This window comes from Melospiza georgiana, chromosome 12, assembly GCF_028018845.1.
Source record: "Melospiza georgiana isolate bMelGeo1 chromosome 12, bMelGeo1.pri, whole genome shotgun sequence".
Taxonomy (NCBI): domain Eukaryota; kingdom Metazoa; phylum Chordata; class Aves; order Passeriformes; family Passerellidae; genus Melospiza; species Melospiza georgiana.
This window is the reverse complement of record NC_080441.1, coordinates 2152092-2296270: the sequence shown is the minus strand read 5'-3', so window position 1 is coordinate 2296270 and position 144179 is coordinate 2152092.

The window sequence follows — 144179 nt, the reverse complement described above, 5'->3', positions numbered from 1 at the left end:
CTCATTGTGGGAAAAGGAGGGGACACCCAATTTTAATTTTGGGGAAGGGACACAAAATTCTCATTATGGATAAAGGAAGGGACAACCAATTCTCATTTTGGGTAAGGGAAGGGATACACGATTCTCCTTGTGGGGAAGGGAAGGGACACAAAATTCTCGTTATGGGTAAAGGAAGGGACACCCAATTTTCATTTTGGGTAAGGGACACTCAATTCTCATTGGGGGTAAGGAAAGGACACTCAATTCCTATTTTGGGTAAGGAAGAGACACACAATTCTCATTGTGGGTAAAGGACACCCAATTCTCATTGTGGGCAGGGGAAGGGACACAGCCCCACCTTCTGTAATCCCCTCATGGCCCCATAACCCACACCAGGCTGTGGCTGCTCCAGAGAACACCCACAGCAAAATCACTGCATTCCAGACTTTGGGTTTATCTGGTTCAGAACTTTTTGGCAATGACCTTGCATTCGCTCAGTGCAAAAATATAATTGACAGTGATGATGAGTCCTAATTGCCAGAGGAATAAATGGAGGCTTTCAGAAACTGGGAAGGGGAGGAACATGGAGCACATTAGCATGGATCATGTATTTCCTCTCCTCTCATTATCTTTCCAGGCAGAATGCTGAATTTTCTCTTCCTACCCTCTCATTGTAGTCCACAGAAAGAGCTGTTACTGAACCTGCTCACACCTCTCTTGAATTTTAGGATATATTTTTAATTATTGCTTTTTAATAAACCATGCTCGCTTATATGCTTATGGTTTTAGTTGCTTGCTTTACTAATGACTTGTTCCAGCTAATTAAAGGAAATCTCCAGGAAATCTCTTTTTTCTGATAAGTAGGTTGCACAAACATCTTCAAGGAGAATGCATCCTTCCAGACACAAATCTGTACTCAGAACTGCCAAGTCTGTTTGCACAGGCTGGAGTGCTGTGCTTGTAACTTCAGTTTTATTTCATTATTGTGGATGAAAAGAGATATTTATTATTAATTACTGGGGATTTTTGAAAGAGCATCTTGTAAAATATTTTTAATTATGGACAATGCTACTGTAGATCAGAATCAGGCGTAGATTTACTGGGCATATGTACATCAAAAAGGGTTGAATTCCCAAAAAAGGGCATCCTAACTTTCAAGTTAACAAAAGTGTTTCTTCTTTTACTACTTCAGTGCAATTAAGGGATTTGATTTATGAATGTGAACCACCCGATCTTTCCAACTTTTAAATTTTTCCTAGCTTTTGCAGAAAAACTCAGCTGTAATTCAGATAGCTTGCACTGCTTACAGAACTTTACACTTAGAGAAAATATCCAATTATCAGAGCATTATTTTGAAAGAACAATTTTGCGATTGTTTTTATCTAGGGTTTTTATTTAGATCCTCTCGTCTGTTGTGACAAGAGAATCTAAATAAAACCCCTAGATTTTATTAAAGATGAGAGCTACACGGATTGTGTGTTTGAATTAATTCTGAATAAACCAGCAAAGCCCTCGCTAACCCCTCCATGGGCAGGAAGGTGCAGGTGAGCAGGGCAGTGCAGCATCAGCAGGAATTCAGCTTTGTGCACCCTTGTCCAAGGGGCTGGCAAAGGCACTTTGGAAAAGAGCAGGGTTTCCATCGTGGCTGTGCTGTGGGCCTGACAGAGAATTCATCAGCCACTATTGATCGGGAGGGAGGCATGGCTGGAGAGAGGAGGATTGATCTGAAAGCTCCCTTGGCTGAGTTAACTCTTGAGGGATCTCCTCACATCAGGATGGGGCTGGGGAGTGACTGCAGGGATGGGACATGAAATGTGCATCTCTGTCCCTTTGCTTTGCAGGGTGTGTGAAAAGCTCTGCCTTGCCCTTGGGATTGGGTTTTTTCCCTCCCTCCATTAGCTTTCAGAAGCATTATCTTTGCTAAGTTTAGCATTCCTTGGTTTTCCTGGGCAATTCTTCATGGAATTGCACTTGGAGCAGCACTTTGCTCTGAGATGGCCTGGTAAAGGGGTAAGGCACAAAGAGCTATTGACTTTCTATTTGAGCTGCAGATTTGTGAGAAACTGAAGGTGCCAAAAGCCATCCACCAGCAGCCTGGCTTGGCTGGGGGTTCTCATCCAGCCCTGCTGTCCCCAGGTGTCCCAGCCTGTCCCCAGGACATTTCTGTGGTCACTTTTGCCATCCCTGTATGGTCACTGAGGAGCTGGGTGTTTGCAGGTCCCTTGATAATGAGAACATTCTGTCTCTGGGATTCTGCTCCTCTCCCAGAGGAATCTGCAGCTTGCTGTTCCCAAAACAGGACCATGAGCTGGGTGGCCCAGGAGGAATGTCCTTGCTGAGGAAACCAGAGCCTGGCACCTCCCAGCCCTGTGCTCACCCACTGAGCTTTGCCCTTCATCTCACATCTGCAACGCCTTTCTGCACATTCCACAGCTCCAGGCTTGGCTCAGTGACATCCATCTGAAACACTCCTGCAATGAACATTTCTCTATTCCTCTCTTTGTACTTTTCCCTTTTTTTTTTTTTTTCTCCTTATTTTTATTTTTTTCCCCATTTCTGTCACTTCCCAGGTGACCTCTCACGTGCCTTGGAGGCCTCTCCTCCAACTCCTCGTTTCCCATGAGATGCTGACACATCAAGTGCCACCATGGATTGGCTTCTGATCTCAGCTTTTCCCTGCACTTGGGGACAAACAGATCCATTCCTTGTCCTGTGCTGCTCCTCACAGCCCAAAGGTCCTTTCTACACACAGGACCATCTCAGGGTTTTCCCTGCAGTCCTCTTCAGGGAGAAATAATCACATTTTTCTTACCTGCTTCTCACTCCCTCTTTGTGGCAAAGAAATGAAAGGCATTCGAAGGCAAAACTGAGAAACTACAGATTTGTAAGTATGTTTTCCAATAGTTTAAAATAAATATAAATATATTATAATTTAGAATGTTACCTTTAAAAGAAGATTATCCAGACCTGTTAGCTTCACAAAGGAATAAACAGCAGATAACCTGAAATAAAGAATAAGCAAGAAATTCAATGAATCTCAGTAGCTTAAGATCTCAAGATCTTTATTTCAATACTTGGATTATCTTGTCTCAAGATCTTTATTATTTTAAGTATTTCAATCTTAAGATACCTACATATAGGAACTTAGTTTCCCACTTATTCTGCTTTACTTCACATGATGGACCATCAGCTGTAAATGGGAATTTAGTCCCAGGGACCAGACTGAAGTGAATCTGAAGTAAAACTTCCTCAATGTGCATAATGTTGTTGTTGAGTTTGCATTTCAGGATAAAAAATTAAATAAACAGACAGACCATGCCTTTGAAATTGTTAATCATGAGAAGGAAGGTGCAAACCTGCATTTGCATGGATTCCTGTGAAGGGAACAAAAGAAATCACAGCAATTCTTTTAATGATTAATCAAATGAAGAAGGCTCTATTAATATTCTGAAACAAACACAGAAAGAGAAACCCAGAGCAGTGAAGGATCTGATACACAGCTGACAGTGTTTCTTTCCAAAAAACATTGTGATGTAACCCAAGAAAAAGCTCTGACTTCTGAGAGTTTTATTACATTTTATAAACTTCTCAGATTTGCTGCTGAAACCACTAGACTACTTACTGTGTTAAAAATAAAGTGATCATTGTAGTGAGTTCACCTTCAAATCATCTCATATGTCTTCTATAGTGCCTTTACATTTATGAGTTACAGCATATTGATTTCACCCTTCCCTTGCACTGAGTTTGACTCTCCCTTAATAGACAAAATGACTATTTGCTTTCTATAAATCCTACTATTTGTATTTCTTTTCTTCTCTGAGCTGTAATCTGTGACTTACAATAGGCCACTGCTCGGGGAAATGATGAGGTGCTGGCTCAGCCTTAATATTGTTCAAACAACAAAAAAACTCCAAGTGCCAGCCTCTTGTTACCAGGGCTTTTCTCACAGGCGTCCTTTAAATTATCTGACTTCCCAAGCAGCAGAACAGAGCTTTGTGTGCACCTGAGAGCTGCTCAGGTAATTATCCCATGGCACATCTGATCCCTCACAACGCTCAGCGTTGGCTCCTGCTCCTTGCTCCATCCTCTGCAGCTCCAAGTCCTCATTCCAATTGCTCATTCCAATTAATTCTTCATTCCAATTCCTAATCCCAATTCCTCATCCCAATTCCTCATCTCAATTCCTCATTCATTTCAATTCCTCATCCCAATTAATTCCTCATCCCAATTCCTAATCCAAATTCCTCATCTCAATTCCTCATTCCAACTTCTCATTCCAATTAATTCCTCATTCCAATTCCTCGTGCCAGTTCTTCATCCCAATTCCTCCTTCCAATTCCTTATTCCAATTCCTCATTCCAATTAACTCCTCATTCCAATTCATCCTTCCAATTCCTCATTCCAACTCCTCATCCCAATTCTTCATTCATTCCAATTCCTCATCCCAATTAATTTTTCATCCCAATTCCTAATCCAAATTCCTCATCCCAATTCCTCATCCCAATTAATTCCTCATCCCAATTCCTCATCCCAATTCCTCCTTCCAATTCCTCATTCCAATTAATTCCATATCCCAATTCCTCCTTCCAATTCCTCATCCCAATTCCTCATCCCAATTAATTCCTCATCCCAATTCCTCCTTCCAATTCCTCATCCCAATTCCTCATCCCAATTAATTCCTCATCCCAATTCCTCATCCCAGTTCTTCATCCCAATTCCTCATCCATTCCAGTTCCTCCTTCCCTGCTGCATTGCTGTGAATGTCTCTGAGTTCCCCAGGGCTCTGCTTTCCCTCCCTCTCAGCCTGGACAGAGCCACAGCCCTGGAGTGGCATTTCCCCACCCTCCATCCAGCCCTGGACTGGCATTTCAGCACCCTCCATCCAGCCCTGGACTGGCATTTCCCCACCCTCCATCCAGCCCTGGACTGGCATTTCAGCACCTTCCATCCAGCCCTGGACTGGCATTTCAGCACCTTCCATCCAACCCTGGAGTGGCATTTCCCCACCCTCCACCCAGCCCTCTCCTCCTCCCAGCTCTTCCCTGGCTCTCTGAGCCCCCTGTGGGTTCCTGGGCTGTGCCCTGAGCGCTCAGTGCCAGCTCCATTCCCTGCAGGTGACCGCAGGACGAGGTCCCCACATCTCCTACAAGTGCTCACGTGTCCCCAGCAGCCCCCTCCTGTCCCCTGGGCCCGCCTGCTCCCTGCCAAAAGCTTTTGTCACATTTCTGGCACTCTGACCACATCCATTTTTCATTAGGGGGCCAGGTGACCTCAGCCACTTTGCCTTTTCTGCTCTCGTGCAGAAAGAAAAAGGAATTTCAGGCGGGATAGAAGGCACTGCATGCAATTGAGAAATATGGGTTTAAAGCAATGATCTGAGACAGAACTGGATGCAGTTATCTCAGTACTCTTTAAAACTGGGCTCTCTCCATGCTCACCTTAATGTTTAGCCCACAGTCCCAGAGAACCAGAGTCAGGGCTTTTTTAAATTAAAATGAAACACATAAAGGTCAGTCTGAATTGGAAGGATTTGGCTCCTTTAATAAGCTTGATAAGAGGAAGGGAACGCCTGTTGATAGAACATATTTTTGTTTGCTTACTTCTAAGCATACCATCCACAAAGAGCTACATTCAGAAAAAATGAAAAAAAAAAAAACATTTAATGCTTGTTATTCAGTACCAACCTGTCCCGAGTGGGTCCAGCATCTTGGTTTGTCCAAGTTTCTCTTTTCTTCTGCAGAAATGCCATTTTTCACCACTTGCTGTCCTCAACCTTTGGTCAACTTTGCTCTCCTTACAACTTTTACAGGCTTCTTTCAGAGACATTTCTTCACGGAGAGTGAGAACAAGATCAGCCCCTGCTTTGGAGAGAAAAGCTTTTTAAACCCACTGAATAACGTATGTAAACAGAAAGAGTGCTGAACTTATGTAAAACATGTAGATCTCATTGGTTTTAATTTTTTTTTTTCTCATTACAATGCAACTGAATTTATGTATTACATTCCTTTTCTTGTTTTCAAAAACAGATGTTTTGATGAAATGATAAATGCATCTAGAATCTGCCTAAATATTATAAAGAAAAGATGATTATCAGCTCTCACATCACTAAGATCTATTGCCACTTTTGCTAAAGTGGAAAGACTTGACCTAACTCCTCAATAATTAGTAATATTTCTGTAAGTCAGTAAAAATTGCATTTAACAATAGTAAAATTTTCATTTCAGTGGATTAAAATAGATTTGAGAAATACAGCCTGGTGCCTCATATATCAAACTCCAGAGGAGCACTCATCACCATGGCTGGTTTATACCAGATGATTTATTATACAAAACAGCACTGGAAAATCATACTCTAACAATTTTAATCAGGGGCAAAAATGCTGTAAGTCAATCAAAGAACAGAGGAGCTGAATGGAAAGTGCAGCTCCTGCATGTTCCAGCTGCTCAGTTCTTAAACAATTTAAAGTTATGGCTGCTTGGATTACCCCACTAAAGGTTCTCCCTTCTAATGCAGCTTCCAAGGTATTTTCCAGATGCTCCCCAAACAGGAAAATGCTCTTTGCTGCATAAGATGCAGCTGTTTACTGCAAAATTTTGCTGCCCTGAGAATTCCTTGGGCTCTTTCCCTCCCTGGGAGTGGATGTGGAGCAGGAAAGCAGCCCTGGCACGTGATGGAAATTCTGCATCTATTCCATTTAACCCCAGCCTAAGGAAGAAACCCTGGCACGTGATGGAAATTCTGCACCTATTCCATTTAATCCACAGCCTAAGGAAGCAACTCTGGCATTTGATGGAAATTCTGCACCTATTCCATTTAATCCACAGCCTAAGGAAGCAACTCTGGCATTTGATGGAAATTCTGCACCTATTTGCCGCAGACATCTTTTCATGAAAAATCTTTTTTTTAGGATTTTTCCTCCTGAGAAGCTGAGAGGCTTGAAGAACAAAATGTAAACGTTGATTATCTGCTGCTGTGGAATGCAACAGGTGCATCTGGGATTGGCCCATGTTAGTTTGTTTGTAATTTATGGCCAATCACAGTCAGCTGGCTCAAACTCTGTCCAAGACAGAAGCTTTGTTATCATTCCTTTCTATTCTATTCTTAGCCAGCCTTCTGATGAGAGCTTTTCTTCTATTCTTTTAGTATAGTTTAATGTAATATATATCATAAAATAATAAATCAAGCCTTCTGAAACATGGAGTCAGATGCCCATCTCTTCCCTCATCCAAGAACCCCTGTGAACAGCGTCACACCTGTTTTATTTAACCCCCAGCCTAAACCCACTTGTTCCCAGATAAATTCCATCAGCTCTTAGGTGTGGGGTTAGGGAAAGCTGTGGATGTGGGGGAGCATCCTAAGGCAGGGAAGGATGGATTTGGGTGGAGGTGGAGGCAGGAGAGGGCAGGAGGAGGCCTGGCAGCATTGCTATCCAGCACACAGATGCAGCATGGCTGAGCAGAGATCTCAGGCCCTTTAATCTGGTTTTTGATCATCTCTGAAACAGATCAAGGCAGAACCATCCCTTTCCTCTCTGACAAAGAGAACTGACTGGTTTGTCTGTGCTAACCATCCCCTCCTGCTCTGGAAATTGGGCTCAGGAATATTTCCTGCTCCCTGTGCTCAGATCAAGGGCTGGCCTGGCAGAGCTGCCCCACCTCTCTGAAGAGCTGCAATAACTGGGGCACGTCCCCCCTGAGCAGGGCAGATGGGATTGATCAAAGAAACCACAGAGAATCCCAAAAAGAGCTGCTGGGAGAGGGCTGAAGTGTTTGTGCACCAACCAACAGCGGAGGAATCCTAACAAATGGTGCCGGTGGTGAAAGCTGATATGATGAGAATCAATGGAGAGCTGCTATGAAAAAACAGTGGTGGCTGGAGTACATTCATCAAACACTCAAGAGCAGATAGTGCCATGGTGTATATTAAAGATGGACTAGGGCATAAAAATAGAGCAGCACAGGAAAAGAATCGATTTGGATCAAAATCGCTCTGGAAAAGAATGATAAATAGTCATTGAGAGACTACAGGGATTCCTTCTGTGCAGTCCAAAAGGTTACCTTAGCCAATGATTGATATCTTGATAGTATTTATTACACACAGGCGCAAAGCCCACCTGCAATTGTTTAATTTTCTCTCATTGGAGAGAAATGCTGCAGGCAGAGACAGACCCACATGTTGTGTGCTGTGAAAATTCTCGGGGTTCTTGAACAAAAAATCACCAAACCCACACAGTGGAATGTCATTGGAATCAAAGGCTTGGTAACCAGTGAAAAATAAAAAAATAAATTAGGGATAGAAAGAATAACTGCTGATGACGGCATCTTGCTTGCTCATTTTAAATGTAATGAAGAGCAGAGAAAAGAGGGGCCAGGATAACATCTCCAGTTCCAAAAGGACAACAAAAGAAGACAAAGAAATATTCTTTCAGGTTATTGAGGGTCTCTCCCTTCCTGCACTCACAGGTTTAATCCCTAAACTGCTCGAAACAAAGCTTTTGGAGAATGTAAAGCACAGCATGACCCACAGTGAGGGAGCAGACCTGTTATCCCAATGCTTTCTCTGGTTCTTCCCCCCATTTTATGATCCCTGAAATAGCCCTGCCATATGCATGCACAGATATTCACTTTAGTACCCCAAAATAATTCCTATTGCACCTACTGACTTATGGATGCTAAACCCAAAACCTGAAACAGCTTAAAATTCATCAGGTTAAGAGCAGCAGCCTGGATACAGGGCATAAATCCATATTTTGACATCCTGGAGACACTGTTAAGCTTTTTGTTATCTTATTAAATTGTATCAGGCTTGCCTTGCAAAGAGTACAACCAGGATTGATAAATGCTTGGCTTCGGCTGCACTCCCCCATTTATTTTCACTCTGTCAGACTTAATCCATAGCTGCTGCTCAAAGGCAATGGGCAGGAGGTGAGGCTGCACCTTGACTCAGCTGGTGGCTGGCTACTGGCAGCCAAAAGCTACAAGAAATTATTATTATTATTATTATTATTATTATTATTATTATTATTATTATTATTGTTATTGTTATTATTATTCAGGCTGCATCTTGACACCATTTATTTCCACATTTTTTTTTATAATCTATTCCCTGAGGATAAACAATTGATAATAATGTTATTTAATTAGTTTTTATTTAGTGTCAATTTGCTTAATCTCATTGACCAGAGAGGATGGATTATTATGGAAAGGGAAAAAATCCAACCCTTAAACCCAGCCACAGCCACAGCATCTGAAAAACACATGGGAGACAGAAATGGAAAACTCAGATTGATATAAAAGTCATCTTTTACTCAGGCTGAAAGTCATACAGATATTCCTACCCCATGGCCATGGACAAGCTTGATTTATTCTGAATATTTTGAGTGATGGAAGGGGTCTCACGCTGGGTTTCACCTCAGATCAGTCTTTGATTGGAACCTGCTTCATTTTCTATCTGGTATTTAATGCCAGGGACAAGCAAGTAAAGCTCATTTCCTCATGACATGTTCATCACCCCAAAAATTGCATTTTCCTTTGTCTAAGGTCTCATTTTGGATCTGAAAAAGGCTGGAAAATTACACCCAAACACATTTCCTTCAGCGAGCTGCCAGGCAGATGTAAATAAAACAACCAAATATGGATTTTGAGCATCAGCTCTTCCCAGACAGCAGTGATATAAACTCCCTGTCACTGGAGAGCTTTTGGATTAGATTAGACCGGGCTTTTGATAAGCAACTGGAAATCAGTGGCAGCCACAGAGAATCCCCTTTGCAAGCTCAGCAGAAGGGGAGAGGGAGGAGAGCCAAGAGTTTCCACTTTTTCATCAAAATCACACCCAGGCATCCGAGCAGGAGGCAGAAAGAGAATCCTGCCTGTCTGAGAGAAAGTCAGGTGTGTTCTGAGAATATTCACTCAGTCCCTGAATGATTCATGGGCAGGAAAACAAAGGGAACCAAACCAGGCAGAATTTGTCAGTTTACTCCCAAATTATTTCCGTCAGTGGATTGCTCTGACTGTCAGCACTGAATGTGGCACAAGTGCTGTGCTCAAGCTTCAGACTTAAAAAATATTTAAAAACTTTATTCAAAACAGAAAGATTGCTGATTCCGACAGACTTACCACTGATTTGGTGGTGAGGGATGAGTTGGGCTGACTTGCTGTGCCTCTGCAGGAAAACACCCGGAGTGGAAAGGACTCCAAAAACAAAGGGTAAAGGGGAAAAACACAGACTGCAGATGGAAAGAATCCATTATTATTATTATTATTATTATTATTATTATTATTATTATTATTATTATTATTATTATTATTATTATTGAAAAAAATAGTCCCTGCAGATGTGCTTAGGGTTTGTGTCACCCAGGCAGGTCTGTCACCAGGTTGGGATGAGCAGCACTGCTGGAGTCCCCATAGATAATTGGGTGTGAGCACTTCTGTTCCAGAACCTCTGTATTTAAACCAGGTAATAAAACTCCATGATATTACCTAGCAGGGACACTTGATGCTTGAAAGCAATTTTTTAAATTTTAAGAGAAATTCCTATTTTCATAGAGAATGCAGTCACAGCTGTCATCCAAGCTTTGCTTTTTTAGGGAGCCTGACAGCTTTTATAGTCTTAAAAGTTTCTAAAAGTCAGCTGCTCTCCTGTCCCCATCCCTAAATGTGGACAAAGATCTGATGAGGCTGTTTTCAGTACTGAGCTCTGCATGGATAGCTCAGCACTCTGCCAGCTCTGCCACCTGTATTCACTCCTTTCAGGTAACACAAGACCAATGGCCCCATAATAACATTTTATCTTGTTCCTACTTTTACCATCTCTTGCTGCAAAAGTGCTCCATGGGGGGAACTGTGTCTCTGTGGCTGGATCTTCATTCTCCAGCTGCTGCACTGCAAGGGAGGAGCACTCAGTGCCACGGAGCCCATTCCACTCTTTCAGCAGGTATATTTATTCACAGGGCTTGTTTATTGCCAAGACATGTTCAAAGTGAAAATAAAACAAAATAAGTGTTCCTGGACGTTCCTGTTCACCATCAGAATCCATCTGCATTGAAAAGATGCCACTGCATCAAGCCACTATTTCATTTATGCCTCAAGTTTTTGAGAAACTCTTATCGACACAATCTCAATCACTCCCTTGATTTGGGATATAAAAAAAACCTGTGTCTATTTCTTAGCAATTTGAATTAATCCTATACAGTGCATTGTGCACATAGAGACAGCTTCCTTCTCACCTGCAAGATGCAAAAAGGTCTCATAGCTGTCCTATGAAAGTGCTGCTTAATCTGCTCCAAACTCTCAGTGCTGTGGTTTATACCAGTGTAAATAAATAAATAAATAATATTTTTATAAATATCATTTTATATATTTATAATAAACTTATTATAAATAAATATTATATAAATATATAATATTTATAAAAATTTTATATACTTATATTAATTCATGTAAATATAAATATATATAGATATATACATTTATATAAGTATAGATATTAAATATAACTATATATATATATATATAATGTATATATAAAAATTTATACCCAAAATTAGCTGAGTGATGGACCCCCTTGTCACCTGAGAGGGGCTGCTGGTGGCTGTCACTCACTCACCACACAGCCCCTGGAAACAAAAAGGCTTGCACAGGAACAAGCTCCAGCTGAAGAAGGTATTTGTACTTTTTCACAATTTTTGTTAATTCTTTTTGCCTGTGAGTACCAGCCAGGAGGGATCCAGCACTAACAAAGTCCATGCCTGGTTCAGATTTCAGCATAAATCCCGTGTATTCCTTATCCTCACTTAAACAAGGCATTCAGCCATGTTGATTTAGGAGCAGTTTTGACCTGCTTAAATTCCCCTCTCTCTAACCAGCTGATACTTAAGCTGCAAATTACCCTGGGGGCAGGAGAGCAGTCCTGATCCCGAGAATTTGTTGTGCAAAAGGCTGAATGACCCACTTATGCAGACAGATGAAAATGGAGACAAAACCGAAGGAATTCTGCAGCATGCCAGGAATACTGACCCCCATAAACCACAATTCTCCTCCTCACACTCACCCTTCCATCAGTTACAGGAGAGCCTTTCTGAGGGCTGCACTGGCTGATAACCACTCCTGATAACCATTTAAAAAGTTGGTGACACACCAGAGAAGTGGAGCAGAGGGTGGAGGAGTGGAGCTCTGAGCTGGGAGAGGGCAGCAATGGGAAAATCCATTCCCTGCTCATTTCTTGAGGCAGAATGCTGAAAGGAGTCCAAAACTAAGTATTCACTTTCATTACCAGGCAAAAGAAGGGGAAAAAGAATTTTCTCTTTACTTCTTTTGATTTCAGGAGTGATCAGGTTCACTTGCATCTCTTAAATTGCTCGGTAAGTGTTCTGCTTCCCTCCTTACAATAAAAGGGATAATATATTTCATTGGAACATTCTCACCAAAAGAGACTGGAATCATAAAGCACCAGGAGGACGGGGGCAAGGTGGTATTCTGAAGGCATTAGGATGTTTTAAGAGTTGTTTCACTTTGTGTCTAAAAGCTCTCCATCACCCCTCTTCACATCCTGTAAATAAGAGAGCTCTTTCTCCTGAAAAACAGCATTAGTGGTCATTTTAGGAACTTTTCTTTTTTTCAGGATCTATTATCCCCTGTTGAGCTGCTGCACACAATTCATCAGGACATTCTTCAGCAGCATCAGCCTGAGTTAAATCTCACTGCAGACCCCAGTGTTTTGTCACAAAGCGAAATAAATTATCATGGCAACAATGATTTGGAAGGTTCAAAGCATAAATTTTACTTCCAAGGATCCATTTTATCCGGCCAGCAATTCATCACCCATTTCCCTGACTCAGGTCCCAAGCCTAGGGAAGCAGGGTGTGATTTGGAATGGATCAATAACCATTGTCCCTGTTATTAATATCAGAAATTGGTATTATTGTGGGCATAAGGGCAATATCTGAGCCACAAGGATGCCCCCACTCAGCATTGCCAATCAAGGGTGGCATCCAAAATCCCAAACCACATCAGATTAAATGGGCCCTCACATTGCAGCACTGTTGTTTTTAAAGTTATGCAACAGCACCAATTTTACAGTGCATGGTAAAGGTCAACAGATAAAATATTTGGAACTTTTCCTCATGAATATATTTAATTTGCTCCTGCGAGTGATTTCGATTACATTTCGCAGAATACATAGCTGCTCCTCGTTTTGCAATTAAAGATTTCTAATAATGCAGCCGAACCTTCTTAATCATTGCTCATTCTAGCATAAAGCAAAGCTTGCTGTGTTTCAGGAGAACCAAGTCATCTTAGCAGCATCCCTTTTTGTTCCTTTTTAGTTTATGAGATTAGAATACTTAATAACCTTTGCCATATCTGGCTGCAGTGCAAGTGTGAGGAAGAGTAAAACTCACACAGTGGATTATATGGCTGGGACAAAACTCAGCTCTGTAATTAGGATTGGTTCTGTTGCTTAGGTTTGCAGAAAAAGTCAAAATTAATGGTTCTTTGCCTAAGATTCCCCTGCAGAGTCACATCCAGTAATTAAGCATGCTTACAGACAGACATATCATATGAATTTTTGCCAAAACCATTGATTTATGTTTTTTTCCTTGCTAAGACCCCGTCATTTTTGAGGAAAACAAATAGAAATACTCAGTGCCTAAACAGTCATCATTTTAATTGCCAGTAATGAAGACACTGAAATAGTCTTGGAACACTCACAGACCCTGACAGTCATTCCCATAAAAACTCAAGCTAGTCTCAGATATTTAAAGCCCAGAGCTGCTGCTGCAGAATAATCTTGGGGCTGACCAGAAAGAATTTACAGACCCCACCAAATCCCTAAAATTCAGCACAGAGTTCTTTTTAACAGAAGTTTCATTTTCATCAAAAAGAAAAATGTGTTCAGGCAAGTTGATGGAGAAATGAACCAATTTGAATGTTTTGAAGTTCCTCGCCGTGCTACAGTGCTTTTTAAATGGTGTCTAAACAGTTGGTCACAGATTTATTTATGTTTCCGTGTAAAGAAAGAAAATATTGTCATTTCCTATATGGGAAACAGTTTCCCTAATTATTTGGCTCCTTCTTCTACTACATAAACAGCAATTTGTACCCCTCTCCTTCAACTGGCTGCAATTAACAGCTACATTGCAATAAGCAGATTATGTTAATTAAAAACTCAAAACTATGTAAACAATGGGAAAGCTGACTAGCCATTTTCTATTTTTGCCAACTGGGAGGAACACAAGAGAAATTAGCACCAAGCTTAATTTTACTGTTTATAATTCAACTTATTTGTAACAAATTACAGCATTTTAAAAGTATTTTTCAACAATTAACTGTATTTCTCCACACTATTTGACTCACATCCCACTTGACAAGTTTACATCTGTACAAACTGGGGGGAAAAAAGAGTGTAAAAAAAAATAATCTAAAAAGGTGTTAGGGGAACAGATTTGCACACATCATCACCGAAGTGGAATATTAAACACAAGTTTCCTGCCATGCCTGAGCCACACTCTCAAAAAGTCATAGCTAAGGACAAAAGTGTAACTTAGTTCTGCTTCTCTGGCAAAAATGAGCAAACTCCAGGAATAAACATTTCCCAGCTGACGCCAGTAAATTGTGAACTTTTCCCATCTTGCCGCAACATCGGAGAGTTTTGGGTTTGTCCTTCCCATTCCAGACAGGATTGGTTAAGGAGAGTGGGAGTCAAAAGTGGAACTGTGGAATATTTGTGTTTGCAGTGCTCCTTTCTGCCCATGGAATTGCATTCAATGGGCAGCTCTTGGACTTTCTGTCCAGAGATTGACTTTGATGATTCTTGTGGATCCCTTCCAACTCAGGATGTTTTAGGACACCTCTCTTTATCCCACACTGGGGGGATGCCTCCACCAAGGGAAATAGAACAGAGGGGCCATGCAAAGAATTTATTGACTGGAAACTTGCTCTTGACCAGACTTTGGGGAAAAAAGGACAGAAAAATGGTCTGTAAGCCCTGCTTTAATTTCATCCAGGAAATACTCCAAGTGGATGAGGGAGACATCTCATTTCCTTCCCCTGGTTTGCATGGCTGGACATTGCAGATCGACCACAAGGAGGAGAGCACCAGCGTGGGGAATGGCCATGGCTTCACTGAGATGCTGGACTGTTTCCAGGGTTTGTTTTTTTCCCAAAGACTGGTCAGAAAAAGAAGATGACAGCACATGGAAATTAAGGGACAGACTTTCAGAGTGGCCGACATAAAAATACCCGTTCAGTGCACGGTTTCAACCACAGCCCTGAACCAAGCTGCTTCAGAAAATGGGAACGGTCTCAGAGGATGCGAAAGTTGCTGATGGATGCATTATTCAGAGCCCCTGGGGAGGCCAGGGGATGCTCATTGCACACAACAGACAACAGCAGCAGGGGAAGCTGGGGAGGGCAGGCATTTAGAGCACTCTCCACATCGTTAGAGCCTGCCCCTCCTGTCCCGAGCAGTTTACAGAGAGGGAGAGTGCTGGGGAGTTTCATGTATATGATGTTGGAAAAGACATTTGCTGTGCTTTAAGGGCAGCTCTGATTTCCCATCCCTGCTCCCCGCAGAGCTCCTGGCCGGTGGGAGGGCTCCTCCACACAAAAGTGCTGTTGATCATTTCGCTTTCTGTATTTCCACTGTTTTCCTTTTGGAGACATGAACTTTAAATGAGCTGCTGTAAAAGCTTCTTGGGGTCAAAATAGAGGAAATCACATCCACCACAGAGACAGGCACTGCAAAAACCCCTAATATGACCATTATGTTCAACTCAGCAGTCTTTTCCTGTTGGTAGGGTTTCAATACAAGCTAAGCATCAAGCCAGGCTGTCAACACCAATGAAATCCATTTCTGTGACATTGAAAGAGCTCTTGATGAAAGTCAATCAGTTTAGGGAATGTGTTTTGATGTTTTTATTTTTTTTTTTTTTAATAGCACCTGGAAACAAGACAGGAGAAGAGAGAGGTTTTAACAGAATTGCTGCTTTTTCTTAGTTCCAAAGAGGTGAGGAATATGTACCAAGTAAACCCATTTATTCTACAAGCAGCACATGTAGTGTTTGATGGTAACAGCTGCATTTCAGGCTGCCCATTTTCTCAGAGTTATTTCCTAACAGAGTTAACCCTTTTGCCTTTTCAGAATAAATGTCTTTTATTCTGCAATTACTGGAAGGGTTTAGATCTTGTTGTGACTCTGTTTCTGGGTCAACACAGAGCAGCCCTCAGGCTCCTGGGTTAAACAACTTCAGTTTTCATACTATAGAAGGAAATGTAATCCAGATCCTGTCACTGAGTCCAGGACTTGGGGCCACAGCTCTTTTCAGGCTCAGTAAGAATTCACTTTCTGAAGTCTCTTCACCTCAGAATAGGATGATGATGGTGATGATATAATCATCGTCATCATCACCATCAATATTACTAAGAATCTGTGCATAAAGCCAAATGGTGGACCATATCAATATTGCAGTTTCAGACAGTGGCTGAGATGGAGTTTTTTGGTTTTCTTATTAAAACACAGCACAGGGAATTCTATTGAAATAACTTAAAAGGTGATTTCAGAGTGAGGCACGTAAAAGTTAGTGACAAAACAACACTGCCCATATTTCATTGTCTCCATGCATGGGAGTTATTTCTGTGTTAAATCATCATAAATTGTTCTTCCTTTTGGTCTCCTGACTCAGTGCCCAGAGTGAGAATCCTGTTCAGCTGAAGCCCAGCCAGCTGCTCCTCCTGAGATATCCCAGAGCAGTGGAATTCCAGGGGTTCCTCAGGGAGTGCAACATTCCCCATTTGTGAGAAAGATCTCGTCGTTTTTAAGATTTGGGGTAAGGAAGGGCTGGCAGAGAACCACAACCATGGCTGTTTCCCTGCCACTCCCATTCCCTGCCCCACCAGGGGGATGAAGGAATCCAGGGAGATGTGCAAAATGAAGGGATGAAGGATGAATCCAGGGAGATGTGCAAAATGAAGGGATGAAGGATGAATCCAGGGAGATGTGCAAAGCTCACCTCCCGTGTGACAGCCCTGAGTGACCAGGATTTTGAGCTGACAAGGACATAAACTCTTGTGAGTGAAGTGTGTTATTGATTTGTATGCAGCTACAGTGCAGAGATCAGGGGAAGTCCAAGGCTATACACTGTCATTAAATTCTTCTCAGATTAGGGGAAAAAAAAAATCTAATTACTTTCATTGAGGTACACAAAATGAAAAATCTATTTGAGTATTTTGAATTTAAAATTGATCAATTCCTTTGTGCCCCTTACCTCTTGAACTGATGGAGGCTTTGATACATTGTGTAAAGAACAATTATATTTTAGAATAAATTAAAAGCAAACATACTGTTTGTAAAACTGAACCACTGATGTTCTCTTCTTGTGGGTATTTTAAAACAAAATCAAGATCATGACTCAAAAGGATGCAAGAGAAAAAAATGAGTATTTAAAATGCTCTCATTACTTTTAATACAGATGACCCAGGAGTGATTCACCCTCAGAGGAATCATGCCTCATTTTATCTTTAGTAATTTTCAGGCTGAATCCAAGATTCTTTGCAGCCCCAGGAAGGCCTGAATGTTCTGATGGTTCATTTCTGCTCTGCTCATTGGTATCAGCATTTTATCCACCACTTACCTTATAATCAATGCCTTTAAAAATATGCATTCTAAGAAGTACATAGAAATGAACTCATTCCACTCGGTTTTCAGAGTTATTATTTAAAATAATCCCATCTCCCGGATACAAATGAGTCTTGTTTAGCCCTTCCCTTCCCTGAGCTTGGTTCAGCTTTTCCCCATTGTTGGCAGAGCTCCCAAAGGGTGTTTGATCAGAAATCCTGATGTCCTGTGCTAGTGACTGACAGCATTCCTGTGTGAGCAAACATTTAAGCAATGATGTGATGTGGGACTCGTTAGGGAGCTGCTGTGTCAGGAAGAGAAATGAACAATAAATTAGAATAAAATGGAATTGCATTTGAAACTTGGCTGGAGGATTTTGCATTTGTGAGGACAAAGGACATTTGACAATCTGAGTCATCTTTCAGCTTTGCCTGTAGCAAATGTCAAATTAGTTCTTAATGCTGCAGGGAAAGGGATTGAGTCACAGCATTGCTTAAAGTTAAGAGGCTCATCAGTAAATCACTGGCAATATTAACAATTATGAGCTACACATTAATATGGCAAAAAACACTCTGAATATTATGCTTACAACAGAAAGCCAAGAGGTGAACATTATTTTCCTCCCAGATCCCTGTGCTTCCTCCCAGTAACCACAGCTTTAAATTGGGGTAGGCAGAGCACAAAGAAAGAAGTGAATAGATTCAAGGCTTTATAAATGACATGTCCTCACAACCGTGCCATAAGAAGAAAACCAAGTCTAAATCTGGATTTAGCAAAGTATAAAAGCGAGGTGAGGAAGAGAAGTACTTACCTGCATATCAATTCAAGGCTCACGTTCTTGTCTGTCATTCCTAAACTTACACCCAGCAGGATCCTGCAGTGCCTTCCCTCCTCCCATCCCTTCCCTGCAGCAGCTGCAGGATGTGCCAGGTGCCAGAGTGGGCATTGCCACCAAAACATGGCTCAGGTAACTCAGGGACATTGTGCCCATGCTGGGCATGGGGAAGGGCTGTGTCACATCCAGTCCACTCTAGGAGAAAAACATCGGTTTTCAGTTATTTGTATTGGAGAACAATATTGTCTCTCCAATTTCCTCACACACACAAGGAACTCTGAGAGTGTTGCACTGCTCTGATGCCACAGAGCCTGAAGTTGTTTCACAGAGCTCAGTCCCTTCGGAGGATTTGGGTCAGAGGGTGCCCTGGTGTTAGAAAGGCTCACACAGCATCACTGCCTTCGAGCTGTTTGCAAAAATACAGAGTATTTCCAGGCCAGCACCCTCACAATCACTTCATGCATCGTTTTATAGAGTGGCTTTAACAGCAAGGAAAGCACACCCACGTTTTATTTGTAGGATTGGAGATAAAACTGAACTGCCCTGCAGGATGATCAGCATAATTCCACCCTTTGAAAACCCCCGTGGGCCCGGCTCGGCATTCCCCACAATATCACGAGGAACCCATTGTGCCAGGCTCTCCGCCACTTTTCAAAGGCACAACTGCACAATTCCACCATTTTCTGGCATGAAAGGGGTCAGGGGGGGACAGAATTAGAGATGTTGTGGGAACGGCCTGCGGTAGGGCTGCATTGACAGGCGACAATGGCACTGCAGGCCCGCTGGCCCAGCCGTGCCCGGGCCTCTGCCTCGGCAGGCCCTGCCCTTTCAAGCTCTAATGAAGCCCCCTGCGCTGACAAAAGAGGCACCATGAGTACATCCACCACCTGAAGAGCCTCTTAAAAGTGGCACCAGAGAAAGAAATTTCCGCAGCTCTGCAAACACCGCGCTAATGAAACCTGGAGTGGGATTGGCTGGTCAAAATTCATCAAAAAAAAAATCCCCAAAATCCTGAAAGCTAAAGGCGTAAAAACTCAGGAACGAGCAGGGAAATTAATTATGAAGGGGAACTCCACTGATGCGTATTTTTACAGGACTATTTCGTGTACCCCAGCTCCTATATTGAACAGAGGCATTTTTATATTCATCAAATTCTTTGCCTGGCACAAAAAAATATGATCAAAGGGGTTTCCTGATAAGCCTTTTGATTGTTTGGTTTGGTTTTGTTTTTCTTGGGATTTTTGGGGCTTTTTTTGTTTGTTTTTTTGTTTTCTTGGGTTTTTTGTTTGGTTTTTTTTTTTTTCTCTGTGAGAATATTTATCTACTTCTAGCAAAATCACTAGCAAGGTCTGATAAAATAGGTCATTGTATAGAAAACATTTTTTTTTGTCTTTTTTAGATAAAGACAAATAGGTTCAGGATACTGATTTCTGAATACCAACATCCAAGCTCAAAACCACCTGCACCTCCCTCCTGTGTTGGCAAAGATCTCAAATTCAAACCATAGCCATGAATTTTATCTTTTTTGTTGTCTTTTCCAAAAGAACCCCAAAGAATTCAGGTGGTGCTGGTAACTCCACCTGCAAGAGCTAACAAGGACATTAAAGCCAAACTCCAGGCAGGTGTAAAATAAAGAATATCAGCAACATTGAGACAAATCCCTAGAGAAAGGCAAGCATGGATGCAATTTTCTCAACATCTCCCTTTTTTATGTGTTTGCAAGTGGAATATTCCCTTTTTCTTGGACTTTTTAAATGTGGATTAATAAGCAAGGGACATTCTGCATGTAGGAACAGGTTAAGAACCTGAGAGGAGCTCAGAGGAAAAACTAACCGAACAAACAAATAATAAAAGAAATCAAAACAGAAAAAGAGTAATTAAAATAATTTGTTTCTCTTGTACTAAGAGCCCTGAGGAAAGGAATCAAGCTTTATGCACTAGCTTGATGTAGGGCCTTTTCTCTTTCCAGGGAAAATATCAATGAAAAACATCCTGAGGGACACAAAAATGGATGATCTGAGTGTAATGAAGGTTGACAATGACTATTATTGATGTCCTTATCCCAAATGACAAGAGGTTTAGGAGACTTTTATAACATATTGATGCTGAACTGCTTCAAATGTTTTTTTTTTTTTTTGCTTTTTTTTTTTTAAGTTAATGTACTGTCTGCTTCAGGGGTAGTGTTGGGAAAGTTGATGTGCAGAATGACATTTGTCACCCTTTGTTCCCCAGCTCAGAGCACTTTCTTCCTGTTAGAGATATCTCAAACTGAGTAACAGCTGCATTAACACAATGCCAAAAATTTGAATTTCAAGACAAAAAAAAGGCAAATATCAAGGGGAATAAGAATGTTTCAAAATTAAGTTCTGCCCTACCATCCTCCTACCTGTTTACTTTTGCAAGAATGTCAATTCAGATGCTAGAATTAAAGAAAAATTAAAAGTAGGTTATTTCCACACCAACATGATGGAGAGTGTAAAATGGTATGAAATATTCTTCCAAACACATCATCAGTTTATGTTGTACAAATTCACTAAACACTTATAAGGAAGATGAGAAATCAGGGAAAAACCAAACATTTTCATCTGCAGGCACTGAGTGTATCCTCAAGAGGTCATGTCATAAAAAACCAAAAAAACCCCCAAAAAACAGCAAGCTAAAAAAGGTTGACTCAGATGAAATCCCCACAATTGCCCCTGCAATTTTCTCCAAAAAATATACCAGATACATATGAAACATTTATCATATGTAAAAACTGGACTATAACCATTGTCACTCACTCTGAAATTTTGTGTTTTCTGACATCAGATTTATTTAAAAACCTTTGAAATATCTCTGACTTCTCCAGATGACGTGACTTTAAACTAAATGCTCAAAACACAAGGTCAAGCTTTTTATCTACAACTGGACAGACTGGAAATGTTTTCTTGAAAAGGGAATAATCACACAATTCCTGAAGCTTGTGAAGTTTAATTGTACACCCAAGTAATGGGTGTTACACTGCACATGTGTAACACACTCACAAGTCATTAGGAGTATCTGAAAGTAGAAGTTCTCCAACTCATTAGTATTAAAGCCTGGAAAATGAGATTTTATTAAACAAATTTATCTTTGCATAAACCAAATTCTGCCTCTGCACTGCCTGTGACAGGCAACTTCAATCATCTTTAAGACACAAAGTTCTCCCTCGTTCTATTTTTCATTTTAATAACAAAACTGTTGCCACAAAAGAAATTAACTCTAATCAAGAAAAGAAATAAGAGAGTAATAAAATGATTTTTTTTTTGGCTTTTCTGTATATTTTTGGTCAATACCAAGAACTACACTTGTATAGAAGACCAGAATATTCCTGTTTATTTTATAGGGAAGGCTCATTAAGATAAATATGTGCAGATCAGAAACTGTCTGCATCATAAAACATTAACCAAGTTAAACCTATGGACACCTTGGGTTGGATAACTTGCAAAAATAATTCCTTTGCATGTGAAAAGTTCTTTAGAGATTTTCTTTGAAAGAGGACAGGACTCAAACTGTGTCTGAGAATTTTGTGGCAGAGATACACCTTGGAAGCCAGCTGTAAAAACCCCACTGTATTTATGTGAGATGAAAACTAAACTTTCTTTAAAAAAGAAAGCCCAGTCATTATTTCACATTGAACTCAGAACTTTGTGCTAAGTTTCCAGAGCCTGTTTGTCCTGAGATGAGATTTACCAGCAATGCCCTCTCCTGTTCCTGCTGGATACAGAGATTCCTTCAGAAAACTGAAGAGCAGCAAAAATGTGTGAAATTCCTTCAGGGAGCAAAGATCTCTACAGAACCTTTAGATAATCCAAACAAATTCCACTAATTCAAACAAAACCCAAAACCATCACCTGTAAAATAAATTTTCTTCACTCACAGACCATCATACTAAACTTTCAAAATTAGTGCCCCTCAAATGAGGGAGAGAAGAAGGGTGGAGAGAGGAAACAAAATTATCCAGACAATAAATCTGTCTATTAATTTAGTACTTAATATATCCCAGCTTTATTTAGGTTGTAAAAAGGTTTTCATTGATCCTTGTCTATTACACCTCCCCTATATTTTAAAAAGTGATATTTCCCACCCATTTCCCAGCAAATCTGGGCCATGTTCCAGAGTGGCTGTCCAGTTCAGCATCTTGATACCAAGTTTACAGCATGCTTAGGCAAGTAATCAAAAAAAACAATTGTCTGATGCAGTTCTTTATTTCCACTAAAGCTGCACAGAAATTGCAGTCAGCGTGGAAGTAGCCAAGAGTTATGAACTGTCAACATGCTGATAGGAAAATAAACAATGTAAAAGTGAAGCCAGCATTTGAGTCTCACAGCATGGCACAGTGCTGTAATGGTTTAAATCATAAGCCAAATGATTGTTATTATAGAGATAGTGAATGTCATGCTTACAGAAAAATTGTGCATGTTAAAAATGACTGCCATTAAAAAGATAAGTCTCACAGGGGGAAGTGACCTCAAGCCAGTAAACAGACAAAATGCATTACAGCAAAACATACCCACAAAAAAAAAAAAAAAAGAAAAAGGGAAGTCTTGTCTAATTTCCAGATTCAGCTATCATTTATAATACTCTTTGTTAGCAGGAGAAGGCTGGAAGAGACAAATACAAGGGCAGTAGGCTCAATTATTTATTTATTTTAAAGCAACAGAATCCCAGTTAGATTTAATAGCATGGCATCTAAAATATGCATACCTGGGTCTCTGCAGGCAAGCCTTGGTAAGTATTCTGCACATAAACAACATTATTATATAAAACAAATAAAAAAGAAAGCTGAGGCTGACCCATGGAAACTCAGAGAATCATTTTCCTCGACCATTAACGCAGAGATGTGTTCCTCATCACAAAAGAAAACTGCACAACCATCCTGCTTGTAGTACCCAGAGGAAAGCACCAGGAAAGGAATCTCTCAATCCATTATTTCAGTTTGCTGGCCAGAAACAGGAGACTCCTTCAATGGGACAAAACCCAAGCTCACTTTTCAGTGTTCTCTCAGCGCATTTAGAAAACCCCTGAAATCAGTTTTGTTGGTTTTTTTTTTTGTTTGTTTTGTTGTTTTTTTTTTTTTTTTTTTATTTTTGCATTTTTTCCCATTCATTGCTGATTTAGAATCTACAAATATTTTTAGATTTTTTTCCTATCGTGGCTTATGCAGCATATAACACAAGAAGAATTTGCTGAGCACAGTGCATGGAAAGTCTCACTGATCTTATGATCATCATCTTCCAGCCACAAATATGAATTTAGACATACCCAAGGCCATAAGTCCTGATCTGGATTTTGAGCACACATTTATTTCTGTACTGTGCTATCAAACATCCTTGAGGACACTCTACCCAGCGTTTTAAACTCCCTCAGAATGGAAATCTCAGCTTACACTTTTCCTGATGAGAGCCAGCTCAGTTTCCAGCAGAGCTGGTGCTCAGGCTGGATTTGCTGCCCTCACACAATGACTTTTCTGAGTTTCCAGGGTGCCACCATAGCAATAAATCCCACTGAGACAAACAGTGCTGGGACAGTGGCAGGACAGCTGCCCGTGCCTGCCTGCACTCCCCTTGCACTCTCAGTATTTATTTACACAGCCCTCAGTGCTCTCACCCCCAGATTTCCTCAGGAAACACCCAGACCTGCCCTCCTGAGCCCTGGCATCACCCCGATTGCCTCCGCAGAGGGAGGAGAGCAGCAGGAACCACCCTGAGTGTGCTGCACCAGTTTCTGCCTGTGCTGTGCCCCTGACCCAGCCAGCAGAACCGCACTCTCCACCTCTGTTACCACCACAGCCATGCAAAATGAGAAACTGGGATTTTTCCCATTTGGTTCTCCCCTTCATCTCGGGAAGGAGCATATCCTCCCCCTTGGGCATGCAGACAGGCTCACAACTGATTGCCCATTCAAACCCGAGTGGTTTTCCACTGGAGCTGCAGCTTGCTCCCACAATAAGGCTGCAGGGTGGAGGGGATTGTGTAAAAAAGTGCTCTTTATTCCTGGGAGAAGAAGTTCCTTGACTCCCAGCTATTTCAAAGACTCATTATTTACTGGCAATGAAATCCACTTGGAAGCTAATATGTGAGAGAAATGCTCAGTATAGAGCAGGAGTTGAAGGGCAAAAATCATCTTTGTAAGTTATTCTCAAGGCAATCACTTCATATCTCATTTCATTATGCAGCATATTTTTCAGGTATTCATTTCAAGTGTATTTTTTAAAAGAAAACATCGAGCTCACTATATTTTGAGACTCCTAAAATACCATTATGCATTTGAAGGATTTTATGCTCAAGGCCAGTAGTTCCTCATTTCTGTTACATGTGAAACTAGATGAGAAAATAAGATTATCACTCTCAAAGCCCTTTAGGAGAAAACTGAGTTAACGTGACAATTCAAGTTCATGGAAGAAGATACTTGTGCAAAGTGTGCATGACTTATAAATTAATTTAGCATTGACTTTGCAATTAAGTTTGCTTCCTTCCTCACAGATACTGCAGCAAGCTTGGGAATGTCGTGGCTAAATGAAGTAGCAAAGGCTGAATTCATGCACTACCTTTTAAGTACCACTTGGATAAATGCATTTTTCCAAAAGTGTCCATATACTCCAGAAGTCCTCATCAAAAATATATGAAAAACATTTAAAAAAATTAAAAATACAGCTGGGATTTTAATATTCAGAGGGAAAATGGCAACAGCAGAAGGAAAGGAGAAGCAAACCTGCCCCAGTCTGGCTAGGGAGAGGTAATATCCAGCTCAGTCTGTTGTTTCTGTGTTCTGGAGGGCAATTTCTATAACTCTGGTGATATCTCAGGGCTGGTATATAATGCATTTAACAATGCTAATATGTTAATGCAATTTAATTTGCTCATTGCTGAAATGCCCTCTGAAAGATTTGTGACAGAAGAACGGAGATGGATGTGGATGAAGTGTGAATAGAAATGTGGATGTGGGAGCACCAGAGAGCAGCAGAACAGACAAGAAAATAATGTTCTATACTGATAACAGAGGAAATTACAGCCAGCAATAAAATGAAGAATGTGCTTCTTTTGCCAAAACCAGAAATCCTGCTCTGTGACAGAAGCACAGACCTCAGAAACACAATGGGATGGCAAACAGGATTCAATAGTTGGTGTCTTTTGTCCTGAGCAAAATCAGTTTCCTCACAGATTTTGTCAACAAATCCCAGCCCCAGCTGGTGCAAATTGTCCCACAAGGAGAAAAAGCAGAGCCTTGAACTCTGAGCTGCAAAGCAATGGTTGCAGAAGGAGGAGAAGTGATTTATGTGTCATTAGTTCTCCAGCAAACACCCAGAGCTTTCACTGAGAACTGGCCTTCTCAAAAGTTGTCATGAAAGTACTTATGCAGGATAAAAGGATAAAATGAAGACAAAGTGATAATTTTCGTACAATATTAAGCTTAATTTTGCCTTCATGTGGTGCCCTTATGTTTATATACCTAGATTATAAATCACATTTAGGTGAGAAGGGACAGACACCTTTGTGCAAGGCCTGGCCTCTTTTGGCTGAGGTGAAATCCCAACACTTGGAAAGAGCTCCCAGAAATAAGTAGCAATAGAAAAGAGTAGAAAAGAGTAGAAAACAGTAATAGAAAGAAAATCAGTCAGAGCAATAAATTCTTGAAATAAGCAGAAATAAGTTTGGAGATCCTGGAGAGGAGAAGGTGCTTAGACAAAACCACAGAGCCAAACTGAGACAGAGTCTGGCAGATTATCATGATCAAGATGTGATCTCTCCCTCTTATGGTGTAAGAGAGAAGAATGATTGATGATGCAAAGATTCTGCTGTTCAATTAAAAAATGCAATGACTGCTCAGAAAGGAGCAGAGGGAGAGGAACATGAGGATGGGATGCAAACCTTCTCACAAGGTGAGTCACAACCTGCAAATCCCAAAGGCAATTCCGCAGTGACCACACTGAGTGCCAAATGCCAACTGCATCAAAAAAACCCTTTCTGCCACACTACAAATGCCTCAAAGTAAAGAAAATTTGCAGTACTGAAACTGGAAGGGTTCATCATAATCCTCTAGAGACAGAGCATTTAAAATCATTTATTTTCTTCAAATTTGGAAGCTTCCTACTCCTCATAATGTAATTGTAGCTTAATTTCATGCAGCATCTCAGCTGAAGAGTGTGGAAAAGTGTAAAGCTTTGCCATCTGGTCTCTACAACACAGCTGCAGACAGAGAATATCACCACAAGGCACCAAAGGTTTTGCCAGAATTCAGATAAATGGAAGTTTAATAACTTTCCTTTGCAGTAGTCAAAATTTCTATTTTGCACTTACAATGTGCCTTTGAGTCAGAGGAATAATAAAAAAAATATACAATTATATAAAGAGATCACTTCCTGCATTACTGAAATAAATCCTTCTTTGGGTAATGAGGGATTGAAGAGCGTACCAAATCAAGATCACTATTACATTCAAACACAAATCTTTGCAAGTCTAGCAAGATGCAGGGAGTTTGATTTCCAGAGAGACCCAAGCCAGGTCGTTTAGCAGAAGAGCAGATTTGGTGTTTTGGGTATCCAGCCATGAGCAGCGCACACAGAAGTGCTCACAGCAAGTTCTCTCCAAGCCCAGATTTGGGCAGGGAGGCTTTCCCCGATTCTGGATCAGCTCCCAAGTCCTGCTTGTTGCACTCTGAGCTCCATTGCTGAGCTCTGGGCTCAACTCAGCCTTAACAGAGCCCAGATTAACTCAAGTGCTCTGCACTAATGGCATCACAATGCTGGAAACTCTGACCTTGCCCCCCCTGACCCCCCAAGCATCCTCAGCCTGTGACAGCCTTTGAAAGCCTTTAGCAAACATCACTAATTAGAACTGCCTTTTTCTGGGTTTAAAAGCACTGAAACATGGCTTTTAGCCTGACTGAGGCAATGCCGGGAGCCTCAAGAAGAGATCTCTCCTTTCTAGCCCCAGAACTTCTGATAAATGCAGAACTTTGCGATGATACAAGGGAACTTCCCATCACTACATTACATATTCAGGTCTCACACAGAAAACTATTAACTTCAGGTATAACTTTGTCTTATTAAAGCATTACAAAAAACCCAGAAATAACAATTAATGATTGTGGTCACTGCCTCAATATGCAGTTTCTGAAAACCTGACACACTTAGGCTGTCACCTGCAAAGACCACAGATACAATTAAAGAATTGTCACCACAGAAATAATTTCCCAGGCACAGTTTTCTGGTGTGTGTATGTGCAGACACACACAAATATATTTCTACCCAGCATTAAAATCAGAAAAAATCTCCCTCACAGCAGAACACTGCCCCTGAACTGTGCAATTTTATGTTTTTAGCAGAACTGACATTGAACAGAGCAGCCCTTCTCCATCTGATGTCACGTCCCAAAATAACAAAGCAGCCCAGTGACCCCCACAGCAGAGGCTGAGGGGCTCTCACACACTTTTGGCACAGCTTCCTGACCAAATTCAGCACTGCAGCCATACATCTGCCTCATCACAGCCTCAGCTTTCACTGCAGAGGCTCCAGGGTCACACCATAAATCTGTGCCTCCCACACGCCCTGCTCTCCCCAGCAGCCTTGCTGAGAGGATTTATCTCCAAACCCAACTGCTCAGGGCCACCAGAGCATCTCTGACCCTCCCTGCAGGGAAAGAGTGCCACCAGCATGAGCACCAACAGAGCCTCTGAGCTCCAAACCCTCCCCAAATTCTCCCAACATTTCATTAAAAGCAAATTTAATTGTCTAGTAGATTGAAGGCTATTGAGATAGGGAGATGCATGTTCCCTCCTTAAACGACTGTGAGGTGGGAAATGGGGTTGTATTTATAGGAATGAGAATACAAGTCTGAATTTCTCACACATTTTGTTTAAAAGTCATCTTGGTGCACTCTCTCTCTCCCCCTCCACCCCCTTGCCTTTCCCTTATATCTCTTCTCCAGCAAAGATTTAATTATTTAATGCCAAGTGCAATAACATCAGGAGCAACCAAGAGCATTCTTCCATAGAATACCTCATAGCACACTAATTAGGGCTCTTCTGAGAGATTTAACAACCCCTGGAGGCAGAGGAAGGAGCTGGATCCGATCTCCTCTAATCCCAGGCACTGCCCTCATTTTTGTTCTGCTGCTAAAGGTTTGCAGAGGGGTTCCAGGGCCTCCTTTTGTGAGAGCAGAACATCACTCCAGCTGTGCCTGGGTGACTTGTTCAGCTCCAAGGAACTGCTCAGGGCTGAGTGGGACCTCTGTGCCTGCTCTTATTGCCTGGGTGGGTTCCACAGCTTTGATCCCAGCGTGGGAGCAGCTCTTCCCCCCTGGAAAAGGAAAATTGTGCACCCAGTTCAGAAAAGAGAAATGTGTGTGCCCAGTTCAGAGAAGGGAAATGTGTGCACCCAGTTTAGAGAAGGGAAACTTGTGTGCCTGTGACAGTGCTCACAGGGGTCTCAGGATGAGGGAAGAGATGAGGATTTGACTCCATGTTTCAGAAGGCTAATTTATTATTTTATGATATATATTATATTAAAACTATACTAAAAGAATAGAAGAAAGGATTTGATCAGAAGGCTGGCTAAGAATAGAAAAAGAAGGAATGATAACAAAGGTTTGTGGCTCGGACAGAGATCTGAGCCAGCTGACTGTGATTGGCCATTAATTAGAAACAAGCACATGAGACCAATCCCAGATGCACCTGTTGCATCCCACAGCAGCAGATAACCATTGTTTGCATTTTGTTCCTGAGGCCTCTCAGCTTCTCAGGAGGAAAAATCCTAAGGAAAGGATTTTTCATAAAAGATGTCTGTGACATGTGCCCAGTTCAGAGAAAGGAAACTTTTGTACCCAGTTCAGAGCAGTGAACTCCACCAGGAGCACACTGGTGTGTGAGGATCTCTGGCCCTGGCCTTGGCTCCCTGCAGCTGGATGGAGAAGGAACAATTGGCAATTAAAGGTGGAAGCCACGTGGAGAGCACGTTTTCATTTATGGCAGAGCACAGAATGAGAGAATGGCCTGGCTTGGAAGTGACCTTAAGGATTATTTCATTCCAACCCCCTGCCATGGGCAGGGACATCCTCCCCTATCCCAAATTGCTCCATACCCCATCCAGCCTGGCCTTGGACACTTCCAGGGATCCAGGGCTGCCACAGCTGCTCAGGGCACCCTCCCAGGGAAGGGTTTATTCCCAATATCCCACCCAGCCCTCCTGCTGGCAGCCCCTTCTCCTGTCTCTCCACACCTTTGTCCCAGGTCCCTCTCAGCTCTCTTGGAGCCCCTTTAGGCTCCAGGTGATGCTCCAAGGTGTCCTTGGAGCCCTCTCTTCTCCAGCTAACAGTATGCTGGGAGCAGGGGACCAACAAACTTCTCTCACAGTTTTGAGCTCCTGAACTCCTCCCAGTGCCATCACCACACTTCAAACAGTCTGAATGGGATTCTGCAGTGCTTGAAAGAAGTAAAACCAAACTAAAAGACAGCTCTGGTCTGAACATTGCACCTGATGGCAATGGAATGTGTTCTTTGAGCCATTAGCTTTAAGTGATGTAAACCAAAGGCATAAAAACATCTCTGAATTGCTAATGATGCCCAGTTACCTCTCACCTTATTTCAGATCACTGATGTTTGTAATATTTCTGCTCTTCCTTATGTTCTTCAGTATTGCCATTGAAAATTCAGCAGTAATTAGCTACCATGAAAACTAAGAGCATTAAATAGGGACTGTTTATTATTATAGCATGAAAGAGTTTCAAATTGCAATGCTCATTGAAATACACATAGATCTTCCCCCCCAATTAAACTATTCTAAGATCTTTCCATTAAAAAGGAAAGTTGCAATGTGAGCATTGCCCATGTCACCCTATAGGGCTGATCTTTACGCCAGACCAAATGTGAAATTTTACAACATATTTTAAAAGGTGCTGCTCTTTATTTTTACCAATCAATGACTCTTGTGAACTTCACCTCATGATACTTATTAGACTTTTTAAATACACTGGAGGTGATACATTCTCCATTTGTGTCACTCATTAATCAGTGCTCAATGAGTGCTGTCAGGAAGCTGCTGCCTTTGATGTCTCATTGTTCAGCGCATTCTTTCTTGTGGTCGTTAATCAAACGCTTCCCTGCTGTGGTCAAAGCACAGCTTGAGAGCAGTTTCAGGGGTGATCCAGCATTAAGACACGGAGCTGCTTGTAAAGGTCCAGAGTTATGTTTTTTTACATCCCATGCCAAAGTGAAAGCTTTCACTTCTCATTCCTTGGCACATGAAGCGTCCTTGTCCTGCCCTCATGACTGGGAGGCTCAGAAAACAGCGCTGGCTTCTGCCATCTCACTGGAGCACACTGCAATGACTGACTGATTAGCTGCAGCTGGGAAATGAACTGCAAAGTTTCCACTGCCAATCACAGTGAAGTAACATTCTTCTTTTTTTTTTTTTTTTTTTTTTTTTTTTTAAGAGCAGAATTAAAATAATTGTCAAAACGCTCTAAAACTTCAGGGGGCGGTAAGTCAAATGAAAGCATCCAACAGGGAATAATATCTGTCCCGGGATAAAATGAACATTTTCATTTCTAGTGTTTGTTCAAGCCAGATTTATATTGAGAATATTCAGGAAGAGATTCTGCAAAAGCAAGAAGGGCAAACTGAAAACAAGGGAAGGAGCAATTAGAGGAGAATGAAAGACAAGAATGACATGGGACCAGGAATAATCAGTGAAAATTAAATAAATTAAAAAAAAAAAAAAGATTGACTGTTAGAAAATGCTGCATGTTTTAATAGTAGTTTGGCACTGCTGTGTTTGTTAAAAAAAAAAAAAATTCCTCAGTGTTTGGAATCCTTGCAAAGATGCTAAAATCTTCCTGTTTCCCTTTTCAGAGACCTGATAACAGGACATGCCAAACAGTTGCTGCTGTGTAGTGAAGAAATCTCTCAGATTAATGTATAGTACCATTGTCTTCCACTTGTGAGTGAATTTGGAAATTCATGTAAGACTGAAGTAAAGAAAAATAAAAGTGAAGAAAATAAACACAATGTACTTTTAGAAAGAAGGCTATTATACTGCCTAATAAATTTATATCTATAATAATGATATTTAGCAAGTGATATCTAAGAAGTCAAGGTTTTTTACCCAGTTTTAGCCAGTCCTCTCTCCTGCTGTTCCCCAAGTTCCTCTCCTGCATAAAATCTAGTGACACTAGTGTTTCAATTGTTGAAACACTCAAATTAGTAAGACAAGAAGTTGAACAGGAAAGGGGGTTGAAAGGAAATGATCATTAAGGTCCCTTCCAAAGCATTCTAAGATTCTATGATGTGCCATTTTAAATAAAACATTGTGAAAGTCTCTTTGTAGCAGGGGCCTCACAACCCAGCCATGGCACAGATAATGACAAACCCCGTCTGTACAGCCCTGAGATCTCTTGTGCTGTCTCATGGCTTTCATGAGAACACAGACCTATAATTAAAATAAGAACTTGGTGGACTCTTTAGAGTCTAACTTTCACTTTGTTACCTGCTATTTCCCATTTTTCTCTCGTTTGAAACGGAACAGAAAAGATTATGCTTTAGCCCACAGGCACTTTCTTTAGATTTTTTTTTTTAAATAAAGAAGACTGAGAGAACAAAATATTTGCCTTTCTCCAGACACTGCCATTCCACCTCACTCAGACCCCCAGGACCTCAAGCACCATTTTTTCCCTCTGTTCAAGGCTGGATATAAAAGCACTAAGTTAATACACAGCTCATAGTGGGCACAATGCACCCCTTGGTGTGCCCTGTGATCTGCAGAAGGGCAGGATGAAAACCGAGCAAATCTGAGGGCTGTAAATCCCTGATGCACCAAGGGCAGGCACCGACCTGCTCTAAATGCAGAGGGGAATTTGTCAGGGTTCTGAGGCAGGAACACAAAACCTGAACACTCCAAAATCCCCTGCAGTTCACTGAGCCGGGCAGGGATCACTGCTCTGGTTTTGTGACATCACTGCTCTGTTCTTGTGACATCACTGCCATTTTTTTGTGACATCACTGCTCAATTTTTGTGATGTCACTCCTCTGGTTTTTTGTGATGTCACTGCTCAGTTGTTTGTGACATCACTGCTCTGTTCTTGTGACATCACTGCTCCGTTTTTTGTGATTCATATCATTGCCCTGTTTTTTATCATATCACTGCTGCCTTTTTGCCATATCACTGCTCTGGTTCTGAGCTATCACTGCTCTCAGCTCACCCTGCTCCCACTCAGGGCAAACTGGAGCAAATTCCCCAAGAAATCAGGGACATCATCACCCTGATTCTGAGTGATCAACACCTGAGGAGTGTTTCAGCGGGCATTTGGAAAGAGGAGGGAGCCAAACCCAAGGTTTTTCATGAGATCTAAGTTCAAGCAGCTGATTCTCTTGTTCCCTCTCAGTTTTTGGTGCTGTATCCTTGCCTCCAATGAAGATCCTGAATATTTTGCAGGAATATTACAACAAATGACTCAGGCAGATTCTGTGCAGTTGTTTAATGCATCAGCCCTCAGCCCAATGAAACTGCAGCAGGATGAATTTGGACTCTCATACTTCAGGGAGTATGAGGGGCTGTGCTCCAGATGCAAAATGACAGATTGCTGATGGCTCTTTACATATATTTTGCAGACTGAGTTACTCATAGAAATTATGTAAAATAAACTCCCCACAGCCTTTCCGTGGAGGAAATCTGAGAACATTTAAAAAAAACCCAAAAATAAACCACTAGACAACTATGAGGTAGAGAAAGGAACTAACTGAAAGGTGTTGTTTCTTTTTCATTTTTTAAAATTGAGTTAATTTGAGAGGGAAAAAAAGAAAAAACAATTAAAAAGGCAGCTCGCACAGGAACTTTCCAAAGGTTTTCACCAAGGTGTTTAAATTTTAAGATTTTTGCATTCTGAGCCAAGTGCAAGAAAAAAAATTTAAAAAACCCTTCTCAATACCCATACTGTGGAATCAAGAGGACTCCTGTAAATTAATCTAGCACTGAGTCTATTCATATTAGGAATAATTTATTTTCTATCTGTTTTCAGGAAATATAATCCAACTGGGAGAATGAATTTGACTCAGACTGCCTTATTTTTGACCTAACAAATTGGGTGAAGTTCTCTACTCTCTCACAACTAGTATTCTAATGTATAATTATATGAAGAGTGAAAAGCCTGATATGAAGACTCCAGCTGTAGGTAACAGCTGCTTTTCAGGACACAGGCTGTCCTGGTCTCTTGTCACTTCTTTACTATAGAAATAGGAAGAAAGTGCTTAGACTGACTACAAAACTGACTTTAAATAAAAACATATTATAAGATGTAGTTTCATCAAGGCACACACAAAATATTGGACTCCAAACTGGTATAAATACACAACCTGCATAACTAAAACCACAATTTATAGAAATAAACACTGCATGTGTGAATCTCTTCATACAAATCTAACAGCAGGTACACGTGTTTACATTGAATAAAACTTATTGACAAATATAAAATCTGACTCCAGCAGAAGAGCAGAGTGCTGCAAAAGGCAGTATTTCAGCAGCATGAGGGACCTTTACCCATTCATTTTATCAGCTGTGTTTCCAACTTGAACAGAAAGTGTTATCCATCATCTTGACTCAGAGCCCAAAAGCACAGTTTTCACAATATTTCCACTGAGAGGAGACATACCCAGTTTGATCTGGAATTGACACAGTTACCTACCTGAACCTGTACTAGGGCTTGTGAGCCGAGCTGGAAATGGAGGTAAATAATCCAGATATTAATGCTGTGCTTTCCATGGGGTGATTGCTCTTTCCAAGGCAGGCAGCATCAGTAACTCGAGCAAGATCAGGGTTTATTTCATCCAAGGATGATGGCACATTCTCTGCCAAGGAAAAAATCCTTCTAGCTGGAAAGTTTCTAACAGGCCCCCCTCAAACTGGGCTAGCTTTAGGAAAATGCTGCCTTTCTATGCAAAACAATATTGGAAAATTCCTGAATCCTTAAACATGACCCGACTGAGATCAGGTTTGAAATTCCTTGCAAGAAGGAAAATGTTTATTGACTGAACAAGACCATTTTTGAACATTCTGTGTGACTGAATCCTTAGAGTTTGGGGTTTAATTAATGGCAAAACTCATCTAGATGAGGAAAAGAAAATGATGAATTACAAAGAATTCTTTTATCATTATATATTTCCTATTTTTCCTCAATTAACCATCCCATTAGCATGGGTATATAATGTTTAAGTTAAAACAACAGTGCAGTTTAGATCTTAGCAACTGTTATTCCAGTTATATTATAAGAGGTAAAAAAGATGTTTTTAATGCAACAAAGAGACAGCTCTTCATTCCTTCCATGCTCATCCAACACTGGTTTTGAGACTTCCTCTCAGAGTGATTTTCAGTTGAAGAGGAGATGCTTTTGGTTATATTTTCATGGGAAACACCACAAATTTCCCTCATGCTCTGCCTTGCGAGGCTTTCCCCACAGGTGTGCAGGAAGCCCTGGGGCCCTGCAAGGGCACGAGCAGAGGTTGCTGAGCTGCGTTTCATTTCAGATTTGTGGGGTTGGAAATGCAAACTGGCAGCAACAGTTGTCCAAGGCTGTCAGACAATCAAGAACTCCCAGCTCCTCTCACATGAAATACAGCGAGATGCAAGCAAGGACCAGCCAACCCTAATCAAGAAGAATGTTTCTGTAATTAGATGGGATTGTTTGTTAGCCCAAGAAATTAGAGGCAGCTCTTACAGCACAAACAATAACAGAGTTTATTGCCTCTGTAGTAATTTTTTCTCTTCACAGTCTCATGATTTGCAATAACATTCTGATTTTCATTTTAAGCTGTTTGGATTTTGCTGTTCCCACTGCCTTACTTTTGGGATGTAATGAATGAAGATAATGAAATTATCTTAATAATTTACCATCCCAATTATGTTGTGGTAGTTTGGGGGGGTTGTTCCTCTGTTTATTTGGGTTTTTTTTCATAAGAAAGCCAAGACAATCTGCTCTTTTTTGATATGCCACCTTCCTCTTTTTTTGTCTGCCCCTATTCACCAAGAACAGCCATTCCACTGTATGAATATGGTGAGGTGAAGAAGGAACTGCAGTAAAAAATTAGAAATATTGAAATACTGGCATTTCCAGATATTTGAGAATTTCATCTTCCTAAAAGGCTGGGACAAAGCAGGTGTCCTTGTAGCATTAAGGTGAGATAAAACAGGGAACAGTTTTATCTCCTCTATCTCTTTTTTAGCTCCTTTCTTGCAGTGGTTTCAGCATCCTTCCCAAAAGGGCACCAGGACATCACCTCTTGTGGGGGCAGAGAGGATTTGTGTGCCTGAGCTCACACCCTGCACTGGGATGGATCATCCTGGAATCTGGGGCACCTGCAGGGAAAACCTGTCAGGAGCGGGCAACACAAAGAGAGCTCAGGTTCCTCTCACACTCAGGATATTTCAGTGTGCTCCAGCAGGGAGCATCTCCAAAAGATTAACTGGCCTTGGGACAGCAGAAAGCTGCAGCTCTGTGGAAAATCAGCTTTGGGGATAATTCTGGAGTGATTCACGTGGGTGAGGAGGAGTGGCAGCGTGGCACGAGGTCACACAGGTGACCAGGACAGCATCAATTGTTTCCCCTCCTTTGTGGCTGCTGGGAGTTTGATGGTGCTGAACGTGAGACTCCATAAATCTGAAGGGATTTTAGAAGAAATGGCTCCTTGCAGCTGTCTCGTTCCTTTCTAGCTGGAATTTGTTCCCAGTACCTTCTGTTTCAAATCTTTAATGGGATTTGCCCTTTAAATATCACCAAAGTTTTTCAGTAGAAGCTAATTATAACCACCTCACACGATCTCACATACATTGTAAAAGACTTGCTAAGAAGTTGGTGCCTCTCCAGCTATACAGGCACTTACACCCTGCAGGATGACACATTCCAATTGCGCACTCTGGCAAAAAGAACAATTCATTTTCAGTCTCCCTTAAATACAAAAAAAATGCTTAAATACAAAAAAAAAATAGCCAAAAGGGAAGCTGATAAAGAAGTGAAATTTGTGTCTAGAAGTTCCCCAAGATGTGTTGCTGTGATGCAAAGCTGTGTGTGTGACTGAGAGCCCCTCTCTGACCCCTCCAGCACTGGGTTTGTCCATTCCTGGTTCCCTGCAGCCCCACTGGGCCAGGCTGAGGGTGCAGCTCCCACCTGAGAGCTGTGGAAATTAAACTGGATTTCTGGGAATGGCACAAGGCTGGCATTAATGAATAATGGAAGTATCACAGTAACGATGAAGAGGTGAATTCACAGCAGCAATGCCCACTGCCAGGCCAGACCTGGGTGTTTGTGGCCTTGCTGAGAACTTGAGCTGTTGAATTTCTGCTGTGGGAACAATTTGCAGGGGGGTTCTGAAAGATGATATTGAATAACCACTGCTGTTTGTGTGGGTTTTGTGGGCACATCCCAGCAGCTGCAGAGCAGTCAGCCATGCCACAAAACTGAAAATATGATCAGCATATAAGTGGCCAGCTAAGGATAAACCAGTGTCGCTCCTGCTCTAAACTAAAACCCACCAGCTCAATCTTAAAGGTATCACGTCTACAGGAAAGCATGGAGCTTCAGCAGCCACCCAGAGACAGGCTGGGCATCAAAGGGATCAATAAAATATCTATTTGGGTATTATTTCTCCATAAATCATGTATGGCATCTTAGAGAACAAATCTGCCCTGACAGACGGCCCCTGGTCTTGTCTCCCATAAACATGATGGGGCCATATCTCAATTTTAAGTGTGATCACTACTTTATTCTTCTCTACCCCTTCAAATAAAAAAAAAATATAATTAAAAATCTCCTCCTCTTACATCTCAACGTATAGTAGGTATAGTTACAATAAAGAAAAGCCCTCGTAAAATATGGTAATTCTCTTTTCAACAAGAATTAAACAAAGAAAAAGTTAAGAATAACAGCTTCATTACAGGATCCTGTGAAGTTACACATTTCAGACCAAACTTTTCTAATAGCACAGCAAACTTAGAGTTCTCTGCAAATAAAGCTAAAATTGCTTCTCCACTAATTTAAAATTATCCAACACTTTATTAACAATTTATCTGTCTCTAAAAGGGACAGAAAGGCACATTATTGTCTCTCTGCAAGGTGACAGGAAATCTTCAAGGTCTTGCAAGAACTTTACCAAGAGGAGAAGAAACCAAATAAACAGAATCTGAATATGCATCAAGCACAGCTTGATTTAAATTCAGACATAAGCTCCACCTCAAGCATGAGAGGACTGCAGGTGATGGCATTTGGAATAACCTTAGAGAACAAAGCAGATTTCAAGCCCTGACTGTCTCAGGTGTTTTCTGGGTTTGGTGGGAACAAATTTCCTTGCTCTCAGAAGGTGACGTAAGGAAAAGTGACAGCAGCACTTTGCATATCTTCCAGGAGCACACCATTTATTTACAGGCTTAAAGAGAGCCTGGAACATTCATCCAGGCAGCTTGTTATGCAATTTCTATGGCACAATTTGCTTCTAAAATAAAAGGAGAGTATAGACTGCCTTTTATGTCTTTATATAATGTGCCATGCAGGAACTATAGGCATTACACAGATTTGGGGTTGGAATCTACACTTATTTCCAATATAGTTAAGTACAGTCATTAAATTTCAAGCCTGTGCGTCCTTTCCTAATGTTCTTTCATCTAGAAACACCTTCCAAAGAAAAGACATAGCACAGCTATTTGAATTTTTTTTTTTTTTTTTTGCTAAATTTTATCCCCCTGCAGCTTAGTATTACAGGCACAAAGAATACAGGAAAGGGAGTAATAAACTCTAAAAGGCAGAGTCAATGCAGATGCAAATTTTCCCTCTTCTCAGGCAGAGCAAATGTGATTGTTCCTCTCTATGAATTACAAGAGGAACACAGATTAGCTTTGCTATAAATCTCAGAGAAATCATTTATATGGTTATATTGCTGCATATCAGAGTGATAATTCATGTGACAGTTGTAGAAATCCCATGAACACCCAGCATCAAACTGATTTTTGCCAAACTTTCTCTATTTAGCTATAACATCAATTTGCATATTTCCATTTAGTCAGCATAATTTTGGGACCGTTAAGCTAATGACAAATGAGGCTGTTTATTGCCAAATGAGGAGATTATTGCACAACTGTTGATCCTGTGGCCATCCTTGTAATAACAAAGGCAATTATTTATGGGTTAGGGCTGCTCCCCTGCGTTGGCTTTGCAGTGTTTCACTGCTTGAGAACAAAAACAGCACAAAGGGCCTGGCAGAGCAGCCAGATTCTCCTGGTGAGCACATCCAGCACAGAGCTCTTGTTTCACAAACTCGTCTCAACAGCATCACCCACTTTTCAATGTAAAACACTCAAATAAGCAGAAAATATTATCAATAGCCATGCCTCCTCTCACACTGACAAATGCACTGAAGTGGCTCAGGCACAGTGGTAAATATTTTGCCATTCCATTCTGAGCCATTTCTGGAGGTGTTTCCACATTTTAACCAATATCTCCCTTGTTGCTCTCTGCAATTTGTTCAGTGTATTTACCAACTGAAAGAAAAGCACTAGGCACTGGCATTAAAATATAAAGTTACTGGAGTCATGGACATGGTCAGAAGGGAAGAAAAGCAACCTATCAGCCCGGGCATCCCACTGACTGCAATATAAAGCAGCCCTTGGCATTTATTCATCCTGGTGAGATATTGTTATTGAGGAGTTCACACGTTCCATTTCATGCAAAATACTCTGCGCAGCAGCACCACAGAGCGTGGCTGGTGGGAAGGCCAGGAAATATCACCTGGATGCTGGGGTTGGGAAATATCACCTGGATATGCTGGGGATGCTGCTGAGGAGTTACTGGGCTGCTTTATATAATAAAGTGTATAACCTGAATAACCCAGAATCAAACCCAGCCTGGCTGCACCTCCAGAAGCATTGCCAGCAGCTTAAAGAGGTGTTCTTGAAGATAAAGAAAATATTATTAACTGAAAAATATTTCTGAATTATATTCCTCCCACTCCAGAATACTGATTTACGGACCTTACTAACAAAAGGAAACACAAGCCTTGGCTCTGTGACACGAGCAGTGCAACTGGACCTGGGAAATTCTACAAATCCAGTGCAGAAAGGGGCTCAGATTACAAATGTTCATTACAGGCAGGAATAATTTCTTCTGCTGCTGAGTCCTTGTGAGTGTTAATCCGAGTTCCTGGAAGGCCAATATACAATGGACAGTATGAAATTGTGGTTATGATGTTTCAGAGGCTTTCTGATGACTTTGGAAGAATGTCATATGATGTTTAAGCCATGGTCTATTTGTCACCTGCACAGATTAAAGGTGAAAAATGTAATGCCATTAAGCCCATGGAAAAGTTCCACTGGCCTCAGTAGAAATAGGATTTACTGGGGAAAATCCATACCCTATTTCAGACACAAGATGAAATTCAGAGTCTCTCTGGCATTGTAGGCTTATATGAAAAAGCACAACCATTAACAGCTCTCCAAAGGAGAGTGAAGTACCAGCAACATTGCATTAGTTCAATTATACAACAAAAACAGAAACTTCAGAAAGCTTTAATACATTGAACATGTACTTGAATAAACATTATTGCAGGTAACCCTTTGGCCTGCTCAATTCTCCTGAGTGTCATAAGCTCCTATTGGCATTTCCTGAATGGTGATCAAACCTGATTCTGTAAATGATTTGATTTAAATGTCAGCCAGAACCCTGGCAGAGGAATCAGACTGAGCTGCTGTGCAGAATCACCAGCCTGGATGCCATTCTGCTTTCTGTATTTTCAAAGATTTGGCATTCCAGCACCAAAACAACATCCACTCCATTTTTAACATCTCTATTCTCCATTTCCTCATTCTCTTTTCTAAGTATTCTTTGACAAATAAGTGGTGTTTATGTTTAAGACACAATAGTGTTTCTTAAACAGTACCCAAAGTGTTCCCTCTGCAAGTGTCACCTTCCCAGACCTGTGGTGACACCACTGCAGTTTCAAAGCACAAAGACACAGCAGTAGAGATGTTGAATTCACAGCTGTGATAAAGAAAAATAGGGAGCTGCCATAGACAAATCGTTTGGAAAAGGAAAAAATCACAAATTCAAAGAAAATCAAATAAGAAATAAAGTTTTTGAACCATGCCAAGAAGTTTAGCACAAAGACACCTTGCCTAACTCCCAGCCCATAATCTAAACTAGGAAAATTCCAAGCAAAATGACTTTGCAAAGAGTCTGCCTTGGAGCAAAACCCAACTCATGAAAATTCAAACAAACCAGAAAAATTATGCCAACAGCCTTCTTATCAGAAGCAATCCAATCAGAGAGAGAGGTGAGCTGCTGCATATTAACCTGGAAATGCAAGAACTCAGGATCCCAGTCAGGATCTCTGCTTTGGACATTGAGCTCTGGAGCTATTCCCATACATATATATATATATAATATATATACACACATATATTTTTTTTTAGTTTCAGAACATCCTCCAAGTAGAAACACTTGGTTTCATGGCAATGCAGCTCTACTGTACCTGGAGAGGTTTTCTGGGATCCGGGGGCCACAGAGAACATAAATCACTGCAAACCAGCTCATGCCACACCAACCTCTACCCCTCCTTCCTTAAATACCTGGAATCAGCTGCAGCTGTGGCTGGGTTGAATAACAGCAATTTCCTGGGACATTTCACTGCTTCACACACTGAGTGTTTCTCCAAACAGCCCCTTGGTTATGGTAAAAAACTGTCAACTTTTCTCCTAAAATAATAATAAAAAAACCCCTACCGAATCCAAAGGAAAAGCAAATCCATGTTCAAGCACAGAAATAAGAGAGGTATAAATCATCCTGTTGCTCTATTCAGGTGTGTGCACTCATGCTACGAACTGAGGTGAATATATTGCTGCATTAAATAGGTGAATATGCAGGGTCTGGCCACAGGGTTAAAATGTTTTTATCCATCAAAAATGGACACACAGTCCCTTTAGGTACAGATCCCAGTATCCATGTACCAGATAATGTAAAATTCTTCTCCACAAAACCATAATTCTAGTGGGTTTTTTGGTTTTTTTGGTTTTTTTTTAATGTCCTTTCCATTTCTGCAGTATTTCAGCTGAAGAGCTGTGGGCACTGCTGTGAGTTTTCTCCTCCAGAGCAGTGCCCAGTGAGGTCCATGTCCTTCTCCAGGCACCTTTGGGATTTTGACTCCCTCTGCTTTCCCCTCTGTGAGCAGCTCTGCAGACAGAGGAGGAGCAGCAGAGCCAAGGCCTCCCAGCTCATTCTCACCTTTCCATCAGAATGTCTTACACCGGAACAAAGTTCAGCAAACTCATACTCACAGTTTGTTCCAGGTGAAAAAAGAAGAGAAAAAATATCAAGGTTTATGTAAGGGTCTATTACTATTGATCTGGAAAGAAGCTAAAAGTTCTAATGAGCTTGGAATTGCAGCTTTAGCTCATTTAAAATCTCTTTTTCCTGGCTGAGGTGGCAACCACAACGCAAGATCTCACATATGCTGGATCTTCCCAGCTCTTACCAGGCATATCTTTTAATCTAGATACAAGGCTGGATGAAAATGGGATTTAAAATCCTAGCCAGCCTCTGCCTCAGGTTTTGTATAATCTAGAAATCTATCTACATCCATTTTTTTCATCGAAACCAGAGTGGAACAAACTACTTTTGGCATGGAACAGATTGGATGGATGGGATTTAGTTCAGGTACCAGCAGAATACAGGCTAAGATAACTTCGGGAAACTAATCTAAAGGGATATTTAATAGTAAAAAAGGCAGAAAATTCTTTAAAAAATTAAAAAAGGTTGAAGAAGGATTACTTCATATTGATTTTAATTTCAAATATAGCTAATTTTAAGGTTCTAGTTCAGCAGGACTTTTAAATATAGTTATCAGCACACTTGAAAAATTACTGTCTAATCTTTTCAGTACCTCAAGTAAAATGCTTTAACAGAATCGACAGGTATGACAGAAATACTGCATGATATACTTCTCATTTTACCAGGTTACTTACTTAGTATAAACAAGAATAGAGCTGTGGTTTTAAAATAAATTAGAGAGGATTTTTTAGCTCTGAGCAGTAGTATTTGTACTTCTCAACCTATTAAAGTGACTTGAAACAAATATATACCTCCACCTTCAGGAAAAAAACCAAATGATTATTTAATGTAATTATAGAGAAAACAACTGGGAACCATGAGACTATCTTAGGCAAGGATTTTGTTTAAAAATCCTTTTGTTCCATCCTTTGCAAATCATTTTCCATGATTCATCACATAACTCATTATTCAAGCCTTTTCCAGAGGAACTATGAGACTTATAAATTATTTAATGGTAACTCTGTGTTGAACATGTTCCTCTCTGCTTCATACTACAGTATAATCCCATTTTGGTTCTGGAAATAATAACTGAAACCTTCCTCGACAATCAGAGTAAATCACACTGAGATTTTTAATCAACTAAAAGATGGATAAAGTTAGAAAGAGAACTAAAACTACATCCAGAGTCCATAGAAACAGGGAATCTCAGCAGTTTTCCCATTCTTTGTGTTCCCCTTTGAGCTGTGCACATCAATCATGTCTTCAAAATAAAAAGGAGGAGAATTTTAAATAACGAGGTTAACAGGTAAACCCAAGCGACTGCAGCATTCTTTTAACTATTTACCAGATTTGTCTTGCATTGGGCTACATTTAAAGCTCAGCTGTGAAGGGAAAAATGCCATTCCTAGGGGGCACAGGGAACCCAATAACTTTCTTCTTCATGCTTAATAATCTTGTATGTGAGGGACCAATCTAATTTGTGGAAACAGATTGTACCTTAGGGATATGTTATTTCAGCCCAAACTGAATATATTATTCATCCTAAAAAGCAGCAATAAAGATTATATAAGATGTAATTCATTATTTTTCTAAATGTTCCAGGATTCCACAGGGAGAGGAGACTTAAATGGCTTACAGGAAGCCTACCTTAATTAGGTTGCTTTTCAAATCAAATATAATATAATTTTAACATTAAAAAAAAAATGCCACTCAAGGGAAGCATTCCATTTACAAGGATGATTAATGAAGTTTAAAAGGGAGAAAACCCACATAGATCCATGGGTAATGAAAGATGTGGAGTGATGTGGGAGAGGGAAGGACACACACGTGAATGGACGTGTACAAATATGCTGGGAGCTAAACACAGATATCCCTCTCATGTTCATGCATTCCTGCACACTCTCATGGAGAAAGGCAATTTGTTACCAGAGCAACCACGGCCACTTGGCTTCTTTGTCCTCCACCAGAGCTGGTTTGCATTTCTGTTCACTCATTTTAGCCATTGAAGACCTGAAAAATTGGTGGCATAAACAGATTTATTTAAGGCTCGTCCTCACGTTTACATTTGTAGGAATGGGTTTTCCATTTTTGTAAAAAAAACCCATAAAAAAAGAAGAAAATCTGAATTTTTTTTCAGAGATTTACAAACAGCTCATTGTAAGACAGTGAAGGTATAATTGAGGCATTTTGCCTCAGTGGAACTATGAAAATACTGCTGTATATGCCATAGAAATAGGCATTGCTTTTCTGTGCTCAGAGTAATAGTTCAATCTCTCAGATCCCAGAATGCATTAATTTCCATAAATATTGACTTTTAATGAGGGTCGTGGTCAATGATTTAATTTGGGGACTCCAATTCCACTGCCATTCAAGTAGCAACAGTAAGAGCTGAAATTCAGGGTTTTTAATTCCCAGTGAATCCCTTGCTAAAGACACTCAGTGCTAAGTTTTATTTATTTATTTTTATTATTTTATTTTATTTGAAGGTTTCTTCAAATAGCCTTTTAATGAAGGGCTTGAGTTAGGCAGCAAAACCTGAAGCCTCTGGCCTTACCCTGTTTGCATCCCAGTTACCAATGTAGGAAACCCTCCAGGAAAATTCAGGTATCAGGGATTTACACATCATAGAGAACCATGGTCCTGGGCTGGGAGATGCTGGACAGAATCCTATTAAAATTCTTCTTTTTCCTATCAGGCAAGAAACTCTTTAAAATGAAGAATATTTTGACTGAACAGTGAAGGAGGGAAGAAAAACCATAATTTTATTGTTTTTTTCCAATCTCGGTTTCTTGGTTTGTTCCACTTTTGTTTTGCTTCATTTTTTTCTGGTTTGTTTTGTTTTGTTGTAGTCTGGGCAAGGACCACTCACATCTTCTCTATTAGAAACAGATCCATCCTGGAAGTCTGGGTTTTACTTTAAACAAAACAGACTAATGTGTTTAATTAATTACAGTCTGTTCATCAGAGACACTTTTCCAGTAAATAAAAATCATATCATCTCCAGAGAAATGACATATATGAAGTGGTTAGGGGCTGCAAACAGTAATTTTCCTCATAAATGGCAATAGGGATTTTGTAATGTGATTTCACATAGAGCTCAGATATTTCAGTTTATAATGTTAAGATGCACTTCTCCAGATCTGTGAAAAAATTGTTATTAGTTTTTGGCTTGGTGAGAGACTACAATTTTTAATCAATTCTGGGTCAATCAATTTCTAGTTTGCTTAGAACAAACAACAGATGTTGTTTTGAGTCAAATGAACCTTTGTTTTTAGCTATATACTTTAACCTTAAAACCTGCTATTTAGTTTTAACCAGCTTTAGATGAGATGTTATTTCAAAATAACAGGGAGGTTTGGGGTTTTTTGGTATTTTGGGTTTTTTGAGGCCTTTATGCCTGTTTCTTTACAAATTTTGAAACATATTTCTGGAATTTTAGTTGACTTTTTTTTTGTATGGATTATCCAACGCCCTTGCCAAATAAAAACCAAATAAAGACGAAGTCAGCCTGGACATTTCTCTCCACAACAGACACCTCTGTTTCACCCTCCACAGGTCAATCTCTTCCCATAACTTCAAAAAAGAATAATAAGGAATGAATGTGAAACCTTGAGAGACTTGGAAATAACCAGGACTCTCTTGCTAATGAACAAAAAGCAATTAATCAGGTCCAGGCAGCAATTTGTAAGGGAAATATGCAGAGAGGAGGATTGCCATGCACAGGCACCATGGACCCAGAGTGACCCCACGCTTTGGAGTGCAATGCTGTGTCTGTGTCAACATGCAGATTTATAACAAATATCAGCCTTTGCTGGGACTCACATTTGAGGCACTTAATGGGGTTTGACAGATGCCAGCTTCCTCAGATGTTTTTTCATGTATCACACCTTCTCCATGCCTGTCCTTCAGCCTGCTCTAAACTGTTTGTTAAGCAAATGTGGAAATATGGAAAAGCAAATATGGAAAAGACCAAATGAAGGGCAGTGGCATTTTGGACACATCCCAACCATCTCCCAGGAGGAGCCCCTGGCCTCCTCCCACAGCAGGGCTGTCAGCATCATGGGAATGATCCTTCCCTCTAGATCCAGGGGCTGGGACACAGAGCAGCTCCTGAGCCCACCACGAGCTCCTGGAACCCTGAGAGGCATCAGCAGCTCCTCTCCGTGGGCTCTGTGGGACTTTTGTCACCCTGATTTTTTAAGATTTTCTAATGTTTCTAATTTTTCTGATGTTTACATTCTTGTAGTGAACTTTCTCACACACTTTCTGTAAACAGCTCATTGTTTTGCATTCCTTTCTGGAGGAGGAGAAAGCTGATGGACTGTTGGTCAGTCCAGTGTCATTGGAGAGGTGGCACTGTCACCCTCCAATCCACTGCCACTCTTGGACATCTATAAATGTTGGAGTCAGAAAATAAACTTCCCTTTTTTACCTTGAGAACTGCAATGTGTGCACATTGTTTTATTTGGTGTCCTATAGTGACAGACTTGATGGCCTTAGGGAGGGAAAATGGTTTTGACACCAACACAGGGCTCTCCATGAGCCACCAGGGCTCTGGTGTGGATCAATTCAGCTGCTGGCTGAAGGTGCTGCTCCTTCCTCACATGGGGATTCCTCTGGGCTAAGGTGGACACATCTCAAAAGCCACCAGGATGTAATTGAGGGAATTGAAAGGAATATCAAATGCAGAATGAACTAAAGAGGTATGGTTGAACCATGAGGTCTGATTTTTGAATATGCTGTGAGTGGGAGTAACATCTTTAACCAAAGATTGATTTTTCCTATGCATAATTAAGAATGACACAATAGGTCATGTACACAAGGATCTCTAAGTCTTGAGGTCAGGAAGATGCCCTGGGAAGGTGAGGAACCCACTGTTACATGCATCTACCAGTCAAAAAATTACCTGGGGTGAACTTTTAGATGTGCCTGATAAAGTTTTTTGAATATCTTTCAGGTATGGCCAAACATCCACTGGCACACCAACCAAACAGGTGGGAAATGGTTTCTTGGGGGTTGTGTTGGACAAACATTTGGTATCTAAACCTGAAGCATTAGCCAAAGTCACCCAAACATTTATTTTAGGCTGGTTAACTGGCAAATCTGCTCAGCTAAAAGCTACTGCCCCTTCAGCTTCTCATTTTCTCTGTCCCTCCTGATGTTCTGGAGCTGGAATAGCTCAATCTGGACACTCTCAGAGATCTCTGCCCTCTCTGCAGCCCCCAGGCTGCTGTCAGGGTCCCAGCACTGTCACTATGGGACATGAAAGAACACAAGCTCACACTGCTGTTCTCAAGGTGAAGGAAAAAAGGGAAGTTTATTTTCTGACTCCGACATTTATAGGTTTCCAAAAGTGACAGTGGATTGGAGGGTGACAGTGCCACCTCTCCAATGACACTGGACAAACCAACAGTCCATCAATTTTCCCCTCTTCCATAAAGGAATGCAAAACAATGAGTTATTCACAGAAAGTGTGTGAGAAAGTTCACTACAAGAATGTCAACATCAGAAAGCTTAGAAAATCTTAAAAACCCAGGGTGACACCAGCACTTCCACTGTGCTTCACTCAGGCACGAGGTTACAGCTTAACAACAACACAAATACCCAAAATTACGTATGGGGTTTCTATTTTCCACACTCAGCTGAGTTATTTAAGATTCAGCTGTGGTCACTGCAGTTTAGGTAAGTGGGGGTCACCAAGGAGAGAAAAATAAAAGAGAATATCTGGAAGAAATATTTTTCAAAGGAAAGGAAAGATTTCAGTTGTCGGGTTTTATTTCCTATGATTTTACAGCCTGCTCTTTGATTTTCTGTGCAAGAAACAGTCTGCCTGTCTTATCTGGGAGAGAAGATAAGGGCACATCACATCATAGTATTTTGAACCAACTCTTAGCCTTAGACTCTGCTCTAAGGTCTCATTATTCCCAGAGGATATAGATAGAAAAATCTGTCTCGGGCACAATTTTTTCCCCCTTCAAATTATATGACAAGTCTTTAAGAGAAGTTATTTGTCCATTATGCTACAATATGTCTGGGAAAGGTATCCATCACGACTGAGGGAAAATCATTCATTTTCAGACCTGTCAGCGTGAGCAGACAGAGTGGGAGCATCTCAGCGTGGAAGAACAGAGGCAGCTCACCCTGCATGGGAGCTCAGCCTCTGCTAAAGGCACCTCTGGCACCCAGAGCTCCTTCTCCCTCCCCAGCAGCTCCTTCCACCTTTCCAGCAGGGAGTTCATGGCTCCAGAGGGAGTGAAGCTGCTTTAACTGAGGCAGCAGGAAAGTGCTGGGAGAGCTGCAGGGCATCCTCAGCCTCTGCTGGCCAGGAAAACCAGCAGGGAATTGCACACTCCCAGTTCATCCCAGTCTGTGACATCCCAGTGAGGGTGAGGCGAGGAGGAGTCAGCACAAAAATTCAGAACAGACGTTAATAAACAGCGTTTGGCAGGTGCAGCACAATTCTCATGTCACTGTTATACTTTGTGAAAAATCCCTTTGCTAGGATTTCTCTCCTGAGAAGTTGAGAAGCCTCAGAAAAGAAATGTGAACAATAATTATTGGAGTGCTTGGAATGTGGTTTAGAAGTTGCTTACTAACAAGTGCATCTTTGATTAGTTCTATGTGAATTGTTTTTAATTAATGACTAATTTCGGTCCAGCTGTGTCGAGACTGGTTAGTGATGAGATTTTATTATTTTTCTTGTCTAGCCTTCTGATCTTTTTATCTTTTTTAGTATAGTTTTAGTATAACAATATAATATAATATAATGTAATGTAATGTAATGTAATATATAATATAATATAATATAATATAATATAATATAATATAATATAATATAATATAATATAATATAATATAATATAATATAATATAATATATATAGTACAATGAATATTATATAAAATATAATTAATAATATAAACTAAAATAAAAACAAAATTAATAATATAAACTAATTAATAATATAATATAATAAACTATTATATTGTATACTATTATATACTATTATATTATATACTATTATATGTTATTATATACTATTATATTATATACTATTATATGCTATTATATTACATACTATTATATACTATTATATACTATACCACACTACACTACACTACACTACACTACACTATACTATACTATTATATTATATTATATTATATTATATTATATTATATTATATTATATTATATTATATTATATTATATTATATTATATTAATAAATCAGCCTTCTGAGAACTTGGAGTCAATCCTCATCTCTCACCTCATCCTGGAGACGCTCAGAACAGCACACAACAATTAGTAACCACATTCTCGTGTTTTGGAAGGCACAGAGACTTGCCCTATAATGTGATGATGGTGTTAAATGATTCTCTCACAGAGGTTAACATCAGACCCCAGATAACACAGAAATAACAGCAGTGACAGGAAGCAAGTTATGATCATAAAAACTCCATTAATCCCTTCTATACCAGAGATTTCTACATGCTTCCTTAGGTCTGATCACATGAAGCTACAAACTAACCAAAAAAACCCAGAAAATTCTCCAGGTTTTAATGAGAGATCCAGTTGTACAGGTTAGCTAGAAACAGAAATATTGTTAACATCAGTTAAGGGGCAATCATGGTGTTTTAAAGTGTTCATTTGCAGATTGTTCCATACATAATGACAAGACAGGAAATAATTATCCAGTCCCTTAATCCTAACCCTTCATAAATTAAGATTCTCTCTCTGCTATAATGTCTCACCCAGTCCCACAAGACCCCAGTTGTGGCAGGAAAATTTCCTATTAATGATGGATCGATTCCACAGTGTGAATATCTTAAAATAAGACAACAAAAAATGGAAAGAATTAGCCAAACCTGAGTGGGATCTTCCAAACTGTAGCAGCAGAAACATCAGCCTTCTTGCTTCATTTATTATGGGAATGGAGAAATTCCCACTTAAAGGTGGCCTGCAATTCATAAATGCAATTTAATTTAGCTTATCTTCAAAGTAGTGGACACTTAAAAAAATTAAGAAAACAAAACAAAAAAGAAAGCTTGAATTAAAGCATTTTTTGACACACAAAACCATGTACTACAAAACAAATTGTATGTGTAATTGTATTTTGACCATGTTCTTATTATCTATCATAAATCTTCTGTCTGAGTATAGATATTGTACAATTACTTTCAACATTTGGCATAATTGTTTTGATCTTAACTGTTATTCATTCTGGGAGAAAAATGCAGTGGATGATAGCAGATAACAAAGGGAGCATTTATGAGCAATGATGCTGCTCAACAAACCCATTGTCATTCTCCCATTTAATAACTCCAGTTAATGGTTATGTTCTGTGTGTGGCCCAAATTATGTGGCAATTCCTAATATAATGATACAGCTGTGGTAACTCTGCAGTCCCTGAAAAGCACAGCAGAGAGTCAAAATTTAAAAAATTAAAAATAAAAAACCCAAACAAACAAACAAACAACAAACAAAAAACCCCTGTGTGTCACCTGTCTGCATCCAAATGTTACATTAGAAATATTTCAAATTAAAAAAAAAAACCAAAAAACAAAAAAACAAGACTATTAAGCTTTTATATCACAGCAGGTGACATCCAATTCACCTAATTTTAGCCACCAGAAAGCGGAGACTAATTCTAAAATATCAATTTATTGTAGCATCAATTGCCAGGAGATAATTAATTCCTTTTTAAAATGTAGAGGCTGGATGTTCTCAGGGGAGCCCCTTCACTGACTGCACATCACTTCCAGACAAGTTCTGCAGACTTGGCACCAGCCAGGAACTGAAATATTGCTGTGATTCCCTGTGTCATTTGACTTCCCTCTAACAAACAGCAACTTCAATCACTCAAAGAATTTGAAGTCTCAGAAAAGCCTCTGAAAACCTCCAATAGGACAGGAAATAAAAAGCCCAGCAGAGCACTGATATCCAGCACAGCACTGATTACAGGAAGTTTTTTTCTTTTTTAGATTGTTCATTCATTTCTCCAGTTATCCCTGCGAAGTGAATTTAAAGCGTTGATATAAATTCATAATAAGCATTAAACCCTTCTTGGCTCACTGCATTTCTGCACAGGAGCTCCAACGTCCTGAGCACAGTGTGTGGCCCTCGCTGTGCACTGAACGTCCCTGTGCCCATCAGAATTCAGTTGTGACCATTTAATTGAGTGCCCCGGGGCATTTCCAGAGCAGATGCAGGGGCAGGAAGGAGGGAGATGAATGGAGTTGTGATTCTCCCCTGGGGAAGGCTGGGCTGGCACACGAGAGGCTCCCTTGGGTGCTTCTGGTCAGCTCTTCACTCAGCCCGCCAGCTCTGTGCTAATTCCTCATCAGCCCCCAACAAATATAAATATTGCACCATTTGCAAACTTTGTATGTCCTCTGTCTCCAGCAAACACCAGCTACTCAGTAACATCCCAGGGCTTTCTTTCTCACCCATCAGCAACTTAAAACTCTTTTCTATGAAAGAGTCACTTCTAAACTTAATCTGCAAAACACCCTGTGATTCCTTTTAATTAGAGTTAGGAGAAATCCAGACATCAAAATTCTGCCTGTCCTGATCAGGCCTGCAAGTTTGTCAGAATGGAACCACACAGAAAGCTTGAAAAGACAAATTGCACAAAACTGGATGTGTAATATAAGATCCAGCATTGTAATAGTTATCTGTCCTAAAGTCCAAACTCAATTGCTCTTTTATTCTGCTCAGAATCAAATATCAATCCAGTTGATCTATAACTCCCGGGTCACGATTCTTACCTTATTCAATACTGGGGCAATTTTATAATCTCATTTTTTTTGTGCAACCCTTCTTCTCTTTTAAATGTTGCTGTTAATTGTGTCTCAGGATGCACAGTGAGCTCTTCTCTGCCTCCAGAACTCATCCTAGATCAGAGGATTACAAACTGTACTTTTGGGAAATGTAACTCCCCCATTCTTCCCACTCAGAGCTGACAACAGTTTTATTTCTCCAGGGCTGCAAAGATCTCCTTGATTTCAAATCCTGGTACGACTTTTATTCCTTACACTGGACTTACAAAGCTATTTTTAACCCAAACACTCTTTATTTTGAAAAACTTTCCTTTTTACTTACTCTATTCCCTATTGATATTGCTATTATTTTTTTTTTCTCCTCCTCAGTAACTGCTTAGAACCTTTTAAATAGTAACTTTTGTTTACTACCTGTTTCCTGGTTTTATATCCCTTATTCTGTTTTATTGCTGCTCTCCTGTGTCCTTTTTCCCCCAGGTGACTGCCTTGAACACTGGAGCTTTATTTAGAGAACAATACAGGGGATAAAAAGGGTTAGATTTAATTATTTCCAATCTATATAATTTATAATGTTGTAAGTATTATATATATATGTATGTATATCAGAGCAAATATTCCAACTGCTTTAAAAAAATTTAAAATGTTTCTTCTGTTGATTAAGACACAGCAGCCCTCAGTGGCTTGGCAGGCACAAAATGAACACAACTTTGCCCATTTTGGGGGCAGACTGAGGCTCTTCCATCTGGGTGAAATGATGGGATACCACACATGGCTTTACAGCTGCAGGACTTCCTTTGTAGCATCCAGGGATTTGCTTCATCCTGCTGCAGCCACTTGCTCAAGTATGGGTCAGCAAATAATTCTTTAGTTTTTAATTTAATCCTTTAAAAATAGCTTACTTAATAAAGCAGCAGAGATTAAACATACTGGAAAGAGTGATTTTTATGGGAAAAATAAATGCCTCTCATATAAGTGACAAGCCAGTATGCTGCAAAAATAAATAAGACTAAAGATAAAAATACCATGGGGAAAAAAACGGATGTTTTGCCAGTGGTAAACCAGTCTCTTAAAAAGAAAAATCACTGGGAGAGGAGCTGTACATTTATCTGCTTTCTGTTGCCATCAGTGTAAGATCTGGTGAGAATGGATTTGAGATACTACGTGAGCCCCGCTCTTGTTGGTCAGCTCTGTTTGTTAGAGGTTACTGAGTTTTATTCAATGTGTGGTGTTCACAGGGGTCTGAGGAAGAGGGAAGAGATGAGAATGTTGACTCCATGTTTCAGAAGGCTTGATTTATTATTTTATGATATATATTACATTAAAACTATACTAAAAGAAGAGAAGAAAGGATTTCATCAGAAGGTTGGCTAAGAATAGAAAAGGAAAGGAATGATAACAAAGGCTTGTGGCTTGGACAGAGAGTCTGAGCCAGCAGACTGTGATTGGCCATTAATTAGAAACAACCCCATGAGACCAATCCCAGATGTACCTGTTGCATCCCACAGCAGCAGATAACCATTGTTTACATTTTGTTCCTGAGGCATCTCAGCTTCTCAAAAAGAAAAAATCCTAAGGAAAGGATTTTTCATAAAATATCATGGCTACAACTCAAGGCAGATGAAATTGGATGAGGGTGTGGTCACGACAGAGGATTAGACATACAATTTATGAGGCTTTTGGGGGAATGAGGACACTAAACCTTTTAGCACTCCAGCACTCCATTCCTGAACTCCCTTCCCTCTCCTCTCTTTTAATTTTTCTTTTTCCAGCTGCCATTTCCAGCAAGGGTTGGTGTTGTCTCTCTGGTCCAGGCTCTCTGGGTGGAGGGATGGAGCAGAGCAGCAGCTGGGGCAGGGCTGCTCCAGCAGCCACATCCTGCAGGGACAGGAGCTCCACAGCTGCTAAATTGTTTTTCTCCTTCCTGCAGCACTGATAAGACCTGCCTTTATCTGAATGCTCCCCGGACCAGTTGTTTTCCCTCTCACTGTCCTCACAATACCTCTGCACAGCTCTGAAGTCAGGTACTTAAAGTCTTTGCAACTTTCTGCTGTTTAAGGCACACAAGTGGCTTTGGGGAGGCTACAAAACAAAATTAAGGGCAGAATTTAAACTTTTTTGTTTGGCTGTGTGGTTACCATGAGCTTTATGGTGCAGTGACTTTTCTATAAATCCAAGGTTTAATTATATACAAGCCACTTACTGACCAGGTTTGCCATGTTCTGCATGGCACAGACAAACTCCTCCACCAAGCTGAAAAAATCCCCAAGCAGAACACACATATAAATAGACCTGAATGTCTATAATGCAGGCTTCATAATTTAGTTGATATTTCACTGCAAAACTTTGTGCCAGACATGAAGACATCTCCATCCATAATGATCAAGCCCAAAATAAAGGAAGATAAATTGTGTTTGACAATATTAAGCTTGCACACATCTCTCTCCTCCTTTGCTCAGTTTAAAAGGGATTCTTTGCACAAGCCTTGCAATTTCTTTTTCTTGGGATGAGAGTAGAAAGCATGCAGTGAGGAAGTAATTATATGGAATAACTAGTGTGGGATTCCCACACATAAAAGTACTCTGAAATTCAGCTCTTTATAAAATCAGAATATCAGTATTTTCTCATTCTTGTTTGGATTTTTTCCAAATACATTTCCTGTCCTTCCAATACTTCAAGCTTTATTAAAGTCACTTTTGGAAGCATTTGAATTTGAACACAAAGTCTCTTAATAATAATTATCTGATACAACACATGAATTCTGAATATGAATTTGATGCTACTGGATACTTCAGTTGCCTCGTTTCTTTGGGAGCCATTTAAATATGATGTAAGCCTTGAAATGAATTAATCAAACAGTCATGCTTAGGTAACAACATCTTATATATAAGAAGGCGAGAAAAATCTGCTCTACAAAGATTAGAGGGCTGAGAGTTAATTGTGCTCCAGTGGCTGCTGTGCAACACAGCAATATCCAAACTCATTTTAACCCTCCTTCCTACTGGTAAAACTGTGTGGAGCAGCTCACACTCAGAAAAGGCTCTGGAAAATGAGAAATGCTGCAATCCTGGTCGGATATTTCTCAAATAAAGCCATTACTGCTCACCTTTAGCAGGAGCACTGGGCAGTGCACCCCTCAGTGCAGCTGGAGCTCAGCCTGGAGGCTGCAGGGTTGGAGGGAGCTTTCTTCCCTGGGCCTTTGGAACTCTGCAAAAATGGAAGAAAAAAGGGGATTTAGGGCATCTTTCTGCTGCCAGCTGGAGGACAGGCTGGATGAGAATGTCTGCTGAGTATTTGCCATTTTCTCCTGAATATCAAGTCCCAAAAGTCCATGAGAACCTTGTGTACTCACATAAGTTTATTTCATAGACTCAAAGGATGGTTTGGCTTGGAAGGGATCTTAAAAAACCATCAAATTCCAATTTCTTTTCTTTTATTTTTTTATATATTTCTCCACTTTTTGCTTGTGCTGTGAGTACATGAAAGGCCTGAAAGCTGCCTTGTTTCTGCAGGCTTTTTGACAGAGCTGTTCTCTGCAGAGCTGCTCGGAGATGGATGGGTTTGAGTAAAAGCCAAGAGGCATTTAGAAGGAAATGTCCTATGGAAAGAGACTGCCCAGGCCTGGGATAATGGAAAGAGCAATGTGGTTTTGACAACTACAAGGGAAGCAAAGGGGAGAAAAATCAAAAAGGGGTGAAGTGAGTCCTTAGGCAGCTGCTTTTTGTTGTTGTTTTCCATTTTTCCTGAAAGGCTGGGCTGGCAAACAGCAGTCAGAGGGCCTTGGTGGGCTGGAAGTTAAAAATGAGCCTCTGATTTTCACTCTGATTTTCTCTCCTTCCCTGTACACTGATTCCAGCTGCTCAAAACCTGAACCAAACTTGTTTGAACCTTCAGTCAAGGCCTTTCCCTCCATGCTCTGCCAACTCCCCTGTTTCAGGGTATCTCAAAACAAATGGTACTTTGCATTAAAAGCATGTCAGTCAAAGCAAATGGCTTGCAGGATTATATTAAAGTACCTATTGACATGAAAACGAACAAAAATTAAATAATACACCATATGAAATTCAGCAGCTCTGGACCCGAACAAACCCACATTATTCAGGGCAAAACTGTTTCAAATATTTGCTAAAACAAGGTGACAAAGGCATTTAATGAAGAATTATATCTCTGTTTATCATCATTGCGTTTCTTTCTTGCAAATATTTAACCTTTGCACATTCACAGACTATTCAATCCATATTTTCTACAAGTATAGTGAAAATGAAATAACATTGTGATATATGAGTTATATAAAGCACAACCACCACTCGCCAGAAAACCATAATTCCCTACACCCATTCTAACTGCAGAATTATATATTTTTTTAAAATATTAGTGATACCCATGAACTATTTCAAGACAGAAAAAATTGTATTTTACAGAAAAATAATTATTTAGGAAGAAAAGGTTTGCCTTGGTTAAGATACAGGATTTCATTCCCCTGACTGAAGTGCCCAGGTTAGAAAGCTGCTCACACATTTTATTCCTCACACACTTTACTCCTAAAAGGAGAAGCTGGGTTTCCTCTGGAGGGCCCAATGCAAAGCACCTAAGTTAAATCCTTACTCTGAACTGCCCTCTGGAGAAATCTCCCTCTCTCTTGTCATGAATTTCATTGGAGGCTTAAGAAGATTAGTTTCTGGTTTAGGCACCAAAACTCCTGGAGCTGGATGGTGCAGCTCCCTCTTTATGTACCTAAACACATTGAACCACACTTCCTTGTCACCTACAATGTGGACTTCATGAGCTGTAATGAATTAAGTATATGAATGAATTTCCAGTATTCAAATTAGATTAAGTCACTATCACTTTTCCTTTTTTTTCCATAAAATGACAGTCCATGTTTGGATTAAAAAGAAAAGTGAAAATGGCATTTCCCATCTTTTTAAGCTATCTTCCTTGCTGAAGCTGGCAGGAGTGTAGGAAGCATTTGGACTGTTGAAATCCTTGCTATTTTTCCATATGGATTGCCAGCAGCAGTTACAGCACTCCCGACTCCATTTTACCAAACTGAGTGAACAGAATTAAGGTCATTTTCCCTCCGGAAGGGATATGAACAGGAGTGCAGGCACAAATAAAGAAACCCCAGAGAAGCACATCACCCAGCTCAGTGCCCTGGGTGCCAGAGCAAACCCCGAGCTGGGTGGGCTTTGTGCAGAGCAATATCACCAGCACACAGCTCTGCTCTCCCACTCAGAGCCTGTGAAATTCGCTGTATCTCAGGTGCTGTCCCTGCCTGCCTCGCCACAGCCACTGATTCGTGTCCCATTCAATTTGGCTGACGTGAGAACAGCCCAAGCTGCTCACCATGTGTCAGGGGCTGATAATTGCATTGATCCCTGGCCTGGGCTCAGCACAGGGCGCTGGGCAGGGCTGCCTGGAATTGGGAAATTTGGCTCTTGGGCTGCTGTGATTCCAATCAGCCTTGGCAGGGGGATGCACGAAACAGGGAGTGCTAAATGTGCCAATAAGTGAATTACTTTTCAGCTGATGTTTCCGGTGGAGGTATTGATGAGGGGGCTTTGTGAGCTGAATATAGCAGCTGGTTACATCCTATTTCCCATGGAACAGGTGAATGGATTCTGATAAAATGAAGGGGGGAATGCTGCTAATCTGCAGACTCCTTAAAAAAAAACAAGTTTGTTTTTAAAGAGCACCATAGTTACTTCTAACAATAATTTTCAGTCTTCTCTTTAATGTTCTTCTCAGAAAGAACTCTGAGTGAAAAGACCTTTTCTCGTCACAATGGACATTCAGAAGCAAGGTTTATAAAACAGACTAAAACACAAAGCTGCTGGAAATACAGCCAGACTTCCATCATTCTGTGGCACAAGATCATTGCTAGCTGATCCTGCATCAGAGCCTAGTTACTATTTTTTTTTTTTAAATCAGTTTTTGAGATATTCTAGCTATCAACTTCCCTGGCTAATTCCCTGAAACTCTTTATTAAAAAATCCCCAAATATCCAAACATAAAGATGTTATCAGCAGGTGATTAAGCTGTCAGTCCCTTATTTAAGGTTGCTCACGCTTAAGACCCCAAACTTGAACAGCGACAACTTTTCTCGATTCTCGTGTCTCTCTCGTTCCTTTTCTAAAATTCCCTTAAGCACAACGCCTCCAAATCTGGGGAAATCTAGGTGCAAAGTGAGAGATTCCCAGCTCCATTTTCCAGCTGTCTCTGAGCACCCCCAGCTCCAATCAGGAATTTTGGAAAGGTGCAGATGTTCAGCACCTGCTGGGGATCTCTGCCAGGAGGATCCTGCCTGCAGCATGCCAAGCAGCCACCAGCCCTGCAGGGCTCACGGAGGTGTTTCAGTCCCTCATGCTTTACTTCCTCCAATTTTGGACAAAACTCCGTGTTGTGCATGCTAAATATTGCAAAAATTACATTTTAGTATCAGTCTCGCTGCTGTTTAGCCAAATTTTGCCAGTTTGTTTTGTTTTGCTGAGCACAGATAGAAGGAAATTGCACCAATAGATTAACGGGGTGGTTTGGAAAGGAAAATGCTATTTAAAGTCAGTGGAAGTACATGTTTGAAAGGAAACTATCCGTAATCAACTAAACTTGTAAATCAAACAAATGAGACTATTCCCAACTCACTAAGAAATGCTTTTTAAAAGAACAATGTTTTAAGATCTAATTTTTTACTGCAACAAAAAAAACTCCAAAAAAACCACATAGATTCTCTGCAGGCAAAAAAGGAAATGAAAAACCTGTCCAAAATCACTTATGGACACTTTAACTGCTTTAGTAAAGTTTTTGCTTGATACACTTATTTTATTTTTAAAGCTCAGTCAAGGTGACTGGGGGATAAAACCATTGGTTCTTATATTCTGTTACTCACTGCCGAATATTCTGAACACTATTATGTTGTCTACACTCAAATATGTGAGATTCCAGAACTGCAAGAACATCAGAAGTATCAATTTGTTGGATTTGCCATTGGACAGGTATTTCCAACAAAAACTGCACAGATGAAAGTAATAAAAAACAAGATGCAAATCCTGACTGTTGAAAAACGTGGCCATTAATTAAAAAGTTAAGAGCTGTGATCCTGTTCTTTGGAAAAAAAACAGTGGGTGTATCAGCATTGGCAGGATTCATTGGCAGGAAATTACATTTCTAAGAGGAAGAAATTAGGATAACTATAAATCCTATGGTTTGTTAATTCATCAGCACAGCAGGATTACCTTAAATAGCAACGAGTGATCAATGAAACTGGGTAAAGAGTTTGTGTTTGCTCACCTCCAGGTGATGTGTGGAAGTTTTCAGGTGGAGTCTGATGGAACATTTACTGAAATGAGAGGAAAAAATTCAGTTTAAAGTTCCTCCAATACACAGTCATGAATTACGAACCTTACATAATCAGTTGTGGTGATCAGATGCTTGCTTTACCCATAGATTTCAGATTATATGTGGTAATATGGACAATTCTGATGGCAAAGCACAAGATACTGATTTTTTCCCTTCTTTGGATCACTTTTTAAGTGGTAGGCACACATGCTGCGGGATTGATTACTGGGCTGAATTCAGTAATTAAAAAAATGCACAAAGGTTGCATTGAAATTAAGGTACTTAAGATTCATCGAATTCAGCACTTTGATCCTCTCACAAAATCATTGCTGGGCAATGAGCAAACCTCAGGAAATTATCCCCAGGCTGTGCTGGGGTGAGATTTTCACTATTTGCCCTGCTGGGTGATTGCAGCCATGCATCCATTCCATTATTGCAGGCTCAGGATGGATATTTGGGCTCAGGATGGATGTTTGGGCTCAGGATGATATTTGGGCTCAGGATGGTATTTGGGTTCAGGATGATATTTGGACTCAGGATGGTATTTGGACTCAGGATGGATGTTTGGGCTCAGGATGGATGTTTGGGCTCAGGATATCACCAGGAACTTCTCTCTTTATGCTGCTCTCACTGCTTTGGTGGAGAGGATGGCTGAGAACAGTGGGAATTGCTCCTCACTTCCCTAGACCATGAATAATACCAAGAAGTTGATTTTTTTTTTTTTTCTGTGAACACTCTTGAGTTTTGGCTGCATTCTTACAACTGTATTTAATTTCTGTTATTCATAATTTTTAGGTATTGAGAAAAATATGGTGTTTTTAAAAGCCTTCATTCCTAGTCAGAAACTGCTCTTATAAAAATTCAAGCTGAACTTCCACCAGCCTTTGTTCACGCTTCACTCAGAGAGTAATTTGGATTCTGAGTTTCAGGGAGACAGGAATTACCCTGACCCTCTGGTTCATATTATTTTTTTGAGGATTGAGCCGTGATGAGCTGGGGAGCTTGTGCATAATTCATGAGGTGCAGATTTAATAACCATCCCCAGCCTGATGTGCCTCCTGCCCCGTCCCTGCTGCTCACTCCTGGGCTGGGGATGGACTGGGGGGCAGCAGCTTCTCCCCTCATTAAAGTCACCCAGCCAAGGCACAACTGCTCCTGCAGGGAACTGGAATCATTCCCAAGTATAAAATCCTTACTGAGATTCTCTTTGGAGGTCTGGTTTTTGGGGGTTCTTTTCACCCTCTTTGATACTCCCCAAATCTTCCATCCTTCTCTGAAGGGGAGAGAATGGGGATGACCCCACACAGCACATTTTGTTGTCGTGAAGAGCTTCAGAGTGGAGAAGACACTGAATCCACAATGCTTAGGTTCCCAAAGGCAGGATTTGAGAGTGCAGCCTTGGCACCTCCCTGTTCTCTGCACAGAAATTCCTGCTCTGACATTGACAGAAGCTCAGCTGGTTTTGGATTCCACTCTGGAAACCAAGCAATAAAAACGAGGAGCTACAGGTCTGGCAGGACTCTTGTTGATCAATATAAGCTTGAAGGATAAAAATTTGGACTTATTTCCATCCAGAGTCAAGGGATAACAAGGAATAGAGCAGAGAGCAAAGAATTATCCCAATTTTGTTTGATTGGGTCAGACCTCTTCATGTTTTATGCAATCTTAAATGGTATTTTAGTAAATAATTATAGTATTAATATACTATTTATTATGAATATTTAGTATACTAAATAGTAACTTTATATACTTTTTTAGCCACCAGATATTGCTGAAGAAGTGAATTACAAATAAGAGAGGACAAGGCTTAGCATTTGGACAGGCTGAAATGCTGACATTTCTCACTCAATAGTGGCAGCTTCTCTTTAGAGAGGGTGGCCACTAGAACAACTATCCAAAATATGCTTAAAAATGAGAATCTGGAAAGCCACATTTACATTAAAGCACAGGCACCAAAGAAATCAGATGGAAGTCCAGTAAGGGAAACATAACCAGCAGTCTGAGAAAATAATTGAACAACAAAAAATAAATGTGGTTTTATTGTTTGAGTCTCTTTGAGCTTTCTCTCACTCATCTGAGTATTCATTGATTCTTGAACCACAGTTAAGTTATAACTAAATCATATTTCTTTAAGATATTCTAAAGCTGTAGGAGCAGCTCTTCAGTTTTTGTTATTTCCCATTGAATCCAGATTACTTGGGGCATCTTTTCAATGGAAAAAAACCTCAATATTTTAAACTGCTCCATTGATGATTTCACTCAGATTAGAACACAGGAAATTCTGCAATGAAAAATAGAAAGCTAATCAGAAAAAATTGTAAGAGAAGGGAAACCAGATTGTCCTTTATCTTACACCAATTTACGCTGCTGAAGTCAAAGAAATGTGAGCAGTGAAATGAAATGATGAATCAGACCTAGTGCCTTTCTCCATTGCAAATTTAATGTTACGGAAAATGATATTAAAGTATAATACCCCTACTTTAGGGCTTACCAGAAAATGACTCATGATAAACACAGAGCGTTTGCAGAAATGGCATTAAAAAATAAATTTAGCTTCTCTCAGGCTCATTCCATATTTCAGGGTATAATTTAAGTACACGTCCTTCATTGTGTTCAAAAATTCTTCCTTGGGAGTGGGAATTCAGAACTTTAATGGTAACTCAGACATTCATGCATAAAGTTATCAGCAAAAGTTGAAGTTAAACTGAACATTTCTGAATACAGAAGTAAGGCAGCACAAGGAAAGGCATGTTTCTCTTTCCCAAATTGCCTCTGAGTAAGGCAATTTAAGTGACATGAAAGATAGTTTAGCTTTTAAAGACTGCATTTAAGTGCCCATTCACCTTGATATCGAAAGCATTTTTATTGACTTGAACCTGTGTGGGTTCTTTCAGATAAATTACCAAATAAAATAAATAAATAAACATTAGACTTGCAAAGAGTGGAACAGGGAGAACTGACCATCAGACAGAAGCTTGCCTTGAACAAACCAAGTGGCAATGAGGAGAAACCCATTTTTCTCAAGAAATTACCTAAACTTTCCCCAAAACAAGACAAAATAAAACCCCAAGCCCTTTTTGGCTGAAGGCTGCAAGGTTAAATTGGTCTTCCTGAGAGTTTGAGGATGACAAGTCCTGTTTTATGGCAAGATATACTCTTTTATGGACCTCAGCTAAATGAAGTAATAAAAATTTCTGCTTTCCCAAACTATCATATCAAGGATATTACTCTGTGCTTGCAGCCCTAAGAATATGTATGGCCAAGATTTAGGGTGTTCAGTGCTTTTGCTAAGCCTCTGTCATGATCTCAAAGGAAAAGACTGAGGTAAAACTACCTGGGATGCCTCAACAGAAAAAAAAAAAAAAATACACTGAAATCAATACACATTAAATTAATGTCAGCCAAAGAGTAGGAACTATTTTATTTCTACCATCACTAATGTCTGCTCCAGAAATATTTTAAGTTTTTTTCCCCCTTTTTTTTTTTTGAAGACCAAGTTTATTAATTTGGAGAACAAAATGCTCTTCAGCACTGCACAGTCACAGATCAGCTGCACATTCAGGTAAAGTGCTGGAAAGAGGGAATGAAAATCAATCTGTGCAAAAAGCTGCAGAGCACACTCCATCACTCCAATCTCCACAGCCACTGTCCCGTGCTCGGGGCTGAAGAAGCACCTTCAGCTGAAGAGGATTTCTCTGGGAGTCACACCCCATCCCTGAGCAGATTTTGGGCATCTCCCCACTGACAGCACAGGCCACCAGAGCACAAGAGCCACTGCAGGTTCTGTCACAGACATCTTTTATCAAAATCCTTTCCTTGGGATTTTTCCTCCTGAGAAGCTGGGAGGCCTCAGGAACAAAATGCAAACAATGGTTATCTGCTGCTGTGGGATGCAACAGGTGCATCTGGGATTGGTCTCATGAGCTTGTTTCTAATTAATGGCCAGTCACAGTCAGCTGGCTCGGACTCTCTGTCCAAGCCACAAGCCTTTGTTGTCATTCCTTATTTTTCTATTCTTAGCCAGCCTTCTGATGAGAACCTTTGCTTCTACTCTTTTAGTACAGTTTTAATGTAATATATATCATAAAACAATAAATCAGCCTTCTGAAACATGGAGTCAGATCCCGATCTCTTCCCTCATCCTCAGACCCCTGTGAACACCGTCACAGGTCTCCTCTTGTGTTTGTCCTTGTGTTTGACCACATCCCCAGCAGCAGGCTCTGATGCTGCTCTGCTTCCAGCCTTGCTCCTGGAACTGTTTCCCCACATCAGTTGCACACGTTTTATAAAACAAGCCCCCAGCAAGGCATTTCCATGACAACACGCTGCAGAAACTAAACTCAGGCTTGGAACCAGTTCTTGTTTTAGTTCTTAAATCTAAAAGTGTCTCTAGACCGTGCTGGTCTGACCACAGCCATCAGTGGTCCAAGGTGCACAGTCAGAAATGAGAGAATTGAGCACAGGGAGAGCAGCAGCTCCAGCACTTTGCAGCTATTCCTAACTTTGATGTGAATTTTGATCTCTTTTTCTGGAGACCCAGCGCTGACTGATCCAGCAAGCAGCAGCACCTGCAGCTGAGCTCTGCTCTGCAGCCCTGGCAGGGATCTGCACCAGCAGAGCTCTCATTGCTCTTCTCCCTCAATCTGTACACAATTCTTTTTGTTCCTGCAATTCCACGTGCCCTCTGCAGGGAGAGAACACATGGCTCCCGGAGTCAGGAGCGAAGTAATAAAGCATCACTCACCCCTCTGCAGCTTTACACGGATTCCTTTTGTGTTTCTGTCTCTTGCCAATATTGAGCTGGCTCATTGCCACACAGAGCAAGGCACGAGGAGCTCGTGCTGTCACAGAGTCCGGAGCAAGAGCCGGGTGACTGCAGGTGTCCCATTCTGCAGGACCAGAATGTAAAAAACCACATTTCCACCTCACGCTCAGAAAAAGCCTGTTTGGCCGTGTTAAACTGCTTCCAAATTAGAAAAAGTGCTGAAATTGCATTTTTTTAATGTTCAAAACTGCATTTTAGATTTTATAGAAAACCCGAGGTGCTGCTTTGTGCAAACTCACCCTTCTCTGGGGTGAAACTTTCCTTACTCAAACCCTGCCCCAGACACCCCAAAGAATTTGTAGTTTGGCTTTTTTATAAGACTTTGTTTAGCTGGGCAAAACTTTCCTAAGTGGTAAAAACACCCCAAACAATGGAAGATGTCCCACAGCTCCCAAATACTGAATATACTGACTAACAGGGTTAATAGATCATTAGTTATTAATTATTAGTTATTAACATGGTTAATAGATTGATTTATTTGATTGCAGACGCCAATCAGGACACACAAAGCTTTGAATTCTGGCTAAATTGTTGGATTGCTATACAAAAAGTAGACTGAGAGTTTAAGTGCTTTGTACATTTCTTACAAAAAATATCCCTTTTTGGTTAATTCATACACTGATCAAACAATTATTTTGTTTCAGTATAAAAATCACAGAAGTATTAATCAAAAGTATTTAGTTAATAATAAAAGAAAAGACAAAAGCCACTGGAATGATAACTTGAAGAGTTTTTTGCAAATTCTAACATGATTTTCAAGGAAGTCAAATGTTTGATGTATTTTTTAAAAAACACCTTTCTTGATTTGAGTCAATATTAATCTCTAATTGATGAAATAAATGCCACTGCTGCTTCTCTTTGAAATGAATGGACACAAAAATGTTCAAAAGGAATCCTTTATAGACATCACATGTGGCCACATCAGAAACCTTAGGAAGTTAAACTACATCAGAGTAAGAGCATTAATAGTGGCCTGAAATAGAGGCATTGATCTGCTGAAACTGAATGTAGACCAAGCATCAAAAGAAAATCGTACCAACATTATTTCCTTTTTGAAAAGTACAACCAATTAATAAAATGAGAATATTTTACATTAAAAATGGAAATCCTTTTTAGTTATAGTTCTTTAATTTTTCAATTCTCTAAATGCTAAATTTTAGCTGTTAGAATATCCTGAGTACTGTTAGAAAATATCAAATAAGTCCTTATTCTAGATGGCAGCAAAAACTTAGAAACTGAGATAGAGTCAATATTTCTGGTTTTAAAGTGACTTTTTTTGCAAGATGCTCAGTATGAGATGAGCTGCATAACCTCACTTGGTGAAAGTTCTGGAACTACAAGATTTCTCTAGTCAGGCATATTCCCTATTCAGCCTCTGAAAATGCATCCAAAGGGTTTTGCTCACATTCACTTACAGACTTGGTCAGGGAGTGGTGAAATGCCATCTCAGCCCAGTCAGGTCCTGCTGAACTCAGAGGAGCCACCCCTGGAACGTTCTGGGCTCCTGAAGCTGCCCCCAGAGCACTGCAGGGTTTGGGAGGCTCCATTCCAGGGGCATTCCGAGCACAGAAATCACAGAAATTCCCTGTGCTGCTGTAACTGTGCACAAATGAGGTGTTAAGTTGACAGCAGAAAATATTTTGGAGGTATGAAACAGCACAGGATTGAATTCCATCCATTTTTACTCACCATTAATCTGAATCAGGTCGTACAAATCAGGGGGTGCTTCAGCAGCAGGAATGATGCTGGATTATTTGTCCTGTTACTTAGAAAACAAGCACCCAAAACTTGACCTTAATCTCTCAGCTCCTCTTTTTTGATTTTACCTCGTCCCACACAAAACCCTGAAACCCACTTGCCATTTATGCCAGAACCTCCCTCTGATTCCAGAAGGGGATGGGGCTCCTGACAGAGTACCAGTACCCAGAATAATGTTTCTGTTGGTGGCCTCCTACTTTTTCTGTGCTGGCATTTTTATAATATTATGAAGTATCCAGTATTTTAAATGCTTTCCTTCAATGCTACCTCTTTCACAAAGACATAAAGAGAAACCATTAAATAAAACCACCCCAGTTGCATGCATGCTTTCTTCTTGCTTTAATTTCACAAAGACGTCAGGAAGAGTGAGGCGAAGCTGGAGAATTCCAAAAATTCTGAAGGAATTTGGCAGTGAATTTTTTTCTGTGCCTATTCTGAGGTTTTATCTGTGCAATTGTTTGCAGCCCCTGCAGCAGCTCAGGCACCTCCCTCACCCTGCTGGGGCACAGGCTGTTCTCCTCTCCAGCAGGCAAATCCTGCTGGAGCTCTCAGGATCCTCACACACAGCTCCTTCCCCAATCTCTTGACACCAACACATTTCACACTTTTAGAAAGTCTTCATTATAGTCTGCAAGTCCTTCCTCACACAGACAGCAAAAGGAGGACAATGATACCAGTTTTGGAAAAGCCATTTCAGTGTTTCAGAGTGGGAAGCAGTTTGTGGAAAACAGTTTTCACTTCCTTTGCTGCCCCACATACAGAAGAGGAATAAACACTGAGGCTCTGCAGAAATGTGAATTCTTTGGGAGAATCAGACCCTTGAACACCCACCCATAAAACAACAGCAAAGTGAGTTATCTGGGATTGAAGTTGGTTTAGACGCAGAGTAAAAATGTTCAGCCTGGATGGGCCAGAGGACCCTGATTAGAAACCCAGAGTAAACACAGGGGACCATTAGGCTGAACAGTTTTTAATGGCAAACACCTTTATAATAACCTTAGACTTCTTGCTTTCCTGAGGATAATGAGTCAGTCCAAATCAGTTTTTCTTTCCTGGTGCACAAATCCATTGAGTGGAATACAGAATATTCTCCAGTGAAGCCACTGGTTTCCGTGGATACTGCTAAGATTACACTTCAGCATATTTTCTCTTTCAATTCAAAGTCTAGAGGAGCTCAATTTGCCTTATTAAGGAAAAAAATGTCTTTAGTAGTCTGTCCAGAATGCAGACAAAGGAAAGCAAATGTAGCATTCTAAAGCAAGAAGTCTTACAAGAACTGCTGCCCTTTTAGTCAGAGATCATTAAAAATGTTATATACTTACAGCAACAGCTGTAAAAGAAACATATAATTTAAACATTGGGAGGATGTGTGCCATTCTAATAATTATTTTGAAAGCATAATATGCATCTAAATGTTTTCCCTCAAGCATTTAAAATATTTCTATGGATATCTTGCCAAAATCCAGAATAATATGCTAGGTGGTAGATCTACTTTTCTGTAACAAACAGACTGTAACACACCAGAGTAAAAAATCTGTACTTGTGAGATTTTATGTAATGCAGGATCCAAAAAAAAAAAAAGATTGCTGGAGAGTAATGTTTTTTTGTTAATATTCTGAACACAAGAAACCATCTATTTTTCCATTTGGTGACCCAGACAAAATTTTGTCCTTACTGTTGGGTTCACAGACTCCCACATGTTTCTGTGTCTCAATATTACTCTAGAATAGAAATGTTTCCTCAGCTACAAATATAACTGATATTAAATTACTCAGTTTCTACAGCCTCAAGTACTGAGTTGCCTTTCAGCCATCTCTGTTTTTACAGAAATGGTTAAACTGCAGGTCCTGGCCCTCCACATGCATTCTAGTGAGATCTTAAGGCGATTTCCTATAGATTCTTGAATCCAAACTCCATGCTCTAGAATTTTACATGGGTCCCCAAAATCCATCATTTTTAGCTGCCAGGGATCCAGTGGCAGACATCATGCAAAATTTGCAGGATGGCCAGGGTATCAGACCCAGCCAGCACGGATTTAGGAGGGGTAAATCATGTCTAACTAACCTGATCACTTTTTATGACCAGGTAACCCGGCTAGTGGATGCAGGGAAGGCTGTAGATGTTGTTTTTCTGGATTTCAGCAAGGCCTTCGACACTGTATCCCATAGCATACTCCTACACAAGCTAGCTGGCCGTGGTCTGGATAGGAATACCCTTTGCTGGGTTCAGAACTGGCTGGATGGCCGGGCCCAGAGAGTGTTGGTGAATGGTGTCACATCTAGCTGGCAACCAGTCACCAGTGGTGTCCCTCAGGGGTCTGTGTTGGGACCAGTTTTGTTCAATATTTTTATTGATGATATGGATGAGGGCTTAGAGTCTTTTATTAGTAGTTTCGCCGACGATACCAAATTGGGAATGAGTGTAGATCAATTAGAGGGGTGTAGGATTCTTCAGAGGGACTTGGAAAGGCTGGACATATGGACAGAATCAAACGGGATGAGCTTCAATAAGTCCAAGTGCCGAGTATTGCACTTCGGCCATAATAATCCCCTGTACCGATACAAGCTGGGGATGGAGTGGCTGGATAGTGCCCAGGTGGAAAGGGACCTGGGGGTGCTGGTTGACAGTCGATTGAATATGAGCCAGCAGTGTGCCCAGGTAGCCAAGAGGGCCAATGCCATCCTGGCCAGTATCAGAAATGGAGTGGCCAGCAGGAGCAGGGAGGTCATTCTTCCCCTGTACTCGGCACTGGTGAGGCCTCACTTAGAGTATTGCATCCAGTTCTGGGCCCCTCACTTCAGGAGGGACGTCGAGTTACTTGAGCGTGTCCAGAGGAGAGCAACGAAACTAATAAAGGGCTTGGAACACAAGCCATATGAAGAGCGACTGAGGGAGCTGGGGTTGTTCAGCCTGGAGAAAAGGAGACTAAGGGGCGACCTCATCACTCTCTACAACTTCCTGAAGGGTGGCTGTAGTGAGCTGGGGGTCGGCCTCTTTCTCCGGGCGACAACGGATAGAACAAGAGGACACAGTCTCAAGTTGCGTCAAGGTAGATGTAAGTTAGAAGTAAGAAGAAAATACTTCACAGAAAGAGTGGTCAGAAACTGGAATCATTTACCTAGTGAGGTGGTGGAGGCATCATCCCTTGAAGAATTTAAAAAAAGACTGGATGTGGCACTTGCTGCCATGATCTAGTTGAACAGTTAGAACATCGGCTGGACTAGATGATCTTATAGGTCTCTTCCAGTCTTGAAAATTCTGTGATTCTGTGATTCTGTGTGAATTCTTATTCCAAAGAGACAATGCAAGTGTTGAAGACAAAAACTCATGGCCTCTCATAAGTTTACATGCTCCTAATATGGCTTTTATCAGAATCAATGATATTGATTTACATCAAACAATCAAACAATATTGCAATCAATATTGATATTGCAATCAAGCAATCACTGCCTTGCTGCTGCCTCCCTTGCCTGGTTAAGGAACACACCTTGTATTTCTGCTCAACAAGCCTGCAGTGTCGAATATTTTCATGTTTTTATGCACTGGAGGATATTTCCTGACTTTCCCTGCTTTTCCCAAGCTGCATCCCTACAAAGACGCTCCCAAACTTCCACCCAGCCTGCCAGATGTGGCCCAGCTGCTGTGCCACTGCTCCTTTTGCCTCCTTGCAGGGCATTGTTTGCTGATTAACTCAGGAGACAGCTCTGAGGCTCCCCAGCTTCTGAGGGGCTGTCAGGGCTTTTGATCCACATTTCTTATTCCAGACAATGTCATGATAAAATTCACTAGTGCTCAAATTTCTGTTCTTTCATTAGGGCTCCCTTATCTGTATAAACATTTCATGTTCTTTCTTTCACAATGCCTAGAGGTTTCCAATAGTTTTATGCATTTTTTGCCACTTCTATCTTTAATCTTGATCCCAGTTAGTTCTTTATAGTTGCCAGAGGCTTGCTTCTTTTTTTTTTTTTTTTTGCTTTTGTTTTTTCTTTGTTTTTAACTTCAAACACAACTTTCTGCTATACTTCCTGCACTGAATACTGACAAGTTGAAAGGAAGGAATACAGGAAACACAAGGCAAGACTGCATTAATCTGCAAAACCTATTGCAGATAAGTGAGCTGCTGCTTAATTCATATTCTGCCAGGGTGAGGCCAAACTATGAATTCTAATAAATATCTAAAATACCAAAAAAAGGGACAAAAAAATAGAGAATAACTGCTGGTAGGGCTTCTTAGATATTTTGTTCATCTGCCTTCAAAATACATTTTTAAAAAAAAATTATCTTCCATGAACACATTTTGGTGAATACTTTGCAGCAGGTATTTATATTTTAAGAAAAGTTTTGCTTGTTTCAATGGACTCTGTAACTTTGTGCATTTTTACGTGCCTACCTCATGAATATATATGAATATATATGAATATATATCACTACCATACTTCTCTTTCTGGGAGAAAAAACAGTCAAGAAACATATGGTGTCTATAACTGAATACCAAAGGAGCCATGTAAAAGACCAAAATTATAACATTCTATAATACCTTACACTTTTTTTTTTTTTTTTTTACCTGAGAGGAATTTTAAAAATCCATTGCTTTTAAATTAGACTTTCTAGAATTAAAATAATTCCTCACTTACCATTCCCTTACTTGTAATCACCCATTCCATACTCACAGATCTGAGAAACATTTATTCCACTGCTTCTGGTAAAAGTGAAATACATACCTGGATTATTAACTTATTCATTTTGATGCAATTAATTTAAATTTCCATATTTGTAACTTATTAATCATATTGCAAGTTAATTTTGTTACAATTAGCACTCCCATTAAAATGTTGAGGTTTCTTCCAGCTATAAAGATATTGGTGAAATTGTTGACAATTCATACAGGGAAGGGGTTTCTGCTTTAATGTAATATTTAGTTTATAGAATGCTAAAAGGGAAAATAGTAAGGACACAAATTGGTGAAATATCCTGTTAAATTCAAACAAATATTTGAAGACATTTTGCCTCCTGGTATTTTTCACCTCAGATATGAAATTTTATCATCATCACTATGAAATTACATCCAATCTGCCACTAAGTCCTTCCTTCTGAAAATAGCAAGTTTTTTTTTTATTTTCTTACACCCACCAACTCCAATTCTCTGCCAATTGTTAACAAATCTCAAGTCCCTGGTAGAACTAAGGTAGCTCATTTTACAGATTCTATTTTCCCCCTGACCTCACACAACTGAAATAACTCTCCATGCCCACAGCAAACCAAAAAAAATTAAAATTAAATATTGCCCATATTTAATTATTCAAATTTTCTATGACCCTTCTGTTTGTGTCTCCACCCCAAGGACCCTGGTTTTATTTGCAGCAGTGGTTGTGCACCAGTTTTTCTGCAAGGGGCAGAGGGGATAAAGCAGAAGCTGCCAGGTGGGTTCCTCAGCAGAGCATTAATCTGAGCTCTTCCCCATCCCCTGGACAGCACTTGTCATGACACTCCCAGGAACTTAATTATCCCTGAGACTCCTGTGCCTTTGTCAGAGGGGGCTGGAATTGGCCACGAAATTCAACATTTACCAAAGGGAGCAAGGGAGAGCAGGCAGAGATGCCTTCACAGCCACCCACAGCCTTTCCTCAGGACACAGGGCTGCAATAACTGTGCAACAAATGGCTAGCAGGAAACTGGCTCATGAATGTACCACTTAAATCACAGAGAAGCGATTTCTTTTTTGCATTTATTATCATAAATACTCCGCTTTACCCTTTGCAGAATCTCATTTAACCGCGTTCATTTTAAAAGAACAATTTAAATCCGAGTTTTGTTTTTGTGGAGCACTGAGGGGAAAATGTTCTCTTATCTTCAAATGTTATTAACTGGAAATAAGTGTAACCTACCCTTTGAGGTCCTTATTGCAATTTAGATAGACAATTAGATATCTGACGCCAAAAAGAAAGGGAAAACTTTGTAGCAGAGATTTTTTCTCGTGGTGCCCCAGGTGACTACAGCAGACTTCCTTCTGTGTTCAAATGATTAAAAAACTACAATTTCCTTCAAGCCATTTTTAGAAAGCTATTTGTAATTGCACTATCAAGTAATATAACTTTTTCAAAATTAGCTTATGAGATTTACATAGGATTGAGCTTTTAACAGGAAGGTGACTTGGAGCCTCATTTGCAATAGCTCTGCTCTTTCTTCAAGGCTGGAAACTTGCAATAGAGGAAACCAAATCCTTCCTTCACTTAACTGGATACACAAAGAAAAATTTGAACCTTGGAGACTTTCAGTAGCTTCCACAACAAATACACATCACTTTAACTAATAAAAGTACATGTGTCTGCTCTGTGACAAATCTATCCTTCAGGACAGTGCTGAAAATGAATTGCTTTATGCTGTAAATTTAATTTTTTGTTTCAAGTAAGGCTTTATGGTTAGATCTTTGAAGGTGACAAAAGAATAGTATCTTTGTACTTGCATCCAGATATTGTCAGCATAAATACTTTACAGATGGAAGGAGTTTTAATGATTTAATCACAGAGGACCCATGAGAAAACTTGTGCTTAGCCACTGATGTTTTCGTGGCAGTTTGCATGTTGTAAATGGGAAACAGCACATAGCTTGAACAAACACTTATTTACAGGAGAAATGATTTCCAAAATTAGAGGCATAAAGCTATATGGAGCTGAGTTCAAAGGAATCTGCAGAGCCATCACTTAGGGAGCTTGATTTAAATGTTGTTTTGTCTTACACTTTGGAAACGTTGCAGAGAAGAAGCCAGAGTGGAGCAAAGAACAGAATAAAGAACATTGGTAATCCCTTGGCAAAAAAATAGACAAGAAAAGGAAAAAACAAAATTAAAATTGTTTAGCTTTCCCCTAATTTGTAACTGCATTGTTGAATCATGCATTTTATTAAGTGAAATGTATATCCTATGAGCTTTATAGGAACACTCAGAAAATGTCTTCATTTCTCATCACATATTTGCAACAGCCTCAGATCTTGGGGATCTGAGAACATATAACGTTGGTAAAATCGTATTTTCATAAGCACTGGAAATCTGCATAATTTCCTTTTGTTAAATGAGTGCTCCAGCACGCAATGTGCTGTAGGCAACTCATTGCTCACAATTGATAATTAGCTTTTGTTTAACAGCGCTGATGGGTGATTTTGCAGGAGCTGGTTTTGGGCAGAAGACCCTGGGATGTGTGGGATGACCCTGGAGAATGTCCTTGCTTCACTGCAGCCCCAGAGCCCGGGTGTTAATTGGCCACAGAGAATCATAGAAATGGATAAATGGGAGCAGTTTCCCCAGTGAACTGAGAAATTTATGTGGCAATTAAACTCAATTAAAAAGAATAAACATCAAGGGTTTTACTAAAATAGCATTGCAAAAATCTAAGCACACTAAGAAATACCTAAAGGTCAGCTTAAACAAGAATAAGGTGTTATCTTCACCAGGTCAACTCTGAATACCTTTTCTTCTTTTTTCTTTTTGTGAAACAATACTTCTGGGATATTAAAAATCACCTCTTGGAAGGTGAAGACAAAAAACCACAAGACTAATCGAACAGAAGAAAATGTGCTCTTTTCAGAAATCCAAGGTTTCTGGAACCTGAGAGAGGATGTGAGATTTTAAAATAAGAAAATGAAAGGCAATCAGGAAAACATGCTGTCTTGGAGTACACACTTTAGTCCAGTGTTTTCTGCTTGAGAGCTCTGACTTCCTTTTTGCCTCCTTAACAAGGATTTATCCATCATCTAAATTCAAAGCTTTCCTAGTAGGTTCCAGATTCAAACCTAAAGAACTCATTAAAACACAGGAAATGCTGCCCTCGCCTCATGGATCTCAGTCATTCAGTGGCACCATTTTGCCACCCTGCATCTCAGTTTGTCCATGCTGTAACATTATTCTCAAACTGAAGGGAGTAAAAGGCAAATGTTTTTAAATTAAAATTTACTTTGTAACTTATGCGATTAATTTACTTTGTAACTTATGTGATTGCTCGTTAGAAATCTGAACTCCAGGTATGGATAAACATTACTGCCTTCCCAAAGATTTTTAAGCTATCTAAAAATAGTTTAGATAGCTAAGCTATCCAATATAGACATCTATATTAGATATCTATAATACAGGTATCTAATATCTATATATCTGATAATATCTAATATCTAATAAGCTAATATCTAATATCTATTCGATATCTAGAGATGCTGCATTTAAGCATGTGAATAGTCACTTTTTAACTCCTTTTTTAAAAAAAAAAAACATGATTTGACTGACTGCTGAAAGACAAAGACAGTCATTAATGACACTTGAAAATGTGTTAAGAACACAAACATATGGAGAGCTATAAACAAACCAGAGTTTGCACACTTGACAACGCCAAAGGCCCATTTAAATGTCAGTGGAGCTGCTGCCAGGTATCAAACCAACCCCCTGATCCACTCCAAAAAGCTGCACAGGAGGGTCCCTGACATCCTCCTTTCGTTTGACCTTTGGAATCATTTGGCCTCCTTGTTTTCCTGATTCCTCACTTCATCTTCCTTTCCTGGTGGAGGCAGTGGGATGGAAATGCCATCCCCGTGGGCTTGGAGCTCCTTGGGTTTCTCTGGAGCCAGCCCTGGGAGGGATTAGGAGTGGCCAAGAGGGAAATGTTCTGGAGCACAGTGAAGGGCTGCTCCTCTCCTCGTGGCCCTGCTAATCCTCCCAGCCATTGTTGGGCTGTGCACAATTCCCTCACCATGACAGACTCTAAATTGGAACCTCACTGTGAGTCTGAGGAATCAACACAACTTTCAATGGCAAAACAGTTTCCTATGAAACATCAAAGAGTTTTTGGCTGATATTGTGGCTGCTGCCATTTTCCTACCGGATCACAAGCAAATGTGACTGGCAGTACTTTGATTTTAAATTGCACCATCCTGTCCTTTAGAAAATTATTTTCTCACCTAACAGCAGTGCACCGGTATCTGAAACAATCTGAATTTGATTATACAGTTTAATTCTTTATTTGTCCCTATACTTTACCACAGGGACAGGAAAACTATATGTTGTAGGAAAAGAAGAAAAAAATTAAAAGAAGAAAAAACTTTACTATAGTTTTCAGGAAAAGAAGAAAAAATTTACAATGAAGCCTGTATTTTTTCATTCATTTACTCCAATATTCTTACAGCACAATAAATATAAATTGCAATTTTTTTTTATTCCCTACTTAAAACTAATAATAAACTCAAGGGGTAAATGGTTGATGACGGCACATTTCATCTATTTCAAAAGAAAAAAAAAAAACAAACAAAACCCTAAACCTCAGAACACTGATAAGCTGATAAAATAGTGACCAACTTCTATTTATTAGTAATAAATATTCAAAAAGAAAAACATAGATTTTCAAAATGGATGCACATACCTGTGAATAAGGACAATTTTTATCATGGCCCTTTCTAACTGCAATCCTCCTCAGAAATCAGAAAACACGATCTTCCATAATCCTGACACATTAACTTGTGTTTCTAGTTTACTGATAGAATTCCTTTTATTTCCAACTAAAGTAAATGCTGGCAAAATTAAATGTCTCAGAGGAAGACACAGACTATTTGAAACATCTATCCTCAGTTTAATGGAGTTGTAAATGCTTTCATGCTACATAGTGGAAGGTCAAGTTCTTTAACATTTCCCTCCACACATAATAGAAATAAATTTCATTCTAGTTAAATCTAGCTAGTCTGAGTTCCTAGAAACTCTTGTATCTAATTTTAGGATCTTTTATTGTGTAATAGTGAAATTTTATGAACTACAAAAGCATTACCTTTAATCATTGTGCCAGATACACTTTAGGGGAGTTCCTTGTGAGATTATAAATCTGTACATTTTTGTTCTTACCTAAGATTTTTTCCTGGTGTGACTTCTTACAGCTAAGAACATGTAATTTAACTGAACAAAGAGTTACCAGTGAATACAGAACCATAAAACTGTATACATAATTATATTAGAAAGCAACCTTTGATGGAATTTATTATGAAGTTATTTAAAAATCTTATCTTCCTAACACAATTACTGGTGGTTTTGGGATGATAGCTTAAACTATCTAAAAAACCTCTCAACAAACTAAACATACAAAGATAAATCTGGTAAATATTCAACAGTATAATTTCACTTTGGTTTGCACTAATTGACAATCATAATATTTTTAAATTAGAATATTTTAGATTCCTTTTCTGCTGTTATTACTGGCTGCAGTTCTGCAGTAATTCTGAGCAGTGCCACAAAACTTCTTCCTACAACCAAAACAATTCCCATTCCACAGGAGCAGATATTTCCAGAAGTGCAGAAATTTATGAATTCTTTCAACTACTTTCAACTTTTAAGGTATCCCATTAATTACTTGGCAAATTATTACAGTGTTATCATAATTATTGACCAATTATGGCGGGTACATAGCTACTAACCCTTAAACTGGGTAGATTTTAAAACTAAAAACAAGAGAAAAGGTGAAAATTGTGATGAAGGAGTACACAGTGCTTCACTTAGCAGAAAATCTGCATTTTTTGTTTAATTAAAAGGATTGTTTAAATGAAAAACAAGGCTGATGCTGTCAGAAAGCCTTACCCAGGCTCCAGATATTGTTCTAGGTGTGTCTATGACTTGGGGCCAAGCAGATCCAAAGGAAAACAAGCTGCTGCTATCACAGGCATAAAAAATTGCTTTTTCTCAAGGAAATTTAAGAGAGGGCAGCATTTCAGGGAGATGAATTTGGGATTCCTGTCAGCAGCTGATTCAGAGCTTTGTGCCCATGGAGCAGTCAGCAAGTTTTCCATAATAGGGTTCAACACCTCCTCCTATTACAGGCAAAGTCAGTCGTCCATAAATGCATTCAAATTGCTGAGTTATCCACACGTTCTCCTGAGCTATTTAATATGTGCATTTCAGAGGCCAAAAAAGCTCAGCTCAGAAGGGGAAATTTGAGACTTACCAGCCTTGGATGAACAAGGAGTGAGCAATTCAAACCCATGGAAATCTCTTGTCTTAGAGGACATAAAAAAACTTCCAGACATTTGAGGGCTTAGTCTGTGCTTCTTTTCTCTGTAATTAAAATATAATCACAAACACAGTTCACCATGTAAACAACTTATTAAAAGGTTTTATCATATTTACAGAAGATAAAAGCTATAAACACTCAGCAACCACTGCAAAGAGAATTTCTGTGCTTTGGTCCAGCATTACTAATAAATGGCTTAGCCTTATTTAGAAGTTAGCTTTAAGGAAAGGCCTAATTCTTAAAGACATTTAAAATGTTTAGGGACAAGGAGTAACAGTCAGATAAAACATTCCACATGCAGTAAATAGAGCCTTCTGTCTGTTGATTAAGGAACAATCAACACTTGTAAATATGGTGATGATCTTCACAGGAAAAACTTAATCAGGAATGGGGAGTTCAGCTTTTAAATGGAATGCCAAAAATAACACAAGTGGTCAGCTGCTTCAAATATATAAACATCAAATATTCCAGTTTATTTCTAAAAGAAGTGTTAAGGACATGATGTGATTAAAACCTCGCAGAACTGAGCTCATGGGAAAGGTGGAAATTATAACCACATTGCAGTTTAGCTGTTCGTGTGATTAATTTGGGTAAATATAAATATCAATTTATAAATATTACATGGAACAGAGTGCTCATAAAAAACTTCTGCTCCTGTGATATTGAGCCAAATGATTTTTAACACGTGAACTTCTGAAAACCATGCCTTCTTAAATTGTGAGTAAAATCCAAAGAGACAAAACACTGCTGAGAGATCAGGGGATGGCACTCAGCCTTACTATGGAGGACATCAGGACTGCACTAAAAAGAAAGAAAGAAGAAAAGACAGAATTTCCCTTAGAAGACTTACAGCACTTTAATAAAGCAAGTGGAAATGATCACTGTGCATAGCATTAAGAGGTCCATCTGGGAAAAGCAATCCCATTTAGCAAAAGCAGAGAGGCTGCAGAAAAAAGGAAGAGGAGATTGGGTGTGAAATCCAAGCCCCTTTGAAGTCAATGGGAATTCTGCCATTGATTTCACTGGGTCAGGGTTTCACTCAAGGCGGATGCAGACTGTGCCCTGTGAGATCCACACTGAACTGAGGCTGCTCATTCCTAAAGCCCTATTAAAGTCACCCCCATGTAAAACTAATAAAGCAGAGTACAGAATCAACTTCATCATTTTTTAATGGTGGAAAATGAAAAGATTGCTGCCAAAACCTTGCTGTTAATACAATTAAAGGTAGACAGAAAGGAAGAATAGATATTTTAACTTTTGCCTCCTCTGTCTATTTTGTTTTTTTCCATTCTAGTTTTCCTCACTGAACATTTGTATGCCTCCTTGCTTCACTCTTTATGCTCTCTTCAATGCTTAATTCAACTGCAAATTCCAGTGACAAAACTGACAAAAACCTATTTTATATTTATATTTCCATAAAATATATATTTATATAAAAATATACTTATTTATATTTAAATTATATATATATAGGGGGAGAGAGAGAGAGAGAGAGAGAGAGAGAGAGAGAAAAAGAGAGAGAAAGAGAATATTTATACTCCCATTTTTATACAATCCAGTCACTTAAACTGCACTGTCCAAGTTCTAGGAAAAGTTTGTTGCACACATTTTAAATATATTTTATATACACTTTTCAGGAAGGAAAAAAAACCATTCTCAGATGCTTCTTTTGATATTATAAAGCAAATTCAGATTTACGAGGAGCATATGAAAATGTCAGCTTTGAGTGATGTGACATTTGATGTAAATAAGTAATATTACAGTGCTATTTTTACTATTGTGGAAAAGCAATAATAAGTATAATTTATCAATAATATAATAAATAATACTTTATTTATAAAGTATTATAAAGGGGTTCTTTCACATGAAAAGCATTCAAAAGTTACAATGAGCCTCGTGCTTTTAGATAGGCTATCTTTACTCATGGGAAGATGCATTTTCCTTTGCCAAAATTGCACACATCATAACAGCTAATAACTTCCATGGAAACCATGTCCAATTAAAAGTGAGAACAAAAGAAAGAAAAATAAAGTTTTCTGTGCTATACAAAAATGATCCTTCTTTCTAATTAAAATTACTCCTTGAACCTAATGTTAAAAATGTGTGTTCATTCCACACACGTATTGAATGGAATCAGTGGCGCTGTTTAATCAGATGCTGGAGATTTCAGTCAGAAATATGAATATCAGGCTGGGAAAGCACTCAGATATTCCTTACCTGCTCCTTTCCCATGGTTTGGTAAATGTATTTTTAATGGAAATACCTCAGTGTGCTTTCATCTCTCTGCTGCCCTTCCTGAAGGGAATCCCACAAAGGAGCAGCCCCCATCTCCCTGCTGTGCCAAAAGAACAATAAAGAACAATTAATTGTCACCATCATCATTTCAATGATCCCCACCTAAAGCTGGCAGATCTGTGTATCACATACCTGAGATTAATTTAAAAATATGTTTGTTTAAAGAATGCAACAGTTCAGAAAACTGCTGTGCATATAGCTGAAAAATTCAGAATGTAGTGTTTTTAAGGCTCTGGAGAAATACTCCTAAACTTTTCCTTATCCGCATTATCCAGATATCCAGAGGAACACTGGATTTCTGAACTTAAAAAAACATATTTTTAATGTTAATAGTGCCAACCATCTACTAAGTTTCATTGAAAATAAAGGGAAATCTGGCTAGTTTTGAATTTAGGGGTTCAAAAACTTGACTTTTTGTTTTAGATGAATCTATAAGAACTTGCCTTGCTGCTAAAGAAATATATCTCTTTGAACACTTGATCCTTTTACTAAATGAGAATATTTCTGTGTAAAACATACTCCATTTTCTTTCAATAAAATGAGAATGTTCTAAAGTTTATATTTTTTCTTTTCAAAGCTGTTTTCTTTCAAGTGCCCTTGTGAAATGGATGTCTCTTTCTAAACATTTCCAGAGGCATTTGTCACTCACTCAGCCTTTAGCCATGTTTAGCTTCCTGCTGCACATCAGAATATTCCAATCCTCTACCCAAATTCCAAAAACACTGCATGCAATGGCAGCTGAGGCAAGGCTCTTTCCACTAAAGGTTGCACTGAAATTTAGGGTCTAAAATACTTTTTCAGGGAGTCTTTTAAGACGTGAATCATGTATAATTGTCATTGTCTTCAAGATGCTGAAGACATTTACAAACTAAAATGTGTTTTTCTTAGATCTATGAATTTTAGGGTTTAACATGCTATTAAAAATCAAATTATTAAACTTTTTTTCACTAATTCAAGAGTAAAAGAGTAAGTTTTGTTTGCCTGTTTTGCATTTTCTCTCAAATCATGTTCTCAACTTTTTTTTCAGTGAGAGAGCTTTTTTTTTGAAGGAGAATTTAATGCTGCTAATAAGAAATAATAATGTATAGAATGCAAGAAATGTAAGAAATGTATATAAGGTAAGAAATAATAAGAAATGATTATGTATCAATGCTGAGAACCCTGATGGTCACATTTATTGTGTCTAACCATAGGAGTCACAGTTTTCCAGAGCAGCTTCTTGAGGTTTCTCTCAGATGCTTTAGTCCTCTGCCTTGACTCTGTTTGGAGTCCTGGATTTTTTGGAGCAGGAGGGCAGGGAAGAATGGTGGTGCTTTATTCAGGATCTCTAATGAGCAGTTAATCTCTCCTGTCTCAGGGGAATATGCCCAAACACGAGGCTCCAAACACACTCTTGTTTCACCAGAGCTCCAGGACTCAACCTCATTTTTTTTGCTGAGAAATCAAGGCAAAATTTGTTGGCATTCTGGGTTCTAGAATTACTTTAAGCATAAGCTTAAATACACAATAAAGTTAATTTATTGACTGAACAACTGTAATTTACAAATGCTTTAGTGATAGCAACCACTGGGGAGAGGGAAAAAAACCAACTGTTAAAGCTTCTGAGAGTGTCGTCACATCAGCATTAAAGCAAAGAAGAAATTCAGGCTGCAAACAAGAAACTGGTTTATAGCTCCCAAAGGGGGGAGATGCTGAAGCAGCCTTCTGGTGGGAGAGGGAGAGGAGGAGCAGAGAAGAGAGCAAAGAGTACATCCACTCTAAAATAGACTTCAAATTCAAAGAATTTCACAAATTCAAAGAAGCAGCCCCAGCAGAGGAAGGCCTTTCTAGCATTTGACCAAACTGCTTAAAGGGATTGTTGAAACCTCAAACCTCCTGAGGTGGCCAGTGAGGGTTGGAAGAGCTGAGCACAATTGAGGAAAAGCACAGGACTGTCTGCAGAGCAGACCAGGTTTACCTGTGTGAGGTTAACAAGAAAACCTCTCAGCTGGGTGGGAAATGAAACAAGCCCCAGGTTGTACAGCAAATTCAATGAAAAACACAGGAACACTCTGTCTCCAGAGCAAGGCTGGAAATGCCCAGGCTGGAAAGAAAAATGAGAATCATGAAGGTAAGCCCTGTACCAATTCATCAGGTGCTTTGGGTGCCTGCTGTATTTTCTATTTGGTGCTGCTCTAGCTCTAAGCATTCTGACTTTCTACAAACACTGCTCCTCTTAGGCAGCAAGGTGTGAATGATGTAGCATTTGTGCTCTAACAACATTGCTCTGGTTTTAACCATTCCAGAGCCTTTTGTGTGATATTTGACCCGAAATGCAGTCTGTTCAGCCTGCCTCAAATATGCAAAAAAATTAAATTATTAGTGAAACTAAGGAAAACTGATTTCTGTTATTGCTGTCAAAGAGAAAGGACAATTATTAAAAAAAAAAAAAAAGACTGATAGGCTAACTAATACAAAACATATGCAAGGAATATAATGAAGAAATTAATGTAATCACAAAATAATTTATTCCCTCCATAGAAAAATAACAACAACTATTAAGAGTTATCTCATTACAAAACACCAAAGGTCACAGTTAATTGTCCCAAATTATCATTTGCCTTAATTGCAATGTAAAAGAAAATAACCTTCCAAAAAGTAAAGGTGTGGGTGGAGTTTTCCATGCAGAGGAGGAGCAGGCTGGGGCTCCACCTGCCGAAGAGGAGATGCTCAGTGGCTGCACCATTGCAGGGTGTGGTGTGAGCAGGGCTGTGCCCTGCGTGTGTGTGCCAGGGTTGTGCCCTCCGTGTGTGTGCCAGCAGCTCCGTGGCAGCAGAGCAGGCCCCAAGGCCCAGCCAGGCCTGCTGGGCTGGCAGGAATGGCTGCTTTGGGCCGCAGGTTGCCATGGTAACCCCCATTTCCATCATGAAATGAGCTAATGGGGCTCAGTACCAGCGTTCAGTGCCAGGGGAAGGATTCAGCCCATTTAGCAGAGACAGAACTCCTGTGTGGGGCCTTTGGAGCTGCCCAACCCACCACCAGGGTCCTCTCTCTGCGTTTGTGCCTTGGGTGGGCTCCTGCTCACTTGGCCACCCAAAATCCAGGTTGCACGCATGGAATAGTTTGGGTTTTTTGGGTTCTTTACCTGCTGCAAAATTAAAGCTAAACTTTGAATTGTTGAACTGTTTGCTTGAAGGACTTTGAAGATCACCTTGTTCCCATCCCCTGCCATGGCAGGGACACTTCCCACTGTTCCACACTGCTCCAAACCCCAATGCCCAGCCTGGCTTGGGCACTGCCAGGGATCTAGGGGCAGTCCCAGCTGCTCTGGGCACCCTGTGCCAGGGCCTGCCCACCCTGCCAGCCAGGAATTCCTTCCCAATCTCTAATTAAACCTGCCTTCTCTCATTCATCTTTATCCAAAGTCCCTCTCCAGCTCCCTTGTGCACCCTTTAGGTCCTGCAAGGTCTCCCTGGAGCCCTCTCTTCTCCAGGCTGAACCTTCCTTCCATGACAAGCAAAAACCCAACAATTTCTTGCACGGAGCTTAAAACCAAAATTGAGTTTCTTGTGCAGGAGCCTTGGGTCTGCTTCTGTCCTTAATTACTTAATTCAGCCTGACATTGCAACTTCAGAGCCTGACTTCTGGGAGCATTTCAGACATTTAACTGAGCTAAGGGCAAGACACAAAAACTCACAAACTCCCCAACAATATTTATTAGCATTGGGACTAGTCTTAATCAAGAGCTACAGCTAATGTGCATTAATTCCACATCCATACTTTTGTGATCTCACATGCACCTACACACACATTTCTAAAAGCAAATTTCAGTGTATGAAGGAACCAGTGGAGCAGGGATAATCAGTTTTGTAAATACACAAGGAAGGATCAAAGATCAGATGAAGTTCTTCAGAAAAAAGTCCAGGCAGTGTTTGAGTGTGGGCAAAGCACGAGTCAATGTCATGACATTGGGGAAGGCAAATATCACACTGGGATCTACAAACAGGAGTTCAGAGTTGCAAGATGTATGAAATGATCCCTGTTTGCACAGCATGCAGAGAATTTCTGCTAAATCAGAGTTTTAGACCTTGTGTTCCCAGACATACGTGGGGGAAAGTGATGGGAGGGATCAGAGGTCAAGAGAAATCTGTGCTAGGAAAGACAGAGTTAAGTACTGCTTGGCTGGGAGGAAATTCTGAGTTTTTCTGAGTTTAAGAGGCCCTTGTAAAGAGGAAGGTTATCATCTGTTCTCATGGTTGTCTCTGAGAAGAAAAATGTCCACAGAATAAATAAAAGTACTGAGGTTATTCTAAGAGTAATTTCTACCTGAGGAATTTTAATCTCAGAAAAGACCAAAGGAGAATATTGCAGCTATCTCTATTTTCAATTGAAAAAAAATTAAAGTCAGAAATAGTTTGGTGAAATGAAACGTAAGGAAAAGAATCTGGGTCTCTGAAAAATTAGCCAGAGGCTATTTAAACATGAGATGTTTATTTTCTAACTCCAGGTAAGCAATTTCTGAAATTTAATCATCTAATCTCCAAGTCTAAAAGTTCTAAAACCTTCTGGAAAAATAACAGGTCTCATTTTATATATAAATGTGTGTATATATATATAAATAGAGAGAGAGTATTGAAACAATTATACTTCACATAGAATTTCTCATATCTATTGATTCCAATTGTTAAAAAGCCTTCTTGAATGGAGTTACATGTCCACACACATAAAATAAAGGGATTTTTTCAAAGAAAGAGGCATCCTTCCAAGAGGCTCTGCACAAGAATTGTTATGCACAAATTGTCTTGTTATCCACAGATAACATATTGAGTTCTACATTAGACCTCTGCAAAAAGAACCTGCTCCTCTCTTCTCAACCTTCTTCTGATGAATACTTTATGTGTAGCTGGGAGGTGTGTGGGCAGGAGCCTGTCCACTGTCTGGTCTCCTGAAAGTCTGATTCAATAACTGACTCCACCAAAAACCCTGAAGGACACTGAAAATATATGCGCTGTGCACTGGCAAGTGTGACACTAAATAGAACTGTGCTCTCCTTTCAGCTCTGCTGGAGCAAACGTGCCAAGATTTAGTGCTGGGAAGCAGACATGACAAAAAGCATTCTGTCTTGGAGGAGCTTTAGTGCAAGAAGAAAAGGCTGAAGGAGCTGGGGCTTATTACCAACTTAATAAGATTCAGATTGTTACATGTCTTGGGAAGGAAAAAAATTTCCGAATTGCACATTTTTTTTTCCAGAATGCAGGTACAATTCCTGGTATATCAATAGCCCAAGGGCTCAACATATTGAATGACTTATTAAAGATTCATGATACAAATTTATTTCCTTACAACACTGTAGGAATGTGTTGTTTTCCATTACAGGAAGCAATGCTTCTCAAAAGTGTTTACAAGTCTCAAATTGCAAAATTTAATTTTCAAATCAAATGAAGCATAATGAGCTTCGTGAGCCCCTCATTCTTCACATCAGGTTTAGCTGCAAACACAACACAGCAAAACTAATTAGGAGGAGCAAAGCAGGTGTAACAAAGAACTCTGATGGAGCATCTGTCTCATGACCAATGGCAAAAAAAAGAATGGTGTAAAGAGCAGAGCATGGCCAAGCTAAAAACCTCTGAGATGACAAAAAAATGACATTAAAATTTGTTTAAATCATCTCATATAAAAACAGCTCATTGTGAGATGTGCCTACGCATAACCTGTATGTAAAATCTTTACAAAAATCTATTATTCGACTGTAAATATGCTCCTTTTGTATGACAGTACCTGCTGGCAAGGGGAAAGTGAAACTAGGGAAATATTTAGCATAATGAGAAGAAGATGCATCAAATTAATTACAGGTAGATAAAGTGAATAATTACAAAACGTAAGCTTTTGAGCCCAATTTTACAAGAAGTAAAACTGGTACTCTAGATCAACTAAATCTCTGTGTGGGTATCACTTATTAGAATTTTTAAAATCTGATTGTTTCTATTGATCCAGGCAAAGAGAATCAAAACGGGAGCACCACTACACTTTTCAATGAACTAATGTGAAAGCTGAAGTCTTTAAACAAATAAACCTGACAAACCAACAAAACTCCCAAATGTGGGTAAAAAATAAACATTACTGAAAATTTTCAGCCTCACATGTTTTTATATATTAATGACATCATAAAATATTATAGCCCAAATTCCTAAATCAGTTTTGAATTAGTGTTCCTTTATTATCGTGTCAGCAGGTATTTGTTCAGAAGAAAAAACTCTCAGAAAATTGACTCTAAATCACTCATTTCTTCTAGAGTAGCTTTGCCTTGCTATTGTTCTTAAAATTTGACTCAAAAATTAGGCTTCAGCACAAAATAATTTGAAATATTTGGGGTCTTTTTTTTTGTAGAGAACATTCAAAATAGCTAAGTAACCCCAGGCAAAAATATGAAAACCAATTTAAAAACAAGTGCCAAGATAAATCCCTGCCTCCAGGTGAGCTTCAGCTTATTGTGCACCTGTCTGAAAAGTGGCAAAAATCTTAATAATCCCTGATTAATCGAAATCTCAATGACCCCTGCTGTTCAAGAAGGTTATTCAGGGGCTGTCAAGGCCTGGAAATCCATTTATGCACAGCTGAGGCACAGATGCCCTGGCAGTGCCCCTGTCCCTTCTCCTGCCTGGCACATTTCCCCACATGTCCCCTCTCTCCAGGCACTGCCACCTCGCCCAATCGCTCCTTTAAACAAGAAATAAAATGCAAATTTACAGCCAGGAATCAACCAAATATCGTCTTTGTCACAGGGCAGCCTGAGAGGTTCACCCACAAACCGAGGAAATATTTGAGGCTCACGGTTTACACGGTGGAGGTGGGAATCCAACTGCACCAATAAATTGGAACTTTTTCAAAGTGTTATTAAAAAATAAAACAACTCCCAACCAGGTAAATTTGCATAAAACTTGATAAATGTCAATAAGTGTCTTGCCTGTGACACAGCCATGTATAATTGAAGAGAAGCCCAGGAGAGGCAGGAGCTGAGTTTTCCCAGGGTACTCGTTTCCTTCTGGTTATTCTGTGACAGCTGGAGAGTGAGTCTTAATATTTTCCAGAAGTGAATTTAATTGCTTTAGAGAGTCAGTTTAGCATATCACTTCAGAAATACCCCAAAGCTACAACAAGCCCATTGTTAGCCAAATAGCTTCTTATTTGTGAGATTCTTAGTTTATTACTCAAGTCACCAAATTATGTTTTCAACACCTTACTGGGCATCCCACAGGTGGCCTCCAAATCTTATCCCTGCTGGAATATTTTCAATTAAAAGTTTTATGATAAGAATCCATGATAGTCTGAGAACTGTTGATGATAGATAATGGGCAATAATCCAATGAATTTGGGAATTATGGGCTTGAAGGTTATGCTGGCAAGAGGAATAATACACTGGGCCTGAGCAGTTCTAAGGAAATAATGGTTTAAAATATGATAATTTGGGAAGGAGGGGCAAAGTTCCTTTTCTGAAATTTAATTTTAAAATAATAATAGCTCTCAAATTGAAAGTAGCTTATGTCAAATGAAACAAATATAGTTTATAATTAACAGTCATTTACCTCTGCTGAGAATACAAAAAAAATAATTAGAATTTCTGTTTAATTGTAGAAAGCTCTCTAATCATTCAAATATCTCAACTATATATTTTCAACTATATGCAGTTCTGGCATAAATGTGTGATAAATACTTTTTATTATTAGCAGATTAGTTGTCTCAACAGACACCTTTGTAATCTGGAGGCAGTGATTTCCAAAAACACCCATAAGAAAATCATCATTGTATAGTTAAGGAAAATACTGTAAGGTAACAAAGTAGTGACATGATATTTTTCTGCATTTTTTTCTCTGGATATATAACAAAATTATAACATATATATATATATATATATATATATATATATATATATATAATAAAGTGTTAAATTTAATCATCATCTTGTATCCATAATTAAAACCATATTGATGTTTTTGACAGTGACAAGAAGTTTCTTATTAACAGTCTTAACATTTCCCCTCCTTTCTGTCCTTTACATTTTAGAAAAAAATTCCAAAATGGAGCAGTTTTGTTCAGTAATAATAACCAAAAAGACAAGAAAGCTCTCTCAGTGTTATTTTAAACCTATAAATTGTGATGACTGAAATTTTCAGAGTCAGTTTTTTACCTCCAAACAAAGTATGCTTAAAGGGCACATGAACAATTCTGCTGACGTGTGCAGTGTGGTATTTAGGCCCATTTATTAATTTGTATTTTTCATGAGGGAATTTAGTAAGTAGCTGTGAAATATAACTGCATTGAAATGTTACATTTGGTAGGTACAGGCAGTCTCTTTACAGCTATTTATAGAGTGCCTCATTCTAATAATCTCATTTACCTCTACCTCAGCACAGAGCACCCTGAAGTCTTTTAGAGAAGGTTATTCAGATTGCATTTCTGTGAATTTGGACCTTTCTGTTTCTGGGTTCTGGGTCAACCCCTCAATGACAGCAGGGGTCATTGAGATTTGGATTAATCAGGGATTATCAAGATTTTGGCCACTCTCCAGACAGGTGCACAATAAGCTGAAGCTCACCTGGAGGCAGGGATTTATCTTGGCACTTGTTTTTAAATTGGTTTCATATTTTTGCCTGGGGTTACTTAGCTATTTTGAATGTTCTCTAAAAAAAAAAAAAAAAAAAACAAAAAAAAAACCCAAATATTTTAAATTATTTTGTGCTGAAGCCTAATTTTTGAGTCAAATGTGTTTTAGTCCTTTTAAGAACAATAGCAAGGTAAAGCTACTTTGAAGAATGAGTAATTTAGAGTCAATTTTCTGAGAGTTTTTTCTTCTGAACAAATATCTGTTGACTCGATAACAAAGGAACACTAATTCAAAACTGATTTAGGAATTTGGGCTATAATATTTTATGAAGTCATTAATATATAGGGCTGGTAGGGCTCTGTGGCAAATACCCTTTTGCTGTGATATCAGAATTCAGCCAAAAGAACACCAGAACCTCACACATCAAGGTCACCTTGCTGCAGCTGTACCAGTGGGAAGCAGCTGGGAAATGCAGCGTGCAATGAGAATGGCACCACGATACTTTCATTTTCTTGCAGGCATGAAGGGTTCTCTGCACTGCATTTAACCCCATTGCACCAGGTTTCAAGTGCTGGAATAGATTAGTGACCACAATTGCTTCAATGCTTTTCTATCTGCCCCACAGAATTATGGCACTCCTTGTTTCTACACCACAGGTGAGGAAAAATTACAGTTTCACCTCAGAGAAACTATCTAAATTTACTATCCAAACTTTACAGAAAGTGCACAAACCATTTTATGGGACAGCTGATGAACACTTTATTTCTAGTAGCAGTTCTATTTCTTTGCAGATTTGAGCACATGGCTTTGATTGAGCACATTGATCTCTCAAGCTTAGCTCTTCTAAGAGAATTTAGGACAGTTTCAGCCACATACGTAGGAATTAAAGAATAAAAGTCTACCCATTCATAAACGTTCATTTAGTGTAAAATGCTGGTAAGATCAGCTCATCTCTGCTGTTTCTTTGCTAAGGTTACTCTTGCATTTTCCATGTCCTGTTCTTTTTAGCTTTTCCTCCAACCAAAGGTCTTTCCAAAGCCAGAACTGTCTCTGCCTCCATGCCTGGTCTGTCTGATAAACAGATTGTACCTGGTCTGGTTTCATCTCTGATATCTGTACTGATAGCTCAGCAGTAAAACCATTTCTAGCCATAAATGTGCATGAGTCCCCATCATTTGTCAGTGCCTTACTGGCACTTCGGTAGCTGGCATTAAAAGAAAAAAATCACAAAGCCCAGACAATCTAAATTGAATTAATAATGTGTCTTGGCAGAATCCTCAGAAGCACAGATTAGAATGAATACAGCAGGAGTTACTATATTGACTAACACAGCTCAGGGAAAAAAAAAAACAGAATAAAACCATCAAATCTAAATGGGTGAAGCGGTAAGAAATGAAATTAAAGAGCCACCAGAGCTGGTTCAAAGATTATTTACACATTTGCCATTTTTTCTGGGATGCACTATTTCAAAGCTCATTTCTCATGTAATGCTCTGAATTGCAAGTACAACATGTGCAGTCACTGACTTTTTATCATATTTTAAAGTAGTTTAATTACATCAAGAATGTGTTTTCATGACTCAGGACAGAAATCTCCAGTGCTGTATTCATGCAGAACAGAAGGGACTCTTTCATTTGAAAGGGACCTAAAATGATCATCCACAATTATGAATTGCAATCTATAAACACCAACAACACCACAACTGTTCTTAAAAAGGGGATTAATTTGCTCTTAGTTGAGATGGCAACAGATGAAATAAAATAATGGATAAAACCTTCTGTACCAGAACAAATTGGTTGGTCACTCCTGAAAATGTTAAGCATGAGTTTGCATAACAAACATTGGAGAGGAGTTTTCCTGTGAGGGGACACGATCCTGAGTGTCACCTGGAAGGGTTTTGTGCACAAATTGTACCCAAATGTTTTTGATTAAATTTTAACCCTGTTTTCACTGATCTGTGCAAGTGCTGTTTCAGAGCAGTGTTAAAAAGCAGTAGCTCATGGGCTGAACAACAGGAGCTCCCCACAAGCTTTCTATTTAAAAACTCACAGAAGCAGTGAAAATAATTGCCAAGTTCAGCAAGAGGGGTCACAGCTCTGTCCTCACATTCCCACACAACTGCCTGGGACAAATGGAAGGTGACAGAGGAAATATATAAATAAACACTTCCAGATTTTTGTCATTCCTTTCAGCTCTATCCAGAAAATATGGCAATTTTTTGGAAGAAGTTTCTAGATGCTGCATGACAAAGTAGACTCTAATAAAATATTATACCACTAGAACTAAAATCTCTTATGGTTACTTTCAGTGAAATAAACATAATTTAATATCAGGACCTTAAAGAGAAAGTTTTTGATGGTACTTCCAAGTTTTAATGCATGTTTATTTGAACTTACCAATTGTACAGGGATTTGAAAGGCACCTTCAGCTGCAATTGGAAATCCCATTAAACCACAATGCAAAGCTATGCTTATATTTAAAAACCAAATATGCATCTAAAAGTCATCTGGATTCTTTCTTTACTTTTGGGTTTCAAAAAAAACATTTTGTAAATGCTGGACATCTATGAAGAAAATAAAAATCTACTGCATAGCTGTGGTATAAATAACAGCTCTCCATGTTCTGTCATTTCATAGTTTAAGGATTATATTTTACACCCAGAGTAATCCTGACAAATCTCATATTTTTGTCACTGCTGCTGCCATTTGGTCACATTACAGAATGTTATTTAGTGGAAATTCTGATTGCTGCAAAATAAATTAGGTTTGGGATCCTGGACTGATCAAGGACCAATGTCTTTTGCAGAACTCTCAGATTTCACCATCACAAAACTCATAATTCTATAGGAAAACTTTCAAAAATGGATTAAAAATTAAATAAACATGAAGAAATAGCAGAGGAATCAGGAATAAAACATGCATTCTGCAGTGATGATCTCTTTCCATCTCAGGGAGAGGCTCCAGGAGGAGTTTCTGGAGGTGTTGGTGGTGAGGAGCTGCAGGGGCTGCAGAGCACAGCTGGAGCAGGGGCGTGAGCACAGGAGCAGCAGCACAAATTTCACTGATCCACACTTCCCCTGCTAAATGCAAAGCAGCAGCACTGCCTCACAGGGGAATTCTGTGCCAAAGGAAGGTTTCCAAGTGGATATGATCAGATCCAAAGGAAAACTCCCTGGCCTCACCCACATGGAGATGTGCAGCCTCTGCTCCTGCTCTGGGGGACTCCAAGGGTTTGCAATCGTGCTCACTCAGGCTCTGAGAATCTGAGATGTTTGTGTGAACCATGCCATTCTCCAGCACCTTTTTTTTTTTATAAATGAAACCTCTCCAAAAGCTGGCAATGATTGAATTCACGACTGCCCCCAGGCAGAGACATCACTGCAGAGTTCCAGAGGTACTTATCAAAATTGTCAGTGCTAAGGCTCTGTCCAAGGCAGAGCCATTTTCCTGGGGAAAACACTGCCTGAATATTCACCTGATTTTATTACAGCACTTCTTCAAGGCCATGCTCAGATCCTTTGGGGTGTTTGATTTCCATGAGCGTTTGAGTGACTAACTTATTGCCATGCACATTTGTGCAAAGTTAATTTCAAAGCACCGTGCACCAGTATTTGCAGAAGGAAAGTAAAATCCACACACAAAAGTGTTTGTGCTGGAAGGGCTTTACTGCTGTGGGACTTATCTGATTTACCACAAAATCCCAACCTCCAGCAGTCAATACCTACCCAGCTCCTCGTGAACTCTGCAAATCAAAATTGTTTCCAAAAACTGGGTTATTTAAACCATTTATATCTGTTACAAAATTTTAAAATCTGTTCATATAAACAACCAAAAAAGAGATGTAAGATTTTATAGTGAATGTATTAACTACTTAGCTCCATCGAAATACAGCTGTAATTTTAGTAGATACAGAGAATTGGTTTTTTTAGAAGTCTATTGACCAGGGTTTCTTCCTGTTTACTTTTTCATGGGAACAATATAAATCCAGTGTTAGCTCCAGTGCTGTTCTGCACACTCTCCATCCTTCCTTTCCTTCCCTATCAGCCCCCTTAGGACCAGATTAATCTTTCCCCTCCAGAAGAGTGAAATAACAGGTGATAACTATGGAAAATACAGCCTTGTTTGATTTATTGAGTGAACCACTTCTTCTCTGGGTCATTAAGTCTCTCAGTAAGAAAATTCACATTCACATCCATTTTTCTCCATTTTCAAGTAGACATCCCAGTTGTGCTGCTCATCTGCTTTCAACATAAAGGATGAATTAAAGTATTAATCTATGCAATCATTTTCTAAGGAGAGCAGTGATGGTTTTATACAAAATCCACCTCACAATGCTGTAATCACCTTTTGACAACCCTCTCATAAAAATCACATTGAGCTGAGGAAGAAATAAAGCCTCAAGACTTGTCCTTCTAGGACTTTACCATTATTTTCTAAGCTACTAAATGAAACTGGGAACAGGTTCTTGCTTATATCTTCACTTCAGAAATATATTTGGATTTTAGCAGCTGTGGAAATTGTCAGAAAATGTGCAAAGTAAAAATAAAAAAAAAAAAAACCTGAGCTCAGGAGCTCAAAACAAGGTTTATTCAGGCTCCATGGTCCCACATGAAGATGCTTTTATTTTACTTATCACTGCATGATTTGTGGGAGAGGAAGAAAACAACACATTAAGTTCTGCTTCCTTGCTCTTCCATGATCAGCGGAAAAGATGAGTTTATTTTTCACTTTATAAAAAGGTAATAAAATAGTCGTGGAAGAAATGAGCTTGGATTTGCTGTTTGGGATGGAATCATCACACCAAATATTAAATAAATGAACACTTGTAGGAGGGCACGTTGCTGGTTTAGCACAGAAATCAAAGGCTGGGAAAGCCCAGGGAAGAACCAGGCTCTCCTGCCTTTAAAATCTGCATGGAAGGGAATGGCAGGGAGAGGCTGGCACCTGAGCCAGGGAGGCATGTAAAACAGAAATGTGAAATCACCTGGACAGCTCGTTAGGAGAACGCCTGCAGCAGTGCTGTGCTGCTCTGCTCTGTAAAACCTGCACTCAGGAGCAGCCAGGGCCTCAGAAAGCAGCGTGTCACAGGCATTATTGGGTAGGCAGGAGCCTTGCCTGGGGAGAATTGTACCCTTTTTTATTCCTTTTTACAGTGCTATGTGCAGGGCTCACTGAAAAAGAAATACACCAGAAACCCAGACATGAAGAAAGGAGAGATGCTAACCTGCAGAAAATGGGAAAGGAAATAAAAGGTGCTCTGGGAGCCAGCACAAAACAGAGAACTAGAGGGAGATTTCTTATTCAGATCCACAGACGGGTACATTTCACTCCTCTCACACAACTTAACTTAACCCAAAAATGTTCCAGCTCTGTCAGTGCTCCCACAGACAGACAGGCACACCTGTGCAGACCTGAGCACACCTTCCCCTCCTGAGAAAGGTTCCTACAGGAGCTCCTGAGGGACATCACAGCGTTTGTGACCCTCACACCTGCCTGCTTTGGGGTATATATATACATATATATATATATATATATATATATATATATATATATATACACACACTTTAAGACTTCAAGCTCCAGATTTTCCTCCCAGTAACTGCAGCCACCAATGAATCTGGATTTCTCACGACCCTGCCCTGGGTCAGGAGACAGGAGGAGAGGAGAAAAAGCTCCTGGTGAGAGTCCAGGGGCAGGGGATGCTGTGCAAAGCTACAGTTGATATTTATTGACTTATTGGTGTTTGGGAGCTTTGCACAGATTAGGCCATACCTGGCCCCTGAGCCTCTGGCAGCATCAATAGATGTTCTGCAAAGATTCCTGCCTTCAGCCTTGTCATCCTTTATCTTAGTAAACATCAAAATCTGAGCACAAAAGACAGAAAATGAGCTATTGATTTCCCAGTATTGTCTTAACCTGCAGCTTAATTGAAGGTCAGGATGTGTATTGCTGTCAGAGGCAGAGCTGTGCTGCTCACGGGGGGTGTCTGGCACAGAGCTGGGCCCAGCAGGCACAGCACAGATTTATTTTGGGCAGCCCACCAAAGGGGAATGTGCAACCCAACACCTCCAAACGGTCCCCGAGGAAAACTGAGGCAGGGAAACACTGCAGAGTAATTGGATTAGATGGGGAAGGCTCTGCAAAAGGGAGAAGATACAGAAACAGAGTGGGAAGGGCAGAAAGAGAGAGAGAAAAAAGGGTCAGAAAGAGATGAATGTGAGTTTGTCATTACGAGATGACAAATAAATTGTCTCTTTAGAGAAAGAAGGCGACTGCACAAATCCCCCTCTGTGTTCTCTCTCTCATTGAGTGATGTAAAACTGTAAATTCCTCTTTTCCTAACACTGTAAGATGGCAGCTCTTGTAAGGAAAAGTACTTGGTTTTATTAGAAGATATATGTAGAATGACAGTAGAACAGAAGTTGTCAGATAATAGATAGGAAAGAAAATCCACATCTTTCTCTTCTTTTCTGTTATTGCTTTGGCTTTGCTATCCTTCACCATCCTCCTCTTGTGAAGTATCAGATTTTGACATTTTATATCTGTCATTCAGGAGGCTAAGATCATTTCTCAAAAGAAAAAAAAAAAACGAAACCAAAACAAAAAAGAACAAAACAAAACATAAAACCCATCCTGGTTTTAGATACTTTACTTTTTAAGATATTCTGCTTATGAAGAATACACTTTTCCTCTGTCATTATTCTAAGTGTTTTTCTCCTCTACATTAAATTAATTAATTTTATCCCATATATGTCAATCAACACCATCATATACCCCTCCTGTTTCCTCTGTTGCACCTGGAGAGAAGAGCAAAGGGCAAAGTTTTATGTTTATTTACCTTGACATTGCAGTGAAGTGCCTCAGATGGTGACAGACAACCCGAAATGTTTTGGTAGGATCAGACAGAGCAGTGAAGCCCCTTCATCTCTGTCAGGATAAGAATTCAGGCTGCTGTGGGAGCACTTGCATGATCACCAGGACACTGAACAAAACCAGCATTAAATCACTGAATTTACCTGACAAGGTGTGAGGCAGCAGAAGGATTGCTGAAACTTTTAAACTTGGGTTTCCTGGTGGTGGGTGAAGCAATTGCATTTATTTCACTGCTGTTTGCTGCAGAATAAACATGGCAAGAGCACAGAATGCTGGAGCTGCTCAGTTGGAACATCCAGACCTTCTGTGTCAGGCTTTAGAAAGATTAGATTCACTTTCACTCATTTATTTTAACTTAATTGCAGCCACTGAGTAAACATCTCAACAATCTCAGTGGTCTAGAACTGTTCTCTGGGGGAACTCAGCTCTCTGGAAGGACAAAAGGACATTAAAGTGCTGAATACCTGCAGCCACCAGAGCTCCATGGCCACACAGGCACAACACAGGAGGCAGAGGTTTTATTCAGCAAGGAGGAATTTGTTTTTCCTACCCTGATTTTACTCTTCATTTGACCTCCAACCAGCTCTGGATCTTTCCTGGCTCAGCTCCTCGAATAAAGATGGAATGGAGGGCACCCTTCACCTCCCATAATGGGGTTAGCACCGTTTATATCAGTTTATATCACTTTATTATAGCTTATATCAGTTTGCCATTGCAAAGATTCTGATTTCTTGGCATCATTCACAATGGCTACCATATAGTTTTGAATTCTTATTAAATCTGTTTTGTATTATAAATAAATAAATATATATACATCTATATACACACACACTTATTTTGGCATTCTGGCCTGGTTTTTTATGCCTCCTCCTCCCAGATAAAAGAAATGCTTCTCTTAATTTTAGTTTGATTTATTTTTAAATGAGTGTATTACTATGGTCCCTAAGTGATTGTCTCTTGTCTTAATTATCCCTGTAGCTATGAGAGGTGAAAGTCATACCCTGGGGAAAAGCACAACCACCTTGTTTAGATAAAATTAACCAATGCTACAGGAACAAAGTGAGCTGAGAACAAAAAAACCTTCCCAAGCTAAAGATAAAACAGCCACACCTCAAGCCACACATTCTGGTTTTGAATTCAGGATTATTAATTTTGATACTTTTAAGCAACACCGAACAGCACGGAAAATGGAGCCACGCAACAAAAGTGAGAAGCTTAAAAATATCAAAACATATTTACCTTTCCAAGTAAAACACAGCTGAGACACAGAAAGCAAGCTGTTCTCCAAGAGGTGGATTATAACAAACAAATATACACATTCCATAGCAAGGCTCAGACTCAGAGCTATCGAGTGACAGCCACACCAGAGTGCTACAGAATGTGATTTAATGCAGAACCAAAAGCATTCACTTGAGTATTTTTTTTTGTCCTTCCAAAGCTTATGAAATCATTCTACTCCAGCATTATAAAAACTGTGCTGAAATGTCATAGCTTCACAGTGGGAGTCTGCTTTTTTTCTTTTTAATTACTAGGAAGCTGGAAAAGACTTGACTTCCCTAGAGAAAAAGGACTTGAAACTCAGCCAGCCATCTACAAGTGATCCTACAAAGACAGTACAAGCTGCATTTCCACACCATGATCAAAAGCCCAGAAGAAATGACTGGGAATGCACTGGGTTTAGAAGTTCCTACTTCTTCTCTTAGACACTAATACAAAAATCATGAATTCTCTATTTGCTTGCAAAAAAAAAACCAATGTAAAGTGTATCAATTTAAGCTAAAATTCTCATATTTTAGATCTAATTTTCTTTTCAGTCAATATTTTAAATTACATCTGTAATTTTTACTGTCACATCTTCTTTTTTTGGGAAACATTTTCAGGTTATACTCAGGATTTATTTATTCTGTGTCTCATCACCTTTCCTTGACTTTCCCTTTCCTACCTCCCAACTTCACATAGCTTTGTATCCATCACAAATTCTGAAGTTGAGCCTTTTTTCCTCCAGCTTTATAGAGTTCTTCTCTGCACCATTTCCTCCAACTTGGCTTGGTTTTGCCTGGCTGCATTTATTAGGTGTGGTTTATAAACAAGGAAGCACAAGCACCCAGGAATACTGGAGCTGAGAAAGAAATTGACAAATTGACAAATTTAAAGAGGTATTTCTCAAATGTTGGAGTAGAATGATTTCACATTTTTGGGTTTGGCCACGCCTAAAGAGCCTGGTCTCCCTTCCCAGCTGCACAGAGATAAAGAAAAGATAAATGGGAAAAATGGTGAATGTGTGGTAGCTCATATTCTTATTTTAGAATAATTTTTTAAAGTAAATAGTTGTAGTATTTGGGAAAAAAATTGTTTCAACATAAAAATAAAAATAAACCATTCATTCTGGATAAGATAATGAAACACAAATATATGCTTTGCAGTGTTTTATAAAGGGTAAGGTTTTTCTCAATAGTAAATAAATTACTGAAATTCTCCACACAATAAAAGTAGTTCATTGCTCCCAACCCTAACAGCACCTAGCAGGAGTAGCAGGAGCGAGAAGGGAGGATTTTATTTTTTCATTATTTATTTATACAGAGTTTTTCCTTCAAACATTCATTTTAATAAATATCAAGAATGTCCCCATACAGGGATCTCCCTAACTCTGGCAGGTTTTGGTGCCAGTTTCCTGGGTTTAGGGGATAACACTTGGTGTCAGTGCTCTAAAGGGAAAAAAATCTTTTTACTTCAGGAAAGGATGGCTGGGAGATCAGAGAAAAGATTTCATCCCGTTCATCTGTGCAAAGCCTGGACTTTTCATCTCCTGGAGGTGTTTTGGAGTGAGTTCACCACCAACTCTCCATCAAATCCTCTCTGTTGCCCCACTAAGCTCCCCAGATTGGCACAAACAGAACCAAATAACAATTCCTAAAGGCTTTGTAAACAAATGTAAAAACTATGCTTGGTCTTAATGCAAGAGCTGGTCTCGTGAACAAATGTTTTACATCCAAAAGAAAATGCAAAGTTTTCAGCTTCAAATTTCCAAGAAGCCCTTATAAAATCCCTTGGATTTCAGAAACTTACCTATTTGGGGAAATTAAGGCAATGACTGTGAAATAAACCTTATATTCAATATTACATCTTTATATCTGGCTTCTTTCCCAGCTTTTCTCATAAATTGTTTCCCTTCTGAAAAACCTCAGCCTGCTCCACTTGATTGGTGAAGATGCCTTTCTACTTAACTAAGAGTTGGAGGGTTTTCTTTAAAGTTTGTTTTGTTTCGGGGTGTTATTAAAGTTATGTTTTATATTTTCATTAAATTTGTATCTTAAATACATCCCCATACAAAACTTACATAGACACTCCTCACAACTGAAAACATTAAGTTAAAAACTCAAATTATGTTTAAATTGCTCGGTGTCTTTCTGTGAGTTATATTAATTTCTCCAGTGTTCATTATTTAATTGTAAGTGGTTTCAGTCCTCCACACTCAGTCTCAAACAAATAAATAAGAAGATAAAACAATATTCTTTGAGGCCATGCAATAACAGAAGGAGAGGCTTTTGCTCCTTCAGCCTGTGCTGTATCCTGGTTGCTGATTTTCTCATTTTGCTGTACAGGCATTGCAAAGTGATCATCATCAGCACTCCCTTTCTGCCTGGGGGTTGATTTTTCATTAATAAACCAGAAACAGAGTGAGTTCCAACCTGGTAAAACTCAGCTTTTCAGTGGGTTTGCTAGAGGTTTACTTACTTCACCAAGTATTTGATAAATACCAAGTATTTAGTAAATACCAAGTATTTGGTAAATACCAAAAAAGATACCAAGTATTTTTTTTTCATACAAAAAAAAAAAAATCTATTTCTGAGAAAGCCAAACCTGAACTACACTTGGGTGGATTTTTCTGGTTAACTGTTCCACCCTGATGTTTCTAGATGTTATTCCATGTGATATCCAAAACACTTTTAAAAGATACGATCAAGCCCACCTCTTATACACGACATTCACTGGAGCAAATCTCATCAGGGCCCTTCAGAGAGGTTTCCTGGGCTGGGCTGGTTGGAATGCCAGCTCTGAGCTGTTGGCAGCTCTGGGCACAGCACCTGGGAGCGCCGAGGGGGAACGGAGCTGAAATTGATGCTGGGAGGTCAGCGCCTTTCTGTGACTCAACATTCACTCTGCACTGAAAATGCCAATTTCCCCTTGCTCCTGCACAGTCTATTACAGCCGTTTTGCAGTGTCAAAAACTTTCTGAAATTCCTCTCTATGGTCCTCACAGCTGCACCTTAACCCCAGCCCAGGAAAGCGCATCACCCACGTTATTGGCACTTGTCTGACATTCAGCTCTAAAGGAACAGTAATCCTTTCACAATTTAGAGTTTATCTAAGGAATGGGGAAAGAAAACCCCCTTAAATGATAAAATGATTTTTAAAACCCACCCAAAAAAAAAAAAAAAAAAAAAAAAAAAAAAAAGCTAAAAGAAAAGGAACCAAGAGCTGTACAATTCCAAGTTGATATTGTCTCTGTTCTATGTTCAGGCCAGGTAATTGTCCAGCACACAACCTCATGTCTCTGTGACTACAATTACACATAAATCCCTGTATAAGAAAGCATTCAATGTAGATTTTACAGGATATCTCTATTTTCAGTGTTGACCCACCTATAAAATGTGACACTATGAGTTTACCACACCTATTATTTCACACACTGTAAAATGTTTTGAGAAGTGCAAACAGAATGCAGAAGATGAGCTCTCTCTTCTTTGCAGTAACCTGACAAATTCTGAAGCTTGTTTTCCTTTCCTTTATTTCATCTTTGACTTTCATCGAGGGAAAGCCACTAATAGAAAAAAACATTTTCCCAGGTGCAGTAATTGCAGTTATCTGCAGCTATGAACCTTCCTGGCAGCTCTGCTTAAAGCACGCAGGATCCATGGACACTCCTCAGGCTCTTGGCACCACGAGGCTTCCCTGAGCTCATGCACAGCTCCAGCAGCTCTGTTTGGAGCAGCAGCCCTCCCTGAAGCCTGTGGAGCCCTGCCCAGGTGCTCCCTTGGCTGCTTCTCAGGCAGGGAAAGTGGAGCAGGAGAAGCACATCTGTGTTACTTCTTGGACAATGCAGCCCTGCTCCCAGAGTTTGTCACAGCTATTACCTGGAGAGAGGCAATGAGAAATACAGCTGGTGTCATGGGTGTTACCTGGTTGGCAGGGACAGAGAGGATTTAGGAGCTCATGTGTGAGTGGCTGTGCTGTAGTTTTATCTCCGTCACCCTTTGCTCACCCTCTGACCCATTCAATCCCACCCTCACCTCCCATTTTCCCTTTCACAGTCTCCCTTGAGGCTCCTTACCAGCTCAGAGTACCAAAATTACTGAGGAACAAAAACCTTTTCTCCAGAAACCAGCCGCTGTCCCCTCCTCCAACACTGCTCAGCTCTCCACACAGGGAACAGAGAAAACAAAATAAATTCCAATACACGGCAGCACATGCACTGTGCAATCTCTGCCCATGTCTGAAGCAGCACCACTCCCTCCAAGCACAGGGAGGATATCCAAGGAGAAATGGCTCTCAAATACAATCTCAAGCCATCTGTGGACATTTTAGAGAGCATCCCAAGCACACTGTGCCTGTGGCATCATTTGGAGTGTAAGAGAGATGCACGTGGCTGGATCCAAACCCAAACCTTCTCCAGGAGGCTGCTATTAACCCCCACAGCTCTTTGGGGCATTATTTTACATTTCCATTTTTACATTATTTCACATTTCCAGAGCTGTGACCAGTGACTGTCAGGGAATGGTTGGGGTTGGAGGGACCTTGGAGGTCACCCAGTCCCAACCCTGCCATGGACAGGGACACCTTCCACAGTCCAGGCTGCTCAAAAACCATTAGACTGAGAAACTCCATGTTCACAAATAATTATTTTGCTTCATGAAAGCCTCCTGGAGAAAAACAAATCTTTTTTTAGCTTTCTTGGAAGCAAAGCCAGCAGAGTCCACAGTGATGCTGAGGCTTCCTGCTCTCCATGTTCTGTGTACAGAAATGATGCATTTGGAGTCAAAGAAAAAACCTCAAATAAATTACTGAACATGCTGCTAAGACTAGAAACTTCTGTCTGAATGAATTGCTTTCTTTTAGAAACTATGCCAAATTGATTTCTTTAAATAAAGGTTTATTTTAAAGGAGGTCCTGTTCTGTTCATTGAGAGTAAACTCTTTTGGTAACAGCCTGTCTTTTGCAGTTAATTGCTGCTTGTCTCCTTGGATATCATCATTTGCATAATTGTGATTTTTTTCAATAAAAAGGGATTATATCATCTTGGAGAAGCAAACATCATAAAATTTAAATTTACATGAAATTAAAGGAATAAGTGTTCCATGGTAACAGTGCTATTAACTTGCACCAAAGAAGAAAGTCTTTAATATTATAAAGTCAACGTATTTACAGAAAATCATTTAGACTGTGCTGCTTCTCAAATGTCATGCAAAATTAAAACATCACACCACACTTTGAAGCAACATTACTGAAATAAATATTAATGCCAACTTTAAATATTTGTAATAAGGACACAAGGTGCTCCCAAGGCCAGTTTTGTCTTTATGAAATGAAAATTTTGTAAGCCTTGTATGTGACAAATAGGCAGCTTGCAAATTTTATAAATAAGAGTGAATTTTGAAGTATATGTCAAAGTTTTTCATGCTTTCCACTAGACACATTTGCCCAACCCATGGCTGCACTAAAGAACTGCAACACGTGCCAGTGAGACTCTGAGGTTACAGCAGAGTTGTTCCTGCCAGGGTAACTGGACCATTTATTCCTTCCTTTTTATGTATGGATTAATTAATTGTGTTTGTTCTCATTGCCACTAAAGTTGGGATTTGCCAAGAGCCTGTGGCAGGTTAATCTAATTAAGAAAGTGCTTTGTAAGCTGAAGAACAAAACCAAATCAGTTCAAAGGTCTGACACTGACAAGTTACCAACTTGGATTCTCTAACATTGTCAGTGCCTTCTTAGAGCTATTTCACAGCATTCTGTAGCACATTTAATACTCTAACAATTTAATTAGGCCAAACTCTGGCTTAAAAACAGGAAAATTGCTGCTCACACCTCCCTTTCCACCTTGCACCATCCAGCTTACCACAAAGTTTCCTCTTTCTGTAGAGTCAGATGTGCTTTTGGTGCTTCAGAGAGTTTATTTCCATCAAATCCCAGAGACAGCTTGGGCTGTCATCATATCTGCAAGCTCAGATCAGTCAGTTTGGGAGCAGAGCTGGGAAATGGAACACAGCCTGGAAAAAATGAAAAAGGTGATGGAGACACAACACAAGACATAATACATATTAAATAAAAAAACCCAAATACTCGGAGAATGAAGCACCTGAAGCTTCTTTGAAGGTCATAAAACTCACTGTTTGATAACAATACTTCTCCCTTAACCTGTTCATAGTTTTAAAAGCCTCACAGAAAAATCATCAAGCTCAATAATCCAGATGTCAGCAAGGTCTGGGGGTGAATTGGCTGCAGCCCTTCAGCCTGGCACAGTGAGCAACACAAGTTCTCCCCAGAAAACAACTACTGGCCACATATCAAGGAGCATTTTCCTTCTGGAATATTTTCTTGGCTGTTCAGGAAGATAAAATGGCAGAGCCTGTGGGGCCCACCATCAGTGCTGTGCTTTAGCTGGTTCCCCAAATGCCAAATGCTTTTAACCCAGCAGATGAGAACATCCCTGCCTTCCCTCCTCTGCTGGGAGGGTTTGGGAATCCATGGATTGATGTTCACTACAAAGCAAACAATTCTGTCACAATTCAGTGTACACACTGGAAAAGATATCCAGAACAATAAAAATAACTGTATTTATTTTGGGCATGGATCTTGGCTGACATAGCTGGCTGGGAATAGAGACAATGCAGAAAATCAGCCCTCACGTGCTTTGTATTTGCCTTTCTCTTTGCAGCCAAATATGCTAAATGTTCATGCACAAAAATAAGCACTGAGGGAAAAAACAGTAACTAAAAATTGGGTGGGGAGATGGTTTAACCATTCATTCAGCACAAAAAAGAATTCTAGTTCCACAATAAAAAAGCACTGTAAACTTCCTGTGCAAAGAAACCTTTGCAAAGTGCAATGGCACAAACACAAATGAGCAGCAATTCTGTAGGTGTCCTGTTTTCAGTGAAGTATGACATACAGAACATAAACACAAAAAAATAATTTCTGAGACACAAACTCATCTTTGACAAAGCAAAACAAGGACAAGGAAATAACAGGCACTGACACCTTGAGATAAGAAAATATTTACAAGTTTGGAAGACTTCAGATAAAAAGCAACAAATTCACGTTATTTATCAGATTGTATTGGACCCCTGGATGCCAAGTAAATCTGTAAAATAATATTATACAGTGTGTTGAAAGGGCTGGATGAAAGTTAATGGCCATGGACATCTCTCCTGCAAGTGTCCAACACAGCCTTGCAAGCTCTGCTTTTGTGTAGAAATGTGGCAATACAGGAGAGGCTGTACAAAACTTACCTGCCATAAGATACACATTATTTGTATCCTGCAGCTTTAGAAATGAAATCTGGGGGACAAATTCTGGTTTAATTTACTGACTTCAAAATGACTCTGTTAAACAAAGTTTCATTTTTAAAAGTCTTGGGAAATGCTAATGTCCGTAAATGGGTTTTTCTCTTCGCAGCTAGAGAGGAAAACAACCCCCATCATTGCAAACTGTTTTGCCTAAGCTAATCTGGAGGGTGACGGAGGGGGAATGGATGAGTGGACAAAACTCCCAGCCAGACAAACAGAACAACAGAACCACAAGTTCATCCCCTGTGCGCAGTAACCTGGTACAATCTGTGATAAAGACACGGGAGTGCCTGCTCTGCTCCCAGAAGGGATGAGCAGGAGCGGAATCATTCCTCCCAGCAGTGAAGGGACAGAGAGTGCTGAGCTGAATTCCACCCCCGCACGCAACCGTGCTCAGCAGGAACGCGGGGAGGGCAGAGCTGGCATTTGGGACGGGACCAGGGGGGACAATCGTGACAAAGCCACCGGCACCACAACCCCCTGGCGCTCCAGGCTGATCTGCATTTCCCCCAGCAGACAGCTCTTCTCTTGCTTCTGAGTGCAGATGGTGGAAATCAAAATAGTTGTGGCAGCCCATTCACATTTTGGGGGTGGCTGCTTTCAGTCTGTCCCTTCTGTCTGGCAGGGATCTGCTCCTCTCCAAGGCCAGCAAACCCCTCCCAAGAGGTCACTGCCAGGATTTGCTGGGCACTGCTCAGTTACATCCCCCCTGCCCCAGGCTGGGAGCTGCAGCACAGAAACAGCCCCTGAAAACCGCACAAATATCTGTGACCTCCTAAAGTTGTGTGTCAAAGTCCTCGTGCAGGGCAGCTTCAGCAGCTGGTGCTGCACTGCAGGGCAATAATGCATTGTGGTGTGATTTAGAGTGATGCAGATGGAGATGAGAGAATCATGGGGCAGTTCGTGCTGGAATGACGTTATAGATCATGTCCTTTCAAACCCCTGCCATGGGCAGGGACATCTTTCACTGCCCCAGGTGGCTCCAGCCCCATCCAGCCTGGCCTTGGGCACTGCCAGGGATGCAGGGGCAGCCCCAGCTTCTCCAGGAGATCCATTCCATGGCCTCTCCACCCTCACAGGGAAGAATTTTTCCTTAATATCCAATACAAACCCGTTCTCCTTCAGCTCAGAGCCATTCCCCCTTGTCCTGACCTCACAATCCTTGTCCAAAGCTCCTCTCCAGCTCCTTGTAGCCCCTTTAGACACTGAAATGAGGTCTAAGGAAGTTATTTAACCTCAAAAGAACCATCTTGCTTTTACTTGAAATAGTTGATTAGTGCACATTCAGCCCAAACTGGCCTCTGTCACCAATTACTGCCTGCAGCCCAAATCAGAGTTAAAATGTGTGCCCCTTGCATTTTGCTGGATGTTTTTGTGCAGCACACACCTTGAACAACCACCACCAGTCATTTTCCGTGCAAGAAGAGCTGTATCCTCAGTATCCAAAATGTGCTACGAGTGGGGAAACTATAAATGTTTTGTTATGACATCCTGAAGAGCACACAGGCACTGGATCATGGTTTTCCCTAAAAAAATCCCAACACCAACAACAAAATCCTAAAACAAAACAAATCCTAAAACAGAAACAAATCAAACAAACAAAAATAACAAAAAGAACCAAACCAAACAAAAAAAAACCAACAAAAAATCTCCCAAACCCTTGAACACCAGAAGCAGGGTGATTTTTGTGGAATTCCAAACATCCCTGCATATCACTGCTCTTTAGCCCAGATTCACAAGCTCATGCAAAGCATTACTGTACATTACACCCGATGTGTGATTTGAAGTCTGGATTAAATAGCTATTAAGAGATAAGAATCAATGTAGAGTGTTCAAATGCACAGCAAGCCCATTATTGCACACAGGGCTGCAAAGGAGCTCTGTCACCTTCACAGCTCCCAACAAGTGAAATCTAAGTTATTGCTGCCACCAACAGGATGTTCCTCAGCACATTTCAGCTCAGCAGCTCTCCAAATTTGCCTTTCTGTGCAAACACCTGTATGCTTGTGAGGCTGGTGTGATTGAAACTCACTGAAAAAGCTGCAAAGCAATTAATTCCGTGTTTGCTGTTAAATCTAAGAAGTGCATTCCATTCCCTCCTTGCAAAAGCAGCGTACAGAGAACAAGAGTATTGTCACAGGCTCTATTCAATTACTGCAAAAATGAACCCAGACAAAATCCCCACCCCAACAGCCCTGAGGAAGTGAAGACAGGCTGCAAAGGGGATGAAGGGCTCAGTCTGGTGACTGCCACCAAGGGCAGCAATGGCACAAAGTGAATTTCTGCAGGAGCAGCAGAGTCTCTACAGATAACAGATAACTGTGACACAACCATGCCAACTGAAAAGAAAGCAAAACTTGGGCTGAGAAACTCTGATGGTGTTGACAAGTTCATTCTTTTCAAGGCCTGTTTGATCTGGCCTTGTCCAGCACACTTAAAATGAGAGTGAAGTTGAGAAATTAAAGAGAAGGAAGAGTGACATTTCATGTGCTAGACAGAGAGAGGCTTCACCAGTGACACTGTCCAAGCTTTGGAGGAGGTGGCTCCAATAAAAGCTGAAAAAGAGCTAAAAAAAAAAAAAAAAAAGAAAATTAAAAAAAAAAAAGTCATTACAGCTGCTATGATATACTGATAAGTATCAGGCAGATGATAGCAAAATTATTGTCTGTAACAACAAAGCTTTGACAAGGCTAGCAGATTTATAAACAAATCAATTCTAATCTGCTGAAAGGTCATCTCTCCATTAAGACTGAATAGGAATGAGATTAAATTACATGGTTGGCTACAGATATCTACAGCAGGGCACCAAGCAGGGGAGGCTGCACACAGAGGATGCACAGTGATGGATGCTCCATGGCTTTGCTCACAAAACACTCACCAAGGTCTGTGAGGCCAAGTTTGAGGCACATCTGAAATGCTTAAAGTGGAAAATCTGACTGAAGAAACACTGCAGTGGGAGTTAAATCTGTTCTTCCACAATAAATAGTTATTTCCTATAAATTAGGCCCAGCTGCTGGAACCTGCACGGGCAGGATTCAGCTGCAGGTATCACTCTCTGCTCTTTCCTTCCCTCTAAATTTTACCTGATAAAGATCTTCCATGAATTTCTGGTTTTAAAAAGGAGACTGATAACAAAATCTGTGAGCTAGGAACAGAAGCAAGGGTTGCTCATGTTCATACTGGAGAGGAGAGAAAAGCAGGGAAGGGACAGAACAACCTCTGCCATCAGCACTCCCAAGAAAGGTTATGCCTCACCCAAAAGGATAAATTATGAAGAGAATTTGTTGGAATTTTAAAAATATATATATTTTAATGTCTCCTTTAAACCTGTCATTATATACTTGAGCTTAATTAGCTTATACTGGCACCTATTGGTAGGAAATATAGTTTGCATCACCATTATCAGTTATTGCTTGTTGTTTAATCAACAGAAGAAAATCTCTTTGTGGTAATTATTGGTTTGTAATCGACTGCAGAAAACCTGTTTATGGTAATTATTCATTTTCACCCTTCCTTCTACATTAAAAGTATGATTTATTTATGGTTTTAATTGTGTGATGGACAGAAATCAATGACAAAAGCAGACTTTGGATGGAAGCAGAGCACGCCTGGAACTGAGGAAGCAAACCACCATTTACAGCAACTGCAGAGCAGGTAATGATAATTACCCTTTGAATGGTACTTTACTAAAATAATAATGCTAGAGAAAAAAAAAAAAACTAAAACCAAATTAATAATTAAATAAAGTAATTATGAACATTGCTCCTGCATGGGTCCTGTGTAGGAATTATTTTCTAGCTTTCTTTTTTCCCCCCTTTTGATTATTGATCTAATTGTTCAGAAATCTAATTGTACTGAAAACTCAGTTCTTCAGTAGCAATTTGTTTAGTAGATCATATTGGGAAACTGAAATAGTTTCAAGGCTATCTACAGCTGTCCTCTGAGTGCACATTTCTCTGTACTGGAAGGACCTCACCTCCAAGTCTAAGTCCTGATTTGGAGACTCTTTTTTCCCCTAAGGGGCTTAACAACATTTGAGATTATTAAAAATTACAGAAATTTCGAATCCTATTACTTTTCAGGTTTGCAATAGCTGTTTCCTGCCATTTCCAGAGCCCATATTTTACCTCCTAGAATCCCAAATTTTGGCTGCCATAAAGGTCACTGCTCAGTAACTCTAAGCAGTGAAAGTTCAGGTTCCTTGTGCCATTTTGCAATTTCATCTGTAGCCTCTGGCTGCTGCATCAGAGGAGGGCTGGACTCCCATCTCCCATCCATCGTTACACATGCCAGCCCCAAAAACCTGCCTTTAATATAAAAAAAAAATGATATTTAGGCTTTAGATTTTGATATTTAGGCACCTAAATTTTACCCATGATAGGAAGAAGAGATTACCACAGTTACTTCTACTGTCAGTCCTGTGAATTGCTAAAATGAATAAATAAATGGATGGAACCCCCTGAAGTTTCATGGAATGCATTCCATAGCTGCTGTTATTTCTCCTTTCCTGTTGTCCATTTTTCAGCTGGATTGCTCAGCCAATCAAATGAATCCAATCAACATTACAGCAATTATTGCATTTGTATCATGAATAGAGCCACTTTTCAGATGCTGGTTGTACCCATTGCACAGGAGCTGGAATAGAGATACCCAGCAAAGCCACAAAAAAAAAAAAAAAAAAAAAAAAAAAAAAAAGAAAAGAAAGAAAAAAAGCCTGAAATGCATGAAGTGTTTTTATTGAGCAGCCCTGGCCAGCTCCAGCAATAAAATGAAGTGCAGGGAAGGAGCAGAGAGTGCCTGGCAGACATTGTGACCACATCTCCTTTCACTTGGAGCTCTGTAAAGATGCCCTGAGCACACATCTTTATGGCATTGTGGTTGTGATTTCATTTCACATCATAAGCTGCTATCAACACAGCCTTGTCATTGCAATTTGTTACACACAGGAGCGTGAGTTTGCTCTATCTCACTGAAAATTTTATCTCGCCCGTCACAATCACAGACTGCTAGTTTAAAGCAGGGCTCTCAGACGTTATGGGAAGATGAAATCACAAAAGATAACATTAACAGACATTGCCACCACCACAGAGACAAATGCTGTGGCTTTTCTGGAGCTTTTGGAAAGGGAGCTAACGGGGTATAACAGCCACGAACATGTGTGTGAGTGGGAAGTGAGCAGCCACTTGCAGCTCTCCTGAAATTCACATGGAACTCATCCAGTGCTTCAAGACAAAACTTGTCTTTTTGGAGGTTTTTTGGTAATAATTTTAATATCTCCCCTTTTCTCCATTTCCTCCCCACAGGAAATTTCAGGGAACATTTTTGGTTGTTTATTCTTTTTTTCATTTCTCAGCTCTTGAGTTCCTCCTCTTTTTTTTTCACCACAATTCAGATTTGCTCTGATCATTCTCTTGTATTCTGGACTGTAAAAGTCACAAGCCTTAAGCCAAAGACATTAAATCAATGGAGGTGTGGTTCAATGACAGTGCTCTAAACTAGAACACTGAGGAATTCCCAGGAACAAAAACCATCTGTATTTGGGGCTGTGAAATTCCTGATTCTCCATTTCTGAGCAATTATCTGGGCAGGGATCTGTTGTTACCTTTTAACTGCTCCATGAGTTTCCTTCTGCACTTGGATCTCCAGCCCAGCTGATCTGTTTATTGAGTTTTACTAATCTAAAATCAGCAATCCCATCCCTCAGTTACCTGTTCCTAACTTTTTTTGGTTTCAAGTTAAAAGGACAACTTCAAAAGCGTAACTTCTAAAGACCAAACATTAAGAAAGTCTTTGGTATCTACTTCTCATTAGTTCCCAGTTATTATTCTGACTGATATTGACTGAAATTTCTATCAAGAAGAAAGTTTTCCACAAAGCATTTGCAAACAGCACCCTAAACCATGATATAAAAATAAAATCTTCACCTTTGGTCAGCATGTCACAAGTACCAGGGCATGGAGTTAAAGACAGGAGACAAGGAGCTGCTAATTTCTGTGAGCGAATCTGGAAACAATCATGCCCAGCTTCTATTGTCTTCTTTTGATTACTGTTCTCTCAAAAAAAAAATTCCTAATTCCTTTATCAAAAATCGGTCAAGAGTTATTTTCATTTGAGCAGCTTACTCTTCAAAGAGTAAATTATGATTATAAATGGAATCCATCCACTTTGGTTTTCTCTGGTTCTGTCTTTCTTTTACTTTCACTGTAGAATGGATAAAAGCCAATACTGTAAACATATTGGGAAAAACCACAACAAACTAAAATCTGCTGATTGCGCATTATTGGGCCTCTGTTTGTTCTACACCAAAATGGCAGGAAGGGCAGCGCCTCAGTTTGCTCCACTCTGTGATCTGAGACAAGTTTATTGCGTCCAAAATCTCAGATTTGACTCCCCTGCCCCAAACAAACACCCTGTGATCTCGTGTACCCAGTAACAGCCCCCAGCACTTTGAGCAGAGCTCCACAATAACAAAGTGCTTTCATTTTTCCTTGTAAATGACAGTTCAAAAGATCCACACCTATGCAGAGTTGCACCTAATGAAGTACTTTAAAAATAAAAAAAGGCACCAAAACAAAAAGCCTAAAACTAGTTTACTACACAGGCACTTGATTTGTCACAGTCTGAAGCTTCCTATTAAAATATTCTTCACAAAGGCATCAAATTAGCACTGGGGCTTCTGAAGGTTTGGAGCCTTTTTTTTTGCTGCCATGACATTTTGTACCTTAGGCAGTTGGATTTATTCAGCTTTTGCTTTCTTTATCGTTGTTTGCACTGCAAAAACCAGATGCTTATCCAAGGATGTACAACCTTTAGCTTCACTTGGAAAAAAGTATTTGTGCGACTCAAGGAAAACTTCTGGGGCCTGATATTGGAGTTTGCTTTCTCTACAGAAAGAGGGCATTTCTGAATAAAGAACAGAAGCTTGGGCAAACCCATAAGGTTTTAAACACATTTTCCATTGTTGGATGTGAGAATAGAACCTCTTCTTTATTAAAAATTATTTTAGAAATAGATCATGTGTGGATAACTCCATCTATGTTTAAAATATGTTTGGAAAGGCAATGAAAGATGCATAAAAATATTAACCACATACATTATTTCTGTGTATTTCTTTCCCCCCTCTGACAAAATTGCTGGTACCCCTAGAAGTGGGAACCAAGCAGATTTTCCTAACAATTCTCTATTGTCACAAAATTTTAGATGAGGAATGGTTTTATTCTTCAAGGCTTGGCAAACACAACCAAGGTTTCCTGGCATGTAGAAAAATTGTTTAATAAGAGTAACTGTTTGGGAATTTGAGATCATAAGGACAAACAGTGTCAGGCTGTGCTCCCAGGTACCAGAATTTTGGATGATGAATCTCTTAAGCAGATAAAAGTCGAGGAGGGAAGGTACAAGTAGTAAGTTTTCATCAATGTTTGATGAACCAAGAGCAATTCAGAGAATTTTTACAATAAATATTTTCCTTGGTGACAAAATGAGACATTGCTGAGAGATTTCCCTCTAATGCACTGCAGGTCCCCTTTGTTTTCATTTAAAAAACATAAAAATTCTAGTAAAAAATAATCAAATAGTAAGAAAAATAGAGATATAGTGTTCAGCTCCTACTGAAAAAAGTCAAGCAGGTCTTCATGGATGATCTAATTTTGAGTAAAAGGAAAAGGTTATCTCATTCCAGACTCCCTTTAGATTCTGGACAAGAGGAGCCCTTGATAAAAGAGTATATAAAGAGAAAATGTGATGCATATTAATGTGTGAAAAACACTGTAAGGTGATGCAGCTGGTAAAGAGAAAAGCTTAACAAAGGAGGACTTATGAAGAGTGAGTACATATTTTCACACCTTGCTGATATTTACAAAGATAGAAAGTTTCAACAGAAATGTTTGCTTGCAATAATCAAGTAAAAAGCATGTTCTGTCTTAAGTTTTCCATGGCTACATAAGGATGATGATGCAGGAACAATATAATTTGAATTACCAAAGATGCAAAAATAGTCTTCAGAGCTTTTCCAAGTGAAAATTTCATATTGGTGCAACTTCACCAAAAGCTGGGCTCACACAATATTGGACGTTTTATAAAAGTTTTCAATAGGGAACTAAATTATTTTTGATGAATGCATTCAGTTGGCACTTAATTGCTTGGCAAGGCAAACAGGAGATGAAAGGCTGAAGGAAAAGCTGGATTGAGAATTAACAAGATGATCATAACCAGCAATGGCTGCGATGATTCACAGACATATATGAACATCTCAGATTTAACAGCCTCTCAATCTACTGAGTTACTACATAAGATATTAATTCAACAAATGCACTTCTATTTCTGGTAATAAACACAAGATGCCTTTTTGAAAGGAGGAATGGTACTAAAAATACATCTCAATAAAAGTTCAAAATATAATCACCAAACCCACATTTAACCTGAAATGTCTCAATCAAAGCATTAACGCTGGATATTTTCAATATTGTATATTTTTAAAATTTAAAATAATATTTTTTTCTGGAAATTTCTATGATCTTCAAAAGTATAATGAATCTGTAAATGCAGATGGGTAACACAGACTGTTTCTGCTTCTACCTGAACAAAAATATTGACTTCTTGGTTTTATAAACTGTCTTTCTAGCTGATAAACAAACATATTTTGTTCTCTCTATGTAATTCCTTTTTTGACCTCATGAAATTCAGAAACTGAAATGAAAGAGGAAGCTGCAAGAAGCAAAATATGCAAGTTGCCATTTGCACAGAGAACGCAGCAGAACTCGCAGCTGACCCAGCCTGCTCCAAGACTGAACAGGGAAGGTGCCACCATCTGATTACACAAATGTAACCATGGCAGCTCCTGCTTTATAAAACCAGTCAGGGAGAGAACGGATTCAGAAGCATCAAAAAGTCTTTGAATTTCAAGCACAAGTGCACTTCACCTGTAAATGATCGCCTGCCATGCTCCACAGCCTGGTGAAGCCTGAGTGAACACAGCAGGTCACGCTCTGAGCCACGCCTGGAGCAGGGGGGTCTCAGCTCCCAGCAAGGCTCCTTTTGTAGAGGTGATTGTCCCTTACAAAGTAAAGTGGAGAGAAAATTTGGGTTCAGGGAGTGGTTAATATATGGAATAAAAGTTTGTTGGAGTAGGAGTGTGTATTTACCCTGCACTGGGGTGAGGAACCCATGAATGGTGCCAGGCCTTCAAGAAGCGCCAAGAACATTTCCCCTCAAGCACCAAGGCAGTCTGAACAACAGCTGAAGGTGCAGAGGCTGAAGATAGCCAGACCTGAAGGAAGAGGTTTCCAATGAAGTGCTCAGACACGTTCCCAGCAGCATCTCAATGTTCCCATGGACCATTCATGGAACCACAGGGCTGGAAAATCAACCCAGTGCCGCCAGCATGCTCACAGCCAAACCATGTCCTCAGTGCCACATCCTCACTGAAGGCTCACAGGGATGGTGGCTCCACCATCTCCACCACTTCCCTGGGCAGCTCTTCCAAAGCTTCACAACCCTGTGATTTTTTTTTTTCCCCTTTATCCAATCTAAACCTCCCTTGACATAACTTGAGGCCATTTCCTCTTGTCCACTCAGTTGTTACCTGGGAAAGGAGAGTGACCATCACCTGAACACACCAAACTTCATTCAGGGAGTTGTGCAGGGCCACAAGGGCCCCCCTGAGCCTCCTTTCCTCCAGGTTCAGCCCTTCCCAGCTCCCTCAGCCCCTCCTGGGCTCCATTCCCTTTCCAGCTCCATTCCCTTCCCTGGACCTGCTCCAGCCCCTCAATGTCCCTCTGCTCATGTGGAGCCCAAAACTCAAAAATCAACTTGATGCTGCAACTCATCCTACCCCCAAACAAGGTGATAAAATATATTACCATATACATACTTCGAATAGGACTTTAAAATTTCCAGTATATTTGTAAATTTGCTGGAAAATTAAACACTGGTAGCTGCTTGCATTTTTTATTAAGAATATTCCTATCCTTTCCTGCATTACAGGAAATGGTCTCAGCTTTTTAATGCTTTTTCTGGAACACTGATAGAGAATTTCTAAAAGTAAATCAGTTAAAAACTGAATTAAATTTTTTCTTCTCAATTTATCTACTTATTAATTGCCCACTATTAAGGACATTACAGTTTGAAAGTCTTCCCTTGTCCTAAAAATTACAGCAGTAAAATAGTTCACAATCAATTTCAGAAACAACTCAAATTTTTGCTTTCAGATGTGATAAAAGCCAAACTCATTCAAAAAGTCTTTCAACACAACTCCCACCTCATCCTGGCTGACAGATAAATCCTAAAAAATGTCAGGGCAATAGGTTACCTCAATATGCTTTCAAAATCCTTGGAAATGCTTCAAAATTAATGCTAATGAGTTAATGTTAAATGGAAAATGCTGAGCAAAATCTTGAATCCCTTACAGCCCATCACTGGTAAATACACCCTGCAAAATTATCCTAGAGGTTATATCCTAATTAAATAAACCAAAATGATCAAAGGTTGTGATTTTACGGTCTTAAAGTCTTTCAAAAGTTGTCACCACAGTTATAGGATACAAATACTTTGTAAGTAACTGGAAATAATCCACAATGTCAAATAAATGGATGCATTTTACTTCACTGTATCCTTATTTTAATTTCACTCAGTTGAAAATGTACTACGAGACTTCAAGTTAGGACAAACAGAACTCTGGAGCACAGAATATTCCTTTTAAAGGCAGCACTTTTATAAATAATATAATTTTACATAGTTGTAACTTGGGAAGCAAAGAGAGCCCTCAGGACATTGCTGACTGCAGGAGAGGAGAGGTCGAACTCTGGGCTCAAGGACTCGGAGCTGCCTGTCCCCAACACACGCTGTGAGTGTGCCTGTCCTTCCTCAGCTACTGGAAATCATAAAATGTCTTTTATTCCTGGAAGTTAATTACAGCCCCGTTTACCCTCACCAACTTAAACACAATTAAATAGATAAAGTGCAGGGTTCAGGAGATGTCTCTCCTGATGGAATAAGCTTTGGCAGTAAGGAATCAAGCTGAGAGGAAAGGTTTGCACTTAAGAAAGTGAAATGTGCTATGGCAATAATCCTGTTATTTTATTATACCTCTGACAACAAGGAATATCCTCCATCTGGGTAGGTGCATGGCTGAGAGGGCCTTAAGTACTTGATAAATATAATAAATGCATTTTCCAATCTGTAACTGCAAAGAGCACAACAATCATGTGTCATTTGGATTTTCTGTAACTTAATAAAATCCAGGAGACTTCCTTAGAAATATGTGGATTAAGCTATCTTACTTTTATATAAATTTAGTTTAAAAGGGTCTCTAGCTGAAAAGCTAAAATGTCTGAACTGCCCAAAGAGGGTGTCTGGAAAAGTATTTCATTTCTTTATGAGTCTCTCTGGATGTTTCTCTTTGCAGTAATAATAGGAGAGCAAGCAAATGTCAATTGTTTTTAGCGTGCATCATCAGAAGTCGACCTGGTATCTCAGAAATATTTAGAAATTATGTTCTCTCTAGTACAGCCTAAAAACAGAAACAAAATAGAGAAAAGAGCAGATGGCACTGAATAAGATTGCAGAAGAAAACCAAAATAAACCAAAATAAAATAACATTTTAAAAACACTTCTGGAATAGGTATGCTTCCACAATGGCATTGCAATTCTTTTGGTGGCTACCAAAAGTTCCAGGCATGTAAAAAGGCACACAGACACATCTTCCAGAGAAGTCAACTAAAAGCCAACTTCTGCCTCAGAAATAAAGAGCTCCCTGCTCCAACCAAATTTAATTAGCTTGCCTTATGGGGTCTTTTAGCATAACTGCTGAACTGTTCACCTGCTGTACTTTTCAGGGAAAACATCAACTATATAATTTCCCCTTTGTTGGGAAAAAAAAAAAAAAAGAAATTGTTCTTTTTCTGGGAAAGGGAAATCCATCTCATATCTGAGTCAACACTGGATCCTTATGAAAAGTACTTTGGGATTGGTCTCCTCTCAACCAAGTTTAACCTTCCAGGACTGTTTTCACTAACAGTTGAAATAAATATAGCATATAAGCCCCTCTTTCCTGTAATTATAAGTTCATGGGGTGTGAGGGGTAGAGCAGCCAGTTGGCAATGAGGGACAGAAGAAATGGGACACAAGAATTCCCGTGGCCACGTGGAATATATTCTAACAAAAGCTTAACTCCTGTCTTTTGATTAAACACATCTGAAGTAATAAAAAAAAAATAAAATACAGTCAGTGCCATACTCAGACAGAAACTGACCCTATAACAAAGACCTGTGATGGACAATACATGGAATTTTCCCCCTAACTGTAATGCAGGGCCACAGCTGAGGTAAATGGCAGCACACAGAATTAGGTGGGCAGAACAAGGAGAGAGATGGACCATAACCATCACACTTTGGCCATTACCAAAGCACTCTGGGAAGATAAAAGCTACAAATGAGGCTTTTCTTACCTGATTTGAGCAGACTCCAAGGTAAGGGCTCAGCTGGTCAGGACAAGCTCAGCAAGGCTGACCCTCAGGAACCAGCCCAGGGAAACAGCAGCTGATGGCCTGAAGATCCTCCTTCCCTTAAATGTGGTGGTTATTGCAATCCAGACTGGCAATTCAAAAGACTTAGAACACTTTTTCCAATGTTTCACCCAGTGATCTCACTCAATCACCCATTTTAATGAGTTCATCTCTCTTGTCATTACCAGCAAGTAAATCCTGACACATAAAATACATGAATGGAAGTTCAAGTTCAGGTAAGCATCAGAAAGAGAAATTCACTGCAACAACTTCATCTCTTCAACATCTTCCCAATGCAGCTGTAGCCCAACAAGCACAAATCATTGTCAGATACACCTTACTAGATTGGCTGACAGAAACCAGGAAGCTCACCACACATACATTTTAAATAATTCAGGTGCTGCTCTAATATGTACAGCCATTAATCATTCCTTAAGACATTTTCATATATACACCCTCTTTGCTCTCCCCTTGTCAAACAAAGAAAACCACAGATAAACCAAGGTATTTATTATGGGTCTGTAACTGAATTTTTCCCCTGACTTTTAATTACTTATGACTCAAGAAAGACTCTATATACTCATACATGAGTGCAATTTATGGTATATTGGATTTATTGTAATCAAGGCTCACTGGTAGCTAAAAGCAAAAATTGTTAATCCATTTTTCAGTTTTCATATAGAATCCCTTATATGCAGGTTTTCTACACGACTGTATCTGCTGAATTAATGGGAGCAGCATGAATATAGTGAACTGAATCTGTAGAACTTCAGGGTACCATTACTCAAACTTTGATTAGAGAGCTTAAATCAAGTGAATATCCTCTTTTCTTGCATGTGAAATACTGCTCATGCAAACATTCATGTTAGCTATTTTATTGATTTAATAGAAATTAATTAATGCAAGAAAAAAATTCTAGTTTGGATTCTTTTCCTTCAAATTAATACAGTTGTGTTGAATTTAGTGTGCAATTCCTTGCTTTGCATTCCCAGTTTTGTATAAAGAGTCATATCGTTAAGGACTGCAGGTATTTTTTAATTTCTCCATCGCTTTGTTAATTTTGAGATTTAATCATCCTTTCCATCATTTAGGCTCCTTGGCTGGTCCATGAATTTAATGGGACTGTTTATTAGGCGTGTCTGTGAAAAACAAGGGCTCTCATTAAGTGGAGCTGGTCGAGCCTTTCCACTGACAGCTGGCACCCACCAGGCCACCAGAGGTCCTGGACCCAGTGAAGGAAGGTGCTACAAACCAACCTGATGTCCTGACCTTGACCCAGTCGTTTATTGCTCACTTTTCCAGGTTTCTCTGTATTTCCCTTTGCATGGCAGCACAGAGCTCAGCACACCCTTAGCGAGCATCTCTTGGGCCACATCACTCCCAAAAATTGAGCTTTAAAGCATCACCCGGGGCCTGTTGTCCCATGGAACCTTCCTTTTCACAAGAGGACAAATGGCCAATTGAACACAACCTCATTGTGCTGGTTTCCTTACCTTGGCTCCCAAGCAGATCCTCGCTGGGTGGAGGATTCCGTGGGGAATTCAAGTGCTCAATATCTCCAGCTCACCAAGTATAAATCTGTATTGTGGCCTTCTTTGTGACACCAAAGAATTCTTCTCAACCACTTTCTGAGACTTGAAGGGCAGAAGGGTTAAAGAGCAGGAGGAAAGGTCAAGCCAGGTAAGTAAAAGTCCATATTCCATAGAATTACTGTTTTACTTATCACTTTCCTTGAGATTTGACAGGCATTCTTGTGATTAGGTTATCACCTTCAAATAGATTTATAGGCTCTAGGGAATTTCTATTCAACTTACCCTTGGGATGTCTTGACATTCTGTCTCTGCATTGGCATTTGTGGTTCTTAAAGGTCTCAAAAAATGATGTAGAAAGACACAAGCAGCAAATATCTTTGGATTCACTGTGGATTCTGGTATCAAATATTTCACATTATTTTCAGTACGCCTGTTTACATTGCACATTGCTTTTGAATGCATGCTGCTGGTGTTCCAGGAGAGCTTTGAGGCACTGAATGAAAACCAGCACTTCCAACTTTAACTAACTCTGATTTGTGGCTTTTGTCACCAGGAATCTCTTCTGATGCAACATTAATTAACTTCAAGAGATCCTTTTGTATTAATTGGACAGGTGAGCACTGAGGCAAACACAGTAATGGATCTGAATTTCTCAGATGCAGGATCAGGTGTGCACACCCTGCTGCAGTAAAGCCAGCAAGAATTTAAACGGGGAATTTTGCAAAGGCTTGTGCACTTTGCCAGAGCCAAATGCAGCTGAAGCACTGCCTTGAAGCTTGACATCACAAATCCGTGGATTTACTCAGCAGATGATTTCTCGAGGTATTTTCAGTCTGTGTTTGACAGAACTGTATCTTCACAGTAAGTCCTTTAAAAAGGTCCTGCCAAGTTTGCCACAAAAGATATTCCCATCTCTACTGAGAAAAAGAGCATCAGATAGCACTCTATGTAAAATGCTAGAAGCAGCAAACAAATGACAGCAAGACCCAGACTGTTGCCTGTTCAGCAGTAAGACTCTGCTCTGGCTGACTTGTGGACTTCTACATTTCATTATTCTGGATTTCAATTCCTTTTTTTTTGTAAAATCAGCCAACAGCTGTAGGAAAGGGCTAGTGTTGGTGCCTGGACAGCCACCCTTAGTCTCATTTCAGATGTAAAGGTTTCACTGCTGTCTGGGTCACCCACCCCTCTCAATTTAAATCTAATTTCCATTTTCCAGTTTTCCTGGGCCAACGTACAATACCTGTGAACAAAAACGAGCGGGGAGTTTGCTGCACTTTGTTGTTCAGACCATCAAATATTCATGTGGCTTCTCCAGACACCTCAACGTTATGGCAAGCGCTCAGAACGCTTCCCCACAGGAAGGAGCTTACTCAACTCATCCTTTCTGCATCTTCAGAAGGAAAATTCCCTCCTCGCTCAGTGCAGGGAGAGGGGGAGAGCTGTCACTGCTCCTCTCACCCTTTTGAGACAAAAACATTGACCGTCAGCGACTTTGTGACAATTGGCTGTTATTAAACTCCGACTTGCGAGGGCCAGCTGTGCCTAATTTGAGTCACTGGTGCAAAAATAACCAGTCAGCAGGAATGGAGGCAATTACGGGTAATTCTGCTGCGGAGCAGTCCTGCATCAGAACCCCAGGATTAACTTGGGGCTGGCACTCCAAGGTGATTGAATGAAGAGCGCGAGGCCCCGGTAAAATCGTCGGGGGCTGGAATCGGTGTTCATATGAGCTGATTTTGGGAGTCTGCAACCTGTATTTTAATTTATTTACAGGAAGATTGTCAGAATTCTTTACTGCATGAAGATGCATAGAAGTATATAATCTTATTTTCAAGGGGCTATTGGTTTTACTTTTAAATATCCAGCCCTTTTGCCCAAATGTTGCATATAATAACCTTATAACCAAATCAATCTCTGAATGTGTTTACCAATTTCTATACCTTGCCTTCTATCTGCTCTGCTACACGTCAAAATAATATATTCCATTTTCTTTTTCTTAAAAAGAAAACCCAAACCAAAAATCCCCTTATTTTAAGAAAACACTTTGTTCTTCTTTGTCAAAAAAATTATAACAGTATTTTTGCAAGTACTGCTGTGAAATGCATACAATTAAAAAAAATCAGAGAGTAAGAAGTATTAGTCTAAGCAGTCAGCTTTGAGTTGTGTTTCTATGCAAAAAAACAAGTAGGAATAAAATTTTAAGTAACCGTGTCATTTTGACAAACAGCTCCAGAAAAACTGTTACTACTTCATACTACTGCATGATGCAGTTTATTTTAAGCTTTTAATATGAAAACAGCAGAGAGGTTTGTTATATCACCTAAACAGCATCATTTGAAAAGTATTGCATGAAGAAAATTATGAAAAGAACCCAGCATGGAGTTTACATTGCAGAGAGCCCTGTCACTAGTAGCAGCACAAAAGAACAAAATAAAATATCTGTAGATTTGTTTCTAAGGATGGCACTTTACCTTCCGCCCTTCTGACTCTGTTGTGTCACTGTAACAGAGAAAAAAAAATAATAGAGAAAATTAATGGTACATTTATTTGAAGTGAGGATTACTACAAATTCTAGTTTTTCAGCTTCTTAGGATATATGTGACACACAAAAATATCAGGTACACTGACACTGCTTCCTGAAGTCAGCTTCTGCTGAAACAAAGCATAGGCTCCCTACCTCTAACAAGGTATAATTTAGGACATCAAGCCTCTACTCAAGCTAATAAGTAGATCCATGTCCTTTCAATTATTTATTCCTCTGGCAGACAATCCCATTAACCCCCTCCTGTGCAATAATTTGTTCTGCCACATGCTAGAAAAATTATTTTCCAGCTGCTCAGCAATGCTGCTAGGGAAAATGGAAAGTTTTTCCTGGCAGACAGCTGATACTCAACAGAGAGGTGAGCACTGACATCTGATACATGGAGGGGAATGTAGGAGTAAATAGCATGAGACAAATGCTAAGTCCTTCCAGTTTGTGGAGTGATAGCAATGGGATATGTAAAAATGCTGATAAATTATTCACTCACCTCAGGAAATACCTGAAAGCTGTTCCTGCAGTCAGGTGGGACCCAAGCACCAGGCAAACACCAACAACCTGTTGCACAGAAGTTCACTTAGCAGGATAAGCATAAAGAAACAGCACAGAAGGGTTTGAGTTCATCCACCATGCTGTTTGTAGGCTTACAACCATGAGATGTGTAAAATAGTCAAGAATTCTTCACTCACCTTGGGTAAACAAGGAACAATTTCATTCCTGCACACAGGGGCTGCTTGGTGGGTTGGTGCCAGCAAATGTGTGAGGACAGCAGCCTCTGACCCCAGCTTCAGTGTGTAGGAGCCTGAACACCCTGTGAGCATTTACACAAGGTTGTACAGCTACACCAGCTGGTATCCCCTCAACAGCACCAAGTTTGGATTGGGTATCCAGTGACACACCATCCTAGACTGGGAGTGGTGACAGCAGAAATGTCCCCAGAACGCTGTAAATGAACAGTTGGCAAGGCAGGACAGCTCAGGATTTGTACAGATGTCCTGCTCCTGAGCTAGAACAGCTCAAGGTTACTCGGAGGCCATTCACTCACCAAATGTCTGACCAAGAAACAGAAACAGGAAGCAACCACAAAAATAAATGAACTAAACCCCTATGATGGATCACACACCACATGTCGCTAAACAGAAGAGGCATCAGCAACCATTAAAATCAAAACCAACTGGCTGAATTCCTTTTTTTAATTCCCTCCTTCTCTCCTCATTTTTGTGGGGGACTTATTTATTTGTATTGTGTTTTTTTCAGGGTCATTTCCCATATACTCAAAATACAGCTATCCTTTTGGTTTGAATGCTATACACATCCATCCACACATACATACATACATACATACATATATATATAAAATGTTAATTCTGCTCCATGGTTAGAACATAGGAGGGCATTTCTCATTAACAGTTTGAGCAGAAAAGAAATTATAAAGTTCTGAAAACATATAAAGAAAAAGAAATCCAGGCACCTGGAGAAGCTGGTTTAATGCAGAGAAGAGAAGGCACAGCATGCTTTACAAATGCTAATGCATGTGATGGAAAACTATCAACCTCAGCTCTCAATAGAAAACTTAAAATTCCAAGCTTAGACGGTTTACCAAAAATTACACAATAAGTCACTGCTAAATTCTGAAAGTAATCCCAGACCTAATCCCCAGACCATAGCAAGTCCCCAGGGAATTACTTATGGACGTATTTTTCACTGAAATTGTGCTTTCCCTTGTTTCCTTTGCATTTAATAGAAACCATGGCTCAACACCCTTTAAATTTATTATATTATATTTCAGAAGCAGCGGGCGGAGATGAGAACCCTCTGAAGGTGTTCTCTCAGTGCTTACAGGTCACTCAGTCCCACACTCATCCCTCCCTGAGGAATCTGATGCCTTTGGGCTCCCTGGACCCTCAGAGAACAGGGGGTGAGCCCAGGCTGCCAAACCCCCAAACTCTGCTCTCCTTAAAACATCCTCTGCAAAAACAAAACCCAGAAATTTCTGAGTGAAAATATATGGTGGGAAAATTTCCATGAGTCACTGCAATGTGTGAATGAAATTGGGAAAGGAATATGAAATTCATCATCCTAGAGTCACCACAACCTACTGCCCCACCAGTTGTTCCTCATGCTGAAATGGTCCTTAATTAACTTGATAAACTTTGTGCCAAGATTTGACATCACCTATTTATTTGCCTTTATTCACTGGAGGTGCAGCCATTGCTAGACCATTTTAAAGGACATTTAGGCTGCCATAGGAAATTTTATATATTCAAGGCTGACTGTACTTACACAATAACAGAGCTGCACTTGAAGCGGGCTCAACACAACCAAATCACCAAATTCAGCAGAAAAATTAATTTTCTTCTAGAATTCAGGATGCTGCTGCCAGTCAATAGGGAAAAAAGGAAAAAAAATACTCTGGTAGCATAGATAGACATGAAATATCACTTTTATGCTTATCACACAGATAGCAAAGACTGAGGCAGGACACCAGGATGGGGGAACTGTTTATGGATATAGAGGGACTGAACTAAAAATGAGTCTAGCAAAAAACCTTCTGGCTTATTGAAGAAAATGGACAAGAAAATTAGGAAAGGGAGAAATGGCTCCTAGGAAGCATTCCATTAGAATGGGACACCCAGTTGGACATTTTTTACAGGAGATAACTGAAATCTACCAGTAAATTGTTCCCTCCCATCCTGGTTGATGTACCAACAGTGAGTTCTTTAGCAAGGGGTTCTGCTGGGCTGGGCAGCAAAGCCTGAACACTGCACTGGAAATCCCAAAACTGACCCTGGAAATGGAACAATATGATGAAAAACCAATGGAGAAATTTTACCAATCAAAAACCAGATATATGAACTGGAATAAAAAGCCTTCCAAATTCTAAAACATAGGAATAAACCTTGCCTGAAAAGAATTGTTTGTCTCACATTGAGTGACTGATTAGTGGGTGATACACAAACCCTTTGTGCACTTGTTTGTTGTTTCAGTTCCTGCAGAAGCTGGAATGCAAATGCATCATTGTTAAAAAAGAAAAAGGGATTGTCTGATAGTCAGAACAGCTGAATGCTGTTCCAAAATACAAATTAGAATTGCCTTTGTTGCACAAACCACATGTAATGCTATACAATCCCTTTAATTTAGGATTTTCTAGAGTTGGTCATTTTCCTTCTGGGGAATGTGGTATCTTCATTAATTCCCAAGCACACAGCTTTGAAAATTGATCCTGCTTATAGATATGGTATTACAGCTCACAAGTCAATGCAGCTATGGTATAAGAATACAAAGTTCCACGTAATTATGGGAGTGCTGACAACACCAGCATTTGCTTCCTTGCTTTGGGCACCCTGGATTGAGAGAATATTTGTATCTTCCTTTTGTGCCCTGAGTCCCCAGTTATAATTCCCTAGTTACAGGGAGATTTTTCCTCTTATTGCTTTGATAGTAGAATTTTCAAATTCCACACAAAAGCCAGATAGAAACTAATTCCATCTTAATAGTGTGATTTTACTTGTGTATAACTTAGGAAAAGAGGAACAAAAATGTGCATTGTGTGGGCAGTGGGCATCCTGTTTTAAAGGATGTAGAGTCCATGATGACTGTATTAAATATATTCAAATTCATATTAATGCCAGGTAGATTAAGAATGAACAGACAGCAGTAATACAATAAATCTTCCACTGTTGAATTAGAGTTGTTTATGTTGTGTTTTGTTTTAATTCCACCTGTATGTCTCAACAATCAGCAATGCTAAGAATAATAGAAAAAAGCAGCAAAATGATAAATCAAGTAAAAATAAAAAAGATAAACCCCATAAGTAGTGCCTATGAAGCTTCAATTCATGCTAAGAATACAAATGGAAAGCTGTAAATATCTCTTTTTCTTGTCTTTTAAAAGAAGTGAGTTAGAACAAGCCCATAGAGAGATGATTGATGGGGTATGGTGCTATTACGAGCAATATTCTGGGAGCGTCTCAGCAGGGCCTGTAAATCTGAGCTCACACATCCCTGCCCCTCACAGATCACGCTTTGTGTGGCGCCTTCCAGCTGCCCTTGCTCTGCCACCTCCCTGGTGCTCCACGTGTCCGAACGTGCTGGGGGTTCAGCAGTTCCACAGGGGGGCGAACAATTCACCCCAACCCTGCAAAAGAGCTGGAGTTCTGTCCACGGCCAAGGAAATAAACACGCTGTCAAAATCAGTAACACACTAATAAACAGAAAAAGGAAGAACTCTCGTTATTGATGCTGGAGGGAGAGGCAGGTTGGTATTATTGCCTCCCCTTAGATGTAAATGCCCAAAACCACTTTGGGCAACCTGTAGAGATCAGCAGGTTAGGAAACAATTCAGATGCTGGCTCAGAATTTACCTACCTTGACAAGGAGCAAAAGTCTTTTGGGAATGGAGTCATCAAAAAGAACTTAAAACATATTTTCATTTTCCATTGCATCTGATCATGGTGTCTAAAATAGCAAGAATAACTTCCAGCAGCCATTAGCTGAAGTTCAGATGGATGCAGAATCTGTCTGGCATCAGCTCTAGAGAAGAAAGATTTCAACGACATACAAGGGACATTTGAGGTTTGGTCACGTATCAAATGTAGTGGAAACAATTCCTAATCGTGAAGCTAAAAGTGTGTATAAATGCTTACACAGCATTCATTATCTCACTTATAAGATTTGTGACACAGAAAGGCAAAGGAGAAAATCTCTTTCTACATCTCCATAAACAGAAAAATCCAACTTAACTATGCCTGACTCCAATGATGAATTCCTAAAAAAGTGACAAAATGGAGATAACTATTTAGGAAACCGTTTTTATATGAAATTTTAGTTCTGTGAGACTTGCTGTATTAGCTCTTTGCTTCATATAATATAATTTTTTTTTAAAAGAGGACCCATAAAAGGTCTCTTTGGAAGGTTGATATCCTGAGCTCTGCTATCTGGTACATTTGAGAACACTATGAAGTCCATTTGCTCCTCATTTTAAATGGAGATTTAATGTAGTAATAGATTTGATCTAAACATGGTTCTAATTACCTGTAGAGTTTGTCATATTAAATTGGGTTACCCTTCATCTTATTACTTGGGAGGCACTAAACAAATGAATATAAACTGGCATAACATGCAGTACACTTAAAACACTTTACTAACGCTTACATGTTACTGAAAATGAGGGAGGAAGTGGAACAAATCTTCCCCTAGGACAGCAATTTACCTCTAATTATGGCTTCAACTCTTAAGACCTCCCTTCTTTTACAAAACTCGCTTCTAGTGAAAAAAAAAAGCCAAACTTTTCAAAAACACCAAGACTGGAACCAAATCACACTTTCAGAGATCTTATTAAGAAAGATGAAATTGGAAGAAGAATTATGGTTTTAAAACACTGACTCAAATGTCAGAAAGTTGGGGTTAATTGGGACTGGAAGAGGTCCAACAGGGTCATTTCCACAAATACAACTTGTGCCTTCTGGCTTGGAGCAGGATCTGTTTATCTGCAATTGCAAACCCCACACATGTAACAATACAAATGGAAAGTCCTGAAGTGTTCAAGAGACTGATTGTGGGACCGTGGTCCATGCTGCTCCAGCAACAACATCAAAATCTCGTGTGCCATTGGGAAATGTGCTATGAAATATTCACATGGGCCTGAAATGTAATCTGGGCTGGGGACAAGGTGGGACTTGGTCACTGCTTGGACCCAATGATTTCATTTTCCAACCTAAATGATTGAGTAATTCTGTAATTTTACCTAATCATGCCTACACTGGGAGTAAGGTTTTAGAGTGTTTAGATAACAATTTCACAGCAATAGTCAGGGATGAAATCTAATTAATTGTAAAATAAAGCTTGTAACATTTGCAAATAGGATTATATAATTTAATTCCTAATGATAGAGGGGCCTGGACTCCCAGCCGATATACCTGCTATTTCTAGTCCTAACATTTAGTGTGATTAATTCTGCAGAATTAATCTGCAGAATAGACTTTATATAATTTGTAAAGTATGATTAGCCAGGATAATTTTTACTGAAATGATGTTCTCTACTTTTGCTCGTGAATGGCCCATGTTCTAACTTTAATTTGGATGGGAACAATGGTAACACATTTCACACCACCTATTTTTAATCTTCTCTCCCTTCCTGCAATGAATATGATTTTTATATTCCTTCTCTGACTACACAGTGAACTCATTTATAACCTGTTTCAGCTTCCTATCTGATTAGTTCTTTTCCCTATAGATTTAGTTTTGCTGAACCACAATGGTACCACACAGACAGCAGAATAAAATATAAATTCATACATAATCATGTAAGCAGAGACAGAATACCTGCAACTCCTATTCATTTCAAAGAAGCTGCCACTGTTTAATACCTTTAGAAGCTGCACCACTGTTTATATTCAGCAGAATGCCTTATCCTAGCAGAGAGCACTGAATAATTATCACTAGATGAATGCACACTGTAAAATAAATATCAGAACTGGCATAAAAAAAAAGAAAAAAAAAAAAGTTCTTTGCAATCCACTCTTTCCCCAGAATAATTGTGTAATCTTCAGGTGGGGGAAGTCTGAAAAGAGCATAGAATGAAAATCTGCCCGTGCCTTTGCTGTAACAAGGGTACTACTGAAAGAACATGTACAAAGCTGGTGAGGGAACTCTGAGAAAAGCAATTGAATTTCCATCAAGATTCCAAAAGATTTCAGTACTATCAGCAGACTCAGATAAAACTCTGGACATAAGCAGTTCTCTGTCTTGCAAGAGTATATAAGAGAAAAAGAGCAGCAGATTTCGTTATAATTGTCAGCTCTATTCAGATAAGCACAGAGTGGTACTGTTCCCTCACATGGAGCGTTTCTGCAGTTTATAAGGCATTTGGAAATGCAGTTTATAAGGCCATTTGGAAATGTGAGCAAGCTGGCAGTTTATTACCAGCTGCACTTCACAGAGCAGGGATGGGGCAAGCAATTTCCATCAGAATTAGAATGAAGGGATGGCAGCCTCCCACTGCCAAAAACCACATGGTCCAGGAGGCTGGGGAAAAATTCAGGTTAGAGGAGCCCTATACTGCTGCTAACTTCAGCAATGGACTTAGAATCTCTCCATTTCCCAGTGATTTTATTTTTTAAAGTATTGGGTACAGAAAAATCTCTTTACAGGAACTGCTACTTGTCAACAATTTTAAATTAGCATTAATATTGGTAGGTCTTAATTAATATAAGTTACTACTAGCAGTAAGTTAATAATAAACAACCAGGACAGCAGAAATCATGGATGAAGTTGAGCTGAGTTACCAGGAGTCTGAGCCTCTGGACATTACAGAAGTCTGTACACAACATTTCTCTGGTTATTGTCAAACAATGAATAAAGATCTGTTCTTCTCACACTTTTACCTTTAACCTCTGGCAAAATTAGAAAGTTCTGTATGGAAACTCCACCATGTGGCTGGAAGGATTCCTCAGCTGGATCAGAGGAATGCTGGAGCAGCAGATGAGGAAAAGCTGGAAGCTGCTCACAGCTCTGCCAGTCCCACGCTGCCTGTTAAGGATGGGATGGCACCAAAATTGGGTCACAAGTGTGCCACTCTGTGAGAATTGAGCCCTAAAACAATTAAAGCAGAGCTGCTGGAATAACCAGTGTGCGAGGAAGAAATGAGAAAGGTTAAATATTTGATGGAGTGGTGTCTGAGCAGCCCATTAGTATTTTTCCCCTTTCCTGAGGAAACTGGTAAGCTCAGCAGCAGCCCTTCAGCAGCACTGTCTGCATGCATAAAAGCAGCCTAGTGAAACTTGCGACCAGAAAATCTGCATGAAACTGAGAGTGGGAGATAAGTGAGAGAGAAATTTTAAACATTTACTGTTTGATCCCTCAGGAATGAGTTATTTCCTTGGTTTGCCTGATTCAAGGTAATTTCCCAAACTTGGATCTCCCTCCATTCTGGCTGTCACCCACCCAAACTCCAGTACAGCTATTAAATGTTTTACCAACAGCTGCCAACTTTTACAACCTGAGTGGTGTCTCTGAAGTGTGAATCACTCACCTGTGGGGTTTTTTCACTACAGACCTGCAGTTCCATGGAGGGGAGCAATGGTTCTGCTGTCAATGGTGACCACACAGAGGTGACCTCTGGCATCCCTCCCTCCCGGGCCAGGAGGAGCAGGTTCTGTTTCCAGACGGGCTTTTGGGACCTGGCCAAATCTAACACTGCTCTGGATTTGGGACCTGGCCAAATCTAACACTGCTCTGGATTTGGGACCTGGCCAAATCTAACACTGCTCTGGATTTGGGACCTGCCAAATCTAACACTGCTCTGGATTTGGGACCTGGCAAATCTAACACTGCTCTGGATTTGGGACCTGGCCAAAGCTAACACTGCTCTGGATTTGGGACCTGACAAATCTAACACTGCTCTGGATTTGGGACCGGGCAAATCTAACACTGCTCTGGATTTGGGACCTGGCCAAATCTAACACTGCTCTGGATTTGGGACCTGACAAAGCTAACACTGCTCTGGATTTGGGACCGGGCAAATCTAACACTGCTCTGGATTTGGGACCTGACAAATCTAACACTGCTCTGGATTTTGTGCCGCACTTTGGATGAGATGCTGGAGATGCGGGCTCATTGCTGCAGATCTCGCTGAATGTTTTGAAAGCAGATGGGGATCACCAAGGATTGCTGGCCAGCATCTCCCCATCCCACTGCACTCCACCTGCTGCCAGCAGAAACAGGATGGCAAGGTGGAATCCACTCCAGCAGCCACTGTTGCTCATACAGAACTGTCACCCATGGCATTCTCCTGCCACTGCTGCCCTGCCTCAACCAACAGATTCCCTCAAGAGGTGCTGGTGATGGTTTCAGACCAACTTCACTCCAGGCTGTGCAGAGAGTCCTTGTCCTGCCCTCTGAACTCCCTCCCATCTCATTTTCAGCTGAGGCAAGACCTCAGCACAGTCATTCCTTAATTTCAGGTAACTGTGGGAGCAGCTTGATTTGTTTCCAGCGAAATTTTCACAGAGCTTGGCACTGCAAAAAATGTATTTTTTACATAAATAAGACTTAAGACTTTTCAAACAGTACAGAAATAAAACCAAAATCAATGATCATGTGATCAAATGTTTTCCTGAGTAGCAAAGTTACTTTGAAGTTTCTTATATGCTCCACAACAGGGAATTTCAGCCTGGTCTAAGGTAGAAATATCTTTCCACAACCCAATAAAATATGGTTTCTTTTCAATTAGTTAACTATAGAACCATATTCTTATTTTATCTTGCTCTACTGAAAAGAGAGGCAGAAGAAAATTTCTTGTACAGGACTTTCATGTGACTTTGATATCTCTTTTTCTACATAAAAATCTCAAAAAAAGGCAAAAAAAATCCTTTAAAAAGAACAGCATAGTCATTTTCCTGATGACATACAAAATTCAGTCACTCTTTTAGTTCTTTCTGATTACTTTTTCACAGGATGAGAAAGATATCACAGACTAGGAAGCATGAAAGGAAAGAAGATAATCCACTCTGGAGACAAAAATCTGCAGGAATTTGTTGGAATAATGGATCCAAAGCACCAAACACAATAGAGTTCAAGGGCCTGCCTTCTTTTCCACACACACTCCAGTGAAACTGAATTTTTACAGCTGGAAACTGGAATTTGTTCTGTGCTTTCCCTCCAGAGAGAAGTCTAAAAGAGATTCAACAAAACAACACAAGCAACACCATGGAAAAGAATCAACTCTCTGCTAACTCCAATAGAAAGTGAATTTTGCTGCCCAATAAAAGTGATATTTGTGTGGGCTGTTATTCTCAATACCTCAGGGCATGATTGTGCAGTTAATTGGATTCAAGGGAGTGCCACACAGTATACGTGGTATCTGTCAATAATAATTGTTGCTAAAAGTAGGGGGACGTTTTAGAAGTAAAGTTACAGATGAGATATTACAGGAGTGTTTATTTTTCTACTGAGAATACAAAAATATTTATGCACTTTTATACCTCTACGGCGGATGTTATATCACTTCTGATTAAAACTGCTTGCCAATAATAAATTTCTGTGGGGCACAAATGAAAATCAGCTTCTATAGATAACTCCACAAAATAAAAATTTCCGCTGCATTTCCCAACATGTGCTCCATATTGTCTGATAAAAATAGGTACAAAAAACAATAAATAGGATATCAGGAACTGCAAGCTGGGGATCACAATTGTTCTGAATATCTTCTGAGAGCTTGTTCATTTAGAGACCCCCCTACCTGTGGATAATTTATGTGTGTTCATTCCAACCACTGCTGATGTAAGATATTAAGACAGCTCAGTAACCTCAGTAAAGAGAGTCACAGGCTTCAAAGATGGGATGAAGCAAAAAGAACAAGCTTGCTTGATGAAAAATTTATACTTTTAATATTTTGTATTTCCACATTCTATTCTATGTTCATCAGAATCTGAAGCATGGAATGGCAGTGACTTAATTTCTTTTCTTCCTCCAGGTGTACACCAGGGCATCAGGCTGATGGCTGGCTCACAGAACACCAGCTTCTTATTACTCCAGATAATTTATTTATAACGAGGTTCATGTGTTTTCCCTGTTAGATGCTGATGCAATTTGACTGAGCTTTCAGTTTATAAAGATGTGTAATTGTTAAATGGATACAAATATTGATAAAACATTCCGTACACAAGAGCAGAAGTGTCAAAGATAAATCCTGGGAAATATATTGCACATCAGCTGTTTCTCTGCCCAATGGGGGAAATCCTCAATGTTAAAGGTCTAACTTCAGAGGAGCTTTAATATTTTAATTTATATATTTCTACTTCCACATTAATCAGCCCATTCACAATTATCTGCTTCACTACACGTGAGGGTGCTGTTCACTGGGCTCAGCTCCTGCAGAAGGGACGCTGAGGTTGAGTTTGGAACCTGAGCGGGTGGAAATGCAGAGACTGATTATTCCATACTTTAAACCACAGCATAAAATTGTTCTCTGGCTTAACAGGATGCACAAAAAAAAAAAAATGCAGATTCACTGGGAATTGTGCTGGGAGAAATGAGAGGGTTGGGTCAACCTTTCTCGCATGGCCACGATCCTCACCAAGGACAGACCAATCCCTGTGGGATTCCAGGCCCTGCAATAGATGTAAAAAAGCTGGAAAACAGCTCAGGCTGCCCGCAGCAAGATGCTGCCACAAAAATTATCAACAAGCAAACCTCACCTTCTAAACTCTTTGGAGAATTGAGTGCAGATCTTTCACAGGTTGCTGGAAGTGAAAGACACTGAGAGAGCACCTGAGAAGCTTTGCACAGGTGTGAGTCACGTTACTTAGATCGGTTTAGGGAATGCAAAAATAAAGGAAAACAAATGAAAACTGAAGGTGCACTTACAGCTGGCAAAACCTTCCTCAGAGGAAAGTGAGATTCAAATGTCTTGATTCTGTATGATTCTTAAAATTTGTCAGAAAAGAATGCTGTGACTTTGAAAGTTAGACATTAGAGCTTTCTCTTAGGCTCAGTAGCCACAGAGATGGTGAATATCTTCACCTCTACCCAAACCAGTGCCCTGTACCCTGTGCAGTACAGCCCTTGTTCAGTTCACAAGTGAAGTGGCACAATTGGAGCTTTGGTCTGTGCCCAAATGACTTGGCAAGACTAAATTCAGTGATAATGAAACTTCACAGATTTGCAGACATCCTGGAAAGAGCAGAAGCAAGTTTAGTATTGTACTCCAGGACATAATTACAGCACTCAAATATTTTCATTAAAAATAAAAAAAAAATAAAAATAAAAAAAACTATGAAGAGGAAGAGACAGAAATTGTTCACAGAATTGAACAGCCCTATCAAAGGACAGCTATAAAGAAGAAACCTCTCCAGCCCTCCAAAAATGATATAGCCATTTGAACTGGCGATTTCAGTAATTAAATTTCAAGATACTTTTGTTTCACCACATCTAAAATGCTCACGCTGGCATGTGAGAAGCAGTGATGTGACTGAGGACATTAGCAGGTAGTGCTGCAGTAATTAGCAGTGTGCTCTGACTGTGCTTAAACACAGGTCATGATGTCCTTACCAGAGATTATTCCTAAAAGAAGTTCAGCCCTTTATGGAAAAAGTAATTTAGGATCAAAACCCAGCAGTGCAGGAGTCTGGAGTATGCCAAGAGGAGAAACAAAGCACCCCCAGCCCAACACTTAGCAGTGTGATAAAAACAGTTTTACCTCTTAAGCATTTTTATCCCTAAAATCTGAGTTTAGCCATAGAAGAAACCCCACAGCCACAGCAACCAGCCAACCAAAATAATATTTTCTGTTTGACTGTCAAACACAGCCTGTGACAGTTTCAGAGTCTCCCTCTAAAGAAAACTGTAAAATCCATCTGCTCTGATGGGCAAAAATAAATAAATAAATATCCCCTAACCCTTTTCACATTCCAGGCATGTCCATTAACTTTCTCTATTAACACTCCTTGGACAGAAATAGCACATAGAATGCACAAGAGCTAATATTGGAAAAGCTAAACAAAAGCTGTAATCAGATTTTAAAACAGACAATATAAGGCATTGTAATTAACTGGGTTGGAATAAAGTGGTCTTTATTAGTGCAAATGAGCTCATCTGCTGTAGGAATGAATATTTCACCATCTAATCCAGGATGTATTGACACCAGCCACACATTTACATTTCTTCCATGGACAGATTGTTATTGACCTTGTGATGTGACATATCTACTGTCACCAAGCTACAAAATGGGAATCTCATCCTGCCTCTCCTCTTTTATATACAGAAAGCAACTAATTTGTCAGCATGCCAGCTTTAACTAGCTGAGATGAAGGTAAGCTAATTTAATAGGAACTGTTCAATAGCTTCGACCCACCTGACACTGTCACTTAAGGCAGCTCCACATCGCAGTGCCTTTCATTATTTCCAGCTCTTTCTTCAGACTACTTGAACAGCAAGTCAAATAATGTGCTCGGGAGTCAATAGGCCTGACTTTTTCTCAAGGACATTCTTCTGATGCCAGGAAGCGTCAAGTGGGAAAACACGTAGCGTGAAGGTGAGAGGACACTAATTAAATATACATAGCTCTGGCCAGGGAGGAATGAGGCACAGCTTGCTATCTCCAAACTCAGTTGCCTGCTTGGCGGAGGTCACAGCTGTTGACTCGTACAAGTTCTCGAGCTGCAGGCTCGGTGTGAGACGCTTTGGCACTGCTAAACTCCAGACAAAGGCTATCTGCGAGGATGCCAGTGCAGCTCCGCGTGCTTTTGTACTTGAAAGACACACGAAAGAGATGCCTTGTCTAAGTCTGACTGAAATGAATATGTATCTTTCATCTATCAAACTGCTCCGGTGTTTCCTGAAGCTGGGGAAGGCTCTGTGCTTGTCACACCATGAGCAATGCCATTCATCTTGTCCGCGCAGGACCTGACTTTCTAAAGGATTATTTCAAAGTGTTGTTGTCCAAACCACAACACCCCTTTGGATTAAAGTGGCTGCAGTGAAAAGCAGGTGTGTACATGCATGCACTTGGATTGTTTCAGACGGAAGCATGCACTCTCCCACCCACCTAAAACACTTTCAGGACATGAACTTTCACAAAAATATCAAACAGTCCAATCCTCTCCTCCTTTTCCTAGGTTTTCTTCACACTGCTGATTGCTCCCATTTAATATATTACCTAAAAATCAAAATTTCAGTTACCAGCTTGCCAATGCCACCCTGACCTGCAAAGTCTTACTTTTACCCTTACTTTTAGGTCTGACATGGATTTTGGATGTTTGTCCTTCCACAGACACCTGGGCAGCAGTGGCCCCACCTACAAAGTCATTTCTGGTTTTGCTGCTGTGTTTGTGCAGGAAAAGGAGATTCTGTAGGGCTGTTTGCATGCTGTGAGTGCTATCCCTCCCTTCAGGCTCAAGGGTAATCAAAACTCACATTATCTCCAAATGGACAGATGAGGAAGTGCTCAAAACTGGGCTGGTTTGATAGAAAAATTATGCAAATTAAGACATTTAATAGTTGCATAATTTCACACTAACAACCGAGCATTCAAAACTCCAACATTTACTATTCCTAGAACATAAATATAATGGTGCACCACATCCATGCTTTATTGTTTGCAGTTTTTATCAGTCTATGGCCAAAGAGAGTGTTTTCCTGAAAGCTGAACATTTCCTCCCAGTTTTTCCCTGCTGACCATGCAAATAACATTTCACTTTTAGTTTATGAGAATGACTTTTGCTCACCAGCCATGAAGTTCTTGCTTTCTTCAGAGACCGGGCTTGACCTCCTCCTTCCCCCCACCTGGAGGCTGTGGGATTTAACACCATCTGATAAATTGCTAATACACCATTTATCTCAGTCTCTCAAAGTATTTGAGAGCAATTGCAGGTCTCAGCTCATCAGATTTTTCGAGTTAACAGCCTTTTAGCCCAGGCTGTGGGTGCATTTGCACTCTGAGCACATTAATATGCAGGTTGAGAGCAATGCACTCCCCACTCCTTGGGAGGAATGTGGGAAGGCAAAGACTCCAGCAGGATCAGCAAAGGTTTCACTGTTTGTCATCCCTGTTTGCCTCTGATTGTGGTTTTCATGTTTTTGTTGGTTAAAAAGCTCTGTAAATGCCTCAGCCCCTTCAGCTGGGCTGTGGATGTCCCTGGACCAGCAGGTTCCTGGAGGGAAACTGAGGCACCTCCCTGCTGTCCAGTCCATCCCGTGCTGTTGGGTGTAGGGATGTGCCCCCTGTTCACAGAGTGAGCAAACTGTTAGTGAAAAAAGCCCAGAAGTTTCTCTCCTCAATGTAGTAAAAAGACATCTCATAAGATCTTTGAGACTTCACCTCAAACCTAAAGCTACCCAGAATTAGACAGAGGCCAAAAAGTCCCAACTAAGTAATTCACTAGAAAAAGAAGAGAACAAAAGAAATAATCGCTTTTATGAAGTGTTTTTAGCAAGAGCAAGAACCTCTTGCCCCTAGCTCAAGTTTTGTCTACAAAGAACTTTGTTATTTTGCCCTTTATTAAAACTCAGAAGCCATCCTGCTAATTTCATGCCATTTGAGGTAGCTGAGCTATCTCAGGTGTGATAGGTTTCTCTGAGAGCTCCTCAGACCTGGCTCCAGGAGTGTGGGGGTCCCAGGTGTGGGTTTGGCTGGGTCTTGAGACAGTAATTCATGTTTTGGACCCAGGTGTTTATTATTTCTGATCAGTAAAACAGCCTCACTGCTGTGAGTTCTGCAGCTTTTCATTGGAAGGCACGAAATGGCCGACAATCTCTGGTTACAGGGACTTTTAAGACTAAACTATCCAATTCAGAGCTGACACCTGGATTATTCCCCCTTTTAACCCAAGAACTGATCCCAAAGAGCTGCAATGGGGACTTTCCTGCCCAATTACAAAATGCCCCCAAACCCATGGAGAAGGAGGAAGAAGCAGCATGAGGAAGAAACCCAGGATGACACCCTGTGCCCTCCATCTTGCTTCCATCCAAAACACACTAAAAACCCCCAAACCTCAATTTCTCACCCAATGATACACCCACACTGCTCTCTATAATCTATTTCACACTTTTGTGGGTTCTGGTCTATTCTGGAGTTTAGGGAAGTTTCTCCATGGATGAGGGTCAGAGTCAGTGCTGCCCTGGGCTCAGGGCACCCAGAGCAGGCACAGGAATATTCCCCGTGTGCCCTGGGTTTGCACAGAGGAGCAAACAGATCAGCTGGGCACTTCCACAAACACAAACACAGCACAGACACTCACTCCCTGCCCCCTCCATCTCCCATTTTCCAGCCCTTTGGGTGTCGCAGGCACAGCTCTGAAAGGCTGGAAAAGCTGAAGGGTTTGGTGGGGCAGCTCAGGAGACATTTCCTCCTGGATCCTGCACTGCCACTCTGCAGTGATGCTGCTCTGCTGATTGCAGAGAAAAGCCTCGCATGTATAAAAATGTAACACATAGCAGATTTTGTCCTTTTGGGCTCAAACACAGATGAATATTGGCTGTGCTCGCTGGCTTCAGATCCTTTAACACGTTACACTCCATATTCTGAGACTGTGCTACAATCACGCTTTCATCCAAAACCACTGAAAGAAAAATTACATGCTTTGATCTTTGCAAAAATGTGTATTATTTCCAGAGCAGTTTTCAACTGTGGTAATAGAGAGAGGAAATGCAAACACAACCATCAAGAAAACTGTAAGAGACAGTAGCTTGTGATAGAGGCAAATTGGATGAAGGCAAAATGTTCAAGAAAAATATTTTTTGACTTACCATTCACCCTGAAACAATTGCAATATATTGATGGGAGATAAGAAATGTGAGATACTAAGATTTCTACAAAATAATACATCTGCCTCCTAGCCAATGGCTGTTCTGTAATTAGTGCACCTCTGGCACTGACCCACTTAAAAAAAAAAAATCAAAAAAATTAAGTTATTTTCCTTCCTTCATTTCTTCAGGGCAGGAAGCATGTCAATGTTTATAAGCTGTTATGTAAATGCACAGCACTACATAAATTTTGTTAACAATGAAACAATTCTGTTTCTGTGCCCAAAATCCAGATATTAACCCTTTTCGAGCCAGTGACTCTGTGTAGAAGCATCCCCAGCAGGGCAGAAGAAAGGGAAGCCCAGAGCAGCAGCTTTGTTTGTTGTTTTTTTGGTCACACAATTTCAGCCTCATGAGCAGCTCAGGGTGATCTCAGAGCTGGCCAGAAAACATCGACTGAAGATGTTGAACAGCACTTTCAGCTTCACTTCTTTCTCATAAAAGTCTGCTGGGAATATATTACAAGGTCATTTGATTGATCTCTGGTATTCAGAGATATTAAATATTTCAACACTTTGGTCAAATCACAAAACTGAAATGCTAAGAATTTAGAAATCACATCCATGCTTATCCCACACCAGTGGTGTTCTGGTTCAGACCTTGTGTCCTGCAGCATTTTTTAGATTATAATACTGTCCTTTAAATTAATCAATCAAACTAATGACACAGTTTTTCAACAAGAAGTTGTAAAAAAAAATCATGTTCCATGCATCGATTCAAGAAAGGATATGACAGGTATATAAGATAATGAATTATGTTAATCAAAATTCACCATCTCCTCATAAATGATCTGAGAGCTAATGGAAACTGGGAAGTAATTATTAAAACAGATTTTTTTAATATAATACGTAATTAACACATGGAAGTCACTGCTTCCAGGCATCATTTAATGAAGATGTTTATAGGGTTGAGGGTTTTACTCAGTGTGGGTAACAGGAAATTTCACATATAATCCAGAGGAAATGTTCTGCTCCAAGCTAAAGAACAGGGCCATCATTTAAAAAGCAAGACTAAAAAGACTTCAGGTTTCTAATCCACTAAACCATGATTAAACTATTGCGCATTTTATCATTAAAAGTCACAAATAGATGCACTTGGGAAATTTATCCTTGTAATAAAAACCACTTGTACATCAGGTAGGGAGCAAAATGACAAACCATGGCTCACTCAGAAGGCAGATTAGACAAGGTTCTGTGTGCCAAGGCCCAGAAACTCCACAGATAAACCCCAAAATTCAGCCCTAAAGTTCCTGAAAAAGCAGGAAGAAAATCTCAAATGGGTGAGATCAAAGAACCCTCAGTGGAAACAACCTCTCTGTCTCTATGTGGGCGCTGAAGGAAAAACTTGCATGGAATATGCTCCCACCTCCCATCATTTTGAAGTCCCAAACCTTCCTGACTTTCTGAGGTTCTTCTCTACCTGGCAAACCTTAATAAATTTTCCCCAAAAGAAATTTGCAATTCTTTCTTGCTTTTTACTTCGAAATGGAAAACGCAGTGAGGATGGATTTGATGACGTTTCTTTAACTTCCAGTTTGGTAGCCAAGTAAAAAAAGCAAACAACTTGCATAGCACCAGAACAGATTCTCTCCGACAAAATAAGAAGATATAAATATCAGCAACCAACAGCTATAACAAAAATAAACAAAACTTGGACTGGAACCCAAAGTTACTGATCTCCTTAAAGAGACCCAAGCAGAATTTCAAGGCTGCAGGAATTCCTCTGCTTTCTGTGGATGGGGAAGAAGGAGAACTGAGAATATGCAAATAGGCCAAGTATTTCATGATATGCAGATGGTAAGAAGATAATTTCCATCTGACTTTTTTTTTTCCACTGGGTAATTACACTCTCCCTAGCAGAAGCTTTATGTCTGCATTGAAAGCAATAGCCAGCTCTCTGTAAATAACCTACTTCCTGGAGTGGGATGGAGGAAAGGGAGTTTAGCAAAAGCATTTCTATCTTTTTTTGGTTAGAATTTTTGTGCTGTAATTTCACTTCAAGCGGCTACTGCAATTACAGGTTAAATTTGGCACCTGCACTCTACTAATCCAATATTTTGCTAACTCATTTAAGCTACAACATAAGAGGAGAGAAAATTAGTTTTAGGCTTCTGTAATGTAATTATTACCTTTTATATTAAAAACAAGCAAGCTTGGCCAATTAGTAAATAAAGAGAACTAATTTCTTTTTGGCGGTTAGCAAAAAAACCCGTGCAATTTAGTTCCTACAAATTTTTTTAAAAATTACCTGCTGTATATGACCAATTTTTCTTCTAAGTTTTGTAAGCACTTTTGCACAAATAAACATCAAAATTCTATAATTACAAATTAGAGTCGCTGATTACACGTATTTACAGTAATTACATAATTAGCAATGATTACATTAATTAGGCAAACAATACACCGCATTGACTAGCAATGGAAAACAAGAACATTCACACATATAAAAACCTGCTTTGAGCTAGGAAAGAAAGATTTTATCATTAGCACTAAATGCAGAATTAAAGCACAGAGCAGCACCACTGGAGCGTGCCCTGCTTCGCCCAAGCACCAAAAAACTTTTGAAAATGCTGTTAACAAACACAATGAAGTATTTTGGAATACACATATCCCAAAAAACACGAGCAGATGAATACTGAATTGATGTGGAATGCTTTAGGGACAAGAATTTCTGTTTCAGGAGCCTCTAACTTGTTTTTTCCAGAGCCTCACCCCACGGCTGCAGAAAGCTGCAGCTGCCCATGCCATGGGCTGTCACTGAGAAATGTAACCTTGATTTTGGCACTGATGCTCCGGCTGCACCCTCCCACCCTTTCTCCGGTGTTGCCTCTGGTATTGACTGCTCAAATGTTCATGGTTACAAGCATTTTTATCTGGTTTGTTTCCTGCCAAGCTGCTCCAGATCATCCCCAGAGTGATGCTACCAGGGAGAGAAAAATCTCTGGAGCAGCAGCAGTACCTTGGATCCAGGGCAGCAGGCAGGGAACTCACAAGTTTAGGAGATTAAATTCCACAACCACGGTAGGCAAAACCAAGCAAAGTCATCACCTGGAGACACCTGACTGAACAGGAGCTGAACACAGAACCTGCTGCAAGGGGAATGGGAGGAGGCCGGGGCAAAAAGCTCAGGAACACAAATGTGTGTTTTCCTGGGAAAAGGAAAATCCCCATTATTCCATCTGCCACCAGAGAATGGTCACAGCCAGGAACTGCTAATGTAGAAAGAGTATTTTTAGTCCGGACCTTGCAAGTAACAACCTCACCCTGTTCTGGTGCAGTGCTGATTCTGTTCCCATCCAAGGAGTGAACCCCAAATTTCAGACAGGTCCTGCAGAGTGGCCCCGGATTCCTGGGGGCTGCACACCACGGTGTCCCTGGGCTTCACACCATCTCTCATGGGGGGTTCTGTGGGGTTTTTAGTGGGTATTGACAGGATGTGAGAGCTGTGCTGCAGCCCAGCTGAACAAGGGCATTGGTGCCCCACAGTGCCAGCTCCAGAGCTCAGGATTTTCCTAGGAGAAAGCAGCTTGTCACAGAGGTGTCCCAGGGAGGGGACAGTCTCCTCCACTGTGAAGGAATGCTGAAGGAATCCCACTGCAGCAAGGGATTCCCAGAAACACACCTGTGCTAGGGAGAACTTGGAGAGAAAACTAATTAGTTCAAACCAAAGGAGAGATTATCACTGAATTAATATTTATGCAACACAGGCAACCGAGGGACCAGGAAATAGGACAGGATGGGGAGAGAAAGTCCTTGAAAACACAGTTGCTCATATTGGATTTGTCAGAGTGGTAGTGAAGGACTGTGGGAACAGTGAGGGTGAGGCAACCTGGAATAAGTCAAGGCAGCTGCTCTGAGGGTTTCATTAAACACATCACATCTGTGTTTTCTGAGGGTTTCATTAAACACATCACATCTGTATTTTCTGAGGGTTTCATTAAACACATCACATCTGTATTTTCTGTCAGACAAGCACAAAAGAACCCGTGAGAAAACTGAAGGTAGGTGGGTTAGAGCCCTCCCAGGTCGGTGTGAAGGTGTAGTGCCAACACCCCTCAGAACGTGAGAGACACCCAGAGGTTTGGGGCTGTCTGTGGCCACTTCTCCCCTCATTAGGGATCGATGTCCTGCCATCTATTCTTCTTTCCCAAGAATACCAGGGCTGGCAAGGAGGCAGTGATGGTGCTGATGCTGATTTGGGATGAGAGGCTCCCAGTGCAAACTGTTTGGCAGCTATGAAGGGAGGTAGACAGGAGCAGGCAATCCCACACATAAAGGCATTTTATTGGTTAATTAACATTTTTATACAAAAAAACCCCTATTTAAATGTTGTTTTCTTGTTCTGACAGCGAGGGTGTTCCCTAATATAAATTCCCCACTGTGTTTGAGCTCAGGCTGAGATGTTTTCAGTATGTCACCAAGTGGCTCCCAGGACTCACCTGCTTTAACTTCACTGCCAAGTCACCACAATATCACACTCTGATAATGTATTTATGGTATTAATCTGAGCATCAGCGGGACCTCAGTTTGTTTCAGTACCCAGAACACTTTGACAACAAAGGCTCAGCCATTGGGAAGGTCCACCAGGCTCAATAAAAGGCCAAAGCTTCTGGGGTGCACTGGGACCTCGCTCATTATCTGCACTACTCCTCATTCCACAGAACCACAGGTAAAGCGGTTCCTGTTTAGAAATTTAGCTACAGCAGTCTGCCTAAAACACTTCAATTATGCAGTTCCCAAGCTACCTTTGTGTTCAGTGAATGACAGCCCTGCTGAAGGTTTAATGAGCTGTGAATGACTATACAAAACTTAGAGGATCACAAAACCTGCTTCTGGTAATTTACATGAGCAGTTACATCTAAGTGCCAGAATCTATGTCATGATCCATTGTTAATACACTCGCTGTGTTCCTTCTTAAGACTGGCTGGAATACAATTATTTCCAAGTCTCCAAGCTAAACCTGTCCATTCTGGTTTTCCTTTGTCTGAAGCACTCATTGATACACAAAAAGCCTGCCTAGGAACATCAGCTCCCCAGAGCTTTTAGCAGTTAAAATATTTGATTCCCTCATACTTTCCACCTCACACGAGAGGTTTTTTTAAGAGGAAATGCTTTAAATTTCTGTGTAAAAGTCTGTCACATTGTGCTGGTGGGTTTGCAGACTGCCAGAATTCCCTGCTGGAATAGCTGTGGGCTCATGGAACTGCTCACAGAGCACAGAGAGGCTCCTCGGGAGTGAGCTGATCCATCACCATCACCTTCCCTGGCATTTCCACATTTCACCCCCTGCTTTTCCCAGCTGCCCAGGGCGCCACATCTTTGGCTTTTTGCACATTTGAACTGAGAACATGCCTGAATGAGGGGTTGCGCCTGGTATTCCTGCAAAGTGTCCAGAGCAGATCCCTGCTTACCTCGGGAGACACAAAACCCCATCTCAGAGGGACTCAGATCAGCACAGTAATCCTTTAAGCCATCAGATAGTGTTATCTCGTTATTTGTAGCTATTCCCTAACAAAGAATTATTCCTCTCCTGTATTCTCATCTGCACTTCTATCTCTACTTATAAATAGTAGCCACATAATTTAAGAAATTCCTGTTATTGAGAAACCCTGCCTTTGAATGTCTCATCTTGACATCGTTTATCCATTAATTACATCGAGAACAAAATGCTACATCCCACATTAACAAGAGAAAGCTGCAGGAAACAAAGAAACCAGAAGCAGAATTGATGAATGTTCCCTGCATCTTTCCTGCTAAGACGCCTTCAATCCAGAGCATAAAATTTGTTTTAAAAAGTACAGGAAAATGTATCAGAAAAATAACTCACTTTTAGCCCTTAATATATACATACATAGGTGCATTTACTATCATTACTATTTCTGCAGTCTACAGAATGCTCAAAAATAAGTGAGATTCAACTGCAGAAGCATGGCTAATGCTGCAGGGCTGCCATGGAAAATAAAATCAGAAATGCTGGAAAGCAAAGCATTGTTCTTTACTGCCAGCTTGCTGAAGATTTAAGAAAAAAATCTGAAAAAAAAAATCACTTTTTTTTTTTTTAAATTCTGTTTATAGAAGTTAAAATGTTATAGAAATATAAAATAATTTTCTAGAGATTTCATGCAAAGAATCTTGCCCTTGATATTACAAAGTCAGATTCAGAAACACACTTTATATATTACTACTATGTTACTACAATATTACTACAATCTCTCCAACACTTCTGCTGAACATCTCCTTCTGAAATAACTCAACATGACCAAAAGCCCCAGAAAAACAGGAGCACACAACACAGAAATTTCATTGTGCAACAGAAAAATGAAACACATCCAGCAGGAGGAAATGACAACAGCCTGGCTGATGTGGGCATGGAGAAGTGAGTGTGGGGCTGCTATTCCATTCCCAAAGATGAATCCACAGCAAAGGAAAGCATTTTTCTTCTTATATGTGAGTTCTGCACATCAATCACTTCGTATGGGACAGGGGCAAAAAAGTGGAGAAAATAAAGCCCACAAATAATTCACCTTTCCAGTGCCTCAGCTCTGAACTCAATGACCCAACCTGGCCAAACCACCCAGGCCTGCTCTGCTTTTCTGTGTGCCTTAAACAGGAACACAGAATAACTGACTGCAAGGATCCAGGGTCAAGTGTCCAGCTGTGTCTGTCCATGATCTGTCACAAAATCCTGTGTCCTATTAAAGATTAAGGCAAACTTTAATTGTGCTGGGTGGGGAGCCTGGTTCAGAGTCAAAGCCACACGTTCTCTGGCATGTTCTGTGAATTGATCATGCAGATCAGTGGGCAAAACCCAGTTTAAATTAATAACCACAAGTTACAGCAGTTACAGCAGAGTGCTGGTGACCTTCCATGGTGTCAGCAAGTACATTGTGTTATGCCAGGGCTGATACACTTGTTCCCAAAGAAACATTCCATTATCTAGATATTGATGAATGGTTATCACCCTGCTTTGAACAATGTTAGCTACAGCCACTTTTTCTCTTTGTTTTTTTCTGGCTTTTCACTAGGAAAACAAAAACATGCTGACTTCAAAATCTTTAACACCTTTTTTTTCCATCTAAAGAGCAGAAAAATTAACACCCTTGGAAAACAGTCCAAAATTCTTAGGTTTATATTTATTCCCTTTTGGGGAGAACATGTAGAACGCGTTTATCCTGGAATTTCAGTAATTTTGGATGATGAGTTCCCTACAGAAAGCACAGGGAAATTGTCTACCCAGCAGGAAAGGGAGATTTCTTCCCTTTCCCCAACATCACCCATCCCCTCTTGCTGGGTCTGTAATTCCCACCTGGAGCTTGGTGCACTGGTCACACCATCACCCTTCTAAAGCAACATCTTCATCTCACCGTGGCATCCTCCTTTATTGAACAGAGCTATTGTTCTTTGTTCCATCCAGCAGACATGGCTTGAATGCTTACCCAGCACAGGGGGTGGTTGATAAATAGGCAGATCAATTAATCTGAAAAGGTTGTAAATTGCTGTTTCGTTTCCCTTGAAAAATTACAATTGATGAAAATTTATTTGAAGGCGGAATTCTACAAGAGACTTTCATAATTAACAATCCAATGTAACAATCATTCCAATTCCCAAAGGTTCACAAGATCAATTTTATAGTATTTTTCTCACTCGAGCATTATTTATTCATGCATTCATCTTAAATTGTTGATTTTTTTGTTGTTTTTTTTTGCTGCAATATGATGATTTGTCAAAGACAAAGCATTTCCCAATTTTATTTTTTTTTTTAACACCAGCAAGGTGTTAAAAATAGAAAATAATGTATTTGAAAACAATCACTAACAGAGAGCCACAAGACTGCCTGAAATGCTGTGGAATTCTATTACAGGAATATAATCAGAACTGCCTCTCCTGTATCTCAGGTTTGTGTCCTGACCCTGGTGTCTGCATTGCTTCATTTCCCTCCTTCTCTCACCCCTAAAAAGTTCCAATCCCCTCACAACACAACGTTATGCCCCAACAAAGATGGATATTTCAGGAATGTTTAAATTGCCTGGGCTGACAATGCTGAGGGTGGACTTCACTCTCAGTTTCTCAAGGAACAGAGACAACTTGTGAATGCTCCACTTTAGGTGTAGCCAAAAGGAATTACGGCGTAATAACTGCAGTTGCGAGACCTTTCAGAGTTCATCAATAAATCTCTCTTTGATACTATGTGAAGATATAGGGAAGTTTAATCAATAATTAATGTTAATCACATTCGGTCTTAATCAATGCCAGAACTACTGCTCTTCACAAAGCTCAGAGACAGCTCTGCGAGGTACAAAATCACATTTAATTAAAGCTGTGCATGCAGAGGAGTTTTTAATGCCCTCATAATTAGTTTGTTTAATACTGCAATTTCCAAACTCCCCTGTACATTTTGCAGACCACTGGAATATCAAATCCATTATTTGCACCTGCTGCAAGAGCCAGGTGGGCTGGTCATGAACAGCTCCCACATGTGAGTCTGAACAGGGACACAGCTTATCCCTCCAACACCCAGAAATAACCCAGGAGATGG